The sequence below is a fragment of the Hibiscus syriacus genome, unplaced genomic scaffold (assembly GCF_006381635.1).
Source record: "Hibiscus syriacus cultivar Baekdansim isolate YM2019G1 unplaced genomic scaffold, ASM638163v2 tig00112293_pilon, whole genome shotgun sequence".
Lineage (NCBI taxonomy): Eukaryota > Viridiplantae > Streptophyta > Magnoliopsida > Malvales > Malvaceae > Hibiscus > Hibiscus syriacus.
In genome coordinates, this window is record NW_024063296.1 from 2243449 (window position 1) to 2387627 (window position 144179).

General features: G+C 33.6%; 4 protein-coding genes across 4 annotated transcripts; 2 read left to right on the forward strand and 2 right to left on the reverse strand.

Annotated features, from left to right (window-relative positions):
* Positions 1-11054: 11054 nt before the first annotated feature.
* On the forward strand, positions 11055-24588 carry LOC120177664 (dynamin-2B-like). The gene is made up of 22 exons (XM_039183738.1): positions 11055-11210; positions 11762-11812; positions 11899-12019; positions 12367-12459; positions 13108-13169; positions 13379-13496; positions 13672-14005; positions 17908-18055; positions 18544-18645; positions 18750-18869; positions 19356-19439; positions 19573-19700; positions 19789-19873; positions 20142-20280; positions 20964-21040; positions 21375-21431; positions 22705-22846; positions 22951-23105; positions 23264-23377; positions 23463-23530; positions 23706-23875; positions 24176-24588. The coding sequence occupies exons 1-22, from the start codon at positions 11070-11072 to the stop codon at positions 24388-24390; spliced, it is 2724 nt and encodes a 907-aa protein (XP_039039669.1). The 5' UTR covers positions 11055-11069; the 3' UTR covers positions 24391-24588.
* A 25146-nt stretch (positions 24589-49734) lies between these two features.
* LOC120177584 (protein misato homolog 1-like) lies at positions 49735-50489 on the forward strand. Its single transcript, XM_039183680.1, has 2 exons — positions 49735-49951; positions 50220-50489. Exons 1-2 carry the CDS (start codon positions 49832-49834, stop codon positions 50472-50474), a joined length of 375 nt encoding a protein of 124 aa, XP_039039611.1. The 5' UTR covers positions 49735-49831; the 3' UTR covers positions 50475-50489.
* A 14943-nt stretch (positions 50490-65432) lies between these two features.
* On the reverse strand, positions 65433-73472 carry LOC120177583 (vesicle transport protein GOT1-like). Its single transcript, XM_039183679.1, has 9 exons — positions 73052-73472; positions 72757-72970; positions 67755-67860; positions 67522-67585; positions 67352-67432; positions 67164-67261; positions 66988-67069; positions 65742-65827; positions 65433-65661 (listed from the first exon to the last, which is right to left on the reverse strand). Exons 3-8 carry the CDS (start codon positions 67787-67789, stop codon positions 65789-65791), a joined length of 399 nt encoding a protein of 132 aa, XP_039039610.1. The 5' UTR covers positions 67790-67860; positions 72757-72970; positions 73052-73472; the 3' UTR covers positions 65433-65661; positions 65742-65788.
* Positions 73473-100400: 26928 nt separating this feature from the next.
* LOC120177631 (DCN1-like protein 2) lies at positions 100401-105368 on the reverse strand. The gene is made up of 11 exons (XM_039183714.1): positions 105177-105368; positions 104738-104799; positions 104245-104381; positions 103862-103920; positions 103703-103726; positions 102996-103078; positions 102824-102888; positions 102544-102593; positions 101786-101887; positions 101104-101163; positions 100401-100770 (listed from the first exon to the last, which is right to left on the reverse strand). The coding sequence occupies exons 1-11, from the start codon at positions 105177-105179 to the stop codon at positions 100672-100674; spliced, it is 744 nt and encodes a 247-aa protein (XP_039039645.1). The 5' UTR covers positions 105180-105368; the 3' UTR covers positions 100401-100671.
* Positions 105369-144179: the final 38811 nt, after the last annotated feature.

Here is a 144179-nt window from a genome sequence, read left to right on the forward strand (position 1 = left end):
GATCATGGAAACCAATTAAGCTAGCTTGAGGGGGACTGCCTCTATCTCATTTATTCTTTGTAGATGATCTAGTATTATTTACGGAAGCCTGTTTAGATTAATTGGATATAATTCAGAAGATATTGACTGATTTCTACAATAGCCTAGGGCATAAAGGAAGTTTAGCAAAAAAAATGATCTATTTCTCAAAGAATGTAAATGAGCAATTGAAAGAGGACATTAGTGGGGGCTTCCAATATACACAAGTGGACAACTTGGGCGCTATTTAGGGGTGGCACTATTACATAAAAGAGTCACCTATTATATCTAAAATTACTTGGTCCAGAAGGTAAGGGAGAAACTAGCAGGCTGGAGGGTGAAGACCCTTTTATTGGCAAGTAGAATTGTTTTGGTTAAATCTGTGTTGAAGGCATTATTGACATACATAAGGAAACTAGTGTTCTTCTAAAGAATGAGTGTAATGAGTTGGAACGAATAATTAGAAACTTCCAATGTGGACACACCAAAGAGAAGTGTGGGGCGAGTCTAGTCAAATGGGACAGTTTTCTCCCCAATAGATAAAGGGGGACTGGGATTTAAGAAGCTAGAAAAGCAGAATAAATCCTTCCTTATGAAAATAACGTTTCAGCTCCTATCGATCAAAGATCAACTAGGGAAAAACTATTACGTTCGAAATACAAAGTTAATGAACTAATTCCGAAATCTATTGAAATGAGGGGTTATTCCCGGCTTTGGAAATGACTCATAGTGATTTGGGATAAAGTAAGGCAAGGACTTGCTTGGACACTAGGAGACGGTAATACGGTAACATTTTAGCATGATGAGTGGCTAGGAGACTTATGACCCTTTTGATTGTTGCATGTGGGAGAGGACTTACAAGAGAGTCCAAGAATTTTGATTAGTGCTATAGTTAATGAATCCTGGGAATGAAAATGGAATGAGCTGAGAACGATCTACCAAGGAATGTAATACTGCACCTTGAAATTATTAAGCCCTCGTCTGACCAGGGAAGAGAGGATAAGGTAGGATGAAAATGGGAGAAGAATTGAAGATTTATGATCTCAAACGCATACAAATAGTGTACGAATAAAGGAAGTGAGGAAAGGTACCCAATCCAGAGTGCGATCTCCCGATACCAAGGACAACCAAGGATTAAAACAGTGCAATGGCAAATTTATCAAGGAGAATTTTAACGAATGAAGAAATGGTTCAACGACATCTAACAAACGATGCAAGCTGCAAATGGTGTGCGGCTATGTCATAATCATTGTCACATTTTCTTCGAGAATGCATGCTGGCTAGATTGGCTTGGCAAGAGGTCGTTAAATAAGAGCGATTAGATGGATTCCTCAATTTGGATGTTAAAGGATGGATAAAACTGAAGTTGCGACAATCAAACCATTTTCTGAATAATGGGGATGATTGGGAGCTACTGTTTGGGGCAATAATTTAGAGTTTATGAACAATATAAATAAGTTTATGTTTGAACCGAAACATATAGAGACTGAAAGCATATTACAACATAGCCTACGATTTGTTTTGGAGGCAAAGTATGCACATGCAACACTTATAGAAAGTTCTTGGAACTTGATGAATGAAACGAACCAAAACCATGAGTGACAGACCCCACCGTATAACTGGTACAAACTCAATACTAATGGGGCGAGGAAGTCGGTCATAGGCCTAGCAGCCTGTGGTGGAGTTCTCCAAGATGAAAATGGTGAGTGTATCATAGGATTTACAAAAATTGTGGGATGTTGCTCGATGCTGGATGTCTTGCTTTGGGGGATATATGAAGGTTTAATAAGGGTCTGAGAAAAGAATATTCGAGCAATTATGGTCGAAACGAATAGTAGGGGGCATGGTCGCTTCTTGTGCAAGGGACGAACATGGAGGGATTATCTCCGATGGTTTCATACATAATCGAGATGATTAGGGGGAATTAAGAATTGCAGTTTCGACATATCCCATTGGCGGAAAATAGGGTGGCCAACTGGGTGGCCAAAACAGTGTGGAATATGCCTATTGGACTTCATTCATTCACTCAACTACCAGAGGAAATGAGAGAGCTAATCGACGAAGAAAAGGCACGGGTCGAGAGTAGGCCAATGCTCCTTTAGTTTAAACTATGTTGTTTTCTCTTCTACATTCATAAAAATATTATAATTTAAACCATTCCATTTTACAAATAAACAATATCTTATACTAAAATATTTTAAATTATTTAATATAATATAAAATAAATATATATTATTAAATAAATAAAATTTAAATTATTTAATAGTTACCTCAATATTTTTGTGTCGTCTTTTTTTTCTTCTGATTTTTGTTTAGTCGGAGTGACACCAATCTTAATATTGGTTGTTGACCTCCAATGATTATTAGTTATCTTTTTTTTCTTTGGTAATATGTCCTTTGTTTGAGGACATCCACACAAAAAAACAATGCTTAAGTTGATCTAGCGAATTAGGTTTTTCTGTGTTTGGTTTTTCAATTCTTGATTCTTATTGCTTTAGTTTCCTTTGTTTTACCTCTTTATTGTTCCTCTACATCATCTAACACATTATTCTTCTTGTTTTAGTAAGAGTAAAAGAGTTTGCATATTTCGTCTTCCTTGCATTCTTATTCTCTTGGAGTCAAACATTTGTTTGACATCTTAGAGCTTCTTAAGTAATTCTTCTCCACTTTGTTAGCGATTGAACTCCGACACGAACATTCAAAAGCTTTTTGGTAAGAGAGTTTTAAAGAGTAAATGATTGATTTACTTGTCTCTCGATGTATTACTTCCTTGGAGTGACTTGTGAGGTTTCTTGTTTCTTTGATTTTTCTTTTTATGTTACATTGTTCTTTTGAGTGTTGTGACTTTCAGGATGATAGAAGATGTAAAAGTAACCAAGGCATTCTGAGGCATAATGAACGTCATTGCTTAACAAATAAACATACTTAATGGACTTCAACAACGAATGGGCTTACTTAATGGAATTCATCAAAAGAAAGAAAATTAAAACGCTGATGATCTACTAAGAAGAGCTAAAGACAACACACAAAAACAACATCATGCAACCTATATGTGTACAACCGAGATTTCTAATGCCATAACTTTTTGCTAAATCAAAGTTCACAATTTCAAAATTAAAAGAAAATTATGATCCGGGCGGCTATATAGATTGGGAGAACAAAGTTGACCTCATGTTCTCTCATTACAATTGTCCCATGGAAGAACAAGTACCATTTATCACCTCATAATTTATAGATTATGATCTCACACAGTGGAGACAAACAAAACGAGCTGATCAAGAATGAAGAATTCCAACAATCAACTCATGGTATGCACTGAAACAAGCAATGAGAAAATGTTTTCTCCTAAAACACTATATTTGTGAAGTTAAAAATGACTTCACCAACTTTGACAAGAAAAAAGTTAAGTAGAAGACTACTACAAGGAGATGACATCCTTAATGAATCGTCTAGACATAAACAAAGCAGAAAAAGATACAGTGAATAGATTTATCGACAACTTACATCCGAACATCCTTGATCTTCTTGACTTACATGATTATGAAAACCTTGAAGATACACTAAAGAAAACAAAGACAGTCGAAGCACAAATCCAAAGGAAGTAATGTTTCAGAGACAGTTACCAAGGTACTTCATCTACATACCAAGGTACTTAATCTACTTCCACTTCATCTCCTACTCCACCTTCTACCATAGATAATGAATCAGATGCTAACATTAATGAATACAATGCTAGTGACATTGTGATGGAAGATAACAATCTTCAGTCATTGGAAACAAAAGATGCAATTGAAAAATCAAGTGAGGAGGGTAGGAAAACACAAAAAGAAAAAAACAATGAAAAAAAGGCAAAAACAAAAGAGGTCATAACCGATAAAAGCCAAGAACATAACCCACAGGAAGTGAGTAAACCTAATTCTGAGAAGACAATAGTGATTGAAAATACATATGTGAGCACAAAAGAATTGAGAGAAAACATTCTTCACAAAGAGTCTTACATTCTTGTCTACTTTAGACAACCATCGGTTTCAATTTCTAACAATAACACTAGCTTGCCTAGTATGTTTGTTCATCTTTTACAAAGTTGTTGAATGGTGTAAGGCGACCCACCTGACGGGTTACCGCCATAAAGCCTTAATCAATGTGTCAAATCAGTGATGAATCGTGATTTACAAGAGTCCAAAGGTAAGTATGTTATTAATCATTTTAATAATATTCTAACCTACTTCTTCCTTTTTTTTCATGGTAATTCTCTTTAAGTTATCATCTATACTAACCATAAATTATTTAAGCGGTTAAAAGACAAAGATAAATTTTCTTTTCAACTAAACATGTTCTACATTCCACAAAGCTCCTCATGAGAATTATTAGTTCCTAAACCACACTTAGGATATTTCATGGATTACTTTCACAGATCACTTGACATGGCTTTTATACACTCATTCTCGCCACACACGAGCGAAACTATGGAGAGAACATATAATCAATCACAAACAATGACTATAATGGCCAACATCATGGTGAATTTAAACATAAACTCCAGATTACAAGACTTGTGTGCAAAAGAAGATTCCAAGAAAATGTGAAATCAGTTTCAAGGAAGAACCCTCTACTAAAGCGCAAAGACACATCACATTGATCCAAGTAAGTATTTTACAAGCTTGCCATTTAACAAATCTAATTCACTTTCTCTTGAATTTTTAGATTTTTAGACGAATACTTTTGAGGAGAGGGTGCATGCACCAGAGTTCATAATACATGCTTCTTTGGACTAATGTTTCTACTCGAACCTATTAGAAAAACAAAGTCTTGAAGATTGAAAGTGTATACTCGGTAAGTACAAAAGTGAGTGAATTCTTAACATGTTATAATGTTTCTCCATTTGATGTTTCAGTTTTGAGGTCGAATAATTTTGAAGAGAGTGAGGATGATACATGCACCATAAGGCTAACATCAAAGGAAGATGGACTAACGCTTCCAATTGTACCACGCGATCAAGCCTTGGAAAATAAGAACAAAATAGTAACAGACTTGTGACTACCTTTTTGAATGGGATCCTGATGTTATTTGGTTAACATGTCTTCTAGAGTTATGATTGACTGTCTCTTAGATTTCCAACGGTTCTTGAATCAAATCAATCCGATACCGAGAACTCAAGATACACTCATTTTAGTGAAGATAGTGCAAGTTAAAATTCCTATACAGGATTAATACCAGATTTTGTAATTATTACGAATTTTCAATATTTTTATTGATTATTTGTAATATAATTTAATATATGATATACATTATCTTTTAGTATTAAATTTATTATTTTATTAGTAATTAAGATCGAGTTAAAATATTATTCTTACTTTATTATTATTTATTAGGAATTAGAATTAGAACATGTTTAGTTTATTATTTTTTATTCGTTAGCTATTTATGAGTTTTAGAACTTTTTTCCTATATAAAGGAGGTTTCATTCAACTTTGTAATTACATTTTTTTAATACAATACATTGAGAGTTTATCTTTGCAAGTGTTGATTACTTGTGCCTTTGAAGCTTCTTTTTATTAAGTTATTTTCAAGTTCTTTGTGAGAGAGGTCTTTACACTCTAGTTTGTCTCTTCATTGCAATTAGAAGGGTTGGTTAGGGCTATTTAACGAATTTGCTTTTTCATTACGACTGGAGGGTTTGATAGGAAAGTTATCTATCTATTTTCATCTTCCACAACTCCATCTTCTTCTTCCATTCAAACCCTATCTGCTTTCTTCATCGAGTCTAGAGCTTTCTAGGTTTGTTCATTCAACAACGAGAAACATTCATCCATCTGCTGCCACATCTCTATCAGTTAACCTCCCAACAAATGAAAGAGTTGATGAAGACCGATTACTAAGTATCTTCTCCAATTTAGCCATCACATATTGAAATGAATTGCATGTTACACGCTTGTGAATGACTGGGACACCGAGATAATATCCGAGGTCTTTGACTTAATTAAAACAAAGAGAAGAAAAAATGAAACAAGTGATCTCAGGGGAAGTGTTTGGAGATAAAAAAAATTTAGATTTTGTCGGGCTAACCTTGTGCCTCGAATAATGGCCAAAATCCCTGAGAACATCTTGAATGAGCCTAGCATGGTCAAGAGTAGCTTTACTGTAAAGGATTAAGTCATCGGTGAGAAACAAATGTGAAAGGCCTAGACAATTCCTTGCGAGAAAGAGGGGTGACCAAGAATCATCAGCTATGGAATTATAGATTAGGTGGCCAAGTCTTTCCATCGCGAGCACGAAGAGATTTGGGGAGGTCGGATCTCCCTGCCTGGTGCCCCGAGTTGGCGAAAAAGAATGTCCAAGACCACCATTTAATTGAATTTAGATGGTAGATGACGTAATACAACACATGATGATAGCAATAAGATGACGAGGAAAATTAGCTTCACAAAGGGAATCCTCAATAAAACTCCAGTTCAGATGATCAAAGGTTTTTTGGAGATCAATTTTAATGGCCATCCATCTTGTCTGACCTTTTTTTCTTTCACACTGTGTAAGTAGCCTCTTGATTAATAATAATGTTTTTAGAGGTACTCCTTCCATCAAGGAAGCTAGTCTGATTAGGGGCGATTAGTCTTGACATAATTAGCTGAATACTTCGAATAATTATCTTAATGATCAGTTTGTAAAGCATCGAGCACAGTCCAATAGGGTGATAATCAGAAAAACCAGTCGGAGAATTACCCTTTGAAACAAGAACAAGGATTGTTCTATTGAGAATATGAGGGATTTTGTCTCCTTGGAAAATAAGCTAAATAAGGTTGCAAACCGAAGAACCGACTATGCTCCAATGTTTTTGGGAAAGAATAGGCATGGAGAAGGCATCTTTAATTTCCTTGGGCTGGGAACAAAATCCAGAGAAGCCATTTCTGCATTTGGAATTACTGGAAAGAACCCAGTAAGGGGAAAAGCACCGCTGGGAGGAGAGGCAGAGGAGAATAAATTCTGGAAGAAAGTAGTGACTTCTACTCTCAATATAGATTCATCATCACACCATTCTCCATTGGAAATTTTTAAAGAGGTAATCTTGTTCCTGCGTTTGTGTCGAAGTAAGCGGCCTTGGAAGTATTTAGTATTCATGTCAGAACGCCATTTTTGCATCCAAATAAGTTCTTCATGATCAGGAGTTTGTTCCAATTCAGAGAGAAGTTACCGTTCAAGATTGATTAAGAAGGGAGATCATTTAATATCAAGAGCTCTTTGAATACCACATAACCGAGCCATTATCAATTCCTTCTTCTTGTCGATGAAACCGAACACAAAATTATTCCATGCGGAGACTGCTAGACTAAAATTATGGAGAGTATCCGAATGAAGCCGGAATATACCCAATTGTCACGAACAAAAAACGATTAAAATTGCCATGGTTAGACCAACCAGAAAAATAATAGAATTGTCGTGAACTAGACCGACTGATTTGGTGGCCGAGACTAATCAGCAAAGAGCGATGATCTGACTTCATGCGTAAGAGATGATGGACAATGGTATCTAGGAAAGATTCCAGGCCAGAGATGATTACATAAGCTTCGATCAAGGCGGACAAAGTAATTCCCTCTATACCAAATAAAATTGGGACTTGAAAAACCTAAATCTTGAGGACAAGAGTTGTAAACAGAAGAGGTAAAGTCTTGTCAATTTTTCCAGATCGGACGCAACCCATACGGTCATGCGGAGAAAGAGTAGCATTAAACTCACTCGAGATTATCTAAGGCTCAGAGATTGAAGAAGCAAGTTGTCGAATATAGCTCCAAAGCGGTTTTTGTTTGGAATGGCGGGGGCTTGCATAAACAAACGTTGAAAGAAAAGACACGCCAGAATGCTTGTGCTATGATTATATTAATATCTAAACTTTCTTAATATGCATATAATTATATTAAGAAAACATGATAAATAATTCCTTAATATCTCTTATTTCTTCATATGAGTGATATAATTTAGTAAGGGTAAACTAAACCAATAGTCATTAAAGTTTAAGTAAGTTTTTCTTTTTCCCACTAAACTTTCAGAAGTAACAAATTGGTCACTAACATTATTAATTTATAACAAATCGATCCCTCGCCGTTAGATACAGTTAGATACCGTTAACACAAGTGATGAAATGCTAAGCTGGATTGTTAAATGCTGACCTGGACCATTTGAGTGCACTAGGAAATAGGTGAAGAAAAAGAAGTTTGACTATTAACCATTCACATGGAGTCATTGGGTTTTCGCTCTCATCTTCCTCCTTTGATTTTATGTTCACTTCTTTCTTCTTCCTCACCTATTTCCTACTACACAGCGGAAATATATAATGAAAAAGAGAAAAAACATAGAATGGCTCACTCCTTTCGTGGGTTTGTTGACGAGCTGTTTTTCCAAGAAGGACAAGGAGATTATTAACGAAAGTGGTGAAATCCATGTGACCCATAAATCAAATGGGTTTTTTCTGGATTGGAATTTGCGAGGGCTGACATCTTCTGTGGAGATGAGGCTTATACAAGAGGTGTCATTCAATTTAACTACTTTTTCAGGATATTGCACCAGGTATAGGTTCGGCGGTGACAATAATTTCTTCTATCATCCTAGCAAAACTTATAAATTTGGTTTATTCGCTATGAAAGTCTACAATACTGTAAAGCTCAAGTAGTCTTCAATTTCATGTTTTCATGTTCTCAAGTAATATTTACCATTAAAACATTTAGTTCAAGCTAAATATCATGAAATGAAGTCGCTTATTATAAAGCTCAATGGCGTCTAGACAATATTTCTTTTGCAAGCGAGGAAAAATGCACTTTAAATTCACCAAAAATATCATAAGAGATTAGGGAAGGTATTGATTTTATATTAATTTGTCAAATGTTTGATTGTCATCTCCAACCATTTGAGCAATGATTCTTCAGAACCGTGGATATGTCAACTCCAGAAGCACTAAGAAGCTTGAAGCGTTCAACTACGATATCAAGATTGTTTTTCCAACCATCCATTCCTAATTTGCATTCAATTTGATATCTTTCAAAGAGCATGTTGCCCCGAAAGAGATGTATTGATGATCTCATCACAGCCGTTTGTTCAACTATTTACCTAGTCGAAAGTTCACCTTGATTTTCTGTTCCTGGTATCTTATTTTCAGCAGTGCTTCTGGGTTTTTTCTTCTTTTTCATAATTCTTCCTTCTTGTATGAATATGGATCTGGTCAACTCATTAAGTGTATGCTGCTCCAACTTCTCCCATGTTTTTATTATGTGTTTCATCTTCTCCTCCACACCACACTATCGAACATTTGATATATTTATATAGGATTCCAGGTTGAGAGGTCTATTTTCTTTGCAAGTGCAAAAAACCAATTAAGTTTAGCCATTTCGAGGAGTTGTTGTCCTAATACCCATGGTTTTCAGAACCGGACCGGTTAGCGAACCGGTCATGCTACCTGTTTACCGGTTCGACCGGTCGGAAGAACCGGACGACGTCATAATTATTTAAAAAATTAAATAAAAATACCAAAAATATTTAATAAAAAATAATTTTTTATATCACAAGTCATATTCAAAGCAAGTCATAACATATATAAGTTAAAAACCATAAAATTAAGTGAAACAAAATGATTCAAATTAACTACAACATAATATTTAAGGTAAAACATATTAAATAATAAATATATTTATATAACTATAATTAAAAAATAAATTTGGGGCTAAAAAAATCATAACAAAATGATATTGTTTGGTTTAATTTTTTTTAAAAACAATCTCACATGGCTAAAAAGCATAGAAGAGCATCCCAAAAGTCTAAAGAGAAAAAATATGAGAAGAAAACAATCCCCCATGGCTAAGAAACATAGAAGAGTATCCCAACTAACTTCTATAAATAATAGAGGTAATTTGACATTCAAAATCATGGAGACTTTTGGTGAGCATTGAGTGAATTATTCTTTCACTTCAATCAAACTCGAATTTTAGGCTTCAATCGAGCTTTTAAATTTTTTTTGAGTTCAAGCTTTTTCGAGTTCAAGTTTTAATATTATATTTCGAGTTCGAGTTGAACTTGATAATTTTTAGCTCGTGAGTTTGAGTTGATTTAAGCTTACTTTTAAAGTTTTCAAGTTCGAGTCGAGCTCAGCAATACTCGAGTTCAACCGGTTTTTTCTGGTTTTTTTCAGTTTTCAGCCGATCCGGTTCGAATAGTTCAACGGTTCCGGCCGATTCACTAGTAGCGGTTCAACCGGTGTAGATTGAACCGGACTAGACAGCGGTTCCGGTTCCGATCCGGTTTTCAAAACATTGCTAATGCTAACATTCCTTCCTAAAGGTTAGATTCGATTAAGATTGCTTCAGTTCAACATACTGCTCTTTGGCCAAAGAGTACATTTCTCTAACCCAATCATAAGCCATTTGAAGTTTTTCTAACACTATGTCTTTCCCTACAAATTCATTTAACGGAATCCCAATCAAACTTGACTCTTGAGAGGAGAGGTAAGAGATAAGAAGAAGAACGTGAAAGAAGAGAGAGGAAGAAGAACGGGAAGATGACTACTCAAACGCTTTGAACAGTCAAATGTGTGGTAAAATGGGTTTAGATAAGCGATTAACAGTCTAAATCAGCTTTCTGTCATCCAAGTTAACGGTGAATAACGACGACAAACTATCGATTTATAATAAATCGATAATGTTAGTGACTAATATGTAACTTTTGAAAGCTCAATAAAAAAACAGAAACTTACTCAAACTTTAGTCGCAGATTGGTTTAGTTTACCCATATATTTATTACTACATTCGAATTGATGTAATTGCAAGGACTAGTTAAAAAACGGGAGATGGAAAAGGAGTTGAATGGAAAATTCATTTCAAAACGCGAAAATAAAAAGACAGATAGACGCTATACCTTTCCTCTCTTTTTCTTTTCAAATCTCTTAATTGTCGCAGATATCTGTACATACACACATCTTGATTTCGCTTGGATCTATCGTCGTTGATCAGCTTTCTTTCTGCTCTTATTGATCTTTTCATTTGATTCAACCAACAGATCTTAGATTCTAAGAAATGGAGGCGATCGAGGAGTTATACCAGCTATCAGATTCCATGAGGCAAGCGGCATCGTTGCTTGCCGACGAAGATGTTGAAGAAAGCTCAAGTTCCAAGAGGTCTTCTACTTTCCTCAACGTTGTGGCCTTCGGCAATGTTGTAAGTAGTTCGTCTTTCAAGTTATCTTTTGATTTTCGTGATTCATATGTTTTCAATTCATTAATCTGCTTACTGTAAAACTGTTTGCCCCTATTTTCTGTATTTGTAGATTGGATTGAGGTTTGCTTCTCTTTGTGTGTTTCAGTTTTAAGCCTTTTCTGTCCGTAGCACGCTGGCAGAGTAGATCTTTGGATCTTGGGGGTTTTGTGGGTTTATATTTCCATGTGATTGGATTTTTTTCTGATTTCTAATTACCAAATTTATGGGGAATCTAAGCAACAGAGAAGAAAGCCTTAGCTGATTTTTCCTTTTCTCATAAGTTCGGAAGGGTTTTGAGTAGGAAAAGGCACCAGTGCTTAGTTGAAGAAACTTGAATGTCATACACGGTCATCAGAATTTGAGCTACTGTGTTCTCATTCTAAATGACATGTTTGCTAGTATTATCAGGAATTTTAATGTAACTGTGGTTTCGCTTTTCTTTTAATTTGTTTGCCTATTGATATGTCGCCCTGATTTTTTCTTCCACCCTTTTTTGCGGTTGACAAAATTAGGGGTCTGGGAAATCTGCAGTTTTAAACAGTTTAATTGGACACCCTATTCTGGTAAGTCCGCTAACTCAAGTTTCTTTTCCTTGGATATCAGTTTTGTTGCTGGTTGAACTGAAGTTTTCCCTTTCTTTATTATCCAGCCAACTGGTGAAAATGGTGCTACCAGGGCTCCTATTAGCATCGATTTACAGAAGGATGGTTCTTTAAGCAGCAAATCAATTATTCTGCAAATCGATAACAAATCTCAACAAGTTTCTGCAAGTTAGTATATATATTCGAGGCTCACAATTTACAATTACATAGGCATTTTCTTTGAGTTGGCTCTCACTAGAAACATCTTCCTAGGACCCTCATTAAACCTGCCCGATGCCTTAGAATAATAGAATTACTGTGGAAGTGGTTGAGTCCCAAAGAATACATCTTGGAAGGGTTTGTTGATGTTAGAGATGCATTAGATGTATGCATTTGAAGCCAATTTGCTATTGATAAATAGGCTAGAACATGAATCTAGAGTATTTGGAGCCATAGTAAACCTCAAACCTGGCTAATGGGTCATACCATGTAACTGTTTCACATCTGACAAGTGTTCTTCTTTTGTTGTTCTATAGGTGCGTTGCGACATTCTCTACAAGATAGGTTGAGTAAGAGTTCCTCAGGAAAGAACCGAGATGAGATATATCTTAAGTTGCAGACAAGTACAGGTTGGTGTTTTATGTTATATATGATCTTTAAATTTTCGTCTTAGGATTAGTTTCAGAAGCTTGTCTTGTTTATGAATACACATATTGAATGCTTTGATTTTAAAGATTGCTCACAAGTATTATGCTGGTATAATGAAATTATCTTTTTAATGCATCGAAGTTTTATCTGAATTTCAAGAAGATGAGGGGACATCTATATATGATAAACTAATTGGATCGAATCATTTGTTATGTTTATGTATAACAATGCCCTTCATGCATGAGAGAAACTTTAGAAATGTGAACATCCAACACAAATTGAGTTAGATCTATTTTTGTGAAAAACAACCCAGGGAATTATTTTGAGTTCCAATTCAAGCCTTGCAAAATGGCTAAATGTATTTGGCACTAGATTGTTTGAGTTAAGCTCTTTTAAGTGGTAAAACATTTTACAAATAAAAAGGCCCTAAATTATGATAGAAATGCCGACTTTTGAGCTCTAATGGGGGTTAACTCTGGGAAACTTCAATTTCTTCCATTAGAAGGCTGTTGATGCTGACTACTTAAAGTCTGAATTTCTGCTGCTAGTTGGTTCATTTGATTCCATGCTATAATTTTATTGTTTGCTACAATGCCTTACTTTAATATGACATGACTTTTATTTCTCAGCACCTCCCCTGAAATTAATTGACTTGCCTGGACTGGATCAGCGGATTATGGATGAATCAGTGGTAAGTGTTGGTTAATGATTTAAGACCAACCCGTTTACAAGTGTTTTTTGCTTAGTGTTATATTTTAGTTTTGGTGGATACTCTATTTATCTTGTGATGGGTGTTCTTTCATCAGTTTACCCACAGTTTTTTGGTATATGGTATGAGTTGCTATAGATCACAAATGACATGGTATTTAACAACAAACTTTAGTGTTGACTTTTGTGTAGGTTAGTGATTATGCGGAGCGTAATGATGCCGTTTTATTAGTTATTGTTCCTGCGGCCCAAGCACCTGAAATTGCTTCATCACAAGCACTCCGCCTTGCCAAAGAGTATGATGGAGAAGGTAAATGAACATTGTGTGGAGTATTATTTACTTATTTTTTCTTTGATAAGGGCTGAATCAGTTCATTGAGTGAATAATTTTTCCTCTTTTCTCCTTGAGTTGTGTTTTCGCTACCTTTATTCTTCCAGGGATCATCTTTAGTGATCAAACAGTCGGCTTTTCTTGTTGATGATAGGTACAAGAACCGTTGGTGTAATTACCAAAATAGATCAAGCTGCCTCTGAGCAAAAAGCCCTTGCTGCTGTTCAGGCTCTCCTGTTCAATCAGGGACCACCAAAGACAGCTGATATCCCATGGGTTGCTTTAGTTGGTCAATCGGTTTCAATAGCTTCTGCACAGTCTGGATCAGAAAGCTCTTTGGAAACAGCATGGAGAGCAGAGAGTGAAAGCCTCAAATCCATACTAACTGGAGCTCCTCAGAGCAAGCTAGGAAGAATAGCTTTGGTTGATACCCTTGCACAGCAGATTCGTAAGCGCATGAAAGTCCGGCTTCCAAATCTCCTCTCTGGGTAAACACTCTCAACTTGCTTTCATGCTTCTGTATGGTCTTTTATGCCACCAAAATGCTGTAAATGGGGTTTTGCCCTTCTTGTTTAGCTTTCACTTCTATAAACAAGCACCTGTCAAAAGGTTTAATCAATAATTCTTTATGGAAATTTATTGAGCAAATCTTCATTTCTAAGTTGATTAGTCTTGCAAATTACCTATACATTGGATATGTATTGTATGTTTAGAAGTTGCTAATAACCAAAGTTCTATATTGTAGTGTCAGGTCGGCAAACATATTTAGACCCTAAGGTTGTAGATATATTGATGTATATATGGATTACCCCTAAAAATAAATTCAAGTAGAAAAAATGGAATATTAAAAATTGCATTTCTTTCATCACAATCTCCATCAAAACATTATAAAAACATGTACAATTACAATACTAGATCTATTCGGTATATGAACATATTATATTAGATCACACAACACAGAATGCTCCTCTTTGCAGAGTTATAGTTATTTGTACCCTTTCTACACTTTTATTTTAAATACTTTATTATAGTTAGCATCATTTGCTAGTCATATTATAGAATATTTTTTACATTTTACTTTTCCGTGAGATTGTTGGGATATAATTGATATATTTCAACAATTCATTGTCAAATATTCTTTTATTTTTTTTTTTGATAGAAGTCAAATATTCTTTTATAAAATGACATTTTAGGTTTACTTAGTATATCTGTAAAATCTTCAATATCTTTTTTATTATCTTCCATAAAATGGAAAAAAATATAGGATTATATATGACCGTCCACGGATACATGGCATGACCCATACTTATATCAAATAACATCATTGAATCTATGTGCCATAATGTTCAACAACAACAACAACAAAACCCTATTCCCATATGCAATGGGGTAAAGGGGAGGTAGGTTAGTAGGCTTCCCCCAACACCAGGTTGAGAGTAGCTTCCGTAGAAGACCTCCGACAGTCAGAAAATTAAAAATGAAGATAAAATACCATGCATGTATAAATAAAAATAAAAACATAGTTGAACAGTCTTCATATGCAGTCATTCATATGTGCCATAATGTTCAGAATGCATAAATGAAATTGATTAGTTTGAGAAAGGGGCAACTTAATGTAGATGCATATTATCTTTCATCCCGGGAAGACAGTTGTTGGATTGTGCATGTATGGCTAATGAAAGCATTGATTTTTAGAGGAAAAATGGCTTAAATGGGTTGCTTTTAAAGTGGACTTCCGTAGAGCTTATGATACTGTCGAATGGCCTATCCTCCTAGAATAATGAAGGACATGGGTTTTGGTGAGAGATGGTGTTTATGGATTTCTTATTGTTTATCTTCAGTTTCAATTTCGGTTTTAGTGAATGGTTGTCCTACAAATGAGTTTCCTATGGCTAAAGGGTTAGGACAAGGTTGTAGTCTTTCTCCTATTTTGTTTAATGTGGTTGGTGAATTGCTACATTTGATGTTATCTAAAGCTGTTGAATTGGGTCTTTTTCAAGGGTTTTCTATTGGTAAATCTGAGAATCCTTTTTCGCTCTCTCATCTCCAGTTTGTGACGATCTTATTATCTTTTGCCAAGCTTCTCTTACTCAGATTAAAAATGTAAGAAGAGTTTTGAGAATCTTTAGCTTAATGGCGGGGCTTCATTTAAATTTAAATAAGAGTAAACTCTTTGTTATAAATGTTGACAATGCCTCGCTTCAAGAATGGGCTTCGGCCATTGGGTGTGCAATTGGTTCATTCCCTTCGGATTATCTCGGCCTTCCTCTTGGGGCAAAAAAAAAACTCTGATTCTCTATGGGAACCAGTTATGGAGAATTTCAATAAAAAGTTGGCGGGTTGGAATCTTCTTCTCTTTTTATGTCTGGCAGAGTGGTGCTTTTGAAATCTGTTCTACCTTCCTTACCCATTTCTTTTTATCTATTTTAAGATGCCTTGTAAATTAAGTTAGAAGATCAATTCTTTGATGGCTAATTTTCTTTGGGGTTCAGGAGCTGAGAAAAAGAAATTTCATTGGGTGAGTTGGAAGAATGTTTGTAAACCATTGTGTAATGGAGGTCTGGGAGTTCTTGATTTGAATCTCATCAATCGTGCTTTGTTGGGGAAATGGGTTTGGAAGTTTGCTAATGAAAAGGAGTCACAGTGGAAAAAATTGTTGTGCTCAAAATACAATGTTAGTTGTAATTCCATGGCAATTAACCAAGTTTCCTCTTCTCAGGACTCTTGGATTTGGAGAGGGATTGTAAATAACTTCATGAAGGATGACTATGTGGGGGCTTGTCTTAGATCTCACGCGAAGTATCAAGTTGGAAATGGCAAATCTATTCTTTTTTGGTTTGATGTTTGGGTAGGGGACTTTCCATGGAAAACTCAATTTCCTAGGATTTATGCTCTTTCAACAAACCAAAGGGGTTACGTGGCTGATTTTGGTAGATTCAATTCAAATGGTTGGGATTGGAATTTCAAATGAGGAGAAATTTATGTGATTGGGGTGTGGCTCAATGGTTGGATTTAATGGTTAAGCTGAGCAACATTAGATTATTCGATTCAGATGATGACTTTTTAATGTGGAGTGGGAGGGGTGATGGGTTGTTCTCGGTCAAAGCTTGTAGGAAGTCTCTGTCCTTGCTTCATGAGGATTTTTTATGTGGAAAAATTGGGTTTAGTTCCTCCAAAAGTTGAGACTTTCCTTTGGCAGATTTCTTATAAAAAATTAGCAGTCCGATGTGAGTTGAAGAAAAGGGGGGTCCCCTTGGGAGATGATACCCTTTTCGTGTTTTGTAATCAGTGTGATGAAACTGTCTAGCATCTTTTCGTTTCCAGTTCTTTTTCGTGGGAACTTTGAAACAAAATTATCAGCTTCTGGGATCTTTCTTTAGCTCTACCTCGCGATCCTCCTTCCCTACTTAGTTCGTGGTCTGATTTGAGAAGCAATTCGATTATTTGGAAGTTTATCCCGAGGGTTATTCTTTGGTCAATTTGGAAAGTGAGGAATGAAATTGTTTTTGATAGAGGAAAACTGGACAAAACTTCCCTTTTTTCGTTATCAGATTCAGATTAGCAAAGTGGTTTCTAGCCAAATTTCCCCATGTTTTTATTTAGGCTGATTTGTTGATTGCAGATCCTTCATTGGCAGACAAACTTTTTGTTTCTAAGGTTCAGTATTGCCTGGGTTATGCTGGACTCCTCCTTCGATTGACTTCTTTAAGATGAATGTGATGGGGCTGTTAGTGGTTATGGGTTGATGGGAGGTATAGGGGGTGTCTTAAGAGACTGGAATTGTACTATTTTTCTGCCTTTTTCAGAGAATATTGGTCCTAGCCCTCCCCCTCTAGCAGAATTGAAAGCTATCTTTAAAGGCTTAGAGATTTTTTTATCTTCAGATTGGTGTTCGAAGGGTAGGCTGATTGTTGAGTCCGATTGTAAGTCGGTAGTGGACTGGGTTAATTCTCCTTCAGCTCCTATCTTCTTTTCTAGTTTCGTTAAAGTCATAGTGTCTATTTTGTCAGATAAGGATTATATCCTTAGATTGATTCCTAGAAGTTGTAATTGTGAGGGAGATAAGTTAGCTAAGGAGGGGATTGGGTGATTGTTAGTTTTATTTTTTATTTTTTTTCTGTTTTATGTTTCTGTAACGAACAGCTATTTAGCTGTCTGGTTAAGTCTTATGTAATATGTTTTATTCAATAAATTTCTGAGGTACTCTTTTCCTCCTTCCTCTAGTTGGTTCTTTCCTATGAGAATAGGACTACTACGAGAGAGGTTTTTAATGAGGCCTCCTACTTCTATCAAAAAAATTATTATCAATTTTTACTTTTCCAAGTATGAAAGTGTTTTTCATCCCAATTTACTCCATTTTCTTATCCCTGACACCTTTGTGTCTATATAGGTTACAAGGAAAGTCCCAAATTGTTCAGGATGAATTGGTAAGGCTTGGTGAACAGATGGTCGAGACTGCTGAGGGTACAAGGGCTATTGCATTGGAACTTTGTCGTGAATTTGAGGATAAATTTCTGCAACACATTGCAACTGGTGAGGTGAGTGATAATTTACTAAAACTACATTATTAAAGAAAAATAACTGCTATAGGAAGATGACATAGTATGGTTTCTGTCATTGCCGGAAATGTGTAGTGCTTCTTTGTAAATTTTCCTAGAGAAATATCAAGGGTTCCCATGTTGAATATTGAATAGTGTAATTCCTTTTTATTCTGGAGCTTGTCCATAGTATGGATGACGAGCTTCCTAAAATAAGGATCTGTTGTAGTAGTTTCTGTTAAACACATGGAAAATTGTCATGTACTAATGATTTAGAGTCTCGTGCTATCTCTATCATTTGTCAGGCAAGAAAAGTTTGTTAGTGGGTGCCAATGTTTAATTGGCTAACATATAACCATTTAAAGAAACTTTCAGCTAGTCGCCCCCTTGTTTTACATTTTTTTTCTGCCTCCAGTCTCCACATCCCAAAAATTCATTAACTTTCTTGTTTCAATCATACCAACCGAAATAAGGATGTTTTCATGCAGGGTTCTGGATGGAAAATTGTTGCTAGCTTTGAAGGGAATTTTCCAAATAGGATTAAGCAGCTTCCAATAGACAGACATTTTGATCTCAATAATGTCAAACGGGTATGTCCTCTCCCAGTTTTTTTGTCATTTCTTTATTTATTCAGTATCTTCTGTTGCTTTTCAGGAACTTTCATTTCTCTGACTTTCTATGTTTATTCTGTCAGATTGTGTTAGAAGCTGATGGTTACCAACCGTATTTGATATCTCCTGAAAAGGGTTTGAGATATCTAATAAAAGGGGTGTTGGAGCTGGCGAAAGAACCAGCACGTCTTTGTGTTGATGAGGCAAGTCTAATGTTAGAATTGTTCCTTCCATATCGATTTTGCCTTGAACTTGGAAATTTTGGCCAATTTTAAGTGTTATATTAAAAGACTTTCACTTTTTCCCTTCTCATGGATAATGTAGAATTTAATTTGTACCTTTTGTGTTAGTTTAGAATCTTTTGACATTGTGCAAATTGTTCTGTATCCTTCTTCATTGTTGCTGCATTACTGTGCAGTTGTACTGTGTGTTCTTAAATTATAGAATTGCTCTACTCTTTCTTGTGCATTGAGCACTTTCTTTCTCTTCCCCACTTCCCAAGAAGTATAATCAATTATTTTAATTTGGGTGCTTTTATAGTTCTTCTTTAACTCATTATTTCAATAAATATTATCAATTATTTTAATTTGAGTGATTTAATAGCTCTCTTTTAACTCATTATTTGCATATTTTAGCTTTACATGTGTTTCTATATTGATTTCTGTGTGGGTTCTTTGTGTACTAAACAGGTACACCGTGTGCTAATAGATATAGTTTCTGCTGCTGCAAATGCTACACCTGGTTTGGGAAGGTACCCCCCATTCAAGAGAGAGGTATCATATCTTAAAATTGGCTGATTTCTTTTATATTCTATTCTTTCATACCTTCTCTATTTAATTTCAACTTTACTGGTTTAGAATTGTTTTACCCCTTTCCCTTGTGTAAGGCTTAGCTATTTTTTTGTAGGTTGTGGCCATTGCAAGTTCTGCCTTGGATGGTTTTAAAAATGAAGCAAAAAAAATGGTTGTTGCACTTGTTGATATGGAGCGAGCTTTTGTGCCGCCTCAGCACTTTATTCGATTGGTGCAAAGGAGGTATTTACCACAAGTTTTCCAACTTACATACTTTCCAGTATTTACAGCTAACTTTCTCTATGGCGTCAATTCATTTTATTTACTTTAGGATGGAAAGACAGCGCCGGGAGGAGGAGATCAAGAATCGGTCCTCAAAGAAGGGACATGAAGCTGAGCAGGCAATTCTGAATAGGGTAGGTTCTTTCTTGAATGCTTTTTACTTTTGGAGATTGGAGAAGATGGACATTTGTAGCTATGTTGCTGACTTCTCATTTCTTTTAAAGTACTAGCAAATATCTGATGGACATGTTACACATGTATATGCGCACAAAATACAACCAGAAACTTCGAAACAATTGATGCAACAATTTACTTCACTTTCATGCATTGAATTGTTCATGTTATACTGGATTTGGATTTTTATTCTTTGCTAAGTGCTGCTTTTATGTTTTCTTTTCTTAGGCAGCAAGTCCACAACCAAGTGGTCAGCAAACTGGTGGAACCTTGAAGACATTGAAGGAGAAATTTGGGCAGTCTGAGAAGGAGGTGCAGGAGACCCCTGCTTTGAAAACCGCTGGTGCTGATAAAGAAATAACTGCAGGTCTGTTTATTAACTCACTCACATTATGTTACTTGATTATAACTAAAACCTCAATTCTTGGTAATACTATTTTTGAGCCTTGTTTTAATGCTGTGCTCTTGAATACGTGTTCATTTATAGAAAATTTATATGCAATCTTTGATTTACTGTAGAAGTGTAAATATATTAACTTCTGAGGATTGGAACTGCTTTATTTATTTTAGTATGCTCACTATAAGTAAATTGTGTTTGTTACGCCTTACGAAATTGAACCCATTCAGTCACATTCTAGATTTAGCATTTTGGTTTTGTTTAGGCATTCCCTCCATCCTCTTCTTTCTCCTTGGTTATATGTGGAAGCTAACATAAGTTTTAACTTTTAACTATTTGAAATTCGGGTTCCTGAATAGAATTAATTTTGCCTTATATAACAATTATAGCTCAGTTACTTTCCTTATTGTTTAAGCAGTTTATTTGTTTTATGTTATCTGTTATCTTGATTTAGATCCAAAAAATTCCATAGACATTACATTTTTTGGTACACAATGTGTCCATAACCTTTCATGGTTAATTGCCTTCCACAATTTCCCCCAACTCTCTGCACTTTTGTAATTGTTTAAACGTGGAGGTCTCTACAGTCTTATTTAGTTTCTCCGACAGTGCTGCTTTTAACAGTTTTTATTTATTTATTTATTTCTCTGCAGGATTCTTGCTTAAGAAGAGTGCTAAAACTAATGGATGGAGTAGGCGATGGTTTGTTTTGAATGAGAAGACTGGAAAGGTTTGAAAATTTTCTCATTTTGTTAAGACACCCAGATCTATTTGCAAATTGGAATAGCACTATACAAACTGTCTCTTGTGCTATAAGCTGCTATACGAATTTTATTGTAATTAGATTTTCATGTGGATAGTATCAACACTAGAGCATGGTATTAAAACTTGCTAGATGCTTATAGCTGTGCCATTGCCGTATGATTTAGAAATGAATTATGTTCTTTTCCAAAATAGAAAAAGAGAATGATGTCATTGAATCCTGATGTATATGCCATCTATGCTTCTAAAATTTGTTTGATTGTGATTCAGTGATGCATTATTTTGATCTGTCCATTTCTCAGCTTGGCTACACCAAAGGGCAAGAGGAAAAACATTTTCGCGGTGTCATCGTGTTAGAGGTACAAAGACATTTTCTTTACCTTTTAGTTTTGAGGCCATTGTTATTATGTATCTGCTAAATGTTTTCACCATTACAGGTAATGAGTCTTTTAAGTGTTTTGGTGCGTTACTTGCATATTTTAGATTACAGCTTTGAAGCATATATATATATTACATTTATTAGTAGTTCAACCATAACAAAACTGGAAATGGATATAATGTCTGTAAGTGGTAAAATTCTATCCAATCAATCTCTGATTAGATGTTAATTAGATTTATGTATAAATATATAAATGTCAATTTATAATTTAGGATAATAAAATATGATGTCCTTATGGCTTATACATAAAAAAATGTTTTACTTGTATTCTTTTTTTTATAAGAATTTCAGGCCTCGTTAAAACCCCCCTCTTGATTAATGGAGCTTATAAGTAATCTCCTTAATCAGCGGAAGGGGAAAAGAGTGTCTTAGGATTTTATTGAACCATACAAGTACATAAGATACAGCCATTAATACACCCCTACAAAACCAAATAAGCTCGAAACAGCATAAAACATCCAAACAAAAAAACACAGAATCAGCCAATTCCTGCTTTAGCTAAGGCATCAGCCTCTAAGTTTGCTGTCCTATTAACCCATCTAACAACACCTTCTAAAACGTTAAGCCTGTGAACAATATCTCTAATCAAAAAAGCATAAACATCAGGAACTAAATCCACTTCCTTAATCCAGTCTACAGCCACCTTGCTGTCGCTTTCGATAATGAGACGACCCTTCCTCTCTCGTAAATTCGCATTAGAACATTAAACCCTTCTGAATAGCTTTTAATTCCATATAAGTTGGTATAGTATGGTTCTCTATGTGTTGAGCATCTTATTTTTTATATAGGATGCATTAAATGTTCAACTAGATCTATTTATTTCCTCATTGAAGTTTCTGCCCATTGTTAATTTTGGGTAAGGTGTTTGAGGCATCGGGTCATTTTCTTCTTAAATAAACCTTGACTTGGCCAGAAATCAGATATATCGTAACCGGTGTTAGGGAGTCTGCTTTCAAACTAATGTAAGAATTGAAATTACAAATTGAATAATATATAGGCTGCTTTACATTTATGATCTCAGAACAAAATATTTGGGCTACTTGCTGTTGATATTGGCAATTGTTTGTTTTCTTGACCGTCATTTGCCAGGTTATTAGGACTTCACCTGCCTGTGGGCCTGCCAACTTTGTGGATTTGCAACTTTTATTATAATTCATGACTTTTAATTTTCCGTCTTGATTTGTCCTGTGCAGGAATGCAGTATTGAAGAGGTACAGGATGAGGAAGAAGCAGCCCCAAAAAGTTCGAAAGATAAAAAGGCCAATGGCCCGGATAAGCAACCTAGTCTTGTGTTCAAGATAACAAGCAAGGCTCCTTATAAAACTGTTTTGAAAGGTATGTTTTCTTCCTCTTTCTTCCATCTATTGAATGTCTATCACGACTTCACATTATTAATCATTTTTAAAAAAAATTGTTTGCAACTCCTGTTTCTCTTGCAGCTCACAGTTCTGTTGTGTTAAAGGCTGAAAGTATGGCTGATAAGGTTGAATGGATGAGCAAATTATCAAAAGTTATTCAACCTTCTGTAGGGCCCATGAAAGGTGCGCCGGATGGAGGTCCTGGAATGCGACAGAGTCGTTCAGATGGTTCTCTTGTAAGTTAATTAATCTTATTTCCATGCCAATTTAAAAAAAAAAAATTGGAATTTTTTTTTTGTTCTATCAGCAAAAATATTAGCCTTTCTTTTCCTTGGAAGTTATGTTTCCAGAATATCTTTTAGGACCTTAAATTCTCCTTCATTGTCATGTTCAGGATACAATGACTCGAAGACCTGTTGATCCTGAAGAAGAACTTCGATGGATGTCTCAAGAAGTTCGTGGTTATGTTGAAGCTGTATTGAACAGTTTAGCTGCCAATGTCCCCAAAGTAAGCCTAGTTCTTCAACTGCTGCTGTATATTCTGGTAGTGGAATGTGAGAAAGCTTATATCTGTTTTCGTTATGGTTGAGCAGGCTGTTGTACTTTGCCAAGTAGAGAAAGCTAAGGAAGACATGCTGAATCAGTTATATAGTTCTGTCAGGTTGGATACCCTTCTATTTATATTTCTGTATCCGTGAAACTCTTTCAGGCCTCGCCTTGGAAGCAGATGGTCTCTGGGTTTGCATAATGTGCCATGAAGAGAAATATTGCAATCTTCTTATGTGCCTCTTCCATGGAAATCTCTGCTGAAAATGTAATGTTTTTCGAATGTGTAGTGCTCAAAGCACGAATAAGATTGAGGAGCTACTTCAAGAGGATCAAAATGTAAAGCGCAGAAGGGAGCGTATCCAAAAGCAGTCATCACTTCTTTCAAAATTAACACGCCAACTTAGCATACACGACAATCGAGCTGCTTCTGATTGGTCTGATGCTGGGACTAGTGCAGGTGTGTAGTACTCTTTGACAAGGGCTGAATTATATTTGTTTAAATTTTAAGTGCAAAGGATGCCTTACGTAGCATCTGCCTGTAGATAACACTGAAAAACTCAATTTCGATATTCCTGTTGAAAGCACCTAAAATCTCCATTTCCTGTTGGATAATTGCGCTTACTTTCCATTGAAATATTCACGGTTTTCACATCAAGTCACCTGTTTTGATTGAGACTGACTTTGGGTTGACCGCTATCAACGTCGATAACTTTATTTTGTGTTGGCATCTTAAATCTTGGGATTATCGTGTTTGCAGAAAGCAGCCCAAGAACAAATGGTTCCGTTGGTGAAGACTGGAGGTCTGCATTTGATGCAGCTGCTGCTAATAGCCCTGTGGACTACAGGAGGTCTGGATCTAATGGTCCAGCACAGAATGGTGACATGAATTCTCGATCAGGGTCCAACAGCCGTCGTACACCTAACCGTATGCCACCAGCACCACCACAGTCCGGCTCTGGTTACAAATATTAGTGGCTCATTCATATTTTCTAATCATGGAAAGCCCATTTCATGATCTCAAGCATTTATCTTTTCAAATAGTAGTCATTAAAGCAGGAGACTAGAGGATGATGGGTGTGTACATAGGACTATAGCTGCTGCTATATTTCAGGTTCAGCGGCTGTCAAAACTGAGGATCTAATTTTTTTCATTCAAGTTTTTTTCTTATTAGTACTACTATTGTTGCTGTTGTTTTCCCATCTTTTTTGGGGTTATGTTTAAGCCTTTATATTTCAAATTCCATCCCCGCGGATTTATTTGATTGCATTGATTATTATTGTTGCTAAGAAATTGTATTTCTTTTTTGGCTTAAGAACTGTTCAGTGGGTGAGGATATTATACTTGTATTTCTCAAATAAGATTTTTCATTTTTTTCTCTCTCCTGCCAAATCACTTTTTAGTTTTGTTGATTTGCTGCTCTAGATTTGTTTTTGTTCTCGATGAAATTACCAATCCACCCTTTAAAACTTCCAAATTGGGTCCTACTATCCATTTAAAGTTATTTGAATTCACGAGTTTTAAATATTACAATAGCCTATCTGATTAAAAATATTGCATGAAAACATCCTTAATCTAATTAAGGCATTACAGAAGCAAATGAGTGAAGTCTATATTTAATCGATTATAATAAATTTATTTGTTGCCGCTTACACAGTGTACTCATTAAAATCTCAATCATTTAGATTGTAAAGGCCAGTAAACCATCCAAAATAAGTATGTTGGATGTTAGTTACTTGAAATTCTTAAGAAGAAGAAGAAAACACGATATTTTTTAATTGTTAATTTAGAATTTCATTAATGATAAACGGGAGTTAATGACCCAGAGTTTAAAATTGAACGGATCAATAAATGTAAGGGATCAAAACTATTTTTTTTAAATTGATGATCAAAACCGAACAGAACATATCGATAAATGTAAGGAGATCAAAACTACTTTTTTTTAAACTGATGATCAAACCGAACAGATCGAAAATACAAAAAGATCACTAATATACTTTACCGTAAATAATATAGACATCAAAAATATTATTACATCAAATATCAGTTTAGATTTTCTGGATTCCTCCTCCTGTACAACATCAAGATTTTCTATGAAATAAAATGAAAAAAAGAAAAGAAAAGAAAGTATTATCGGTGAATCCATTGACTAGCTTCAATGATTAAATGAAATAAAAATAATAGTTAAAACACTAAACATGCAATTTTCCTATTTTATAGAACATATATAAGTTCACTTGTCTTTTTAACAAGCAGCTCACAACATCGTGAAACGTTTTTCAATCTCTCTCTCTCTCTCTCTCCATCTCTGCAACCCTAGTTCTCTGGTAAGCATCTAAAAATCCCTCCTTTCTCTAGTGCAAACAAATAATTCTATAAGATTTTGTAGAAAATTAGCTATTTGACCTAAAATATCATTCTTTTAGGAAAATAATTGTCATAACCGGTTTTCGTCCATGCACGAATTTTGTATTTACTTGGCGGGAAAAGTGATGTGAATAATGGTTTTTAAAATAATTTGGGAGTCGCCATCGGCCTTTTGTGTTAGGTAGGTCGAATACCTAAAAATTATCTTTTTAAAAGAGTTTTAAGAAAACATCAGTTAAAAGATAAATTGATCTGCGTTTATAACCAAAAATTCGTTCTTTTTAATAATAAAAAGGGATTCGTGGTCGGTTACATTTAGGGAATGATTAACACCCCTAAAACGCCCAAAATTGGTACTTTTTAATTATAAATTGTCTCTATTATTCGAAATTTAAAAATTCAAATATATATTTAATTCATAATTCTATTATTTCAAATAATTTTAAGAAAATATATTAATATACATAAATAAGATATTTACTTATTTAGAAATACCAGAAAAGGACTTCTAGGTGCTTTAAGACAGCTCTTTTCTTTGATATTTAAAAATAAATAAATATCAAAAACATTTTATTTTAATATAGTAAGATATTTATTTATTCAAAAATATCATAAAAGAGCTTCTAGGTACCTTAAGACAGCTCTTTTCTTCGATATTAAAAATAAATAAATATCAAAATATGATTATTTTTCTTAAAAGTATTTATAAAATTAAATTTATAAATAGGAAAATAGAATAAATAAATAATATTATATATTTATAAGACTATATATATTAACATAATTAATAAAGAATAATAGTAATAGTAATGATAATTAAATATATATGAACATAAATATATAAAAGTAACATATGATTAAATAATGTTTAAAATAAAATTAAAACATGGTATGAAAAAATAAAAAGTAATAAAGCTTGTAAAATAAATGAAAATATTAAACTTAGGGACTAATTATAATATAATTCATAATTAATTATTTAAAATTATAGGGATTAAACATGCTATTTTCCTTATTTATTAATTTGGTGACTAAAATAAAATTATAAAAAATTCGAATATCAGATTAAAATAAATTAAAAATAAATACTCAGGATTAAAATATTATTTATTAAAACTAAAAGACTAAATACGTATTTATCCAAAATATATTATTTACTAGAAAGGACTAAAATAAATAAAATTAAAATTAAAGAACTGAATTAAAAGGATTATAAATTGATTTAGTGACTAAAATGTAAAGATTACAAGTTAGGATGACTGAGGAAAGGGTTTAACCTTTAGTTAATTACAGACAAACCCCTCCCCAAAACGGCGTCGTTTGGGAGGGCTATTTAAGTCCCAAACGCTGGCCCTTCGGGCTAGCTTCCCCATTTTTCCTTTCTTTTCTCTCTCAAACAGAGAGAGTTTTATAACTCTCTCTCGCCTCTCTCTATTTTCCTCATCGGAGGGATTCGTTCCGGCCGGCAACCGTGCACCGATGCCGACCACCGCCGCCGCCGGCCACCGCTCATGGTGACCGGAACTCCTAAATTACCCTAGAGCATAGATCTCGACCTTCTAAGGCCGAATATGACCTCCGTTTGTCCTAAAAATCCCCGGAATTTCCTAGATCTAAAACATACCTTTGGTATTTTCACTGTTCGACGACGGTTTGGAGGGTTCGACGGTCGTGGCTTCCTCAGTAAGCTTCTCTCCTTTCTTTTCTTTTAATTTTGTTTCTGGTTGCTGTGTTGTGGGTTTGCTCTGCTTTGGGTTTGCTGTTGGTTGCTCTTTCTCTGTCCCCTCCTTTCCTCTCTGTCTCTTCTTTTGCAGGATTCGGTGGCCATTTATAGGCCTCGTCGAGAGGCTCCTCGGACCGGTCCAAAGGATGAAAGGCTCGGTGAGTCACCAAAGCTATGATGGTGACTCACCATAGAGGCGACGTGGACGGTCGGTGTCATGGCAGCAAGGCTTCTGGAGTGTTCGTCAGAGGCGTCGTGGCAGTACTGAAGTGTCGGCAATGAACGTGTGGCCTTCTGAAATCAATGGCGGCGGCTAAGGACTTCTGGAGGCGGCGGCAGCAGCAGTAGTGCTAGGGTTTAGAAACCCTAGCTGAAACCCTAAATTGGTTTAGGGTTTCCTTTTGAGTCTGGGCTGATTTTGGTTGGGCCTGGGATTTGGGCTTGTAATTATTTTTTTAATAATAATAATATATAATAATATATATAATAATAATTATAATTATAATAATAATAATATAAATAATATTCAAATGAAAAAAAATGAGTATCTTCAGCTACCCCTCTTTGTTTATTCTTGTGTTAATAAGAATAGAGCAAAGACGAAAAGAAATAAGTTTTTTTTCATTTGACTTTACTTGATTATGAAGGGAATGTTGAACAAATTCTTCTTTGGGATTGGTTCTTCTCATTATGAACTTTTCCACTGGGGATTACAATTTATCTTCTTCTATGATGTAATCTAGCAAAAAGTTGAACAAATTCTTCTCATTATGAACTTCTTCTTTTTCAGATGAGTTCTTCTCATTATGAACATTTTGGAAATGTTGATGTTGATCTATCTGCTTCTGTGATAGAGTTAAACAAAAGGTTAAATAAGCTCTTCTCATTATGAACTTCTTCTTCCTCTTCAGATAAGTTCTTCTCATTATGAACTTTCTCTGGAAAAGTTGATGCTGATTTATCTCCTTCTGTGATAGAGTCATGCAAAAGGTTGAACAAGCTCTTCTCATTATGAACTTCTTCTTCCTCTTTAGATAAGTTCTTCTCATTATGAACTTTCTGGAAATGTTGATCCATTGATCAAACTAAAGTCGAACAAGTTCTTCTCATTATGAACTTCTTCTTCCTTCTTTAGATGAGTTCTTCTCATTATGAACTTTCTCTGGAAATGTTGATCCATCGATCAAACTAAAGTCGAACAAGTTCTTCTCATTATGAACTTTTTCTTCCTTCTTCAGATGAGCTCTTCTCATTATGAATTTTCTCTGGAAATGTTGATCCATCGATCAAACTAAAGTCGAACAAGTTCTTCTCATTATGAACTTCTTCTTCCTTCTTCAGATGAGTTCTTCTCATTATGAACTTTCTCTGGAAATGTTGATCCATCGATCAAACTAAAGTCGAACAAGTTCTTCTCATTATGAACTTTTTCTTCCTTCTTCAGATGAGCTCTTCTCATTATAAACTTTCTCTGGAAATGTTGATCCATCGATCAAACTAAAGTCGAACAAGTTCTTCTCATTATGAACTTCTTCTTCCTTCTTTAGATGAGTTCTTCTCATTATGAACTTTCTATGTAAATGTTGATCCATCGATCAAACTAAAGTCGAACAAGTTCTTCTCATTATGAACTTTTTCTTCCTTCTTCAGATGAGCTCTTCTCATTATGAACTTTCTCTGGAAATGTTGATCCATCGATCAAACTAAAGTCAAACAAGTTCTTCTCATTATGAACTTCTTCTTCCTTCTTCAGATGAGTTCTTCTCATTATGAACTTTCTCTGAAAATGTTGATCCATCGATCAAACTAAAGTCGAACAAGTTCTTCTCATTATGAACTTTTTCTTCCTTCTTCAGATGAGCTCTTCTCATTATGAACTTTCTCTGGAAATGTTGATCCATCGATCAAACTAAAGTCAAACAAGTTCTTCTCATTATGAACTTCTTCTTCCTTCTTCAGATGAGTTCTTCTCATTATGAACTTTCTCTGGAAATGTTGATCCATTGAGTGATGAATTCAAGCAAAAAGTTAAACAAGTTCTTCTTATTATGAACTTTCTCTGGAAATGTTGATCCATCGAGTGATGAATTCAAGCAAAAAGTTAAACAAGTTCTTCTTATTATGAACTACTTCTTCCTTCTTCAGATGAGTTCTTCTCATTATGAATTTGACCTGGTAATGTTGGTCCATCGAATGATGAATTCAAGCGAAAAGTTGAACAAGTTCTTCTCATTATGAACTTCTTCTTCCTTCTTCAGATGAGTTCTTCTCATTATGAACTTTAACTGGTACTGTTGATCCATTGAATGATGGATTTAAATCTTTGCTAAAATCTTTGAAATTCCTGTCAAAATTCAACATGGATAAAATGAACGAAAATGCACCTATTTTTGCAAATATCTAAATATGATGCATGAATGTTGATGCAATCTTCATTTGACGTCAGAATGGTGAACTCGGTTTTCCTCCACTTCATCATTTATTGCCAGGGTCACCTCTGGATATCAGTGTAGCAATTTATGCTATCAAGCTTGCATTTCTGAAGAACCATCTGATCAACTTTTATCTTTATGTCTTTTTTGCTTCATGAAAGTCTAAGAAGAATTGTTTCATTTGTGGAACTCTTGTCGTAGTTAGAATTATGACCTTGATGCCCCATTTTGTTTTGGATAAAACCAACTTTATTTGCTTGGACTTGTGTATAAATCCCATAAAGCTTTCATCTTTGAAAAGAGAATCTGTCATCTTTAAAAAGGGAATCTATCATCTTTGAAGAGTGTAGATGTAGATATGCCTGACTCAGCAGGAATTAATTAGGAGAGTAGAGTCTGTTCTAATTTAACTCTTGAAACACATCATAAGGAAGATTTATTTCAAATTTTTTTTCATGTCTCCACATATAATCAAATCTCGAATAAGGCAACTTGGACCATATCATGTCGAGATGCTTAACAACAACCTGTCGTTCAATCATAGTTGGCTTCACTAGTTTCTTGTTGTTAAAATTTCTGATTCCCTTCTGTGGAAAGAAATCTTCATTATATCTCACTTCTAATCTTGGGTTTGAAGAAGACAGATTTCATCTTGGATCAATAATGGAAACCATATGATCACAACATTGGTTCAACATCAGAATAGCATGTTCGTAAAACATTTGACAGCGCATTCATCCTTTCCTGTGGCTTCTGCTCAGATGTTCGTAAAACATTTGACAACACATTCATCCTTTCCTGTGGCTTCTGCTCAGATGTTCGTAAAATATTTGACAACACATTCATCCTTTCCTGTGGCTTCTGCCAAGATTCCTCAATCATTAAAGCTCTTTGCATGGTGTTCAAAATTTTTGTATGATGTAACAAGACCATTTGAGAACAAAACTCAGTGGGGATTCAAGTGTAATGTTGGTATGACCAAAAAGTTGGTCAAATTCACAAAATGTACTAGTGTCGAATTGAATAGGAGATACCAACAAATCTTGATATCATCTCTGGAAAAGGCAAATGTGATATTGATCATGCTTTCTTTCATAATGAGCATTGTAGAAAGTAGAAACACTTTAGCTATAGGATCAATGTACAGAAAGATATCCATAGAATTCTTGCAGCTGGGGATGAAACGCACATGATAAACCAAATAGATGAAAACTCGGTTCAGTCTAGCTGGCAATGATAACCCCAGTAACATCGGGAAAGAGCAATATACATGAGCTTCTTTCTTCAATGTCATCAAGTAAACAAAACTGATGTGAAAAACAGCTTCGTAACCTCAACAGTATGGTTGAAACTAACTGACAAAACTCTCAAAGAAATATTTCCAATCATCACCGATACGGATAATGCAAAATTCAAAGCTGAGATCTTGAGAAACTGAACCCTGGATCAAGTAGTCTACCTGGGGACCATCTTTATTCATGCAATCATGATGTAGTTTATCAAATAACACATTGTCATGTGACACATGGTTTAAGAAGATTGGGTATTTGAAACCATACTTGCTAAGTAGATATTTGTTCAACAACAGGACCCTAATGCAACTGCCTGATGAATGAAGCAATTATGTATAGTCAGCTCGACTGTCACTGTTTCACCATTTTCATTCTTCATATCTTTATGTCTCATTGGAAATATTTGTTCAAGTCAATGATCTTGACACAGGATGATATGGACCTTCAGCATGCCCCAACAATTGCTAATACGAACGTTCAAAATACATCAACATTCTTCATTCTGATTGAAAAGGCTTTCAGCATGCCTCAACATTTTGCTGATATAAACATTCAGGATACATCATCATTCCTGATTCTGATTGAAAAGGGTTTTTAGCATGCCCCAACATTTGCTTCTTGTTAATCTGAGCCTTCAAAATGCCCCACATGGATCTGTTTGAAAGAACCTTTAAAATGCCCCAACATTTGCTGATACGGATGTTAAAAGTGTGCTCAACATTACTCCTTGTTGAGATGAGCCTCTAAGAATGCCCAAATATTCATATTGTTGTGAGCCTTCAAAATGCCCCAATATTCTATTTCTGTTTGAAATGGGCTTTCAAGATGCCTCAATATTCTGCTTCTGATTCACTTTCAATGTCTGTTTAACTGAAATGTCATGATCCCCACGAGGTCCAATTTTGACAATGAACTATTGTAGGTACTTGTGGCTTTATTCATACCCCAAATCTGTTTATGTTGAATACTCATTCTGGTGTCACTAAACAATAGTATTGTCAAGTAATTGAAATTCTCTTTATGTTGTCACAAACTTAAGAATTATTCAATCATTCTGATAGAAACATCTGAAATATGTGTCTTCTGAATGAGGTGACCATTTTCTGTATATGGAGGGATTTAGTCAGACAGTGAAGTAAAAAATAGCTTGGTAATCCGTTCCAGGCTGACACAGTCGCTTATCATCTTTCAGTGAAGGCCATCTCTGAAATATACTTTTCTGTGGGAAAGAAACCAATTTCTGCAAACAGTAATCTGATGCAATAGCAAGACTACATATACAGTGATACAGGCTCTTCAAAAATCCACACCCATGCAACATGTTGATTCTGATAACAACTCATCTGATTATGAAGCGATCTTTCAGGATGATTTCACAGATATTGATAGTTCTTCTGATAGCGAGGAAATCATGAATTCTGATTCTGATGAGGAGAATAAATTGTTATACTTGACAAAAATAGGATATTCAGAGGTTGAGGCTTCAATAGCCATGGAGAGATGTGGTCTGAATTCATCAATTGCAGAGTTGACAGATTTTATATGTACTGATCAACTGGCTAAGGCTACTGACACACTTCTTCCGGTAGAAGACAGGAAGCCATTATGCAATGATCCCAATTACAAGCAAAGGCGAAACTTGGGCTATGATTTGTGGAAAAGGAAGAAGCAGAGGAAGCTTGAAAAGAAGTTTCTTAATGAAGACGATCATGCAGTTTATCTTTTAATTCCAATGATTGGTTCTGGGGTTCCTACCGAATCAGATCAGATAACTCAAAGAACACTTCCAGAAGATGCTATTGGGTCTCCTTATTTCTACTATGAGCAAATTCATCTTTCAAATCTAATGATTGGTTTTGGGGTTCATACCAAATCAGATCAGATAACTCAAAGAACACTTCCAGAAGATGCTATTGAGTCTTCTTATTTCTACTATGAGCAAATTCATCTTTTAAATCCAATGATTGGTTTTTGGGGTTCATACCAAACCAGATCAGATAACTCAAAGAACACTTCCAGAAGATGCTATTGAGTCTTCTTATTTCTACTATGAGCACATGGCACTTGCTCCAATTAATGCTTGGACTGGAATATTATAGTACTTATTCGATGTAGAGCCAGAATTTGTAGATTCGAAGTATTTTCATACTGCTACACTGAAAATGGGCTATATTCATAATTCTGCCAATTGAGAATAGATTTTCTCTTATTCTGCTTCCTCCATGTGCTGATGCTTTTCCATTGACAAAGAAATGATGGCCTTCCTGGGATCCAAGAACAAAGTTGAATTGTTTATAAACATGTACAGGAAGTGCCAAATTGACAGAAAGGATCTGTAAGGCTCTTGAAGCTTATGACGATGAGCCACCTTCAAGTGTCCAGAAGTATGTTTTTGATGAGTGCTGAAAATAGAATCTGGTATGGGTTGGAAGGAATAAAATTGTTCCACTTGAATCTGATGAGGTGGAAATGCTTCTAGGTTTCCCTAAAAACCATACACAAGGATCTGTATAGAGACATGTTCCATGGTGGTATCAATGTCCTGTCTCTTTTATTTGGGATCAATGATGCAGAAGTTGCCTTTTACTGTCTTGGTATACTTTTGAAAACAGATGTGCAAGAACTGAATGATGATCGATTGGAGCAATTGATGAGTAGATTTGGCGAATTCGACCTTGTTGTCGATGGCATCCAGTGTAACAACCTTACTGGAAGAAATAAACATCATCAGGATGAAATAGAAGATTTTTTCTGGTGCATTTTCTTGCCATGACTGCCACAGTGACTGTTTCTTCTGCTGCTCCAAAATACACATTGCCATATCCCACTTTTCCTAACCATGGAAAGGTTTAGTTGATGGTAAAACTGGTTATCTCAACTTTTGGAATCCTGTACGGCATACAAATGTAGAATTTGTTCCAATGTCTTATTCTGTGCCATAAGTTTTCAAATTCAAATTCAGCAATCTTCTAAAGAACATAATGGATATCATCTTGACAAAGAAAATGATCGGCATGAAAGAAGTAGCAATGATGTATCAAGACTTGAGCCAGCATCATGGTATAACCAGAGTTCAGGTAGTGATTTGTTAATGGCTCTATGATGTAATCTTCTAAAGAACATGAATTGATGGTTGGGGAAAATAATCTGTCTGGTGATGCTTATCGCCCTCAGTATGAGATAAACGATAATCGTTTTTGATGAGCTACTAATAATGTCATAGGTGAGTGTCACAAGTTCAATTCTCCAGACTTTCTGGCTTCTTGGACCACTTGCCTTCAAAAATGTGAAGTGCTTCATTATTCTGGCCTCGTTCATTCTTTTTCTACAACAGAGGTAGAATAAGCAACAATTGCTTCAAGGACCTTCCTCATTTGAGACTGTCCTGTTTAAAAATGTTTTTTCTCCTTTCTTTATTGAAGAATGAAAGAATTTTGCAAAATATTACTTCTTTCAGGTTCACAATATAATCATATCATAAACAACGAGTTTAATGAATATCAAATAAATCAACTACACTTTTAAATCATTCAAAAAATCATAGTCCTATGGCAAGTGTCAAAATTATTGACTGATTTGAGGTGTATGTTGATTTTGGTAAAGTAGGTTCTTTCAAGTTGGTTCAGTATGTCGCTTCGGCTTCCACTAACTTGAAGAAAAGGTTGTTATGCTCATCTTTTAAAGATGCTTCTCGTTTCCAAAATCTCAGGAACGTCTTTGGGATGTGCGGTGCTTCATTAAGATCGTCTCTTATGTCATTGTTGCACCATTCATTATTCGAGCCACCTTTTCAGGTTTTCAACTCAAATCCTCCTTTGGTTCTAAGATGTTATTTAAAAATTTATATCTTGAACCATCTTTTATCATTTTTCATATCATGCATTAAAAATTTTAAAAACCAATTTTTGCAAATAAAAGTCAATCTTGAGAGGCGGAATGAATTCTGAAGATATTCTCTTTAGATGCCTTCAATCTTGCTTTGCTTGACTTGGATCTGCTTTGTTGGGGATTTTTCTATCATCTGGATCCCTCTAGACTGCCAAATTTTGGATTCATTTCCATTTTCTCATATCTTCATCATTTCTTTCTCTTCTTGTTGAATATGAATATCTGATTTAATTGTACTCGATCCATTTTGTAACTTGAGGCTCCATGAGTCACCTATCTTGATTCAATTTCTTCTTTTTTCTTCTTTTTTTTTCTTTTTTTCTTTTTTTCTTTCTTTTTTCTTTTTTTGTTGTTTTTTTTTTTTCAAGTATAATATTTCTTGACAGAATCTGAGTTTATTTGGTTTCTCAGAACTTTCCCATCCGTTTTTGCCAAGATCAACGCTTCTCGGGAAAATGCCTTTTTTTTTACATCATAGGTCCCTTCTCAATTATACCTTGATTTCCTACAGAAATCTTTATGTATAGGCAATATTAGATCACACTCTTAGAACTCTCTCGGATGTACTTTCTGTTCGTAACCTTTCATCATCCATTTCTGATACATCTTCCCATGGTAAATAGCTTTCAATTGGTTCTCATCAATAAGGTTTAATTGATCAAATCAAAATTGGATACATTCAGTCTTCTCTAATTTTTCCTCCTTTAGGATACAAAATAATGGGATCTCAACTTCAATTGGTAATACTGCTTCCCTCCCATAGACTAAACAATAAGGTGTTGCCCCTCTAGATGTTCGCACAGTAATTCAATATACATATAAGGCAAAAGGTAGCTTCTCGTGCTAATCCTTGTAAGCTTCAGTGGTCTTTGTAATGATTCTCTTAAGGTACTTATTTTCTCCTGCAAATGCCCCATTCATCTTTGGGTGATATGACACTGAGCTGGCGTGCTTGATCTGTGCTCGAAGTTTAGTCATCTCATACATAGAAGTCCTTGTAAAAAGAGGTATCTCTATGGGGATGAATATTCAAGATTAACTTTTAAAAATGTAATTAATGCATGATATATTTATTTCAATCAATCATTTTTTCTTCTCTGAGTATGCTCCAATCACTCGAAATTATGTTCGATAAGCCGGTCCATAATGCCTCATCTCGTCTCCTCTTACAGGAAGATTCACGGATAATTGAAAGTTTGGTTCTTTTGAGGTTATTTGGTTTATGGTGGTTTTGTGTTTGGAAGGACAAATGTGTGACTTTTGAAGTCGTATATATGGTGGAATGTAGTATCATCAATTAATTCTACCTGAAAAGGTAAACATCTAGAGTAGGTGTCTCCAAAACAGGTGGAGACATTACTTCAGAGTCTCAGATAAATGTAGTGTCAGGATTTGGTTTTGGTAAGGGTCGAGTAATTGGCGTTGAATGGGATATGGAAGATATAATTTTTCCACTTGCCAAAGATCTATAACTCTTGAAAAATTAAAAGAATATTTAATCTACTTGATACTTAATAATCTCAAGGTTAAAACTTGATTCCTTGCTCATAACCATAAAAGCAACACACATTTATTTATTGCATAAAAGGTGTAGAAAGGAAAAAAACAAGTTCAAACAAGATGCTGAAAACAGAAAGTACTACAGTGGTAGATAACACTTCCACTTATTTATTTTATCATGCCTCATTACTCCGATAATGTTAAGTGTGCAATTGGACCAGAGTTCTTGTCCTCATTTGCCCCCCATTTCTTGATCATCTTTTGTATCAAATTCTTTGAATAAACTCTCAAATGTACAAATCTTTGCTTCTTCCTGATAAGTCTCTATCATCATCTTCTTCTTCCCCGAGTGGAAATTGGGCTCAATTTTATATTCAGAATAGCTTCCTTTGGTGATGAAAGTTTTGTTCTGATTCTGAATGCATCTTGCAGCTGTGATTGGAGTAGTATTACTAGACTCTTTATATTGCCCATTGCTTCACTTGTCCTCAGAACATCTGATACAAATGTTTGAGGTTTCTTCAGAGTTACATTTTTTCCATTCATTCTTAAACTGGTGGGCCAATCTCAAATTACCTCTCTTTTCATTTCTTTTTCATTCTTTAGTATCATAGAAGTATCAGAAGTTGAATCTGTCATACATACTTCATATTCCTTAATTTTGCCTTTTTTCTTTTCAATATCTTCTGCTGTATGATCTTCATTTGCCTTGACCGTGTTAATTTCATTTTGGGGTTTGAATCCCGGTTGTTTGATCAAAATGGATTGGCTATTAACATCCACTCTTATGATTTTATGAACCAAAAGGTCTTGAACTTGTCTTTTGAAATTACCACAATTCTCGATGGAGTGTCCTCGGATTCCAGCATGATATTCACAAAAGACTTTCTTATTATACCATCTCGGGTAAGGAGGCAACAAAGGCTTAGCCTGACATGGGCCAATAAGATGGGCTTTGAGTAACTCAGGATATAACTTGCTGCATAAAACTGAAGGAAACTTGGGTAGAATTTCCCCTGACATCACTGTCCCATTACAATTGTTTTCTTTGCTTTCTTGAAGACCTTGTGACTTACGATCTAAATGTTTGTTTTGTTTAGCTTTCTTCAATAGTACTGAAATTTCTTCTATGTTTCTCTTCAACTTGATCTTTGTATCATCTTCTGGGGTCATACCCAATTTTTGGAGATTTATCGAATTTCCACATTCCTTGGCAAAGTTCTGGTCATTTGTTTCCATTGTATCATCTATATTATTCATAATCCTATTCAAATCTTTCACAACAGGATCCTCTAAGGGTTTCTCTCCATGTATCACAACATTTATCAGGTTCATCAGCTTGGTCATTTGCTCTTTTGAATCATCCTGAAACTTTTTTGCATGATCAGTTATTTCTTGTTGAGTCTTGATAAGTTGCTCTTGTAATTTCTCAATTCTACCAACCCTTGCTAAAATCTCATTCATGGCTATTATCCTTATTTAGGAAGACCAAGTTAACTCCACTTTGATTCTGTCATGGAATTCTCCATGAATTATTCCACATGTTTAAATGTATGTAAAATATTTTTAAACAAAATGTAAATATATAAAGATGCAAAGCACAAAAAAAATGAAAATATGAATACGAACGTAAAAATGCAAATATAAAAATGTGATTGTAACCATAAAAATATAAATTGTGCAATACAAAAGGAAACATAAAAGTATAAATGAAAAATGAAAAATGCAAGGATCCAAAATGCAAATGTATGTATGAAAAGGTGTTTACTCAAGAGTGATCATCTTAGAACAGATTTCATTGAACACAAAAGTTTCGGTACATCAAACAAAACTTTACATATAGGGATATCTTTCACTTCTAACTTCTCCAAAGCCCAGTTAGTTTCCATTCATGCTCAAAAGTTGAGTCTTCAGTCTGCTTCATCTCCTTGTAAAGTCAGCTAAATCTATCATTTAAGAACCATATTATTTGTCTGGACTCCAACTTCTTCCATGACATTATCTTTCATCTTCTGTGTCATTTCTCGGAGTTGCTCATTTTCCTTTGCAAGAGATCCTTTTTGTCCAAGAAGTTCTTGAACAAGATCTTCATATATGTTGTAGTTCTTTTTCAACTTGGTGACCCATGTTATCCACTCTTCTGGGGTGTTTCTTATGCCAGCATTTCGAAAGGCTTGACTGATCTTCTGAAAATCTTCATGCATGGTTTTCATTTCTGTGCTCAATTTCTTGTTTTGGTCGTTCAAGTCCTTCAAATAACATGCTTGAGTTTCATAAAAATCTCCTCCACTCTGAATGCCCTGACTGATACTCTTACCATAGACTACTTTTGGTATCAATCTGGTAGGATCTTTGTGATACTTTTGGTATTAATATAACCGGTTCTCTATGTACAGAACTTCCTTCAATCCTCGTAGTTTCTTCAGGATGTCTTTCCTTGGCCGCATTATATTTTGTTTGATCATAAAACTTTTTGTCCATTTACGATTTCTTTCCAATTTGATGAACAGTATTTCAAGTCAACACCTTTTGGTTATGCCATGATCAAGTAATGCAGACAAAAGAATATAAACAAATTAGAGCAATATAACATGCATGGAAAAATAAGAAAACAAAAATAGAATAATTAGTACCAACTAATGGAAAAAATATATCTATCAAGGTATAAATCTTAACCTCATGCTTTCTAGTTCCATGCTTTGTTTGGAAAATTTAACCTAACCGCATGATTTCTAGTTCGCATGCATTTATTCAGAAAAAGGAAATAAAATAAATTAAAAGCTAGAGATTATTTCTCATTTGTATATACCTACTGGCATGGTTTCAGATCTAGAGAGTTTCTAGGGTTTATTATATGCAGGTTTTCAGTTCTAGGAGTAAAGGTACTCGAACTGTCCTTGTTGATGCCCCCTTGGGCTATCAAACCCTCAATCCTAGTCCATTACAGACTTAAGCGGATCGAGTTCAATTCGAGGGGATACATTTCTCTATGACTAACACGGAGAATAAATTCTCACGAAGACATAGAGCATATGAACCCCGAAAGTTACTTGCTAGGTCTAACACGGAGAATAAATTCTCACGAAGACGTCGCTTTCACTCCCACTTAAAAGAGACAAACTCAATTATAGAGCTTTATGTTATGCAAGTGTTGTGTGTGAGGAGAAATGTTCAAACCTCTAACAAACAAATAAAATAATTAATACTTGAATAAAATAAATAAATAAAAATAATAACATAAAAAAAATTGAAAGAAAAGAATTAAAAATTAAATATATGAACTTTTAATTTCTAACTGATAGAGACAATTTACAATTGATTTTAAAGTTTGACATCATCCCCAACGGAGTCGCCAAGCTGTCGTAACCGGTTTTCGTCCGGGCACGAATTTTGTACTTACTTGGCGGGAAAAGTGATGTGAATAGATGGTTTTTAAAATAATTTGGGAGTCGCCATCGGCCTTTTGGGTTAGGTAAGTCGAATACCTAAAAATTATCTTTTTAAAAGAGTTTTAAGAAAACATCAGTTAAAAGATGAACTGATCTGCGTTTATAACCAAAAATTTGTTTTTTTTAATAATAAAAAGGGATTCGTGGTCGGTTACGTTTAGGGAAGGATTAGCACCCCTAAAACGCCCAAAATTGGTACTTTTTAATTATAAATTGTCTCTATTATTGGAAATTTAAAAATTCAAAAGATATATTTAATTCATAATTCTATTATTTCAAATAATTTTAAGAAAATATATTAATATACATAAATAAGATATTTACTTATTTAGAAATATCAGAAAAGTACTTCTAGGTGCTTTAAGACAGCTCTTTTCTTTGATGTTTAAAAATAAATAAATATCAAAAACATTTTATTTTAATATAGTAAGATATTTATTTATTCAAAAATATCAGAAAAGAGCTTCTAGGTACCTTAAGACAGCTCTTTTCTTCGATATTAAAAATAAATAAATATCAAATATGATTATTTTTCTTAAAAGTAATTTATAAAATTAAATTTATAAATAGGAAAATAGAATAAATAAATAAATATATATATATTTATAAGACTATATATATTGACATAATTAATAAAGAATAATAGTAATAGTAATGATAATTAATATATATGAACATAAATATATAAAAGTAACATATGATTAAATAATGTTAAAATAAATTAAACATGGTATGAAAAAATAAAAGTAATAAAGCTTGTAAAATAAATGAAAATATTAAACTTAGGGACTAAATTATAATCTAATAAAATTAAATACCTAATTCATAATTAATTATTTAAAATTATATGGATTAAACATGCTATTTTCCTTATTTATATTTGGTGACTAAAATAAAATTATAAAAAATTCGATATCAGATTAAAATAAATTAAAAATATATACTCGGGATTAAATATTATTTATTAAAACTAAAGGACTAAATACGTATTTATCCTAAATATATTATTTAATAGAAATGACTAAATAATAAATTAAAATTAAAGAACCGAATTAAAAGGATTATAAATTGATTTAGTGACTAAAATGTAAAGATTACAAGTTAAGATGATTGCGGAAAGGGTTTAACCTTTAGTTAATTACAGACAAACCCCTCCCCAAAACGGCGTCGTTTGGGGAGGGCTATTTAAGTCCCAAACGGCTGACCCTTCGGGCCAGCTTCCCCATTTTTCCTTTTTTCTCTCTCAAACAGAGAGAGTTTTATAACTCTCTCTCGCCTCTCTCTATTTTCTCATCGGAGGGATTCGTTCCGGCGGCAACCGTGCACCGATGCCGACCACCGCCGCCGCCGGCCACGTCATGGTGACCGGAACTCCTAAATTACCCTAGAGCATAGATCTCGACCTTCTAAGCCGAATATGACCTCCGTTTGTCCTAAAAATCCCCGGAATTTCCTAGATCTAAAAAATACCTTCGGTATTTTCACTGTTCGACGACGGTTTGGAGGGTCCGACGGTCGTGGCTTCCTCGGTAAGCTTCTCTCCTTTCTTTTCTTTTATTTTTGTTTCTGGTTGCTGTGTTGTGGGTTTGCTCTGCTTTGGGTTTGCTGTTGGTTGCTCTTTCTCTGTCCCCTCCTTTCCTCTCTATCTCTTCTTTTGCAGGATTCAGTGGCCATTTATAGGCCTCGTCGAGAGGCTCCTCGGACTGGTCCAAAGGATGAAAGGCTCGGTGAGTCACCAAAGCTATGCTGGTGACTCACCATAGAGGCGACGTGGACGGTCGGTGTCATGGCAGCAAGGCTTCTGGAGTGTTCGTCAGAGGCGTCGTGGCAGTACTGAAGTGTCGCAACGGACGTGTGGCCTTCTGGAATCAACGGCGGCGGCTGAGGACTTCTGGAGGCGGCGGCGGCAGCAGTAGTGCTAGGGTTTAGAAATCATAAATTGGTTTAGGGTTTCCTTTTGGGTCTGGGCTGATTCTGGTTGGGCCTGGGATTTGGGCTTGTAATTATTTTTTTAATAATAATAATATATATAATAATATATAATATAATAATTATTATAATAATAATAATAATATAAATAATATTCAAATGATAAAAAATGAGTATCTTCAATAATCATGAGAGAAATTGTTACTGTCCAAGTTGGAGGTTTCGCTAACTTCATCGGTTCTCGCTTTTGGAACTTCCAGGTTCAGCTAATCTTTACTTATTTTCTTTCTTTTTAATTTGATTATATTTATTTTTATGCTTGTTAAATTGTTTATTTCTTAATAAAAAATGATGACATGTTTGGCTTAGCTGCCGATCCTTATGCCCCTCCACTCTTCAAAACTAAGTCTAAACATGGATGTTCTCTACCGTACTGGTGAAAAGCATCAGGTGCAACTTTGACCAATTGCTTATGATATTATTATTGTTGTTCTCAGTCAATAATATTATATTCATTGATATTAGAAAATTCATACAAACAGTTCATCTGTGATATTATTATTGCAAGACTTTCACGATTTTAGTTTTAGAACACGTCCATGTAGTTAATACGTTGTTGCTCTTTTGTGGAGATGAACTCGTGTTCTCTCGGTTGACTTTCAAGGTGCAAATTTTTACTTGCAAAGTTGATGTCTGCTCCATCCAATCCACTTCTTTAAGTTTTAAGCTTACTTCTACTTATTCTTTTAGATCTAACCATAATTGGTTCGCTAGTTTGGATAAGATAGTGATGTTGATTTGTGTTTACTTCACATATGTTCTACTTATAGGAACTTTAATATATTGTAGGATCCCTTGGATCAGTGAGTTCAAAGGGAACGCTCTATGGCAAGGATTCTAATGCATCATCGTAAGTTGTTACTTGTTGAGCTTTGCCATCTCAACTAGGGGTGTAAACGAGCCGAGTCGAGCTCGAGTATTGCCGAGCTCGACTCGAACTTGAAAACTTTAAATGTAGGCTCGACTCGACTTGAAAACTCGTTAGCCTAAAATTTTCAAGCTCGAACTCGAAAGATAATATTGAAACTTGACTCGAACTCGAAAAGGTTCGAACTCAAAAAAAAATTCAAAAGCTCGATTGAAGCTCGAGACTCGAGCTCGATTGAAGCTCGAGACTCGAGCTCGATTGAAGCTCGATACTCGAGCTCGATTTTGAGCTCGATTCAAGCTCGACGGGTTAATTTTCATTTGCTGAAAACCCATCCCCTTTTATACACTCACTTTACCCCTTATTCCCCAAGGACCACCGATGTGGGATATCAACTCACAATTGCATAACCCATATATTCCAATCTTCTTTTCACTCTCATCTTTGATCTCTGCTTCAAAAACAAAGCTTCCTGAGGAATACTGGTGGTTGAACTGATTGTTCTTTCAGTTCCTATTTCAACTGGTTGAAAATGAATTGCTCTAAAGTTTGGTTTAAAAGGCTGAAATTTTTGGTTTCCAAACTTGATAATAAACCAAAATCTAGTTTCGTTGGTTTTAATAAGCTTTTTTGGTTTCCAGTTTTCTAGTAAGTTTGGTAGTTTTGATAGTAATCTGGTTCAATGTAACCACCTGGTCTTGTTTGGTTTCTTAATTATTGCTTTTTCCGCTCCCCCTTCTTGGCATAGAACTCTTATTTTATTTTAGTTACGAATCAGTTCATAAATCTATTACACTTGCTTGCTTGCAGATACGATTCATCGAAAACCTTTTCTCAAAATGTTGAGTTGACAGATCCCATAATCTCTCGTTTTGACATCCTATGTGTTGTTAAGGTAATTCCCCTTTGCTTAATATTTATTTTTCTTTGTAAAGCTCTATTATCAGATCTTAATAGGATTAAAAAGTACTCGGTTTCAATTGCAGGATGTCATTGACCCTGTAACAGATGAAATGCTTGCACAGTTTGTAGTTGACAGCCACTTCAGGTCACAATCTAAGGGTGCCATTAATATGGATGACAAAGCCTTCATTGAATCCCAAGAAGAGACTCGAGCCTCTGCTGGACTAGCTGATTCAAAGGTTCATAGTGGTTGTTCTATTATGCTGTTTTAACTGCTTGTAGTTTTCAGATCTTGTCCTCCAAATAATATGTTTACATTGCAGATTCTTTCTCAAGAATTGCTGAGGAAATATCTAACCTATGTCAAGTTGAACATATTCACAAGATTCCATGAAAAGGATATGGCCAAGCTTGTTTTAGCCAGGGAAAGTTTGAGGGGAAATGAATTAGGGTAAGAGTTTTTACCCTAGATACCCTGCTTTAGTGTTCCTTCAATTTGTGCTTGTTTTCAATTGTGTCTTGTAATTTTAATTATTTGACATTGTAATCCCTTAGTTGGCTTGTTTAATTTAATAAGTAATTTCTACTTTGTATGCCTATTTTTAGTTTTATATTGTTTTGGTCTTTCATGGCATTTTTAAAATATGAGTTTAAGTTATTAATAGTAGGTTTAATCTTATATTGTTTCATCTTAATGTATGTGCATTTGCATTTCATTCGCATGCATGCATGTATCGTGTAAGAACACTTTAGTTTGGGTCACAACCAGGTGTTTTTCAAATTTCAAAATATCCACGACCTAGGCGTTTTTGAAATTTTTTCTCCCCTCCAACATCCACCCGTTGTTCGCCGCTGTCGTCTGTCACTCGCCGCCGCCGTCAGACACCGCGTCGACCGCCACGTCCGGTTGTTGTTGACCACCAAAATTTCCAGGTTTTATCGTCTCGACGCCAACATCCCGGATTTAAGCATCGTTACGCCAGGGTGAGTCTACAACTCAGTGGATCTTGGAAAGGGCCTTCGACTAGCAACTGTTGGCGACACATCTTCTTCTCCATCGAAGGTGCGAACTTTCACAGCAGTAAAGCCTTGCGGAAGTTCTCGCTTCTTCTTGGTTCAAGGCATTTTTGCTTTCATCCATCATTTCATCTTTTCCTTCGCCGTCCGCCGACGTTCATCATCGCCATCCGCTGTCCGCCGTCCACTGTTCGTCTCCCGCCGCCCACCGCCTCACTCCGTCATCCGTTCGCCGCCGTTTTTCCTCAGGAGGATCGTTTCCCCACTCTGATTCCTTTGTCGAGACTAGATTTTCAAGGTCATTTATTCGGTGTTGCTCTAAACGCCTTGGTTTTCCGATTCACGCCAGAGTTCATCACCAATACATCTTCTTTCCTCTGGGCTCGTCTTATTCTCGCGAACAAAACACTTGTTTTCTACTTTCCAGACTCGTGGTCATTCTATGTGTATTAGTTTTTGACCGGACATCTACGGAGTTCATCTATCCTCAGGTTCAAGATCTATATGTTGGATCTCTTCATCACCTCCACCCTTCTTTCTTCGCCGGCAGTCATAGCCCACGCCGGGCGCGCAACCAGGAAAGTTTTCGTCAAGTCTCTGGTTTTTTAACTTCAACAGTTATTCTTCATGTGGGACGCTGGAATTCCCCCTTCTCTCCAGCAGAATCTTCTGAGATGGCTTCCAGGTTTTGAAGATTCTCAATTGAGCTATAAGGGAGAAAAGCCTAAGGGTTTCGTTCTCTTCTCAAATGCAGAATTTGCAGTTGCTGCTAAGGATGTCCTTCAGAAAATGGTTTTTGATTCTAAGTTGAAGTCCCTTTTGCACATTGAGATGGCAAGGAAGAATCTTGTTGTTAAAAGAGGTATAATTACTGATTCTGATGCTTTAGACAAATATGGACGTTTTCCTGTTCCTCCAGTATTGCCATTGCCAAATACAGCTTGTGTAGCATCTCCTAGTATTTATGTGCCTGTTAAAACTGAGTGTTGCGACGAAAAGTCTGCAGTAGATGGTGTCCACGAGGGAACCAGGGAATCTACCACAAAGGAGTACAGTATTGACAAGTCTGGATGTTACACGTTATTTGTTGAAAATTTACCTGAGAAGATCCATTGGAAGAGGTTTGGATCTTTAATTTGCTCCCACGGTCAGGTGCTTGATGCTTTTTTTTTATAGGAATAGGATGCCTCATTAAAAACCTCCCTCTAAGTAATCCACTGCCCTAAGGCAAGAACCCTCTAGTGGAAGGAGGAAAAGAGTACATTTTATTAATGATAAACAATTACATAAAATTTAAAAACACTCATACAAAAATACATAAGACTTGATACACTCCTGCATGACCTCCCCTCAAAGACATACAAACCAACTAAAGCATACAATAAGCCAATTCCCTCCTTCGCTAGCTGTCCGCAAGAAACATCAGACGCAATCTCCTTCACAAATTGACAGGTAAATGGGGACTGAACTTTGATCTTTAATCCATTCCACTGCTGTCTTTGAATCACTTTCAATAATGAGCCTACCCTTCGAAGCCCATACAGATGAAACAAAGATGTCAATGCCTTTCTTGATAGCCTTCATTTATGCTAGGATGGGAGTATTAGGACCTACATTTACTGAAAATGAAGTCAGTACCACCTGATTCCAGTCCCTTAGAATTCCCCCAATACCAGCCACCATCCCCACACTACTCACCGCCCCGTCCACATTCATCTTAAAGAAGTCCAGTGGAGGAGGAATCCAGCATAACACAATACTGTCCAAAGCCTTAGAGTCTGAAAGGTTGTCAGCCACAAAGGGGTCACCAATTAAGAAATCAACCTGAGTTGAAAATAGGGGATACTTAGTTACAAACCACTTGGCTACTCTGAATCGAACAGTGAAAAATAAAGAGATTCTGTCCAACTTTCCTTTGTCGAAGATGATCTCGTTCCTTAACTTCCAAATGGACCAAAAAACTGCCCCTGGAATAAACTTCCATATAGAAGAATATGGCCTCAAATCAGCCCATGAACTTAGCAGTTTAGGAGGGTCTTGCGGAAGAGCAAGCCGAATACCCCAGTATCCTATAATTTTCATCCACAGTTCCCAAGATATAGGACAAGAAATAAATAGATTCTAAACTGATTCAGCATCTTGATTACAAAACGGGCAGAGAATGTTCTCCCTTAAATCAACCCCCTTCTCAACAACTCCACTCTCACAGCTACTTTTTGATGTGACAATTGCCAAAGGAGTTCGCTTTGGTTTCATTCGCTTCGCTTCAATCCAAGAAGCAAGGAGAGTGACCTCAAAAATGAATGGCTCTTTTATCGACGGTAGCAAAATTGGTGTTTCTTTCGCTAAATTCAAACCTCGTCATTCCTATTGGAGAAAGTCTTCCACAGGTGTTCTCCGCAAGTCCGGGATGGAAGATGATTCGAGGAAGAATCATTATAAAGTTGAAGGTGGATGAAGAAAAACTTCAGGTGATGAGTAATTGTCTAGTGGGGTTGTACAAAAACTTTATTAAAATCGGTCATCTTGCTACACAAATGCATGCGAAGGGCCTAATTGACTTCTCCTTAATGAGAGCTGCTGGAAATGCGGTATTAATGATTTTCGAAGACTCTGCTTCATTTAGAAGTGTGAAGAACGATAAATCAGAGACTCTCGCAGAGTGGTTCTCCATAGTCGAAGCTTGGTCAGAGAGTTTGGTAATGGAGTGTCGCCGAGTATGGTTAGTTTGCGAGGGTGTTCCGTTTCATGCATGGAATTGGGATACTTTCAAGAACATTGCTAATAGTTGGGGTCAATTCTAGCAATCGATGAAAGCTGTCAGTCACCACCATCCTTTGATCGGCAAGAATTCAAGTCCTCGCAAAGGTTGGTGCGAGAATTGATGCGACGTTGGAATTGAAGGTTGGTGACAACTCCTTCAAGATCATGGTGCATGAGATAGAGCCTTCATTCAAGCCAAACTCTTGGACTCCTGAAGAAGACGAATCTCATTAGATCTCGTCTTTCTATTTGTGGTTTGATTTATTTTATATGGTTGCAGGTGTTGCTTTCTTTTGAAGTATGTTTTGTTGCGTTGTTTTAACCCTATTGCTGGAGATGTAATTAGAATTAAGGTGATTAGACTGTGACTTTGGATGAGGTTAATGAGGTTAAGGTGTTTGTTGTAATGGTGTATATCACCATAGGAGGTTATTACGTGTAATCTTTTGTATTGGGTAATATTATTAATAAACTTTGAGGTGTTCTTTTCTTCCTTCCAATGTTCGTTAACATACTTCTTAGTATGTGAACGAATACGAAGGAGTTTTTAATGAGACCTCCAACTTCTATAAAAAAAAGTAGTTGTGTATATTTATTTTGCATGTTGATATGTTTATGTATAAGTATGCGAATGATTTATTTAGGAGTCACATAACATCATTTTGCATAATTTATATGTTAGCTTTATGTGCATAACTTAAACCCTAAAACTTAACCCATAAACTCTAAACTGTAAATCTTAAATAATAAACCCTAAACCTTAAATTATAGACCCTAAACCCTAAATCATAGACCCTGAACATTAAACCACGAATCCTATCACAATTATAAGGGATGAGATGTCTTAGTTGTATTATAGAAGTTTTAATATATTTTTAAAATTTTATAATTATCAATAATGTATTTTTAATAATGTAATTTAAAAATCTAAAATTATAATAATTTTATAATTATCAATAATGTATTTTTAATAATGTAATTTTAAAAAATCTAAAATTATAATATTAATATATTTTTAAAATTTTATAATTATCAATAATGTATTTTTAATAATGTAATTTTAAAAAATCTAAAATTATAATATAATTTTTTTCGAGCTGCTAACGAGCTTTTCGAGTCGAATATCGATCCGAGCTTTTAATGTGAATATATTTCTTAATGTGACTCCTTTTAATGTGACTTCTTTTCGAGTGATTGTCACATTATAAGGGATCGATCAAGGCTCAATAATTATCAATAATTATCAATAATTATCAATAATATATTTCTTATCGAGTCGAGTTCGAGTCGAGTCCATTCGATCCGAGTATTTATCGAGCCTTAATCGAGACAGATCGCGAGTGATCGAGTCGATCTCGAGTAGCTCGCGATCTGTCTCGTCTCATTTATAGCCCTAATCTCAACTAATTGCATAAGTTTTATGGCGTACGGTTTTTTTCCCCATTGTCTTTTGAGCTCTACCCCTTCAAAAAGAAATAGAAGTAGCAGTAACAGTATGCTGTTTTTTCCTTTTAATGTGACATTTAGATGGTTGAGTGTTGGAGTTCAATATCTAGCAGAAGCTGATTTTTTTACTGATCATTCTTGTTCTATTTCATAAATATGTACTGTTTTTCTCTATGAAGAATGCTTTCCTCGCAATAAAATAGAAATAATGTTGTCTCAGCCTCATTTTACTACTATAAGTAATTCTTTTGTAATAACAAAAGCAACTGCTTCTGATTTCCACTACTACTTATGGTATATGCTTATGGTTAAGACTTAAGTTTTGGAACTCTTAAAGATATATTGTGATAAATGCAAATGGACTCCTGTTTTATTGCAGCACTATTTTACCACAAGTTTGTAATTAATTACATAAAATTCACAGTTATAAATCTTCTGAATTTCTAGGCTATGTGCTTTGGACGTGTGTGTGTGTGAGCTTTGGGTGCATAAGATTTATAAATGAGCTAACTTGAACGTCTTCAAAAGAACTTGCAGGGTGGGAGATGTTTCTACTCATGCATCTGAACCTAGGAAGAGAATTTATTCTTGCAAAGCTTGTATCGGGAAGAGCAGGATGCCCCTTTGATGAATGGTATCCATGGTGGGGCAAAGGCTTCATAAATGAAATTCAGGATACAAATATAGTCAGTTGTTTAGATAAAGGAGTCCAATATTGAACAGACTTCTCAAAAGTCCACTATCATCCTCAGAGTTTGTACGAAATAAATGGATTGTGGATGGATGCTCAAGAATTTGACAATTATGGAAGTGGACGAGATGTCTTCATGGAGAATTTACGAGGAGAAGAAATATGTGACAGGCTTCGGTTCTTCATAGAAGAGTGTGATCATGTCCAGGTAAAACTGACCTATATAGTATGATCCTTTGCTGAATGTTGTCATCTTTATATGTATGTTTGGTTGTCATCTTTATATGGATGTTGATGGTCTTGCTTAATGAACTTTTCTGGAGGTTTGCATTTAATGATGCCTAGGATAATTTGGCTAGGAAAGCTCTCCGCATTTCCCTTTTAATTTTAAGCTTGAGCATCGCTTAAACATGATTTATATTCAGATTTAATGTTGCTAGTTTAATTTGTTTGTCAATTATTGGTGATGTCATCAGGGTTTTCAATTCATTGTTGATGATTCGGGAGGTTTCTCCCCACTAGCTGCTGATTTTCTGGAAAGTGTTTCTGATGAATACGCAAACACTCCAGTGTTGTTATATGCTGTTAGGGGTCCTAGTTCTCGTATGAACCTAAGTAGCAGGAAGCAGAAAATTGTAAGAGATCTTCATGATGCAGTATCTTTCTCAAGATTATCATCTTTTTGTAAACTGATTGTGCCCGTTGGTTTACCCTTCTTGAGTAAGGAGTAAGTCAAATTATGATTTTGGCTGCCTTCTATATTATTTTTGTATTTGTTTCATATGATTTTACATGGTTTCAAATTTTATATGTTTCATAACAAGGATTTTCTTGGTACATACGACATACAGTTTCTTTACTGATCATACAGCATATCTTATAATGTTCAGCTGTAAGCTGAGTCATATTTTGTCAAAACATGCATGTCACATGTTAGTTACTTTATTTATGCCGATAGCCTATTAGCTTGATACCCTTTGATGAAATTGTCCTGGCCCTATCTTCTTAATATGGACTAAAGATTTTGCTCACCTAAATTTAAAGGTAAAGCTTCAACTTTCCTCAACATTAAAGATGTGAGTCCCTACCACTGCAGTGCCGTATATGCTGCAGCTCTACACTCTACAAGTCTCCCATTCCGCATGGAGGCACTTGGTCCTACAGCAGATTCATCTGATGTCTGTGGTGCTGTGGATGTTAATGGCATTGTACAAATGCTAGCTGGACAATCCAGGCAGAATATGGTGGCCATTATGGATGTTGAAATGCCAGGCCCCAGTTTGATAGGTACCACGTGAAGTCCTTTCCCTCTTGATCCTTTATAAAAACGATTTTTCAGTTCATGCTCCTTTTTAGTAAGAAAATGAGTTATTGCTGAGGAAAACCAAATTGTGTGGTTTGATTGTTCCAAATTCTGAATTCCAGGGAGACAGAATGAGCAATCATTGATTGCAAATCTGCAGAGATTGACTCCAGAGGTTGCAGAGGATGTGGATGATTGGCAGGCTGTGGAATCAATGATTGTGCATGGAGCAATTGCGCCAGGTACCGTTTTAAGGTTATGTTTATATCTACAGATAAAGTGTATTATTATTATTATGTTATTCCTTGAATATGATTAAGAAGCATTAGGCACATTACAACAAGCATTTTAGAAATCCTTGCTCATTAAATGCTTTACCACTCGAATTGGTATATGTAATCAGTAAGGCAACCTTGCAGAAGTGATACTTTAAGTTTCAACACCTTAGCAGGATAGGTTTTTTAGTGATGAATCATATCTTGATGTGAATAATAAATTAAAGTACACAAATAGTCCCTCGAGTATAGGGGTTGCTTTGTTTAGTCCTTCAACTATTAAAAGTTACGAAATAGTTATTGGGTTATTTATATGATCAAAACTCGTCTTTTTCTGTAAAAAAAAAAATAAACGACCGTCTGAGTTGAACATTAACCTGTCAGATGTGATATGATAAAATCTGATCTTAAAATTTTAAACAACTATCGTATCTCAGCCATCAGATTAATGTTCAGCCCAATCTAATAATTTTTTAACGAAAAAAGACTATTGAAACATGTAAATAGTCGGGGATCATTTTGTAACTTTTAATTGTTGGACTCAACAAAACAACATTCTATAGTTGAGGGATTATTTTATAACTTTTAATAGTTGAGGGACTCAATAAAATAACTTCCTATAATCAGTAGATCATTTGTATATTTTACCCTAAATTAAAATCATCTATTGGCGGAGAGGCTTGTGTCAGAGTGAAGATATTGTGATTTTTATAAGCAATTTTCTCATTCTGAAGTCGCATTGGCAGCCCTGAAATCGAGATTATTTATTTCGTTGCAGGAGGTCGTACTGCTTCAGTTTCCTAAGTTAAGAATGCAATACATGGTGCATATGGATGTGCAACCTCTAGGCTAATGTTCTGCCATCTATCAGTGGCCCAATGCCCTCTTCCAATTCCCTTGCCAATACCTAGGGTGTAAAAATTTGACCCGATCTATAAAATTGAGTGAAATCGATTCGAGTTAAAATTGTTTTTATCAGAGCTGTAGCGATCCGAAACTGACTCAAGTCGAAATTGGTGTTGACCTGAACCCGAGTTGGATTTGAAAATTGTAGATCTGAACTCGATCTGCACCCGACCTGAATTTGAATTGAACCGAAAATATGATACTCGACTGTATCTGACTAATATGAATCCGAACCCGAGATTGACCTGGTAAATAACTGGTATTATCCGACTTGTTTTCAACCTGGCTTGTTATGAACCTGATCTGTAAATGATCCGACTTGTTATTGATCAATATGATATTTACTTAATTTGATATTTACCTAACTTATATATCACCATTGATGAAATATAAGATTTTAATAAAATTGTGAGATTTTGAGTTTATAATAAATCATACTAATTAATAAGATTAATTTTTAAATGTTATAATAAAATATTAATTATGATAATTAAATTAATAAATATATTTAATATATTAATTATAATAATTAATATACTTTATAATTAATACTTATATTTATGTACTTTAATACTTTATATTTAATACTTATATTATATAGTTTAGTACTTTATATTATATACTTTAGTACTTATATACTTTATATTTAATACTTATATTAATATACTTTAATACTTATATTCAAACATTTTATTACTTTATATTATATATTTTATACTCTATATATAAAGTATCAAATTAAACAAACATGAAATTGGAAATAAAAAAATGAATAAATGAATAAATTAAACAACACTTTATATACTATATACTTTATATTAAACAACACTTTATTATTTTGTATTATGTACTTTATACTAAGATGACACTTATTTGAGTTTTTAAATGATCATTTAGTTATTATTTTTTATTATTTTATGTGAATATATTAATAAGAATTTTGATTTTTACAATAAAAAAATTAAATGTGTCTCATCTTATTGTATTTGTTATATTTAAGAATTTTAAGAATTTCTTGTTTTGTTGTTTAAAAATTAAATACATATTTAAACATAATAAATCATTTAAACTTTTTTAAAAAATCAATTAAAGTCATTTAACACATCAACACCATAGATTATCATGTCATCACGGTTAATTGTTATGTCGATACCGTAATAATCAATGACATGTTTCATAGATCAAATATAACACTAATGGGTACGATTGATATATTGATAAAACTAAAAATAAAAAATAATATTGTTGATTCTAGTTGACTACAATAACAAAATGTGTATTAAGCCAAATTTAAAAAATATATTAATTAAAAATAATGAACTTATAATAATCCATAAGATTATTATTGTTATTTACTGAATCAATTTTGCATAATTGTATACATTATGATAGTTTGGTTAATTGAACTAAAAATTAGTGATCTAATTTATATAATTATACAAAATTAATTCAATAAATAGTAGCAATAACCTTAGGTATATTTAAAATAAAATATATACTTTAAATATATATTTTTATCTTGATTCGTAGATAAATTTATTTTAATTTATTTAAACTATGATCAAATTGAAAGAATATATAAATAACATGAACTATTTATGTAATTATACCATCTAGGTAAGCATCTAACGGCCCACGTGTGATTTTTGTCACGCCTGTCAACGGCTGTTAACGTTGACTGACCAATTTGTAACAAACGATAACATTAGTGGATGATTTGTGACTTTTGATACATCAGTGGTGAAAATGAAAACTTTACCAAACATTAGTGATCATTTGAGTATTTTACCCTTTAATTATTTATATTTGCAATATTACCTTTTTTATACCAATGGGCAGTCCATTATTGAATCTAGGCAAGCAACTAATATTGACAACAAATAATATTGGTGGGTGATTTGAGGAGTTTAAAGGTGGGTGATATGGCGCCAACTACTACCTAGATTCGGTTGATCAAAGTTGTAGAAGGAGTTTAGAGACGGGTGATTCGGAGCCAACTAATATTGGCTTGGGTTAGTCTAAATATACCAATACTTTTACTAAACCTACCAAAACCACACCCAACATCTCAGTTCCCCACTGCTACTTATGCCCTCGTGCCCCCGACAACAGCCCTACCCCACCATGCTCCACTACCATACCCTGCAACACACGAGGAAGGGGCTTAATTTAATATTGTTTTCATTAGCAAATTCAAGGATTGGGGGCAGCATATTATGGGAGGAGAATTTCAACAGAAGGGGGAGGAAATACAATACTTTAGAAATACAATATTAATGAAAGCAAATTAATATTAAATTACCTATATATAAAAACTACCTTAATAAAAATATAATTTTTTAAATAAATATTAAAGAAGAAAATGAAACATGCACATTATTTAAAATAAAAAAAAAATCAAATTCTCATTTAAAAAAAAAGAAAAGAAAAATGTCAATCATAAAAAAATTTAGGTAGTGGACAACAAGGGGAAAAATTAAGAAAAACGTAGAGATGAGGTGTTAGAAGTTTTATTGAGAATGGATTTGCTTAATAATAAGGGATAAATTTTTAAAAGAAATTGTGTTGTGGTTTAAAATCCACGCGTGGGTCCACCAAAAATTAAAAAGAATGGGATGTTGAATTTGGTGGAGAAAATGGGCGGTAGTTAAAAAATTGGTTTTGCTAAAATGCACCTGGTAGGGAAATAAAAGGGATATGGGTTTTGCTAATGTGCAAAAAAAATGGGGGTTTGACCTCGTATATTTATTAAGTGAGGGTTTGACTTGGTATATTTATTAAGTGGAGGTTTGACCTGGTATATTTAAAAAATTTATTTAAAGTAATGTGTTTAATATTTCGAATATTATTTTTTTAAAAATTTTGATCTGTCACGATTATTAAAAAATTGTTCGTTGACATGTACCACATTTATAAAATTTTAAAATTTATTTAAATTAAAAAACTTAAAATTTTAATACATGCATCATACATACATATATACATACATAATATATGCATATAACATATGTATCATACACACATCCATATATTTTTATAATATTTTTAAATTAAAATATCTATTAAAATATTAAACTTTTAATCTTATTTACACGATAGTCTATGTAATGCATGCATCATACATACATACATGCATACATATCATAAAATCAAATTACAACTTCATTATTTACTGATGTATTTTTTATGTATGATACACATACATTAATACACACATTATGCATATATACATATATAAATGTAATAAATATATTAGGGCTTATAGTTTAGGGTTTAGTACTTATAGTTTAAAGTTTAGGGTTTAAGGTTTATGGTTTATGATTTAAGATTTAGGGTTCCTATAAACTATATACTTTATAACTTTATATAGCTTATGCATAGTGTTATATAAACTATATAAGTAATTTACTTTATATAGTTTATATATATATAGGTTATATATATATATAGTTTATATATACTATACATGGTTTATACATACATATTATATGAAATTATTTAATAAATTTATTTAAATGTAAATTATATAGAACATGATTAATTATGTGTTAAATAATTAGTATGTCACATTGCATATTATATGGTTCATAAATAGTAGTACATGTCATATTAATTTCATTTGCATAATTAGTATTTTAGTTGCATGTTAGGTTAATTCACATTAATAACCCATTTATTTTGTTGTTATGATTAAGTAATAATAAAACCAAAAAATAAGTCCATTTGCAATAGTACTAGTCTATTTACATTAGTTTACATATGCCCAATACATAAGCTCACTCTTTTATTTACAAATATATATGCATTAGTGCTAGTTTATTTATATTAGGGTTTAGGGTTTATGTTTAAAGTTTAGGATTTAAGGGTTATGAATTAGGATTTAGGGTTTAAGGTTTCTATAAAACTATATATTTTATTACTTTATGTAGTTTATGAATAGTATTTCAATAAACTATATAAGTAATTTACTTTATATAGTTTATATATATATATATGTTATATATATATTCATACATATATATATATATATATATATATATATATATATATATGTATGTATATGATATATATATAACATATATATATATTATACATGGTTTATACATACATGTACTATAAGTTACATATATAGTTTAGGGGTTAGGGTTTAGGTTAAGGATTGAAGGTTTAGGGTTATGATTTAGGATATAGGGTTCATGATTTAGGTTATGGTTTAGGATTTTTATAAACTATATACTTTATTACTTTATATAGTTTATACATAGTATTTCTATTATATATATATATATATATATATATATATATATATATCTATAGATTACTTATATTAGTTATACATACATACATATATATACTATATAAAGTTTATATATAAACTTATATTATACATATAAAATCTATAATTAAACCATGACTAAAATGAAAGAAATCAAAAATCAAATACAAGTGGAAAAATGATGATTGTTGGAGGAGCATGAGCCTAATTAACCCAAAATATCTTTTCAAATGACTAAAATGAAAGAAATCAAAAATCAAATACAAGTGGAAAATGATGATTGTTGGAGGAGCATGAGCCTAATTAACCCAAAATATCTTTTCAATAAAATCTCAATTCTCAATTTCCCTCCAAATTTTTCTATTCCCTCTAAATTTCTCAATTTTCCTCTAAATTCTCAATTTCTTTATATTCTCAAAATTTCTCAATTTCCCTCTAAATTCCCAATTAAAAAAAAATTCACAAAAAAAATCTTTATTTTAAAAAGTTTTCTCCCACCACTCACTTTTAATAATATATATATATATATATATATATACTATATTAATATAAATTATAGTTTTAAACTATATATTTTTTATAGTTTATACATATAGTTTACATTATATAGTTTACTATATAGTTATATATAATAACAATATTTATATATAACTTATAATAATTATATTAATATAAATATAGTATATATATATATATATGTATATATATATATATATATATTTTCAATTTTTTAAATGAATACAATTTACTATATTTTTTATTATTTCTTCATATTTTGTATTTATTTCGATTTAATCCTTTTGTGTTTTTTAATTTATATCAATTTTAAGTCTTTCACTTTTATATGTATTCAATTTAGTTCTTAAATTTATATTTGCATCTTCATTTGGCCCATTGTTAGTTGTTATTTATTTTTTTTAACTAGCCCATAACTTTTTAAATGTGTTTAATTTAGTCATTTTTTTATATTAATTTAAACCTCACATTTTTAATTTATTTCAATTTAGTCCCTTATCTATGTGTGTTGTTTAATTTATGTTTTAAAATTTTATTTGTAATTTTACATTTCTTCAATTTTGTCCTTAAATTTATTTTGTTTACAAAATTAATCCATGGATATTTATTTTTCTCTTAATTTATTCGAAATCATATACAATTACAACTTGCAATTTAACAATCACGAAAGATGACAAAAATAATTAATCCAAAAATAAAACGACCCGACATGAACTCAATCTGTATCCGATAAACATCCGACCTGAATTTTATCTGTCAATGATGTGACCCGATCTGAACGAGATCCGACTGAAGTCCACCCGAACCTGAACTAACCTGGTCTTTATCTGCTTCGGACCTGAACTATTTTGATTTGAATTGACATCGATCCGAACTGAAAATGACCTGACCTAAACTCGATATGGATCTGGTGTCAAATCAACCTGAAAATAACCCGAACTGATTTGACCTGACCTGAACCCGATCTGGATATGGTGTCAAATCAACCTGAGTTGACATGTACCTGATTTTACCCGACATGCCAAGATCCGACTGAAACCTGTATGATTACCTGATTTTATAACCTTACCATTCCCTTCAATCTTTGGTAATCTTGTTGGCCAACATGGTGGGCTGCTGGGAAGTCCAATCTTAGGTTCAGCACCAAGAGGATCACTTGATGTTCATTCCATTCCCATGGCCGCTAGAATGCGATCCAGCTCTGCTATCATGCCATTTTTGGAGAACAGATTGGTGAATCTTCGTAAATTCGGTATCGAGCGAGGATGTCCCGGAACAGAGTTGCTTAGAAGAAAGGATGAAGTGGAAGACATTGGTGAGACAATGTCCAACATGGTTAGGATAGTCAACCCTCATTCGGAAATATCATCCGATTCAGATTAAGTTAATCAGACGATCAGCACTTTTTCGTGGTTTATGTTGTATCACTGGTTGTATGCATCATGATTTTAGCTAAAATTCGAAGAGAATTTTGCTTAGTGGGCTTGTGATGGGAAAAAAAAGAATAATATACCTGGTAATGAAAGTATTTGATTCTTGCTTGGGTTAAAATACAACCAATATTATTCATATAGCATTTTCCTTATTTAAAAAAAAGGCAAATTACATATTTTGTCATTTATCATCATTAAAGAATTAATGATGACGTGGATATGATATTTGTTTATTTTTATATCACCAATAATTATTATTTTTTATTCAATAAAGTGATGAAATGCGTCACAATAAGATTACAAAAGTTCTCCATGCTGCAAGGGAAATTGATTCCAATCCCTTCACCTAGGAGAGCAAGCACCTAACCATGCATTATATTTGGGATAATTTTATCAAAAAAATATATATTTATGTAATATTTAAATTACACTACAAAATAAAATTGATCCCAATCCCCTCACCTAGGAGAGCAAGCACCTAACCATGCATTATATTTGAGATAGCTTTATCAAAACAAATATTTAATTATCAATAATTAATTTGTTAATTATATATTTATATTTTTTTAATTTTTATTTTTTAAATTATTACATAAAAATATTTAAAAGATATCAAAATATAATTTTAGCCATAATTAAGGAGACCAAATGAGATATTTCTCAATAAATTTAATGTCCCACGTCATTCCTTTAACAATAATTAATCGCAGTTGACACAATTTTATAACAAAACTCAAAGTGTAACGTTTATTTTGTAACTTTTAACAATTTAATTATCCAAAAAAATTATTTTAAAATAGTTTTTGTGACATTTTTTAAACTTTATCCCAAAAATAGTTACAAGGTCTGCAAGGAGAGTATTACCAGTGAAGTCCGATGTTGATGGTCTAACAGATTCATTTGCAGAGAACATCCTTTGTAAGTCATGGACCAATTATTGTGGAATAGAGAAAGCTTCATTCGATAAATATGCCAACCTATTCATATATTACAAGAAATACAATAGTAAAAACCCAGTGTGAACTTTAAAATAGATTTAAAATGGAGAGAAAGGTGGTAAAGCTGAAATATTAATATGAGAACTTTATTATTTTATACTTAAAAGGAAAAATACAAGCAATTGCGCGTCATTACTTTTCATATAGAGCTTGAGGTTTAATCTAAAAAATGTTTAAATAATATTTCTGCTAGGCTCAAAACGATCAATCGAAAACCGTCAAGAGATGGATGAATTGACCTTGATAGAGTTTGGTGGAAACTTAAACGAAAAAATAAAACTTTTAGGCACAAATCGATTTATAGTGGTTCGAATTTCTCAATCAAAGTCTACATCAATTACCTTAGCTTTCCAACAATAAGGATTTTAACAAATTCACTAATTTGTTCTTACCTTTAAAGATAAGGTGTAACCTTACAACTCTTTTTTCAGTGGCTAAGATAAAACCACTTTAGTTTTTTAAGGCTAAACTAGAATCACTTCAGTTTTTCTAAGGCTAAACTAGAACCACTCCCCTTTTACAAGGTTTGATTTGTGTAATCAAGAAGATATCTCAATGTGGGTGTTTACAAAGATTTAAGCTTACAAGAATAAAACAAAAGTTATGAAATTAAGCTCTATACACTTATGTACAAGAGAATGAATGAAATAAGAATGAAAACTTTTTTCTCTTGATCTCTAAGCTTGGATTGGTGTAGTAACCTTCTTCAAGTGTCATTGGGTTGTTTTTTATATGATGGAATGAACTTATGATTGTTTCTAACTGTTGAGGATGTTTTGGAGCCGTTGGAAGCCTTTAATACCCTCAAATTTAGCATTTCTACATAGTGATTTCGAAACCATTAGAGGGGGTTTCAAAACCCTTTTTTAAAAATGTGACCATTGGAACGAGGGTATGGAAACCAAGTAAGGGGTTTAGAAACTAAGGGTTTAGACACGTCAGGGTTTTCAAAACTAGGGGTTTAGGAATCAGTTAGGGGGTTCAAAACCATAAGGAAATTTGATCGTTTAAGCATTCTAACTCAAAGGTTTGAAACCTTAAAGGTGGTTTCAAATCCTTACTTTAAAAATTGAATATTTTGATTTATTTTGAGTTTTTAAACATACTTTAAGGTGTAGATCAAGTCGAAAGTACTTAGAAAACATTTTTAAAGTTTTGTGGACTTTGAATTATTTTTGAATCATTTGAACAAATCCAATTAAGTCCACAAATATTTTGCCCTTAATTGTTATATCAAAATTAGGTTCAACAATCTCCTCCTTTTTGATACAACAAAACCTTTGAAAAATAGTTTTTGGCAAAAACTCCCCCTTAGCAAAACATCATTTGAAAAAGAGAAAATATATGAAAATATTTTAAGCTCCCATTTTTCTTTGAGAAATTGATTTTTTTTCGAGCCTTACACTTCTCCCCCTTTTTGTTATACCAAAAATAATTCAAACTTTATTGGTTCAAATTAACAATGAAGAATAAGTTAAAAACAAAACAAAAGCACAAAATTATTTGAAAACAAGGCTCCCCTCAATAAAAGCATTTCATATAACATTTTAGCTCAAAACTTTGACACTCCAAAGAATATTGAATTTCAATAAGATAAGAGAGAAAACATATTAGTAGAACATGAAATTTAATAAATCCAAGTCTATCATACTTAATGCAAAAGAAATGGACAATCAAAAGCTCATATGCATAAAGTACTATAAAATGGTATACATTCAACATTGATATCAATTGTTAGAGAGATGTCATTTACAAGTCAGAATATATGCATGAACATCCAAAATGACACCAATTAAAAAAAGATTTTAAAAACATTATCAAATTTGGCTTCATAAGCTTATAGTGATTCCAAATGTTAAAATTATTTAATAAATCAAGGATATCACTTGTTTTAAAAATAGTTTTCAACAAAAGCACATTAAGATCAAGATATTTTGAAAAAATATTAAAATATTAAAGTTTAACTTGACCAAAAATTATTATGATAAACTAAAACCCTTTTTCTTTAAAAATAACTTTAAAAACATATTCATCGTAACATATTTTCAACATACATGAAACAATAAACAATATGTAATCATTTAAGCTCAATTCTCATTCATGTATAAAACTCAATAGGCAACCAATATACAAAGTCAATGAACATTAAGTTTAGAGGTTACCTATCATTCTTTTGTGTGACTAGAGTATTCAAATAACTTGGCATTTCACTTCATTTGCTCCAACACACCTATAAGAGACATTCATTTGGATTTTTGTACCCAAATTTCTTTGGGTCCTAGATGGTTAGTATTAATGTATCTAGTTCCCTTAGAAACTAATACTTGTCTAATTTTAAAATATTTTCTATTTTTCACAGGACAAGTATTTAGACTATGACCATGAAAATGACTATGTGAGCATATTGTCATTTTTAAACAAGTTGAATTTTTTAAAATGATTTCTTTTTCTTTTGTTAATCACTCAAGATTAACTTTTAAATCAAGATTTTCTTTTTGAAATTCTTCAATTTTGATTTTTGAAATCTAAAAAATCATTTTTCAAAATCTAATTTTATTTTCAAAAGAAAATCATTTTCAACTTTAAATTTAGAAATCAATTTCTTATATTTGGAATTCATGGTATCAAATTCCAAATACAATTCATCATTGGCATCTTGTAACTCTTTAAAGGAATAATAATTTAAATTGCAAGAGTTAGAAGTTACCATTTAATATTCTTCGATGGCCATGAGGCATAGATCAACTACTTCATCTTCATCATTGGAGTTGTCTTCATCACTCCAAGACACCATAAATGCCTTCTTTTTACTTGATCACTTCTTCTTTAAGAGAGGACAATCATACTTGACATGTCCCGTTCTTTGGCATTCAAAGCACATTGGAGGACCTTTCTTTTTTTCTCGATTCATGCTTCACATTTTTCTCTTTTGATGTCATGAATCACTTGAATCTTTTGAATAGCTTAGTCATCTCTTCTTCTTCATCCTCTTATTCACTTAAGATGTTTTTGCTTTGAGTATAAGATTTCAAGGCGACACCTTTTTATTTCTTTTTTTTCTTCTCGTCTTCTTGTTCTTCATTATTTACCATCAACTCATGAGTGAGAAGGAAGCCAATAAGTTCATCAAGAGTGAGAGACTTTCGGTTTTTCACTTCAATGATTGTCGTCTTTTTATATTGCCAAGACTTTAGAAGAGAATAGATCATATTTCTAACAAGCTTCTCATTAGGGATGATTTCTCCATATCCTTTGAGACTATTGACAATCACGAAAAATCTATTTGTCATAGCTTTGATGTCTTCATCCGGTTTTATGTTGAAATTTTCATTACTATGGTTGAGAAGATTGATTTTTCCCTCACTTCATCGGTTCCTTCATGAGTGACTTTGAGCTTGTCCCAAATATCCTTTACATTTGAACAAAAGGAGACTCTTCCATATTCATCTAGGTCTAATGCACAAAATAGAAAGTGAATTACGTTGGCATTGTTGGAACTTCTTCTTTTCTTCTTCACTCCAATCTTCCATCTTATTGGTTGGAATGGAGTGACCCTTCATGATAGAGTTCCAAGCTCCTAGATCGTTTGCATGAGCATAATTTTATTATTCTAATAGGCAAAATTTTCTATTGAAATAAGATGGCTTGTTGACCAGTTCAGAATCTTCGATGTAGTAAGCACCAGAGGAAAAAATCATCTTCTCGGTTGAGTCAAAAAATGATAGAACACTTCAAGGATCTTCACAAGATTGTTAGACCGTCGATTGTGACCCACTCGGATACCAATTGTTAGGCTTGAAATGATCAATCAAAAATTGCCAAGAGGGGGTAAATTGGCCTTGATAGAGTTTGGTAGAAACTTGAACGAAAAATATTTTTTTCGGCACAAATTGATTTATAGTGGTTCAACTTTCTCAACCTAAGTCTACATCCACTACCTTAGCTTTCCACCACTAAGGATTTCAATAAATTCACTAATTGTTTCTTACCTTTAAGGATAAGTGTAACCTTACAACTCTATCTTTTCAATGGCTAAGATATAACCACTCTAGTTTTTCTAAGGTTAAACTAGAGTCACTCCCCTTTTACAAGGTTTGATTTGTGTAAACAAGAAAACCTCTCAAGGTGGTTGTTTACAAAGATTTAATCTCACAAAAATAAAACAAAGGATATGAAATTAAGTTATATACACTTAAGTATAAGAGAAAATGAATGAAATAAGAATGTAAACTCTTTTCTCTTGATCTCTAAACTTGGATTGGTGTAGTAACCTTCTTCAAGTGTCATTGAGTTATTTTTTATATGATGGAGCGAGCTTGTGACCGTTTCTAACCATTGGGATGTTTTGGAGCCGTTGGAAGCCTTTAACCCCCTCAATTTTAGCATTTCTGCATAGTGGTTTCGAAACCACTAGAGAGTGTTTCGAAACCCACTTTCAAAAATATGAACATTGAAACGGGGGATTTAAAAACCATAGGGGGTTTGAAACCATAAGGAAATTTTGATTGTTTGAGCATTTTGCCTCAGAGGTTTTGAAACCTTAAAGGGGTTTTTGAAACATTACTCCAAAAATTGAATATTTTGACTTATTTTGAGTTTCTAAACATACATTAAGGTATAGATCAAGTCAAAAATGCTTGGAAAACATTTTTCAAGTTTTGTGGACTTCAAATTATTTTTGAATCATTTAAATAAATTCAATTAAGTCCAAAAACATTTTGTCCTTATTTGTTATATCAAAATATAGGTTCAACAATCTCTTTTTTATTTTGGTGTTTAATTTTTTTTTGATTAATTAACATGTTTAACGTTACAAACGTTATCATTTTAAGTGTATTGATTGTAACGATCGTTAAAAGAGTTCGTTAAGTGACACATGTAGCATTTATATATATTTTTTTAAAAATATTTTAAAAAATATTTAAAATATTTAAAAAAAATCCTAATTTCTCTAAAATTACAACAACAAAAAAACTAAATATCTAAAGGTCCCTAAAATCTCTAACCCATACATTACCATCTCCCTTATCAACTACGTCCAACAACATTGCCGCTGCCCTTGTCATCTCCCTTGTTGGTCATCGTCATGCTTTCCGTCACGTCACATGGGTCGACATTCTTCAAAGTTTTCTAATGTCGAGTCGCGTGGGTGGCATCAAGTTCTGGGTCTAGGTCATTGAGGTCTTGTCATTAGGTGGAGGTTCAATTTACGACAACGATGACAAACAACAATGGCTAACGTGGGCATAAAGATTAAAATTAGATTTTTTAAAGTTGAGTTTTTTTTTTTAATATTTGAGAAAATTTTAGATTTTTTTATATTATAATTTAAAGTTTTTTATTATATATATATTTTTAAAATTATAAAAATATGAAACATGTTATTTAACAATTTTTTTAATTAAGCCAAAATTTGAAAACAAAATCAAACATTAGATGGAATTCAATACGCATAAAAAATAAAAATAAAAGAATAATAATTAGTTTTCTTAAATAATATAATAATATGTCATTTTTCAATAATCTAAGAAAATTACAAGAATCTTTAGGGAGAACATTTCTTTTAACTACTTACACCGATCAATAAATTTACAAATGACAAGTCAAAAAGAAGACTTCATTTGCATCTGTAAGTTGCCGTGAGAACTCTAGGGGCCCAACAATAAGTTGGGATGAGGGCAAGGACACATCACAAGTAAATACAGTATTAAAGTCTGCCATATGCCCTATTCTCTTCACTCATATTTCTTTTAAGGGTATGAACCGAGTAATCTCAGTGATAAAAAAACATTATTATTCTTTAAAATTTTGAGTTCAAGTATCAGAAATGTCAGTGGTATAAGCATTTAATGTCAAATGATTAAAAATTATCTTTAACAAATACTATCTTATATTCACACCAAATTAATCCAAAAAAAATTCTTTAAAGATCTACTCGCTTTACTTTTCCTCGCATTTGTAAAACCGACTCTTTAGTTATGAAAATAGTATTTGTAAAAGTAATAAATCGAAAGAATCCGAGCCCGTCTAAATTGAAAATATATGAGACCTTAAATGGTCAACTCAACTCTCCTCTTTAAAGTCAGCAAACAAAACCTGGTTAGACAAGTCAGAGTTGCTTAGAATTACTGCATTTACTTTTGTTTTTCTTTTCTTTTCTCCAATTCTTCAATCAGAATATTTTTCCCAACACTCGTATAACATGGATTTCCTACACCACCATATCAACAAAACAGGAAATCAATAATAAAAAACTAAAATTGCAGAACAGTCTTCAAACCAAGTTTCTACAGACTTACTGGGCTACCCCTCCTTCCACTTTCTCTTGTATGTGGGATTTACACAGGTACCCGCTTTCCCTGGTTTCGGTCTAACCACTGCACCAAGATAAAAACAGAGGGAAAATATTTGTTCAATCATTTCCTCTAAGAAACACCACCTTCAATAGTAGATTAAAAGAGGAGTCGCTTATGAACTATGATTCAAGCCATATGACTGGAACATAGCACAGGTATCAGATACATACAAAAGAAAATTATATTCATGCCATCCCACAAGATTTTCACATGAAAGATATAATGATCCATCAACTACGTCACCAATGAACACAACATACTTTAGCTCTGCTCGATGAGGAAAAAGAGGGCAGGCAGCTGCTTGTAAAGAAATATTACTTTCATGCAGATTGTATAAAGACTGATCATTGTTTTTATCCAGACTGATTACTCATTCATTCAGGTCATTGCCAATTAAAATGCATATTTTGTAAAAAGCTTGAACTTGTTAGTCTATATCACCAGATCCATTTGGTGCCAGAAAAGTCTTTCGTAAATACTTAATCTATATTTGTATAACTGAAATAAGATGCTGCACTGGCAAGTTCCTTTAAGAGTGCTGCAGGCTTCTAAATCATAAAAGTTGCAATGATTATAAATATCAACTCTCTTTTCAACGTTTTACTCTTTATCATTGTTCCATGAAAAGTTCTTACATGCACGCATGAGCCAAAAGTTGATAAACAAAAAGGGTAAATTTGGGTTTCAGCCACAATCTAAACTGCCTTTATCCATCTAAATGTGCCTTTTGATCATCCCATAGGATACCAAAGTAATCAAAAACAAGAAGGCACCATGTGCATAAGATGATGCCTGGGCAAACTCAGCATAGGGAGGTGCTAAAATCTACAATAAGTTGAATAATAATTTTACATTAAAGATGTACTCCTATGAATAAAACAAAAGAAAAGTATATACAAACAACAGGCGTGGAAAATCTTATGATTACGAGAAACCTAGTAGATATGAAGAACTTTTGAAATGCAAAGGTAGAAACTGCAAAATGAGCAACTGCATTAGTACCAACGGCACTGGGTTATTTTGACAACAACCACAATAGATAGATTTTCACTGGTGTCTTAGGGGCGAAGAGACACTAGGCAATAATTCCCTACATACCTCGATTAAAGGCTTCTTAAATAAGGTCATGCAATTCCAGCACACAGTTTATAAAGGAAATTTAACTTTCAAACTAAACATACGGATCGGATATATGATTGCTGGAAAATCCAACCAAGAAAAGGTATCCTCTGTATAAACACTGCCAATGTTCGCCAAAAGCCACTGCAAAAAGAAAAGGATGGTAAATGAGAGGTTCAAAAGTTAAGAGAAGCAAAGGGTTTGTGACAACTCAAGATAATGAAATTTTCATTTAGACCTGAAGAGCACAATAAACCCATATGCCTCCAATATCATGCCAAGGATGGGCCATCCAATGATCACAAAAAAGAAGCCAACCAAAAATGAAATTGTTCCCTGCACTCAATAGCAACAAATGATATAGAAATGAGCAATGAATGCATAATGTGTGTGTGTGTGCGCACATGGAGAGACAGAGAGATAAACCTTAAAATTTTGGCGCTTCATGAAAAATTGCATGGTGGATTTCAGACCGATGATTAAGGTCACTCCTGATATGAAAAGGATTTATATTTTTTTTTTTTAAAAAAGGGTGTTATTCAAGCATGATTCAAGGGGAAAACGAAACGATTTGGAATAGAGGTCAGTTAGCTTACATTTCCCATGGCAAGCAACCCCTTGTCAAAAAAGAAGATAATTCCAAAAAATGAGAACAATACGCTGTTACAGTTGGAGGAGAACGATGATTGTGAAGAAAGCGAAGGAATTGGGAAAAGAAGAAGCCTAGGGTTAGGGATTGAGGATGGAGAATTGGGAATCGAGGCGAGAGAAGGAATGGAAAGAAGGGAATTAGGGATTGAAACTGAAGAAGAGGAAAGGATGCATTTACCCTCTGAAGTGGAGCGTGCTGTTGAACCGGCTCATAAGAAATTGGATCTAGTGGAGTTTCAGACCCAAGTCGAGTTTAAGCAGCCCAAGATTGGTGGCCCAGTAACCTGAAAGAGGCAGATAAGATCAGTTTGTTATAACTGTTATAGATGTAATGCCAGCTGGCATGTTTTACAATTTACTTTTCTAGCCCTGTAACTAAATAGGATTGGCTGAGAGGCATTTGATTCCTCAGATTATGAATGAAGTATTTTCTTATTCTCTAAAATCCTTTCTTTTCTATTTCCTCATTCTCGCATTCTTCTCTAATTCTCTTGAACTATAACAATTTGGTATCGAGAGCCTCGGTTTCTGGCAAGTTTGGTGGCATGCCCAAGAAAAATCAGAACATGGCAGAAGATTTAGCTGGGTTGCAGAAACAGATGGAAGAATTGACAGCACTGGTGAAACAAGGACAAGATGAGTCTAATCCACCTAAATGGTGGGAGACTCAGGAAGAGAGGATTTCTACACTGGAGTCTAGATTGGCTACGAATCACGGATGTGGAGGAAATCTTGAAGATTCTGACTGGTAGAAAGGAGGACCAAAACCAGTCTGCTGGGGATCAGGTACAGACTCCTAACTTATCCAATATGAGTAGTAAACAGCCTGTTAAGGTGACAATGATTAATGATAAGACTAGGTTTACTTATAAACCTGAGGAGCCTGAAATTCTTAAGTCTAAACCAAGGGATTTGCATGTTCATTTGGATAGCTGTAAAAATGACAATCTAATGGGGGAAAACAGTGTTGTTAGAAATCAGTTATTGGCAGTAAAGGTGGATAGAAGAGGTACTGTGGGGTCTTCCAACATGTCAGGGGTAATGTGGCATAGACCAAAAATTGAGCTGCCAATTTTTGAAGGATTTAATCCAAGAGGATGGCTACAAAAATGTCTGAAATATTTTTCTCTTTGTAATATTGTTGATGAGCAAAGAGTTGAGGTGGCTACAATGTATTTAGCAGGTAAGGCTGAAATCTGGTTTGATGGTTACATTATGCAAAACCATCATGTTACTTGGCATGAGTTTGAGGCAGACCTATGTCATAGGTTCAGTGATAGATTTTTTGCTGATATAGTAGAGGAGTTTACAAAGTTAGTTCAAAAGGGGACTGTGGAAGAATATCAGGACAGATTTGAGGAATTACAACCACATATGTTACTTCAAAACCCTACATTAGGGGAAGAATTTTTTGTTTCTCTGTTTATTAGTGGGTTAAGGGAGGATATTAAAAACAGAGTCACGGTCTTGGAACCTAAGTCACTTTCTGAGGCATGTAGGCAAGCTAAGTTATATGAGCTGTCTATGGAGTTTGAAATCAAAAGATTGAGATCAACCTTCAGAAGTCACCCTATCCAAATCCTATATCTACTCCAAAGCCAAATCAGCTACCAATTCAGCTAATCCATCACCAAAGCAGAATTTCATAGATTACAGAAGACAAAACAATTTATGCTTTAAATATGGGGATAAATTTGTTCCAGGTCATCAATGCAAAATGAAGCAATTGAACATAATGATGGAGGATGACATTGTTTTACCCTCAGAAAATTCACCAGCAGATTCTGAGCAAACAATTATGCAAGAAGAAGAGAGCCTAGAAATATCAATGAATGCTATTAATGGATATATTAGTCATAATACATTGAGGATACAAGGAACAATTCAAGGGAGACCACTTAGTATATTGATTGACAGTGGTAGTACCCACATTTTTTTAACACCTCAGTGGGCTGATGCTGATAAACAGGTTAATACTCCCTATCCTTTGGCCATTACAGTAGCTAATGGACAGCAACTTTACAGTTCAACAAGGTGTAATGAGGTGGAATGGAAGATGCAAGGGCACTCTTTTATACATGATTTTAGACTACTTCAGTTGGGGGCAGTGATATGGTATTGGGTGTGGATTGGATGAAACTGTTCAGTCCAATTTTGATGGACTTCAATAACATGACATTGAGTTTTACCCTCAGAAAATTCACCAGCAGATTCTGAGCAAACAATTATGCAAGAAGAAGAGAGCCTAGAAATATCAATGAATGCTATTAATGGATGTATTGGTCATAATACATTGAGGATACAAGGAACAATTCAAGGGAGACCACTTAGTATATTGATTGACGGTAGTACCCACATTTTTTTAACACCTCAGTGGGCTGATGTTGATAAACAGGTTAATACTCCCTATCCTTTGGCCATTATAGTAGCTAATGGACAGCAACTTTACAGTTCAACAAGGTGAAATGAGGTGGAATGGAAGATGCAAGGGCACTCTTTTATACATGATTTTAGACTACTTCAGTTGGGGGGCAGTGATATGGTATTGGGTGTGGATTGGATGAAACTGTTCAGTCCAATTTTGATGGACTTCAATAACATGACATTGAGTTTTGTGCATAAAGGGGAGCAGATTATTATACAAGGTCAACAACAATCTAATTTTCTGCAGCAGATTTCAGGAGCTACCCTATTGAAGATGACAGTTTCTGACTCATCTATTTTGGGACATGTAATCCTATTTACTATGTCTGATGGTTCCATGACTATTCCTACAACTATTCAATCTCTATTGGACCAATATCACTTTGATTTTACTGAGCCTACAGGTCTGCCACCTACAAGGAATCATGATCATGCTATTACTCTTAAACCTGAAGCTGCTCCTATTAATTTAAGACCTTATAGAATTCCACATAATCAGAAAGTTGAAGTGGAAAGGCAGATTGCTAATATGCTATCATCCTCTATTATTCAGTCAAGCAAAAGTCCATTTGCTTCTCCATGTCTTCTAATAAAAAAGAAGGATGGTACTTGGAGGTTTTGTGTAGACTACAGGAAGTTAAACAGCATGACAGTGAAAGATAAATTCCCAATTCCTGTGGTGGAGGATTTATTGGATGAATTACATGGAGCAGTATATTTTTCCAAAATTGATTTGAGGTCTGGTTATTGGCAAATCAGAATTAAAACTGAGGATATCTATAAGACAACATTCAAAACTCATCAAGGCCACTATGAATTTAAAGTAATGCCCTTTGGGCTTACTAATGACCCTACTACATTCCAAGCTCTAATGAATGAATTATTTAGTTCAGTTCTTAGAAAATTTGTCTTGGTTTTTTTTGATGATATCCTAGTTTACAGTACCTCTATAGCAGATCATGTTGTTCATCTTGAATTAGTTTTGAAAATCTTGAAAACTAATCAACTATTTGCCAAGAGATCAAAATGCTTCTTTGGACAAACTCAAGTGGAATACTTGGGCCATATTATCTCAGCTTCTGGAGTATCTACTGACCCTTCTAAAGTTGCAGCTATGAAGGATTGGCCTTTGCCAAAATCTCTAAAATCTTTGCGTGGAATTTTGGGATTAACAGACTATTACAGACGATTTATAAAGGGTTATGGTACAATTAGTAAACCCTTGACACAACTGCTCAAGAAGGACAGTTTTAAGTGGACTGAGGAGGCTTTACTAGCTTTTGAGAAATTAAAGTATGCTATGGGTGAGGCCCCTGTTTTAGCATTACCAGACTTTGGTAAATGTTTTTATTTGGAGACAGATGCAAGTTTAGGGGGAATTGGGGTTGTATTATCTCAGGATGGAAGACCTATTGCTCACCTTAGCAAGGCCCTTAGTCCTAGACATGTTGCTCTCTCTATATATGAAAGGGAGTACCTTGCTATTTTATTGACAACTTCTAAATGGAGACATTATTGCAGCTCTTTTGTTATCAAAACAGACCATGAACCTCTCAAGTATTTATTGGAGCAGAAATTAACTACTGCTATTCAAAGAAGGGCCTGACTAAACTGTTGGGATTGGATTACACTATTCAGTATAGGAAGGGAAAATTTAATGTAGTTGCTGATGCCCTTTCTAGACAGTGGGAAGATCAAGGTCAATGCTTAGCTATGAGTACTACTTTGATTATTCCTAGTTGGGTGCAAGAAGTGGAAGAATCTTATAAAGAGGATAAAATGGCTGCTGAGTGGATCTCTATTTTAACAGTTAATCCTAGTGTTGATTCTAGGTGAAAATATTCTAAGAGTATCCTTAGATTTCAACAGAGTTTATATTGGGGCTAATGGAACTCTAAGGTTACAGATTATTCAAATCTTACATGATTCACCCCATGGTGGTCATTCTGGTATACAGGCCACATATCAGAGGATTAAGGCTTATTTTTACTGGCCTAGGTTGAAAGCTATGGCAGCATCTCATATCAGGGCTTGTACAGTGTGTCAACAAACAAAGGTGGAGCATATTGCTAAGCCAGGACTCCTACAACCAATCCCTATTCCTCATCAAACTTGGGAGGTAATTACTATGGATTTTATAGAGGGTTTACCTACATCTTTGAGGAAAAACTGCATTTTGGTGGTAGTTGACAAGTTTATAAAATACAGTCATTTCCTAGCATTGTCACATCCCTATTCTGTTGCTGATATAGCCAAATTATATTTGGATACTGTTTATAAACTTCATGGCCAGCCTAAAATGGTCATTTCTGAAAGGGACAAACATTCACTAGTCTCTTCTGGAGAGAACTAATGAAACAGTTAGGGACTAAAACATTATTTAGCACTGCTTACCATCCAGAGACTGATGATCAAACAGAAAGGGTGAATCAGTGTTTAGAACAATATTTAAGGGGCCTATGTTTTTTTCAACCAAAGCAGTGGGCAAAATGGTTGCCACATGCAAAATGGTGGTATAACACTACCTATCACACTGCCCTAAAGCTTACACCATTTCAGGCTTTGTATGGTTATAAACCTCCTACTATGGTTTGGCAGACAAAACTACAGTGCAGTCTGTTAGTGATTTAATGAATAGCAGAGAGAATATTAAACAGTTGGTAAAGATGCAGTTAGAGCAGGCAAGCAGCATAATGAAATAGCAATCAGACAAAAAGAGGACAGAGAGGGTATTTGCAGTGGGAGATAGTGTTTACCTGAAGCTGCAACCATATCGCCAAACTTCACTGGCCCTGCGAAAGAATTTAAAATTAGCAGCAAAGTATTACGGTCCTTATAAAATTATTGAGAAAATTGGTGAAGTTGCGTATAAATTGGACTTACCAGATTCTTCTAGAATGCATCCAGTTTTTCATGTCAGTCTCCTGAAGAAACATGTGGGTGACTCGGTCATTTCTTCAACGGAACCTCCTGCAATGGATGATGATGGTCAGATTCACGTTGAACCGTATAAGGTTATGGGCAGAAGAATAATAAATAGATAGAACAAACCTGTAACTCAGTTGCTGGTGCGATGGAGAAACCTTGATGAAACCAGTGATTTGTGGGAGGACTATACTGTTCTCAGAGGACAGTTTCCAGAGTTTGATCCTTGGGGACAAGGATCGATTCCAACGGCGGGTATTGTTACAGTTGGAGGAGATGAGCGGGATGAGAACCATGATTGTGAAGAAAGCGAAGGAATTGGGGAAAGAAGAAGCCTAGGGTTAGGCATTGAGGATGGAGAATTGGGAATCGAGGCGAGAGAAGGAATGGAAAGAAGGGAATTAGGGATTGAAACTGAAGAAGAGGAAAGGATGCATTTACCCTCTGAAGTGGAGCGTGCTGTTAAACCGACTCAGAAGAAATTGGATCTAGTGGAGTTTCAGACCCAAGTCGAGTTGAAGCAACCTAAGATTGGTGGCCTAGTAACCTGAAAGAGGCAGATAAGATCAGTTTGTTATAACTGTTATAGTTGTAATGCCAGCTGGCATGTTTTACAATTTACTTTTCTAGCCCTGTAACTAAATAAGTTTGGCTGAGAGGTATTTGATTCCTCAGATTATAAATGAAGTGTTTTCTTATTCTCTAAAATCCTTTCTTTTCTATTTCCTCATTCTCGCATTCTTCTCTAATTCTCTTGAACTATAACATACGCCAAATCCCGTTAATCCTAGCCCCATTTCTGTTTTGCATGACATCATAATATTAGTACAATGAAATTTAATAGAATAAAGTGAACAAAAATGATGTTCATTCAACTTAATGAAATTTAATAGAATAAAGTGAACAAAAATGACGTTCATTCAACTTTTTTTTCCTCGAAATATTAATGACAAACTAAGTCACAAGTCTCCGTGTGAATCAAATGTAAGAGCACCAAATCACTTCTACTTGGTTCTAAGCATTTTCAATCTCAAGAATCCATGTAACTAAAGTATACTTTGTTCAGCAAACAGGTTTAATATAAACTAAAAGATTAGAATCCAGAGAACCAGAGTAACTAAAGAGTCCATAGTTCCATACTCATATAACTGAGGTATCAGTAAAAGTTTTATTCACCAAAATCATCTCATATATTATTTACATATTATACAATCATTCTAAAATACTCCTAGGAAAGTTTCATGATCCTAAACAGTCTTTAATTAGCATTTCCTATACAAAACTCAAATGCTAGAGGGTTTATCACTTTGTATTCCTTTAATAAAAAAAATCACTCTTTATTCCTTAAACGATAGCATTATATGTACCATCAAGCAAGCATGGTGCACAAACTTCACCAACAATAAGGTGAATACAAAATTAAAGCGAACAACTGGAACTGTACTCTATTGAAATACCACATTTGATGAAAGAATGAGAGTATTAAAACTTAGCCAATGAAGATGGGTTCATATCAATTAAAAATCTTCAACTATATAAGCAAATCGAATCTGAGCTGAAATTGCCTGCTAGAGAAATTATATTTATATTTTGCTAGCATTAATTCTTAAAGCCTGTTAATGTTTGCTAATTAATAAAACTCCCCTCAAGTCTGAATAACTCTGCACAAGTTACCGGAAAATTGATTTGGAAAATAAATAATATTCGATTGCATTTGGCAAGCTTCTCAAAAAGCAGCCACTTAACTTTATCAAAACATATATCAAAGTTCATTAAAATAAGTTACCCTCTCAAATCATTCAAAAATTGTCTCAATGTAAACTAAAATGAATAATTGAAAGAATTTTCCAACTGAGAAGCAGTTATAATTATGTACATGCATGATAACTCAAAAGATTCACTACATTGCATATAATAAGCCAAGTTAGCTATATGTATTTCACTAGAATTTCAAGGGACTATTTATTGAATCTATATCAAATACCGAATCACCAGAGCTCTCACAAAAATCATCACGGATTCATAGAAGCAGTAATTGAATGGAAGAAACATCAAAGTTAATAAAAAAAAAGATCAATGTAAGAGCTTTACTCTTTAGATCGTTCATTTCAAAGGAAACCATTGTGCTGATTATTCAGATGCCTTTTGTCTAGTGCCTGCAGAGAGAAAAATAGAGAAAATATTGAATCAAGCTCAAACCAAAACAATGAATTGGTCTGAGAAAATACAAAAGAGAAAGCAGAATCTAATAATCAAAATACGAAACTAAAAGAACAGATAGTTAAAAAAACAATAAATCCGAAAGTTCCGTTTTCTTTACCGGAAGGGATAAAAGGGAACCCAGGTCCGTACGTTTTCTGGGTAATCGAGACGGAGAGACGAGAATTGAGAGAGCAAGGTTTCTTCGTATCGTATCGTATGGAAATGAAAATGAATTATTTTATGGTTTGGTTTACCGGAAGGCTTAATTCCCAAATAAGATCCTAAACTATCCTTTTTTTGCCATATAACTGCCAGCAGTTTTTTTTGCCCATTCGAGTGTGTAACGTTACAAACGTTATCCTTTTAGGTGTCCAGGTCGTCAACGCCGTTAGTTTCTCCGTTAAGTGACACTTTTCAACACCGGTAATTTTAAAAAATCTATATAATTTTAAACAATAAAAATTATATATTTTTAAAAACGAAAAAACACAAATTTTGAAACAACCCCTAAACTTTGAAAACTTTCATTTCAACCCCTAAACCCACGTCGATTGCCACCCTTTATAGTCGAAGAAGCTCCACTCAACCTTCTCTCCCCCCGCCGACTATAACCCCTATGAAATCGTGATCGATTGACGATCAATCGATCACAAATCAACGTTTTAAATCTCACGAACCCTAAGAAGAAAATCATGATCCTAGACAATTTTGATGGTTAATTGGCTACAACTACGATGGCATATAACTAGAATGATGTCAAGGACTACGTCGGCGATGGTGGTGGTGGCCGGAGAAGGCGTCGGTGGCATATTAAAGTTAGGATTTAGTATTTTGGGTTATTTTTATAATACAATAAAAGTTAGAGTTTTTTATAAAAATAATAATATTTTAAATATTTTTTATAATTTTTTTTTCAAAATTACCAGTATTGACACGTGACACTTAACTGGAAAAACTAACGGCATTGACGACCTATGTACCTAAAAGGGTAACGTTTATAACATTAGGCCCCGAATGGATAAAAAAACCCGTAGAAATTTATTTGACAAAAAAGGAATAATTTAGGCACTTATTTGGGAATTAAGCCTTACCAGAATGGAATAAACTATGAATGTAATAGTTATTCGTTGAAGGGAAGTGTCATAGGTAGGTATTACACATATATTCAAGAATTATTCTATGATTAATATAGTATTTATAATTATAATATAATTAAATTATTAATTATTTATTTAATAAATTATTAATATAAAATTTTAAATTTTTTAAATTTGAATTATTAGATTATAAAGTTGTTCTTTTCCTCCTATTAGAAGAAACTTCACAAGTAGTCCCTTATACTGTAGAAAATTTTAATAAAAGAAATGTTGCACAAAGAGGAATATATTTACACTTAACTAATATTCTTATATCAGACTATAAAAAACTATAGATGATTGGGCACATGACAATTGTTGTAAACAACAATAATGAAGTTAAAATTGAACAAACAACAGAAACTTCACAAGCAATCCCTTATACTGTAAAAAGATCTTAATAAAAGAAATATTGCATAAGGAGAAGTATATTTAGACTTAAATAGTATTCCTATATCAGACTATAAAAAATTATAGATGAATGGGTACATTCTATGACAATTGTAGTAAACAACAATAATTGGACAAAAGAAAAAAATTTAAATTATTTTGTAGGAATCTTTCAAGGTGATGTTTTACAATTTTTCGTAGATGAGAAAAATCAATAATAGAGATGAAGCAAAAAGGACGATTAATTGACCAAATTCAAACGCTTAAAGATGTTTTAAAAGGATTAACGTAAATCCTAAAAACATAAATTTGTGGAAATACAGACAAGCAAGATCAAGATTGTCAAACTAGCTATATTTTATTAAAAGTAAAATTATGTGATATAAGATATTTATAAGAATTCTCTAAAAAAATCTTCATGGATATCAAAAATAAAAAAATAAAAAAAATAATTTTGGAAAAACCAATATTTTCATAAATTACCACCCCATGGGAAGAGCTTTGTATAAACAAATAAGAATCTTATCTTGAAAAACATAGTAGATTATGAGCTGTTGGAAATTAGAAGAATAGATTCTATAGAAAATAGAATTAATTTAGCTAGAGAAAGAATTATTATTTATTGTCTACAAACTAAAGTCACTAAACAAGTGTAAAAAATTAAGTAATAAGCACTGTACAAATTTTAGAAAATGAATGAGAATTTAGATGTAAACAAATACATTCAAATAAAAGAAGTAAAAAGAAAAATAAAAAATAAAAAATACAAGTTGGTTAGATGGGAACCTTGAAAATAATATAGGTATCCAAATAATAACCGAATAAGGAAATTTATTAGATTTTTTTAAATTCCAAGAATAAAAAATTAAATTGTAAATGTTTTATATGTGATGAAAAAGCTCGTATTGCAAAAACTTGTCCTAACAAAGGCAATAATGCTAAAAAGATGATTAAAAGTCTTGAAGAACAAAAATTAGAAATTTGTTCAAAAAAATATGGCTTAATTCCCAAATAATTGTTCAAACTATCCTTTTCTTATTATTTGGTGCCTACAATTTTTTTTGTCATCCGAGTGCCTAATGTTACAAACGTGATCCTTTTAGATTCCCAGGTTGTCAACGCCGTTAGTTTTCCCTGTTAAATGACACGTGCCAACACTTGGTAATTTTAAAAATTTTATATAAAATTTTAAAAAATTAAATATTTTTAAATTAGAAAAACTTAAATCTTGAAATAACCCCTAAACTTTGAAAACTTTCATTTCAATCCCTAGACCTACTTCGATCCCTGCCATTTACCGTCGAAGAAGCTCCACCCGACCTCCCCTCCCCCCGCCAACATAACCCCTATGAAATCGTGTTCGGTTGATGATCAATCGACCACAAATTAAAGTTTTAAATCTCACAAACCCTATGAAGAAAATCGTAATCCCACACAATTTCGATGATTAATCGGTGAAAACTACGGCGGAATATAATTAGGATGATGTCAAGGACTACGTTAGTGATGTCAGTGGTGGCTGAAGAAGGCATCGATGGTGGATTAAGGTTAGGATTTAATATTTTGGGACTGTTTTATAATATAAGAAAAGTTAGGGTTATTTTTATAAACATAATAATATTTTTAATATTTCTTTATAAAAATAAATTTCAAAATTACCAGGTATTGACATGTGACACTTAACGGGGAAAACTAACGGTGTTGATGACTTGTGCAACTAAAGGGATAATGTTTATAACGTTAACACTCGGATGTGCCAAAAAACCGTAAGCACTTATTTGGCAAAAAAAACATAGTTTGGACACTTATTTGGAATTAAGCCAAAAAAGAAATAAATCCTGATGAAATATAATAGGAATTAATATCATAAATAGAATCTAAGAGTGATGAAGTTGAGTTCATATTTATGTTAGGTAGTAGTTCTAATTACCAATTAGAAGAAATGTCTAATAATGAACAAGAAACAATAAATTAAGTAGTATTATTGGAGAAGAAAAAGATCTATCTGATGATATGATAAAAAAACAAATAAAAATCATATTTATAAAGAAGAAATATAGAAAATATCTAAATTTAAAATATGAAATCAGAGAAACATTGAAAAAAATCAGTAGAAATACCATAGCTAAAGACACAAAATGGGGATTACCATAAATCTCTTTTTTACTAAAGACAAAATTGAAAGGATTAGACATAGGTACATTCATTTATGAGTGGTTATGATAACAATAAGAGCTCTATTTAGGAGAGGACATGATATACCAATTTTGGTAGTTTTTTTAGGCAAAAAATTTGAAAATCCAATAAAAGCACTTATTGGAGGTATTCAATTTAATTTACATACAGGAGTTTTTAAAGTTAAACCAAGAATTCTGATATTAAAGATTTAGCAGAAGATCTAGCAATCCGTTAGACTTCTATAAATGAATATACTAATAGTGTTGAAGTAGAAATAAAAGAGATCAATAACAAAATTATTGAACTCTTTGAACCAAATAAATTTATTTCTGAAATTCAGCCTAAATTATTACATTTAAAAGATTTATCTTTACCAAAAGATTGTTTATTAAAAAAATTCAAGTACTCTAAACATCTAAACACAATAGAGTATCTTGCTTCAGGAGATAAATTATATTTTAAAAATACAGTAGTAGCTAGTAACCAAAACATGGCTTTACCATCTTCTAGTCAAATAAATGATGATGATGATGAAGAAAATAATAATACACCAATAGGAATGAAAACAATTCATATTCATATTTTCCCAATTGAACCAAATAGAAATCCTAAAAGCACTAGAATGAAAGAAATAAGTACATCAGTTATAATACAACAAATGAAACTTGGAAAAATAATTACTTTTTCAAGCTTTCAATCTAGAAAATATTATACATATATTGAGATAGCATTTCACTTTAGAGAATATAAAACATATTTTTGCACGCGTTATTAGATGCAGGAGCTACAACCAGTAGCTACTGAGAAAAATGTAATTCTTATAGAAAAATGGGAACCAATGAAAAATCCTATTAGAGTTATAGGAATAGATGATAATAAAACCATTATTCAATATAAAACTAGAAATATATCAATCTACATAAACAATGTTAGATTTGTAATTACTAAAATATTATGTTTTCCTGAAATGCATGGAGACATATTATTAGGAAATAATTTTATTTACCAGCATTTACATTTTTTATAGATAAAATATGATAATTTTATATGCAAAAAAATTTAAGTGGAAATACCATTAATAGATAATCATAAATTTATATGTGAGAAAAAATTTATACCACCAAAAGAAGAAAATATTAAGCATCTAGAAACAATTCATTGGATGTTTAAGATGCTAGAGAATAACTTCAGTGAAGAACTACTAAAATAATGAGAAAATAGTCTTATATATTGTAGTATAAAATTGGAAAATCTCAATAAAATTATACGAGTAAAACCAATGATCTATACTAAACAAGATATAGATGAATTTGATATCCAAATAAAAGAATTACTAGATAAAGGATTAATAGAATCAAATAAGACTTTAGTCTAACATTTATGGTAAGAAACCATGCTGAAATTAAAAGAGGATTACCTCTAAATTGAGATGTATCCAATTATTAAGTTAATTCCATCGTCAGAGGGTCATTTCTCATCCAAATATTTACAATATAAAAACTCTTAATAGGAAGAATCAAAATTTTTGGTTCAAAGGCTAACTTTATTCAACTTAAAATTTATATTGGTCCTCTAGTCCTTTATACGGGTCATTCCAGTCTTAAACAGTTCACTAAAATTATACCAAAATCAGAGTAAATTTAGAATAACAAACCATAACACCTATCCAACTCTATTGATTCATGCACTAGGAAATTACCAACATGTACCATAAAACATGTATAGGGTAGTAAAGTATTACCTTGATTTTTGAGCTACATCATTCGGTGATTTAACATTGCTCGATCCCTCTTAAACTTAAATTCGACATCCCATAATATATCGGATACAAGACAAAAAGGAATTCCATCAGAACTGACCTTAAATGCAAAAATTAGATCTAATCAAAAAATAAAATACTAAAAAACAACTTACTGGGTTTGAATTTGGCAAAACGGGATGCAAAAATGGACTTAGGATGTCGTAAAACATCAGGATAGGTGATCTCGAAAAAAAGTCAATGGTTGGTCAAAGCCGATCAATGCCTGTCAACGGTTGACTCGGATGGACGACTTTGGCTCGCAGCTCAACTTGGCTTGCATCTTAGCTCGGCTCAGCTTGGCCCAGCTTGATTGGACGGCTCGGCTCATGGCTCGGCGGGAGTAGACCCCTAAGCGACAGATGAAGCCCGCGTGCTAGGGTTGCGCGTTGGGCACGTGTGGTGGCTTACGGTGGTCAAACGGTCACCAATTTTTCCATAATAGAATTTTAAATATTGGGAAGTCATTTACCAGTGTTACTTTGCCACGGTGAACGGAGGAGGATAACTTTTTTTACCTCAGTCGAAACTTGTTTCTGCTCTCCCCTTCACGCGACGATTACCGATGATAAACTTTACCACTTGTCAACTCTTCTCCAAGCTAGAAACACGATAATACTGACAGTTTCATCAACGGACGACTGGTCGATGACAAAACGACGGTGGAAGCTTTCTTGAAGAGAGAGAAAACTTAAAAAAAATATGAAAACTTTCCAAAAGGGCAAATGTAATACCTCAAAATTTTAGTTAGTGACCAAAATATAAAATTTGAAAGTTTGATGGCCAAAGTAGAAAATTGGGAAAGTTTAAGGACTTAAGTAGAAATTTTCCCAAAAAGAATTTTTATTCTATAAATGGATTTGATTAGTGGCCAAAATGTAAATTTTTAAAAGTTAAGTGGCCAAATTATAATTTTGAAAAAGTTTATAGACTAAAGTGTAATTTTAAAAAGTTATGTAATTCGGCCCTGTAAATGAATAGTTTACCCCCAAAAATGATGTTTCTGTGGGAATCATATTTTTCGTACGGATTTGGTATTAAAAGTTATAAAGTGATAAAGTTCGGTAAAAATTCGATAAATCGGATCGAATAGAAATTTTGAAAAAATTTGAAGTATAATAAATTAAGCTTAGAAATATTATTTCCACATTTTAAAATAATGGAAAATAATATGGAAAATAAAGATGTTATTAGATATTGTGTTTATCTCCATAACCCTGTATCGAATAGCTCCGGCTAAAATTACAAGACTAAATGTGTCATATAGGACGCACTAGTGTTATTGTGAACAAGAAAGATGAGTCTATGAAACTATGTTTAGATTATCGTCTGTTAAATAAGGTAATAAAGAAGAGCAGGTATCCTCTTCTGAGGATTGGTAATCTTTTGATCAATTAAAAAGGTGCATTGGTGTCTTCCAAGTCGGATCTCCTATTGGGATATTATTAGTTAAAGATGAGGAAGAATATCCTCCTAAGATAGATTTCAAAATTCAATATGAACATTACGAGTATCCAATAATGTCGTTTGGTTTGACGAATTTTCATGCGACACTTATGGATTGGATAAACCAAGTATTTCAGTTATACTTGGATTAATTGGTGGTAGTGTTCATTGATGTTATTGTGATATGTTGTAAGACCAGGGAAGAACACGATACATGTCTTTGTATAGCTCTTCCAACTATTCGAGAGAAAAATTGCATGCTAAATTGACCAAGTATAAATATTTGTTGTCTAAGGTTGTATTCCTTGGCCATGTGGACTCAACAAAGTGGGTATAATATATATATCAAGAAAGAACAAGATATAGTCTAATGATGAATTCCAAAGAATGTTTTCGAATTTCAAAGTTTCTTGCTATTTGTTGGTTACTATCGAAGGTTCATAAAGGAATTTTTTATGATTATATTCCCTCTAACCAAATTATTAAGGAAAGACATGTTATTTATTTGGACTGTTAAGTACCAATAAAACTTTGAGATGTTAAAAAGAATATTGGCATAAGCTCCAAGGTCAATATAATTAGAATTTGGAAAATATTATGTGAATTATAGTAATGTGTTTCATAATGGTTTGGGATGTGTGTTCGTACAAGAGGCAAAGTTTTTGTTTATGCTTCAAAGCAACTATGGAATCATGAAAGAAATTATTGGACTCACAATCTCGAGTTGGTAATAGTTGTGTTTACTTTGTTGATATAACACAACAATCTACATGGTGAGTGACGTTATATCTATACGGATCTCAAAAGTCAAAAGTATGTGTTGGCTCGAAGGAGTGAAAAGAAAAGAAATAGATTGAATTCCTTAAAGAATGATGACGTCCTTATCAACTGCAAACAAGAAAGGTTAATTTGGTGGCTGATACGATAAGCCGAAAGACATTTCTATTCTGAGAGTTTTGAATATGTGATTGTCTCTAAAGAAAGATGGTGTTTTGATTGTAGAATTAAATTTAAAGCCTATATTTCCAGATCGAATAAAGGATCTTCAGAGAAAAGATGAAAATTATTTTGCTTTTCAAAGATAGAACAAGAAGGAAAAGGAGAAACTGAAGATTTTAAGGTTAAGTCTGATGAGTGTTTATATTATCGATGAAAGAGTTTCGAAGAAGATATGAAAAGAGTTATCATCGAACTTGTTTCTAAATGGACAAGATTCATTATGTTTTTCATGTGTCGATGCTCAGGAGGTATCAAAAAGATTATTCGCATATTATCATCCCGAAAGAAATAGAGATTTGGCTAGATTTGACTTATGAAAAAGAATCAATACTTATTAAAGTTTCACAAATAAATCAAAGTGTGAAAAAGCTACATACTTGTCTATGTACATCATGTACGTATTGAAAATTCGAGGACGAATTTTCTTAAGGGGGAAGATTATAATACCCCAAAATTTTGGTTAATGATCAAAATATAAATTTTGAAAGTTTGATAGATAAAGTAGAAAATTAGGAAAAGTTTAAGGACCTAAGCAAAAAATTTCCCAAAAAAGAATTTTTATTCCATAAATGGATTTGGTTAGTGGCCAAAATGTAAAATTTTAAAAGTTAAGTGGCCAAAGTATAATTTTGGAAAAAGTTAGAGACTAAAGTGTAATTTTAAAAATTATGTAATTCGACCCTGTAAATGAATAATTTACCCCCAAGAATGACGTTTCTGTGGGAATCATATTTTTCGTACGAAATTGGTATTAAAAGTAATAAATTGATAAAGTTCGGTAAAAATTCGTTAAATCGGATCAAATAAAAATTTTGGAAAATTTGAAAGATGATAAACTAAGCTTAGAAATATTATTTTCACATTTTAAAATGATGGAAAATAATATGGATCATTGGATTTGAGAATTTAATTCCACGTTAAATTTGGACCGTTGGATTAAAGTGACAAAATTATAATTTTAGGGAAATTGCAAGGGCAAAATGGGAAAGTGTGAAATATTTTGTTCATCTTTGACTTGGAAGATGATAAGGTTTATGAGGCTTGGTATTAAGGTAAATATCAAGTTTCATTAAGGGCAAATTAGTAAAGATATTTTAATTTTAAGGGTAAATTAATAATTTAGCATTTAATGAATTTTCAATTCATTATTTAATAAAGAAAGATGAAGAATTGTCAAATGAATTTCTTCATCTTCACCAGCATAGCCTTGAGCTCCTCCAAAAGGTATGAAAATTTTTTGTTTTCAATTTTTGAGCAATTTCCTTTGGATTTCGGGTTATGCCGTGAAATAAAAAAATATTCTATGCGAGAAACGCTAATCTTGATTGATTGAAAAGATCCCAAATCCTAGAGTTTGTGTTCACATTTGGGTTCATGAAGTTGATGATGAATCTTGATGTTTTTGAGGATGTAGATTCATTTTCAAGCTTGTATGATGATTAGAACATTTTCAATTTTCCTAGAAATGTTTCTTTGATATTTGGCCAAGTTATAAGTTGGAGAAATTTTGTGTTTTGATGAAACTTTATTAGGGCTTTGATTGTAGAGATGATGTAAGGTTGGATGGAAGTTGATTTCATGCTTGAATCGAATCAAACTGAGCAAAATCATGAAAACCCTAGTTTTGGAACTTTGAACCATTTTCCCTTGGTCTTAAAGGATGAGGAAAATTCTGCAAAAATTATGTAAGAGCTGAAAATGATGTAGGAAGTATTCTACAAGCCTTATAAAAATTTTGGGACCATTCTATAATTTTTAAAAAGTTAGGGGACCAAATCGACAATTTTGGAAAAGTCATGGATTGTTGTGTAATTGTTTAATAGTTTATTTAATATGCCGGAAATTAATGTTTGAGTTTTGAAATTGAAGTTAGGATGTGAAATTTGATTATTTTGGAGAACTTGTAAAAGTTAAGGTTTAAATCACAAATACGGAAAGGATGGGAGCTTAAGTGAAAATATTTTGTGAAGTTGGGATAAAAAGGAACTTGAGTGGTTAATTAGAAGTATTAAGGTCAACATTTTTGTTGTGACAAGAATTGTATCGAATAAGCATCGAAGATTTATTAAGAATTTATTTTTCCAAAGTATGCCTATGTTAGTAAGATTCTAACACTTGGTTTGAATTTGTATATGTTTCGTAATGATGTTCATAGAGATTGAGTGAAAGAATCAAGATCAAATATTATTAAAGCTAAGGAGAAACTTAAGGATGAAATGGGCAATTCCAAGGAATGTTGCAAGCTAAGGACACTAGGTGAGTGCAAATTTAATTTGTACTTATGTTATTGAACAATTATTGGCTTGCGATGAGCCAGTGACGGAGTTACTATGGTAAGGAGTGACTCTAAAATGTTATGTATGCAAGCGTATATGTGCATTTGGTGAGTTAATAGAATTAGTGAACAAGTTGAAAATGCAAATTGGTGAAACCTTATTAGAATTTATGTTCTGGACAGTAAGTTTAGAAAATCACCATATATTCTATAGAAATGATTTGAGGATTATTTTTATACCTTTGGATTAATATACCATTTTAGTTTTTTAAGAACAAACAAAAACTGATTTCGAGGTGTATGCAAAAATATATGAATTTTTAACCGATGATAGGTCAGAAAAAGGGGCATCAAATTCTGGTCATAACAGATTCTGTCGGTCAACTTTGAAAATTTACCATAAATTGTAAATATTAAACTAGAAGGAGTTACCTATATGGATAGATTCATATTTGAGTCTAGTTTCAAGTGGTATAAACGGAATAATTTTTAAAGGTTTATATCAATACAAAATAAATTTTCTTTAAAGGCAGTGCAAACTGTCAGGATATGAAATTATGACCAATTTTGGGATTTAACCTAATTAAAAGCAAATGATCAAGTTAAAGCTTAGTGAGGCTTATATTTTGAATTACATATAATTTCAAAAAGAGTGCAACGCATGCATAACATTATACATATTACATCCATGGGTAGGACTTACGATAAGTCTACCTTGTTTATATTGGCATGATATTTATGTCATATATCATATATTTGACATATTCTAAATATGTCAAAGGTTGAATATAAAATGAATTGATCATTGATAGTTCAATATGATGTTTATCATGAACATATATGATATTTATTATGAATGATATTTTGGGTATGAATTGCCCAATGTTAAATTATGATAATATACTTTGCCATGAATGAATTAAATAAAATAGATTGTATGCCCAAGTAAGTCATTGAGGGACAGGGTATAGTTGGCATGTCATAGAGTCTAGAAGATGCATATCAATTAAGCACTTCGGTGCATATGGTGGGCAGGACCTTATGTGTAATGCACTTTGGTGCATATGGTGGGTACGACCTTATGTGTAAGCACTACGGTGTATATATTTGAATCGAATACGTAGGGTCCTCAGGGTTTAAATTGGGCTATGGTTTATTGATTAATAAATGATAAACATTCAAATAAGCTTACGAGCTTATGGAATCAATGAAAAGTATATTGGTAAGAAACTTGATATCCGGTTGTATCATGTTAATATATGGTAACATGTTGAAATACAGGTAAAGTGATCATATTGCATTAAATATGGTTATTCATTTAAATTTATTTGTTGCATTGCTTTAAATATTCATATGATTGCCTCACTAAGTGTATACTTAGCGTGTGATGATTTTCACGCATAGGAAAAAATGAGGAAATAAAGGAGCTGAGCTTGTCATTAATCTCCGAGGAAATATTTACAGGTAAAAATGATGACATCCTACCGTGTTCTAAAAGTCTTAGCTGGCATGTATACGAGAATGAAATGTCTGTAATTTCTTAAAATAGTTAGTATTAAATATAATTAATAATATGAATACATATTATAATTTTTCTCCGACTAATTATTTTATAATAATTGTTCAAGTTATGAAACTTGAGATGTTTGAATGAGACAAAAATTTTATTAAGTTTAAATAAGGAAATGTTTTGAATTTTTGATGTGGCATCTGTAACTCGTATTGGTTTGCGTATACGGGTTATGGGTGTTACAGCAAAGTTCTAGATTTGGGGGCATTTAAACCCAATATTTTTTGAAATGGAAAAATCATGCCATATATCCCTAAACTTTTAATACTTTATGATTTGATTTCAAAATGAATTGAAAATTCATTTTAGTCCCCAGATTTTGCCGAAATCTCAATTTAATCCTCAAAATAAATTAATAAAAAAATTTAGTCCCGGAATTGGGGTGTGACACTCTGTTTAGAAATGTTTTTATGAATATTTCCTATAAGCCTATGTTTATACTAATTTTATTGGAGAAAAATTCCAGTAATTAAATTCTGACTTGATCATGAACCGTTCGATGTAAACAATATTGAATGAGGTTTTGTTCGGGAATCAATGTTCAAATTTCTCCTTTAATCTTTTAAAAGATTTTCCAGCATTCATAAAGTCTAAATTATATACTTTTATACCACAAGATAACCATTATATTATTTTCTACTTAAAATAAATAGCCTAACAGGGATAGCTAAAAGAGGAAAAATTTATCAGCCATACCAAATATGGACTTTTTTCTAAAGTACTTGGAGAACCTCAACTATGTCCGGTCAATGAAGAAAAGAATAACTTGAAATCCTCTATTGACAAATGCTACAATAATCTAATTTATTACCAGATTCAAGTCGGACTTGATCTGAAAGTAGAAGTGTGAGACATACTTCATGACAGTACAAAAATGTTGGACTAATGGATGAAGAATTTTTATACACTAAAAATATGGAGATGACACAATAGACCTTGATGCTATAAAGCTATTACAAAAAATAACTGAAATGGAAATTAAAGATTATCCATACAATATAATTGTAGGAATCAACCGCTCATAGGATGACTTGAACTCACCACCATTATCACCTCAATCTTTAAATTTGGATGACATTGAAACGATAATCTTGACAATATGCAAGAAGGATGAATACGACAAAAAAGTCAGGAGAGCTGTTAAAATCTTAAATAAAGAAAGATAGCAATAATAAACAAAAGTACAATATGTAGAAGCTACCTCAAGAGGAAAAAAAATAAAGTACCACCACATGGGAAGATTAGCTTGGTAGAATTCAAAAGAAATTAAATGAAGCTAAGATCATGGGTCTATAAAAGGGGAAGCTTGAAAAAAAAAAGCAAAGCATCACCTTTTGTATCACTTTATATACTATCAGCTTACTTTTCTTAGTTTCCTTTTATAATCTTTTGTTCTTTTTCTTTTCTATCACCATCCTCTTCTATCATCATCTTTGTAAAATATTTTCGCACCTGTATTCACACTATAACATCTTTTTAGCATTCTTAGTTGATGACCTAAATTAAGAGTGGTCTAGGTCTGTTAGCTATTCTCAACAAACGTCACTCAGTTCGTCATCAGTGACATAAACGATAGCCTCGTGCCACTATTGTTCCTATTTGCTTCACAAATATCTAGTCATTTTATCCTATTTTTAAAATGTATATGAATCCGTTCCAACAAGATCGACCACGACCATCACTGCTTGTCCATCTAAAATCTCTTCGTGAAATCCCCGCTATTCCTCAGTTATGATTTGGTTAAAGCTCGACTGTTTATGTTTTAATTTGAATGGTCATATTACAAAACTAACCCTCATACTTATATTTTAATTGTATGCCCCCCAAAACTCGGGTTGGTGGATTCAGAATAACCCGAGTTGGTCCCTGAATAAATTCCTTAACCACCCAAGTTGAGTGGAGTTGGGCCTATGATTAAGCCCAATAGTTGGTAAAAAAAAGATTATGAGTTGACCAATATTACAGCGACCAAAAGGGTAAATATACTATTTTTCAAAACAAAATATGAATACCATTAAAAATGGATGATATCACATTTGTTTATTCCTTTATTTCCCAACTCTTCGTTGTCTCTTCTTCCTCCCTTCATCTACCTACCTTGGTAGCTAAGAAAGGTGGTAACTTGATAGTCCATCATCTCTATTTGGGATTTCTAAAGGTAAGAATCATATCACACTCATCTAAAGCTTCAATTCAAGCTCTAAAACCTTTCTTTTCACCATGAAAAACCAGAGTGGGTTTAGTGGGGGTACAGTGGTACAAAATAGGAGTATTCGGTCTTCCTGATGCCAAGTCTACTAGTCTACGGTCTGCAACTATTGAAAATATTAAAATTTACGTAATGAGCTAAAAAAGCTCAGTGTGCTCCTTACGGTGTATAAAAACATATAAATAAATACTTCAGTAAAAAATAGTTCATCAAACATGTTTTATAAATGTGAACACTACCCCATCCGAACACTAGAATGTGTAGGTTCCCTAGAACCATACACCTACTTGTACACCCGGTAAGGGCCTTATACATATAGCATAAGGACATGCGGTAAGGACTTACCCTGTGCACAAAGCGAGGGAGCCTACGGTAAGGTCTTACAAGTCATAGACTAGGCCTGATAGACTTCCTCCAATAATACCCCTAATGACAGTAATAAACATGTATGTATTTAAGTGAAAATTGTAGTTTAATCCATTAAAACATGAAAATATTCCATACTTGGAAATCAAATACATAAATATCGTAACCATAGATCTAGGGATGGCAAACGGGCGGGTCGGGTGCGGATACCCCCTCCCCCATCCCCATACCCACCTAATATTTTTCAATCCACTACACGCCCACCACCCATGATGGGTACAAATTTTCAAATCCACACTCGCCCACGCGGGTACATTTTTAAATCCATCCCCACACCCACTACCCACTAGCGACATACCCATCTAGACCCGCCTGACAGCAAACTAATGGGATATTGGAGTTGGTTCCCAAACAGTTCGTGATGGGGTAGCAGCGCATGCTTCAATTAGTCAGATGAGTAGCTCTACGAATGTTATGGAGACAGATTGTAGGGAGCATGTAGTCGTAGAGCTAGATTGTTGTGTTTCTTTCGATGTTAATGCTCATAGTGCGCCTAATATGAGTTTTGAGGGGCTAAAGAACATGGAAACTGCTGCTTTTGATGTTAATGCTTATAGTACGGCTAATTTGTGTTTGGATGGGCAGCATGGGCTAAAGAACATGGAAAGTGACTTGGTTAGTGGGATTATGGGTTTAATCAAATAGCTGAATATTTTCCTAATTAAAGACCAGATTAAAGACTAAATATCCTTAATATTTGGATAAATTATATGTTATATATTATACAATATTAAAATTTATAAATTAGTCTCTAAAATTACACCTAAATTCATAATGGTCCAAAATTTAATAGATATTTAGCTCGGTGGGCGGATGCGGGGCGGGTAATGTCTCAAACCCATTACCCGCCCACCACCCATGACGGGTACCATTTTATAAATCCACACCCACCCACTACCCGCTACAATTATACACATCCCCGCTCCAATTGGAGCGGATGCGGTGCGGAATCCATGAAACTGTACCCGTTTGCCATCCCTACATAGATTATATCAGAAATATATAGTAAATCAGGTATCAAATAAACAATATTCAGAAAATCAGGTATCATGTCGTAAAAATATTTAGTATAATCAGAAATCTAAAACAATTCAGATAAATAGTTTAAATCAATAATGTAACATCATCAGGACACACATGTACCGGTCTGAGTAGTCTGATAGGGAAGCCTATTACTGAGTCTGCCGATCACGATCAGTGGCAGCGCTAGATCCTACGAATCGAAAAATCAATATCTGAATCCTAATATGAATAATAATAACCTCTATTTAAATAATTTACAAAAACCTACGAGTAACTCTCGAAGGACACAGATCGTGCGAATTTAACGGACGAGAAGCACCAGATCTAAATGACTTTCGATCGGGGGAGATACAAGTACCTTCATAAAAATATATACTCGAATCAATTTCATATTCAAATACCAAATAAATAAGCAAAAATGCTAAAAATACTAAGCATTTTTTGATCAATGGGCTCGATTCGAGGATTTCGGGTTAGAATTTGGCAAAACAAATCGCAAAATCAGACTCAGGACATTAAAAACGTCATGATAGAGGTTTTTGGAAAAATTTAATGGTGGTCAACGGCTGACCGGTTCGGTTTGGGCTAGAACGAGTTGGGTCGGATCGGGTAGGTGGGTTAGATCGGTAAGGCCGATCAAGTCGGGAAGCTTTTAGAAGCCCACCAGGTGGTGGACCTTCCCCACGCGTAGCGAGATGTGTGGGGGAAAGTGCAGGGCCTTTGGGGGTCAGGAAAATTATAAAAAAAATCCTATATGCATTTTAAGAGGTTTTGAAACACTTACCAAGCTCAGTTCACAGTGGTGAATGATAGAGAACTCGATTTTACAAGAACAGAAACTTGGTCTTTCTCACCCCCTCACACGTCGGTGGCAACGGAGACAAGATGGACATCGGTGGACTCGAGACGATGCAATGAACACGATGGTGCGAGAGCCGTCGAAAACGGAACGAAGGTCAACAATGAAACGTCGATTAAAATTTCCTACTAAAAGAGGAAAGGTTGAAGAGAGAGAAGAATGGTTTAAACTTTCCATAATTTAAAAGTTTCTGATTTTTGGTGCTTTTAAACCCATATTAAAATATGTATAATTACAATATAGGTCCTCTAGTTTTGATTGTTTTATTAATTTAGATCTAAATTTAATCAAAATTTTAATATGGTCCCCAAATCTAATTAAACTTTCAATTTAGTCATAGGAAAAATTAAAAAAAAATTAAATGAGTAAAATCTACACAGCTGTCAATTAATTATTCATTAGTTAATATTTTTTTCGTGATCAAGTATTAATTAATCATTTAATGTAAATACATGTTCGGTTCACCTATACCCCATTTCAGTAAAGTTGAACAGAGGAATGAAATAATTCTATTCTTCAATTTGACCGCCCCTTTCATTCAAACCAACCATATGCTTAATTAAAATTCCTTATTTTTCTTTGAATAAAAAATTCCTTATTATTATAATGTTTATTTAGAAGGCTTAATGGTATATGCACATCATTAAGAATGCATTCATCTTTTTATTATTTTGAATATAAATATTATTTTTAGCTAAAAAATAGATAATTGTATTTAAATATAAAAAAAGTCATTCACTTGTGTACTTTGATAACCTATTTGTATATTGTATATATACAAGGAATTATGTTATAGTTGGAGGAGATGAGTGTGGATGAGAAGAAGGTTTTGGGGACACAATTGGGGAAAACAGAGGTCAAAGGTTAGGAATTGAGGCTCAAGAGGGAATTAAAAAGGGGAATTTAGGGATTGAAACACGAGAAAGGGGTATGATGCATTTACTGCTGAAGTGGAGTCATCTGACTACCCGGTCCAGGCAGAGTCAGACCTGCCCAAGTCTCCAGCCCGAGAGGAGTTGAAGCAGCCCAGGTCGTGCGACCCAATAACCTGCAAGGAGAAAGAAGATAAAAATTAGTCTGTTATAGGTTGTTATAAGACAGCTGGCATATTTTCAAATTACGTTTTTAGCCTTGTAACTAAATAATATTGTTGTAGAGTCATTTTGATTTCTCAGTTATGAATGAAGAATTTCCTTTTTCTCTGAAATCTCTATTCTCTATCTTCTTGAATCCTTTCTATTTCTCTTAAACTATAACAAATTGGTATCAAGAGCCTCGGTTTCTGGCAAAATCAATGGGCATGACAAAGAAGAATCAGAGTATGGAAGCTGATTTATTTGGTTTGCAAAAACATATAGAGAAACTAACAGCTCTGGTGAAACAAGGATAAGATGAGTCTAATCCACCTAAATGGTGTGAGACTCAGGAAAATAGGATTACTACACTGGAGTCTAGAATGGCTACAAATCAAGGATATGTTAAGGAAATCTTAAATATTCTGACTGGTAGAAAAGAGGACCAAAACCAGTCTGCTGAGGATCAGGTACAGACCCCTAATTCATCTAATATGAGTAACAAACAGCCTGTTAAGGTGACAATTATTAATGATAAGACTCGGTTTACTTATAAACCTGATGAACCTGGAATTTTTAAGTCTAAACCAGAAGATTTGCCTGCTCATCTAGCTAGCTTTAAAAATGACAACAAAATGGGGGAGAGCAGTGCTGTTAGAACTCAGTTAATGGCCTTAGAGGTGGATAAAAGAGGTACATGGGGTCTTCTATTATGTCAGGGATTATGTTGCATAGACCTAAAATTGAGCTACCTTTTTTTGATGGGAGTCATCCAAGAGGTTGGATACAAAAATGCCTTAAGTACTTTTCACTATATAGTATTTCTGAGGAGCAGAGAGTGGAAGTAGCTACGATGTACTTAACAGGTAAAGCAAAAATTTGGTTTGATGGTTATATTTTGCAAAAACATCATGTGACCTAGCATGAGTTTGAGGCAGATTTATGTCATAGATTCTATGATAAAGATTTTGCTGATATAGTGGAAGAGTTTACAAAATTAGTACAAAAAGGGTCTGTAGAGGAGTATCAGGACAAATTTGAAGAACTACAGCCTCACATGCTTTTACAGAATCCAACTTTAGGTGAGGAATTTATTGTCTCTTTGTTCATTAGTGGATTAAGAGATGATATCAAACATAGAGTTAAAGCTCTAAACACTAAGACATTGTCTGAGGCATGTAGGCAAGCTAAATTATATGAGTTGTCTGTTGAATTTGAAAGCAAGAGATTGAGACCCTCTTTTAGAAACCAAACTTACTCAAACCCCCTACCTGGGTCTAAGCCCAATCACTATCATTACCACAGAATAATGCAACCACTACACCACAAAAACAGAACCTGATAGACTAAAGAAGACATAACAATTTATGCTTCAAGTATGGTGAAAAATTTGTTCCATGCCATCAGTGTAAAACAAAACAGTTGAATACGATGATAGAGGATGACAATGTTCTACCTTCAGAAATTTTATCTAATGATTCAGAACAGTAGAATTTACAGGAGGATGAGAGCCTAGAAATATATATGAATGCTATTACTGGATGTATTGGTCATAATACATTGAGTTTTCAAGGAACAATTCAGGGAAGACCATTAAATATATTAATTGACAGTGGGAGTACCCACAGTTTTTTAACCCCTCAGTCGGTTAAGGCTAATATACAGGTAAACACTCTTCATCCTTTGGCTATTACAGTAGCTAATGGACAGTAACTCTACAGTTCAGCAAGGTGTAATGAAGTGGAATGGAAGATGCAAGGGCACTCTTTTGTACATGATTTCAGACTACTTCAGTTGGGGAGTAGTGATATGGATTAGATGAAATTGTTTAGTCTAATTTTGATGGACTTCAAGAACATGACACTGAGTTTTGTTTATAAGGAGAAAATTACTATACAGGGTCAACAACAATCAAATTTTTTGCAACATATTTAGGAGCTACACTATTGAAGATGAAAACTTCTGACTCACCTATTTTGGGACATGTAGTATTATTCAATATGTTTGAAGGTTCCAAGACTATTCCTATAGCTATCCAGCCTCTCTTGAACCGGTATCACTCTATTTTTGCTGATCCTACAAACCTACCTCCTACAAGGAACCATGGCCATGCTATTCCTCTTAAACCTGAAGCTACCCCTATCAATTTAAGACCCTACAGATTTCCCTATAATCAGAAAGTTGAGGTAGAAAAGCAGATTGCTAATATGTTCTCCTCCTCTGCTATTCAACCAAGCAAAATTTCTTTTGCTTCTCCATGTCTTTTAATTAAAAAGGATGATACTTAGAGGTTTTGTGTAGATTACAGGAAGCTAAATATAATAGTGACGGATAAATTTCCTATTCCTGTTGTGGAGGATCTATTGGATGAATTACATGGAGCAATCTATTTTTCTAAAATTGACTTAAGGTCTGGTTATTGACAAATCAGAATTAAGCCTGAGGATATATACATGACAACATTTAGAACTCATCAGGGCCATTATGAGTTCAAGGTAATGCCCTTTGGGCTTACTAATGCCCCTGCTACATTTCAAGCCTTAATGAATGAATTGTTTAGTTCATTTCTAAGAAAATTTGTTTCGGTGTTCTTTGATGATATCCTAGTCCATAGTACTTCTATGGTTGATCATATCATTCATTTACGATTAGTTTTGGAAGTTTTGAAAACTAATCAATTATTTGCCAAGTTGTCCAAATGCTTCTTTGGACATACTCAAGTAGAGTACTTGGGCCATATTATTTCAGCTTCTGGGGTTTCTACTGATCCTACTAAAGTGGTAGCTATGAAGAATTGGCATGTACCAAAATCTTTAAAATCTTTAAGAGGATTTTTGGGACTGACAAGTTATTACAGAAGGTTTATAAAGAATTATGGTATCATCAGCAAACATTTGAATCATATGCTTAAAAAAGATAGTTTTAAGTGGACTACTGAGGCTCTAACTACTTTTGAAAATCTGAAGCATGCTATGTGTATTGCCCATGTGTTAGCATTACCAGATTTTGGTAAGACTTTTTACTTAGAAACAGATGCCAGTTCAGGAGGAATTGGGGCTGTATTATCTCAGGATGGTAGACCTATTGCCTACCTTAGTAAGGCTCTTAGTCCTAGACATGATGCCCTATCTATATATGAGAGATAATACCTTTCTATTTTATTAGCAGTATCCAAATGGAGGCATTATTTGGAAAAAAGTCCTTTTATCATCAAAAATGACCATGAACCTCTCAAATACTTATTGGAGCAGAAATTAACTACTGTCATTCAAAAGAAATGACTGACTAAATTATTGGGGCTGGACTATTCTATTCAATATAGGAAGAGTAAGTCCAATGTGGTTGTTGGTGCCCTTTCTGGACAGTGGGAAGATCAAGGTCAGTATATGGCTATGGGTATTACCTTAATCATTCCTAGTTGGGTGCAGGAAGTGGAAGACATCTATAAAGAGGATAGAATGGAAAATGACTGGATATCTATATTACCAGTCAATCCTACTGCTAATCCTAGGTGGACATATTCTAAGGGTATCCTTAGATTTAAAGGTAGGGTCTATATTGGAGCTACTGGAACTCTAAGACTACAAATTCTTCAAATCCTACATGATTCACCTCATAGGGGACATTCTTGAACACAAGCCACTTATCAAAGGATTAAGACTTATTTTTATTGGCCTAAGTTGAAGGCTATGGTGGCAGTTTATATCAGATGTTGTACAGTTTGTCAACAGACTAAAGTGGAACATATTGCTAAGCCAGGACTCCTAAACCACTGCCTATTCCTCAACAGGCTTGGGAGATAATTACTATGGACTTCATAAAAGGTCTACCTACATCTCTAAAGAAAAATTGCATTTAGGTGATAGTTGATAAATTTTCTAAGTACAACCACTTCTTAGCTTTATCACATCCTTATTCAGCTGCTGATGTAGCCAAATTATATTTGGATACTGTCTATAAACTTCATGGTCAGCCTAAAATGGCCATTTCTGACAGAGGCAAGACATTCACCAGTCTCTTTTGGAGAGAACTGATGAAGCAACTTGGCACTAAAACTCTATTTAATACTGCTTACCATCCAGAGACTGATGGTCAGACAGAAAGGGTGAATCAATGTTTGGAACAATATTTGAGGGGCTTATGTTTCTTTCAACCAAAATATGGGCTAAGTGACTGCCACATGCAGAGTGGTGGTATAATACTACCTATCACACTGCCCTAAAGCTTACACAATTTGAGGCATTGTATGGTTACAAGCCTCCTACTATGGTTTGGCAAGCAGAAACTAATGTACAGTATGTTAGTGAGTTAATGTGTAGCAGGGAGGATATTAGACAGTTAGTGAAGCTACAGCTAGAGCATGCAAGCAAAAGAATGAAACAACACACATACAAGAAAAGAACAAAAAGAGTATTTGCAGTTGGAGATACTGTGTACTTGAAATTACAACCCTACCGTCAGACTTCGCTTGCCCTGCGCAAGAATTTAAAGTTAGCGACAAAATACTACGGACCTTATAAAATTACTGAGAAGATTGGAGAGGTTGCGTATAGATTGGACTTACCAGATTCTTCTAGATTACATCCTGTTTTCACGTGAGCCTCCTGAAGAAACACGTCGGTGACTCAACAGTCTCTTCAACGGACCCTCCTTCCATGGACGATGATGGTCAGATTAGAATCGAGCCATACAAGATTATGGGTATACGAATCATAAATAGACAAAACAAACCTGTAATGCAGTTGTTGGTGCGCTGGACAAACCTCGATGAAACCAATGATATATGAGAAGACTATATTGTTCTTCGAGGCCAGTTCCTTGAGTTTGATCCTTGGGGACAAGGATCTTTTCCAGTGGCGGGTATTGTTACAGTTGGAGGAGATGAGCGTGGATGAGAAGAAGGAATTGGGGAAACAATTGGGGAAAGCAGAGGTCAAGGTTAGGGATTGAGGCTCGAGAGGGAATTGAAAAGGGGAATTTAGGGATTGAAACACGAGAAAGGGGTATGATGCATTTACCTGCTGAAATGGAGTCATCTGACTACCCAGTCCAGGCAGAGTCAGACCTGCCCAAGTCTCCAGCCCGAGAGGAGTTGAAGCAGCCCAGGTCGTGTGGCCCAATAACCTGCAAGGAGAAAGAAGATAAAAATTAGTCTGTTATAGGTTGTTATAAGACAACTGGCATATTTTCAAATTACATTTTTAGCCCTGTAACTAAATAATACTGCTACAGAGTCATTTTGATTTCTCAAGTTATGAATAAAAATTTCCTTTTTCTATGAAATCTCTATTCTCTATCTTCTTGAATTCTTTCTATTTCTCTTAAACTATAACAAATTAGTACGTAGAGAGTGCTAAAACGATTATATAATATCACATGGCATGAAATTCAGTGCAAGGCGTAGAATAAGACTTTTGGGTATCGGGATGCAAGAATCACTAGGGATTAACTTTAACTGCCATTCATCCATTATTAATTACTATCTCTCACCTTGTAGGTATCAAGTTTGAGTTTAATCCTTAATTAATCTCGCTTCAATCCCAAGTTGAAATGGTATATGATGATTCTTTTTCTTCACAAAAAGACTTAATTTTGGAATATCTTTTACACTGTGAGAAATGCTTATGATAAATTACAGGGTAAACTATAATTATGATTACTTAATTATTATTCATTTTCACTTTGATCATTGATCTTTTACATATTTTAATTATAGGGTGCTTCGTTGTTGAGCTCCTTAACTTTAAAAGTTACGAAAGTCACTCAACTACTCATATATTCTAATCTTGTCCTTTTCCTTTAAAAAATTTATGATTATCTGAATTGGACGTTAACTTGTTGAATAGAGTATTATAAAATCTGATCCCATAACCACTTGAGTTATATTGTGTGGATTGACTCTTCGTTTACATTACATCTTCGAGCTAATGCTTAAAATATTATGTCAACGAGTCAGTGTTTGAAAGCAACAATGGCACTAGTAGGCATCAATAAAATATGATGTTATCGTATTTTAGTCAATATGTTAACGTCCAGCTTAGACGTTCATCAATTTTTAACAAAAAAGATGAATTTGGAACCTATGAGTTAGATAACAATTCTATAACTTGTAGTAGTCGAGGAATATAATAAAACATCGTCCTATAGTCAATGGGCCATTTTGTAAATTTGAATAGTCGAAAAACTTAACGAAACAATGTTCTATAGTCGGAGACCATTTTATACTTTACTTTTAATTTAATGTAACAAAATTAATATTGTGGATAATTATTTCTGTAAATAAACTTGAACATTTCAATTAATAGATAAAATATCGAATTCAAAGAACTCATTAAGTGTCTTCATTGGTAAAAGATGGTGTTGTTATCCTTAAAAATTTTGGTTCGAGCATTGTGTCTAGGAAAGATTCTAAACAATCACCCAGGTTATTAAAAAAATATAGAATCCAAATAGATCCAAACGACCTAGGTTTAAATCAAAGTAAAAGTGTTAAAAGAAGGTAAATTTGAGGAGTGAGGAAACGCAGCTCAGAAGCCAATGCCATGGATTGAGTATAAAAAAAGGGGATTCTCACGCTACCTTTAAAAGCTGAAGGTAAAAATTAAATTAGAGGGGAAAAAGAGTGAATGATCAAACACGGTAGCTGAAAATCCTACTTTAAAAGTGCTCTCTTCTTCAGGCCTTACTATTTGCTATCCAAAACGTAGTACCCGAGAGTTGCGTTGCTTTGCCTTCACGGACTACTTATTAATGCAAAAGATGCCTTTGCCTAGGCTTACACATATTCATTTCATGTTTACATTTAGCAATCAGTGCCAATGCCATTGTTTTCAATTAAAAAAAAGGGACAATTTTCTTCAGAATAATTATGTTTGTGTACATCCTAAAACTGCTTTCTTCACCAATGCCAAGAAGCATGGAAGGATCTATTCCACACCATCTTCCCATTTCAATTTATAATGTTTTTCGTACCATTTGTTCCCAAGGCAGGCATCTCTAAAATCTAACTACTATATAATGGTTTTGGGGTTTTTATGGCCACGTAACCATTATGAACGGAACTCATTGATGTGAAGTCCATAGGATAACCTTGTAGTATAAAAAATATAGACAATGAGATTTTAATTGCGCATAGACGTAACGATATTATTTTTTATCATTGAGGTTACTTGATGGGTTCAAACAATAGATTATAGTTATTTTCTTTAATTTTTTTACTAATTTGGTATGATTATGAAGTAGATATGTTCAAGATTTTTTCGATCATTAACAATACACACACCCTACAAATGCAGTTGCTCGAATCCATAACTTAAAAAAAATTACATTCATTCTAATCACAAAACTAATCAATGAATTCCACTATAGTTCTTTCTTTTAAAAATTGAACGTCACAATTTGTTACTATTCGCCACTAATTTTCTGTTGGAAATAACTATTTTGGATGGATTAATCATTTCCATTAGATACTTGGGTGGCTATATTTATTCTGGACGATTCAATTATGGTATGGTATATGAGAGAATTGAAATACGGTAATGATACCTACGGTTTCAATAATGAGAATCTTGGCTTACAAAAACGTTTTAAATATTATTGTTCTTATTTTATATTTCTTAAATAATCTAAAATGATTAGAAGATAATATTTGTTTAAAATTTTCTTAACTTATTCATAACACACATCTAACGATAATTACTCGAACTCAAAACTTCTAAAAAAAATTAATCACTTTTTTTTACCCCTTTGATGGATTCTTTTTTATTCTTTTTATGTAAAGCATCAGCAGTAGCTTTCACTCATTGAATTATATCAACCATTTTCTTAAACAATTTAACACGATGCATGGTTTTAAAATCAATCTGCAGTAACAAAATTCAAATACCAAATATTAAATTAAAATTCATAATTAAGATTAAAGTCCAAATAACAAATGCAATCCCAAGTCCAACACGCTTTCTTATCCCCATTGGACCCGAAAAATAAAAATATAAACACGATCGAGTAATTTATAGAAAATGCTTTAAACCACACAAGGTGCTTTGCATCTTATTTTCAGAAAAATCAAATAATTACTTCCATGTTGGCATCGCGACATAAACAACACTAACAACATGGATCTTGAAAATTCCACGCCCATGTCCACCAACCAGCAGCCCTTTTTAAAAGATGCCATTCTCTTTCAAGTATTCCACAAATTCATCTATAAGATAGGGCCATGCACCTTCGGCATCGTAGTTTGACAGTGCAGGGTCTATCGTCTGCATGACAAACACGAATATAAAGATTATCATGTTTTTCATTAACGTAACATGATAGATATTAGAGAAATAATGTGTCATCAGTGCCTCGGCTATAAAGTTTTAATGGATCCTCGCTGCCTGACCAGTTATCATTTAGCATCCGCAGATCGTTTAGATCTTGTATGATACTTACACCCAAATCTGAACAACATAGCCATGTATAACACTAACACTTTAGTTGCAGCAAGTCAGGTAGCATGAAGTCATTAATCAAATGAACAGTTGATGATAGAATACAAACTCTATGCATGCAGAAATATCCAAGACACTGAATTGAAGCCTTTAACTTACTCTAGCAAACTCCAAAAGTTGAGACCACGTGTCCTTAGAGATTGCTTTATTATGTCGGGCCTGGTTCAAGCGGCATCAAAGAATACAGTTAAAGAGCAACAAGTCAGGGTGGACGAAATTCAAGCAAGCTCTTATAATTTCATATCTGACAAGACTTAACAAAGGATACCACATTCAAATTTATGGAAATCAGGCAAAGATTGAACCTTTCATGAATGAATGAAAGAAAAAAATAGTACACCAAGATCATCATTCCTTTAAAATTTGCAGCCATAAGTTCATGCTAAAGAAATTCCTACTAAGACAGCTTTCAAAAGATTTACTCAACTTTAAGGCTTTGCTTGGTGTGAGGATGGAAATTAGTAAGGACGGAAAATTTGTTAATCAAATGGTTTGGTTATGATTCAAAACCATTTGATTAACAAATTTTCTATCCTTCATACGAAGCAAAGACTAAGAACATTCGACCATCTATAGCAGAGATTATTTTGCCACAAAGTTTCTTATCATGGTGTTGATAAACTAATTTAAATTTATATGATGAAAATTATACCATTGAATTACTAATGCAAGTAATCTTGCAGGTCAATTAAAAATGATCACTCTAGAATTACTGTGCCTATTTTTGTCACATCATATCACAAAATTCCTAAGAGTACTAAGAAGGAAAGCTTTACGGTACCTTTAAAAACTGGCACCAATGGTCAACCAATGGCCACTGCTTCTCAGCAAACAGCAATTGCCACATACCAATTGCAGTATCCAATGCCAAAGATTTCTGACCCTGAGACAGAAGATATTATTATTTACCTGCATAAGGCCATTATCTAGGGGAATGTATTTTATTCCCAAGATTAACATTCTAGTGGATATTCTGAGGGTTAAATCATAGTTTAAAGAAAGCCTACTACTAAATATATAGCAAGAAATGTAATCTAAAGGCTGAAACTTTATTTTTGTAACATAAACATTCTCCAATTGATATAACACGGATAATCATCCGAAGCAAGCAACTGCCAACAAGGAGAAAGAAACATGAAGAAACCAAGTGTTCGTGACAGAGATCAAATTGATTTTCTGTGATAATTTTCTTATTGAAAAAATAGAGTTACAACTTACAAGTCTCCTTTAAATAGACTAAATGCATAGAGTTACAATACAAGTAAAATTACTCTAGATAAAATTTTATCCTATTAAGTGATAAGAGTTATAGAATATCTAAACTACTTAGAGATAAGAGTTATATGATATCTAAACTACTTAGTTATTAACAGTAATCTAACTCTATTTACCATCTATAATCTACGAAACACCATGCCAAAAAAGGTAGTCTATATCCATATTAACTTCATTTAAACTATTCACTCAATTAGCAGCAAATTATTCTTCTGCCTAGTGAAAACTTCTATCATGGACAGTTGACATGAAAGGACAGACTACCTTTTCTTTTGCCCAGCCAAATGCAAAGTTATATATCTCGCGAAACTTTTCTGCATTCACAACAAGCAAAGACGAAAACAAGCTTGCATCACACAAATATGTTTGCTTATGAATCACAGCATATGAATATATCTAACTAATTTGGAGGAAGAAAAAATGGTAATTCTCTAACTATATCTGAATAGAAGACATTTCTTCTGCCAACACAACATGCATGAGTCATTAAAATAATTTCTTGTAGAATGCTGAAAATTATAATCTATGGAGCACTTGAACATACGTTCATCTTTCAGCTCAGATCGCATAAATGGTATCTTTTCACGAAACTTCTCCACAGAATCTATCCTGCCATGAAAAATTATAAATTTCTGTCAGAATCACATTACAAGAAGCATTATTGAATCTAATTTCATTTCATGTTGGGAAATTATTAGAAAGACATAAATGCCCACCCTAGTGCCTGCAACCCAATGAAAAACTCCTCTTCGGAATATTCACACATGGTAGATGCCTTCATGTGCCATGAAACGACTAACTGCAATTTACCACCAATATTAGCACAAGTGTCCACAAAATATTGGAACCAGATAGGAACAACTTCAAAATATCAATTAACATCTTGTGAAACCTCCTAGAAGATTTAACTGTCTATGGTAACATCCACACTTCCTCCAACAGTTTAACAAAACATTTAACCTGAAGTACCACCATTGTCATTTTCCCAAGTCATCAATCATCATAACTGTAGTTAGAGCTCTGAGAAAACATACTAAGCAACATTGATTAATGAAAATTTCAGAACTATTCTAGCCAACTCATTAGCTTTTGCTGAAAGCCAAAATATTCCTTCCACGACCCTCTAAATTGCAAATTGTTTTAAGTCCAACCAGTTACTTCAAAAATAATTTAGAAAAGCTGCATCACCATTAGTGAAGACTATTATTTAGTGGGATGTAAAATTTGAAACTAATAGTATTCACAATGAGAAAAAGGAAAGACCATGGTCAACACACATATGCAGTGCAAGGAAAGGATGATTCTTAAACTTTTAGTTAGCACTTCAGACTTGAGAAAACGTAAGCTAAGGAGGAGAATATAAATAGTAAAAAGAATCTATGATTCTTATTACAAGAGATTGTACTTCAGGCTGCGGACATACCATAACAATATCTTGGGGGTCCACCTGTCAAAAGAAGGTTACTACGTGTTATATTTTGAAATGCCAATGAACTTATGTATAAATGAAATAATAAAAAACTGAAGTAAAGGGGTCAAAAAGATGTCAGACAACAGATCTCAAAGTATAAAAAAAGGCTACCTGGAGGTCATTGCATAGAAGAGTAATACCATCAACTAGTATCATATCACTGTCAGGATCTGCATAAAATATTGGAGTAAGTATTTTATTTTATTTATTTACCCTTCTTCTTTTTTCTCCTTTGAAAGGAATCGTACAAGGTACTAAATACAGCCAAGGTATCAATCAATGGAAAGTAAGCAGCAGAAATGAATTTCAGGATTCCATTGAAATGAAAATAAGAGCATATCAATATCTCAAAGAACAGAAAGAAAATCATCAATATTCTCTGTTAACTGTTATGTTCCATCAACAATACTAAAGCAAAACCACAAATTATTTAAGCAAACTAAAAAATAGAAAGAGAAACAAAAAATGAAAGGAGTGAATAAAGAAAAGCTTGCCTTTATATCTATTATAAAGCTCTTCCAAACGTGTAGTGTCAGTATAACTTTCATTATGAGATTGGCAAAAGAAATAATGGAAAGCTCCATCAATACGCCAATCACTTGCCTTCAAAGCTCGAAGAGCAAGTTTTTCACTACAATTAAATAACCAAATAAATAAATACATGAACTAAAGAATGAAAAAGGGGGCAGCAAGTCACTAATACATTCAATCTTGTTATACATAGAAAAACCATAATTTAATGATAACTGGGAAAAAATGACATTGGAAAACATGGGAAGAGACATTACTAGCCTTACAATCAGGTTTTCACTGAGGAACCTGATTCAATCATCGGTATCTTTTACATATCCATTTCTCATTCTTTTTCATCTTTGCACAGAAACTGTTTTTTCCAGTCCATTTTTAAAACTACCTCTATATCAACAGTGGTTTCGAAAGTATATCCTAGGTAAACCCAAATATGAACAATGAGAAAAATGAGTTTACCTCGCTTCAGTTACTTCCATGAATTGCAGGACTTTATCCCGATGATCTCTGCCCAGCTTATGCTGTTCCAAACAACAAAATCATATTACACGATATAAGCTAGAAATTTGGTTCCTGGACCTGGTTATACAGTTAAAAGCACATTTTCATTTTGAAATAAATTTTACCCGTACGAATAACATTTTATAAGAGCTAACCCATACATTTTTTTTTCTGATTCAGCAGAAGCAAATCTTTAGTTTCAGCTAGATTCCTTAATGACCGTTTTATATAACTTAATTCCTTCGATTTTTCCATGGCGAATTTTATGAGAGTAGAAAGAAAACAAAATTCAAAATAACTAAAGGCAACTTCTATATAGGAAGCAGCAATGGAAGATAAACAAACAGACTGAAAGTTTTTCTTTTAAGGAAAAAAGAGAAAGGAAAAACGAACTAACCATATTGGGGTTTAGCGTAGAAAATTAAAGAGCCCTAAAATCGTCAGCAAATTGGGAGTGTATGTTCGAAGATGTCGCACTTCGCTCCAGAGACAGCGAGAAGAAAGAAATCGCAGGATTTCCCCCTTCAATTTCTTCCTTCTTTTTCCATTGCGTTTTTTTTAACCACTTAAATAAACAATTGCGAAGAGAAAATTGAAAAAAGGTACCAACGCTCAAGGCTGCGTCTTTTTCTCTTTTGCTGGATTAATTGCATCACATATCTTTAAAGTATGAGCTTTATTTTAAATTGATACCAAATTTTTTAAATGTTTCAATTTTATTACTAAATTATGATTATAATTTAAAATTAGTCCTCAAATTTTTAAATATTTTAATTTCATCCTCAAAATATGACCTTCAATTTAAATTGGTCTCTAAAATTTTTTGACATTCCAATTTTATCCCAAACTATATGTATATACTATTCACATCCCTTGTTAATAAAATCATCAGGCCAAGTTATATTATCATAGGTTAAACTATGGTTGAAACTAATTATATATTTGGATGAAATTGGAATATTTAAAAGTTTAGGGACAAATTTAGAAAGAAGGTCGTAGTGTAAGGATAAATGTATATGTTCAAATGTTTAAGGACTAATTTAGAATGAAAGTCATATTTTAGGGATGAAATTAAAATTCAAAAATTTAAAGATTTATTTAAATTATAATTTAGAGTGATACAACTAACTCTTTATTAATTTTATTAAAAAAACTCTTGATTAAGGATTATAATTTTTTTACTAATAATAGTGCCAAGTTTTTATTAATAGAAAGTGGATAATTAAAATTATCGGAATTTTTTATAATAATAAGAGTAAATTAGTTTTCTTAAAATTATCTAAGATGCATAAACTAATAACTTAAAAAATAAATACCGTATAAGAAAAAAAGTAAAAAAATTTAATTAAATAATTCAGATAAAAAATAGATATAAAAATATCATTATTAATTTAAAAATATCGTCAAATTCAACTCTAAAAATATGGCGTGTTAATATCACACAAAGAATTTGCTAAAAAAGGTAAAATCATCCATTATTTTTGTACTAAGAAAAGAAGAGAAAGATGATATCTACCGAAAAAAAACGCTTTCCATGTCCGAAATAACCTCTACTCCTTTTCATGTGGTTTTGATTTTTCATGTGGTTATGATTTTCTATATTTAGTATATTTTTAAATATAATGTGGTTAGTTTTCATTTCAAATTTATGGTTTGACGGAAAATTCTATCACTCATTTTGAAGGTAAAATTTTTAAATGGTCATTAAATTATACTAAAATATTCATTTTGAACATTGAACTTTTAAAAGTTATATAATATCTCATTCAATCACTCCCTCAACTATATTACAAATTATCACATCTTTAATTATCATTAAAGTGATAACTTAACATGTTAAATTAATTAAAACATTATTTCATTCAACCCTCAATTATAAACTAAATTTCATTTTGATATTGCTTAATATTTTGAGACAATGATTCTAAAAAATCAATTATATATATGTATACACACGATTCATTTTTAAAATCTTAAAACTATTTTTTTAAATTATAAATTTATAATTAATCTTTTAATTCATAAAATAATAATAATTTTTAAAAAAAAATATAATTTCTTAATTCACAAATTTTTTTATAATTAATTTTTTATTTAATTATGATTATATTTGAAAATTTATAATTTTTAAAATCCAATAACTTTAGTTATAAAAATGAAACCATTTTTTTATTAAACAATGTGATTCAATTCTTTAACTTTATTAATAGTTTTAAATATAACTTTAAAAATATATTATAATTTAAAAATAAATTTTAATATTTATATATTTAAAAAATCTATTGTTTTGCAATTATTACTTAAAATTATTAAAAAATATATCAAAAACAAAATTTTAGTCACAATTAATGGGGTAAATGAGATTTTTTATTAATTTAATATGTCACATTAGCCCTTAACGAGTCAAGTGTCAACACTTCTTTTTAAGGAAATCTAAAGTTTAATTTCATTTTATAATTTTTTAAAAGTTGAATGACAAAAAAATCATTTTATCATAGTTTAATGACTATTTATAAATTTATATTGGTACATATCGGTGTGTGGTGTGCGTTGTAGACTCATCCCATCCCTTAACAATATGAGAAGAAAACTTTAGGATTATGGTTAGTTATGATAAAAGGTTAATATTATAGAAGGAAAAATATCATAAAAATACATAAAATTTATAATAAATTTGAACACAACATAAAATTGTTTTGAGGAAGAAGAAAATAGGAATTGTTGTCATAAATTAATTTGTAAATCAATTCTTTTAAATACAAAACATGGATCACAAATAAAAGAACTAAATAGAATAATTTAGGCCATGTTTAGTGTGGCTTTCTAAAAGCACTTTTAGCTTAAAAGCTCATTTTGACCTCAAAATAAATGCCAAATGAGTAAAATAAAAGCTTTTTTATTTTCAACTTTGCATTTGAAATCAAATTATAATTTTATTCTTACTAATGAATGGGCTCCACTTAATTATGTATTTAGATTTTATTTTACTAGTTTAATATTAACGTCCTTAATAATTTATTTTAATTACTTAAAAATAAATAAAATTCATTGTTTACATATTAAAATGTTGACGGTGAGTTATTATAAAATATATTTGTATTATAATTATATTTTTTATTTATATATCTATTAAAGTTTAAATTGATGTATTTCATATATAATAATAATTTCATTTGAATTTATTTATCATATATATTTTATTTTGAATGGTTAAAAGAATAAATATATCATTTAAATTATGTCATTTTAAATTTTAAACGAGTGTGGTTGAATTGGAATAATAAAAATATTATCTTAAATTTTAATTATTAAATATTATCTTAAAATTTAATTATTAAATGAGTTATCTTAAAATATTTTTCATATTTTTATTATAGTTTAAGTTGATATATTTTATATATCATATTATTTATAAGTGTAAATATAATTTAAATTCTATATTTTTGAATTACAAAACTCACTTTTTATCTTAAAATTCAATTATCATATTTTTATATATCATAATGTATATAATGAACATTTTATCTTTCCAAACTCATTTTTTTAACAACAATCTCAAATAGTTAAATTTTAAAATTATACTTTTAAACATCACACTTTTAAAATTCACTTTTCAAAAGCTTTACCAAACTGACCGTTAGTGTCCATTTCATAAAGCTTTCTAAAAACACTTTTAGCTATATAAAAAAAAACTCATTTTGACAGCACAATTAATGTCAAATGGGTAAAAAAAAACAATTTGGTGGAAACATTGATTTCAAATCAACCACAAAAGCTAAGATTTTTAGTTTTTTTTCATTTTTCAACATTGCGCTTGGAAGAAAGTTATAATTTTACCTTTACTAATGCATATGCTCCAATCAGTTATGTATTTTCATTTTATTTTAATAATTTAATACTAACCGCCTTAAAAATAATTTATTACTTTGAATAATTTATTTTTATCATTTAAAAATAAATAAATTTATGATTTATATATTAAAATATTAATAGTGAGTTATAAAAATATATTTTTATTTATGATTATATTTTTTATTTATTTTTTATTTTTTATAGTTTAAATTGATATAATTCATATATAATAATATTTTTAAAAATTTATTATATTTTAAATTGATACGATTCATATATAAGTGTAAATATAATTTAAATCCTATATTTTTAATTTACAACATAATGTCTATAATGAATATTTTATCTTTTCAAACTCACTTTTTAAAAGTAATCTCATACAATTAAATTTTAAATTATACTTTTATACATCAAATTCAAAAATTCGTTTATACGACACTTTTAAAATTCACTTTCCAAAAACTATAGCAAATTGGAACTTAGTACATACAGTTTTAAACTAAAAAAAATATGATATTTAATTAGTCCGACTAATAACAAAATCTATTACACTGTTGTTTTCATAAATAATAAAAAATTATAAATTCCACAACATGAGAAATATATTTATGGAATCTTCACAATGTATGAAATCGATGGAGTGTTGGCAATAGTATATACAATCACTATTCCATAATATCGAAGCTCTCTTTTCTTAATCAATTGATGCATTGGATCAAAAGATGTAACATTTCATATCCTTTTCACAATTAGAATTACTTTGAAAAGTGAGGTTGAAAAGTGCTATAGAAAAGTACTTTTAAGAGTTTTAGAAAAGTTCAATTTAAAATTTAATTGTTAGGGATTGTTTAAAAAATGATTTTAAAAATACAAAACGACCATTTTAGATATTATATTATAATTGAGAATCAAATAATTGAGGATAAAAATATAATTTCACCGGAAAAGTGATTTTTTATAGTAAAATCTAGAAATTTTAGCTTTTAAGTTTGGGTTGAAAAATACTTTTCCAGCCATGATTTTAACTCAATTTTTCGTGCATCATTACTTGTGTAGTGGAAAATCAGTTTTCCCTTACCAGAAGCATTCCCAAACTCACCGTTAATGTGAAACAATTGTATAACCAAGATATAAGTCGTTTCATTTACAAACATCATAAATACTTTCTTCAAAATTTTACACCCAATATTAATATTGACATAGTACTTGAAAAAAATACTCTAGTATATATCTACTATACAAGGCTTGAGTTTTATTTAAGAAAAAGAACTTTCTTAGTAGTCAGTATTCCCGTGGATCCAAAAGTTTCAAGACATACTCATATAGTACAGAAAAAATTCAAATAAAAATGCTAAATCTGAAGCCAAGAAAAAAAATATAACAAGTTAATTAGTGAAGGATTAGAAAATCATCGATACAATTTTTGTAGAACATTATAAAATCTCAAACAATATATTATTTGAGAGATCAGATCATATGTTAGATTCCATTGAATAAATGAGTGAGTTAGTGTAAACCATATAAAGTTCTCGAATGGAAAAGATGGATAAAAATATGGTAGTGAAGACCACAACTAAACATAATTATATAAACAATACTTCAAAAAAATGATATGAATAATTCTCTGTAGAGGTTCAACATCTACACCTTCTTGGGAATAAGGATGCAATGATTCTATGCATAAATAGAAGGTTTGTTTTAGTAAAAGCTATTTTTTTAACAGACTCCCTACAGGGTCCTCTTATCTAGTTTTATCTAACATTTGTATCTTATTTTGTCATGCTTTAAATATTGAGACAATGACATGAATAATTATCTACTGAGGTCCAAAAGTCATACTCTTTTACGAATAAGGGATGCAGTGGTTTTCTGCACAAAGGTAAGGTTTGTTTCAGCAGAAGCTCTTATCTTTTGAAACAAAGATTCTCTGCATGGTTATCTTGTCCAATTACAATAATAGTTTCTTATCTTATCATGCTTCAAATATGAAGACAAAGCTTTAAATAGTAGAGGTTCAACAGTTACACATCCTTTGAAATTGAAGATGTAGATATTTTTTTTATGTATAAAACAAAGGTACTAATCTTCCTTATTGTTTGGTTATATCTAACAGTTATGTCCCATCTATCATGCTTCAATCATTGAGACAAGAATGTGAATATTTATTTGTAGAGGTTCAACAATTATACTCTTATCAGAAATAAGGGATACAGAGATTCTCTATATATATATATATAAAAAGACTTGTTTTAGCAAAAGTTTTTTTCCTTTTGTAATAGAGATTCGTTTTAGGTCCATATTGTCCAGAAATTTAAAAATTATACTTCTTGTCACACCCTAGGTTGGGGTATTTTTTTTAATTGGTTAATTTGGTACTGAATTTTTTTTATTAACTTTAGTGTCTGTTTGTGAATTTCTAGAAACCTAAGGACTAATGGTATAATAGCCCATAAAAACTATACTTCTTGTCGCACCCTAGGTTGGGGGTCTTTTTTAATTGGTTAATTTGGTACTGAATGAATTTTTTTTATTAACTTTAGTGTCTGTTTGTGATTTTTTGAAAACCAAGGTACTAATGGTATAATTAGCCCATAAATGTTAGGGTATTATAAAACCCTATTCCTTTCCTTTTTGCACTTTCCCTCCCCAACCACTATTAACTATCACTCAACCTCTAAATATTATCATTTCACGATCATATGTGTCATCGTTAGTCTCATCGTTGGCACCATTGTTCTTATCAGAGGCCCCCAAACAGTGATATTTGTGTGGGCCTCTCAATAAAAAAATATTTTTATACTATAATATTAGTCTATTTGAAAGGTGTTTTAAGTTTTAATTTTTTTAAGTGGGGCCCTCTAGGGAATGAAAGTTACGATCTAAAATTTAAAATCCAATCTGTGTGGGCCCCCAATAAAAAGTATCTCATTAATTGAATGAACCTTTAAAAATTAAAATATATTAAAAAAACTAAATCCAATATAAAATAAAGAGAAAATCGCCTCAGTGACCAAAAAAAAGTTATAATATACGATTTTAACCAACTTTTTTTGGATTTGCCAAAATGACCAACAAAATCGCAACGCGAAATAAAAATCGCAACGCGATCCCCAGAATCGCAAATCAGTTTCCAGAATCGCAAATCAGTTTCCAAAATCGCAACGCGATTCTTGAAAATCGCGATGCGATAGTACAAATTCGCATTGCGATTTTCCATAATCGCAACGCGAATATGAAAATCGCAACGCGAACACATAAATCGCAACGCGTATCCGTAAATCGCAACGTGTATCCGTAAATCGCAACGCGTATGGGTAAATCGCAATGCGTATCCGTATATCGCAACGCGTATCCGTAAATCGCAACGATAATACATAAAATCGCAACGCGTATCCGTAAATCGCAACGCGATATTTAAAGCGCCATTATAATCGCTACGCGTATTTTATTTTCAAATTACAAAAAGAATATAAAGACAAAATCCCGTAATCGCAACTCATAACCTAAAACCTAAAATCACAACTCAGTCCCATCTCCATCTCTCACTCTCTACGGCGAAGAAATCCGTCCCCATCTCCGAAGATTTCCGTCCCCATCTCCGGCGAAATCCCTCACAACCATTCACGGTCAGAAATCCCTCAAATATTCAGAAATGGAAAATCAACCTCCGAGGGTTAGTTTTTTAATTATTTTTATTTTGAAATGTTTGCATTATTGTAGGTTTTTCATATTGAAACTGATGATAAGTTTACTGGTCATTTCAATAATAGATTAACCATTTCACTTAGATTTCATTTCGCGTTACGATTCTGTCGTTGCGATTTTCATTTCGCGTTGCTATTCTCTCGTTGCGATTTTCAAGTTAGTATTTGTCTTTGTCTTTGTTCTGTCTTTTGGTTGAAGTAATGCAATCCATTCAAGTTTCAATTTGCAGAAGAGTCGCAACGAGATAAATGAAAATCGCAACGAGAGAATGACTGTCGCAACGAGAGAATCGCAACGCGAAATGAAAATCGCAACGAGAGAATCGCAACGCGAAACCAAAATCGCATTGCGATTTTCATTTCGCGTTGCGATTCTCTCGTTGCGATTTTCATTTCGCGTTGCGATTCTCTCGTTGCGATTGTCATCTCGCGTTGCGATTCTCTCGTTGCGATTTTCATTTCAACCAAAAGACAAAACAGTGTTGCAAATTTTAGTTTCAAGAATAAACTACTACTTTTTATGTTTATTGTTTTTGGTATATCTTCACAGTGTAGTTTTTGGTATATCTAACTTGGTATGTTTATTGTTTTTGTAGAAATTTTTTTCGGCTCAATTGACCTTGAGAAATAAAGTCAGCCTGGCCACTACAATTGCAAAGAAGCTTTCACCTGCTCAAAGACAATTGTTTGAGGAAACCTGCTTCGGGCCATGGCTGAGAGTACAGCATCCGGGTGGAGATGCTAATTTGACCCATTTGTGGCTTCAGACCATGACATCAAATCTACCCGACAGTATACAACGTGGTGAGGAAGAGATATGGTTTCATTTTCCACCAGCGTATACTTGCTTTGGGCGGAAGGAGTTCTGCTTAATCACTGGTCTACGATTCGGACACGATGATGTAGGCCGGTACACTCGTCATATCGCCCGCCCATCATGGTTATCCCGGGTTTTTCCGGATGAGTCAATGGAGAAGCCGAACCTACATGTCGACGACCTGAAGAAATTATTTAATAAGAAAGCTGGTTTCACTCGGATGGAAGACGTCGATGTTGTCCGAGTATGCCTTCTACTACTTGTGTATGCCGGCTTTTTAGGCAGAGAGGCCAGACAACCTATTCATCGGGAGCTAATAATATTGGTAGAGGACCTGAATGCATGGAATCTGTTTCCGTGGGGTTCGTATATATGGAAAGCTACCTGGACTAAGTTGTCGTCTGCCTTTGATGACCGCAAAAGTTTGCGGGGCGATGGGTCCAAATACACTTTGTCAGGCTTTGTTTGGGCCTTTAAGGTAAGAATTTCTATATAATGTTTCTAAAATTATAATTAATTATTTAACAATTACTAATTTTGTTATTATATTGTTTGTAGATTTGGATATTCGAGGCTTTCCCCAGCATGCGTACATATGCAATAAAAACGTCAAATGATATTCCCAGGGCTATTTCCTGGAAGAGGAAAACTCTGTTGGATTGGGAAGACTTAATACCATATGCCACAATAAATAATGTAAGTTAACACAAATACTTTCATATAATATAAACAAGTTATTAATAGTAGACGTTTAACTTTGTTTGAGTTTTTATATTTTAGGAGGCCAACATTCCATTACAAAGACTGACACCCACGGAGGAAGAGCTTGCCACTGATTGGTGGCAAGCTAGTCAGAATTTTTTTGATGGCACGGATGATGAGCAGCATCCACTTCCTCCAATTCGAGAGCCATCACCTCACCTAGAGCCATCACCCGATCGACCCGACTATACATCTCTAGAACGAGAGCCATCACCTATCCCGTCACATCATCGAGCCTCTTCTCCACCATCACCTCATGATAGGCGACCGGCAAAGATGCCACGACTCCTATCTCCCTGTTCTCCACCTCCACCTCAACGGGATGAGTCAAGGGAGTTACGTGATGAGGTCAATGCCTTGCGTGAGGAGATCGGTACTCTACGCGATAACGATGGTGCATGGCGTGTGGAGGTGTCAACTTTACGTGGTGAGGTTGCCGCTCTACGTGAGATGATAGTATCGTTGCAGAATGAGGTTCATACTCTACGCAACGAGGTAAGTTTAAGATTTTCCATATTTAACTTAATGATAAATTTACTCGTAATTTCACTTAGATTAGCCATTTCACTTAGATTGCTTAGTAAATTTATTCGGTTGCTGCCAATTCTGCTAAACTGTGTATTCTTTAACACTGTGAAATAGTATTTGTCTTTGTTTTGTCTTTTGGTTGAAAGTAAATTTGTTCGGTTGCTGCCAATTCTGCTAAACTGTATATTCTTTAACACTGTGAAATATATTTGTCTTTGTTTTGTCTTTTGGTTGAAAGTAAATTTGTTCGGTTGCTGCCAATTCTGCTAAATTGTGTATTCTTTAACACTGTGAAATAGTATTTGTCTTTGTTTTGTCTTTTGGTTGAAAGTAAATTTGTTCGGTTGCTGCCAATTCTGCTAAACTGTGTATTCTTTAACACTGTGAAATATATTTGTCTTTGTTTTGTCTTTTGGTTGAAAGTAAATTTGTTCGGTTGCTGCCAATTCTGCTAAACTGTGTATTCTTTAACACTGTGAAATAGTATTTGTCTTTGTTTTGTCTTTTGGTTGAAAGTAAATTTATCATTCAAGTTTCAATTTGCAGAAGAAGAAATAGTTTACTTTCGCAACACGAAACTTAAAATCGCAACGCGAAACCAAAATCGCAACGCGAAATGAAAATCGCAACGACAGAATCGCAACGCGAAACCAAAATCGCAACGACAAGATCGCAACGCGAAACCAAAATCGCATTGCGATTTTCATTTCGCGTTGCGATTCTTTCGTTGCGATTTTCATTTCGCATTGCGATTCTGTCGTTGCGATTTTCATTTCGCGTTGCGATTTTGGTTTCGCGTTGCGATTTTAAGTTTCGTGTTGCGAAAGTAAACTATTTCTTCTTCTGCAAATTGAAACTTGAATGGATTGCATTACTTCAACCAATAGACAAAACAAAGACAAATACTAACTTCAGGGTATTAGTTTGAAACATATTTTTCTTTGTTATCTGATGCATTTTGTGAACTATGATAGAATAATGACTTGGGTGAATACAATGCAAGTTTGAAACATATTTGTCTTTGTTTTCACTGTTTAAATATCATGTCTGTTTATTTACTGATTTTTGTATTTAATTATTTAGCGGCCCGATAGAGTGGATGCTTTACGTCGGGTTATGCTTGCACGACGGAGTTCACGCATCAGACAGCGTGCACGTGCTATTAAGTCTCTGTACACCCCAATAGTGCGAAGACACCGCAAGAAGAAGCCCGACTCGCTTGTCATCCCTCAAGAGTCCACTCCTATCGTTGAAGAGGCCCCCCATATCATTCCTCGAGAGTCCCCTCCCACCGTTCAAGAGGCCACTGTCATCATTGAAGAGGTCCCTCCCACCATTCAAGAGCCCGATTCACATGGCGTCATATGTAGGCTTCTTGAGAAACCCTCTGTCGTGCCGGACATGATGGATTCAAGTTGGCTCTCGTATGAGTTACCGGCCAGTACCATACCGGTATCTGAAGAGGAGAGGGAACAACTACCGGACACAATTTTGGATAACACCCTTTGGGCTAAGACCGCAGTTGATTTTTATCTACATGAGCGGAGCAAGGGGTGTTTCACTGACATATGCAAGCTCACCGATGATATATTTTTGTTGCTTGAACGGCCTTGGTGGGGCGTATTATTAGGGGTCGAAGACAATGGCTATTTCGATGGGGGGGGTAAGTCTTATATTTTTCTTATATTTCAATTTGATTAATTTTTTTTTAAATTTATGTAAGTCACTAATATATGTCTTTTTTTGTAAAACAGCATATCGATGCGTGGGTGACACGTCTTCTAATAATAAGAAAACTTAAGAAAAATAAAAATATACGATATACAATAATGCCGACGTCTTTTCACGCCGTTCACTTGAAGAATGCACGAGATGAATCATTTGATTTGGGCAATGGACAAGCTAAACTTTATCCTGCATGGTGGGAGGTCGATAAGGTTAGTATTTATTTTAGATTGAGTTTAAAGGTTTTATGAAATAAGTGCGCAAATGAATGAATTATTACTTATGATTGCAGGTGTTTATCCCTGTTTTGGAACGTAAACATTGGATTCTCGTCGAGCTTCAGCTCCCATCCCTTAAGACAATAGTGTATGACAGCATGATAAATTACATATCATTGGCTGATTTAAGAGATGTTATTAAGGGATGGAGCTCTCATTTGGCTAAATTCTTGGATGCGATCAATTATTGGACTCGTTCTGGAAACAAGAAGCCAAAGAAGCTCAATATTACAGTTATTAGAGACGAGACCGCGCCACAACAAACGAGCGGAGCCAGAGGAGATTGTGGTCCTCTCGTATGCTTGGCGTTGGAGCGTTTGACGACGGGAAGCATCAAGTATCTACCTCCCACCGATAGAGATAAAGCTGCAGTAGGCTTGTGGTTTCGGCATTATATGGCTAAATCGATATATACGAGACGCTGCCTACCTGCATCCGCGTTATAAAAATGTCCATAAACAATTGGTAAGTTTATATACTTATAAATGAAAATGTTTGGTTAATTAACTAGAATTCAATAATTTGCGTAGAAAGTGTTGTTTGAACAAATGTTTGGTTTCTGCAGGTTAATCTCAGAAGTGAACTGCGTAAAAATGATGTCGAGCTGCAAAAGTTGATTCAATAGTTTAATTGATTGTTTTTTGATTGTTTAATTGATTTGTAAAAGTTGATTCAATAGTAGATGATCGGAAATAAGAATTATTGCTTATTTTTTGATTGTTTAATTGATTTGTAAAAGATGATTTGTAAAAGTTGATTTGTGTAATTGATGCGAACATAATTCTTATTTGTGCTTGTTTAATTGATTGAAATGTAATGGTTGATTTTGTTGATTTCAATCTGCATTATGTTGAAGGCAAAAATGACTATCGCAATGCGAAATGAAAATCGCAATGCGAAATGAAAATCGCAACGAGAGAATCGCAATGCGAAATGAAAATCGCAATGCGGAAATGAAAATCGCAATGCGTTTATAATTTCGCATTGCGATTATCTCGTTGCGATTTTCATTTCGCATTGCGATTTTCATTTCGCATTGCGATTCTTTCGTTGCGATTTTCATTTCGCATTGCGATTTTCATTTCGCATTGCGATTTTCATTTCGCATTGCGATTTTAATTTCGCATTGCGATTCTGTCGTTGCGATTTTCATTTCGCATTGCGATTTTCATTTCGCATTGCGATTCTCTCGTTGCGATTTTCATTTCCGCATTGCGATTTTCATGTTGGGATTTTCATTTCGCGTTGCGATTGTATTTTCCGTGTTGCGATAGTCAAATGCATGCCTAATAGTGATAACAACTGAATAACAAGAGTTGGTTAAGTCAAAATGGTTGGCCTGAGTCATTAATTCAACTGAAAATGTTAAAAGTTCACACATAAAATCCACATAATACAACGTTTGCATTTAAAAATCACCTAAGTTAACAGTCTCAAAAGGTGAAGCCAATCGTGATTGGGATTTTAAAGATGATTGCCTTTTGCTTGACACCATATGAGCTTTGGATTTTGATGAGGATCCATATTTTGGTAGAGGAAAAGATGATTTTGATGGCACTGGTGATCCACATGTCAACCTTGTATGACCACTTTCCTTGCACCGACTACATGTCGATCTCTTCTTCTCTTCACCCTTAGACGGTATACGATCGTGACTTTTTGGTCGGCCAGGTAGCCTTCTGTCCATGGCTGGTGGCAAAACTGTTTGTAAGTCATCTGGTATGTCCCACTCAGAAGGATGTGGAATAGGGTAGACAATCTCGGCATAAGTCTGTCGATAAACTTCTGTAGTGTAGCAATCCATAGCGTATGCGCTTGAATCATCTTGGTTTAAATGAAGAGCAACTTTTATAACATGGCCACACGGATAACCAGATGTTTGCCATTTCATACAACTACACGTCTTTGCATTTAGATCGACTAGCCCATTTAAGTTATTATCCAGTACTTGAAACAAAGTGTTTGAACATGGTTCAACTCTCCATGACGTTGACTTCACAACACGTTTCGTTATCTTTTTTTCAGTCCATGGTGTAACACGATGTTCCAATGTTCCTGTAAATTTAAATAAACAATACTTAGTAAAATATATAAATATGATAAGTTACGAATTCAAAGAAATAATACCTGCATGGTTTCTTTTCTTGTAGTACCACTGTTGAATAGAGGCTCGAAAAAACTCCATTAACATAGTAATGGGTAATTTCCGGGAATGACGACTTAGAGCGTTGATTGATTCTGCACTATTAGACGTCATGAAACCATATCTTGCTCCAAGTTGATGTACTCTTGACCATCTTTCAAACCCGACATCTTCTAGTGTTTGAGCACACTGAGGCAAAACACGTCTTAAACAATTTATATGCTTATTGAAATCCACTTCCCGATAAGCTTTTACAGCCTTCCAGTATGTCCATTTGTGCTTTTTTATACCAGCAGACCTTGATTTTAGATTTCTATACAAATGAACACCACAAAGTCCATGAAAAGCATCTGGGAAACACCTTCTAACAGCGTTGTCAATTGAGTTTGCCCTATCGGATATGATTGTCAGATTGCTAATAGGACCTATGCAATCCCTAAGATGCCCCATAAACCATGTCCATGAATCAGAGGTTTCAGATTTGCCAACCCCGTAAGCTATTGGCAATATCCCATTGTTAGCATCCATGGCTACTGCTAATAAGTTTACTCCAAGGTATCGACCTTTCAAATGTGCTCCGTCAACTATAATAACTGGGCGCATGCAAGTAATAAACGAACGAATCTACAAAATAATATACACAAGAAATATAATCATTTAAATGTGAAATGCATGTAACTAACAAAAATGAGTCAACAAAATTATATTGATTTACTAACCGTAGCACCAATGGCGATAAACAGCAACTCAAAGCGTCCATCTCTATCTGTTTTGATATGAGTTACCGACCCAGGATTTTTCAGCTTTAAATTGTGACAATAAGCCGGCAGTTGGGCAAACGATGCTTCTGGCGACCCCCTCAACAATTCCAAGGCATAACATTTGGCTCTCCAAGCTTGAGAATATGATATACTAATCTTGAACCGAGCATTCATGTCAGTCATAATTTCATGTCCCCGATATACCCTGCCATTCAAAAACATTAACTCAGCCAGAAAACCACCCAACACCTTTTTGTTTGCCTGTCTATGGTGAGGAAAAACTTGGGTTCTTGAACATGTATGTTTATCAATAAAAGTCCTAACTTGAAACATTTTGCAATCTTTTATTCTCTTTGCAATCATACGCCACGTACAGTTTTTGTCAATCATACACCTTGTTTCGAAACGATCTTTGCTTGATTTGTTAACTTTTAGTTGATAGCCATCTTCCACACATTTCGTATATAAAGCTATCTTCAAGTCTTCCTTTGTATCAAAACAATCATCTTTCTTGATACGAATAACTTTTGTGTAACAATCAACTGCTTTCTTTATCAACTCTTCTTCCGGTATCTGAAGTAATTCTGGCATATTCCAGTTATACGCCCGTGGCATTTTCTTTTCTTCGGGGACTTTTTCTTCTTCTTTTTCTTCTTCAGGATTATATGAATTACAGAATGGATGTTCAACATGTTCATTCACAGTCGTAACTTCCTCCTCATTATCATCAACATTACATTCTTCGGCAACGGCTGTTTCATCATCAAAATTCGGGTATTGACCAATATCAATATCATTACACGCATGGTCTGTTTCTTCTTCTGAAACATCATCAAAATCCGTGTATTGACCAATATCAAAGTCCGGATATTGACCAAGACCAAATTTCGAATACTGACTAGTACTCACAATTTTTTCTGTTGGCTCATCATCGTCTAACTGGTCAATACGAAAACCGGAATTTGGTGCTGAAAGTTGATTGGGATTTGGATTAGAGAAAGGTTGTGGGTTTTGAGAAAAACTTAGTTGATTACTACCCGCTACTGACCCAACAATACTACTTCTAGGTTCAACAACATACAATGTAACATCATCTTGTGAAACACTAATGTAAGCAATGAATCGTTCAACATCTTCATTGTCGGTTAACAAATAAACTTTACCATTTCTCTGATAAGATAGCCTAAATCCACTTAGGGGCTCTAAATTCAATTTATTTGAAACACGTAGCATTAGAGTTTCATAAGTTAACTTTTGTAAAGACAATTTTAGTTGAAGATTCATGGGTAAAGGCATATATTGTAAAACACCATGAACATTATCCCATGACCCTCCAAAACACAAATCTATCCAAACATGATCAACATTAGATGATTTCATGGTTGTAAATTAATTTACTAAACAGACGAGCTGCGAAACTAAAACCTGTTGCCGGATTGGGAAGGATGTCGTTGGATATAGGAACGGATGTCGCCGGAGAGAGTGATAGATGGAGATGGAATGAGTTGCGATTTAGGGATTTAGTTTATGATTTCAGTGTTATATACCCAAAATTTAAGTGTTGTGATTTACAGATTCTCGTTGCGATTTACGGATTATCGTTGCGATTTACAGATTCTCGTTGCGATTTACGGATTATCGTTGCGATTTACGGATACGCGTTGCGATTTACGGATTATCGTTGCGATTTACGGATACGCGTTGCGATTTACGGATACGCATTGCGATTTACGGATACGCGTTGCGATTTACGGATACACGTTGCAGTTTACGGATACGCGTTGCGATTTACGGATACGCGTTGCGATATACGGATACGCATTGCGATTTACCCATACGCGTTGCGATTTACGGATACACGTTGCGATTTACGGATACGCGTTGCGATTTATGTGTTCGCGTTGCGATTTTCATATTCGCGTTGCGATTATGGAAAATCGCAATGCGAATTTGTACTATCGCATCGCGATTTTCAAGAATCGCGTTGCGATTTTGGAAACTGATTTGCGATTCTGGGGATCGCGTTGCGATTTTTATTTCGCGTTGCGATTTTGTTGGTCATTTTGGCAAATCCAAAAAAAGTTGGTTAAAATCGTATATTATAACTTTTTTTTGGTCACTGAGGCGATTCTCTCTAAAATAAATAACTGTTATAAATATAACTATTATTTTGTATGAAAAATAATTATTAGTAATTATTTTTTTAACTCCCCTATACACATTTTTAGTGTAATGATGGATTCTCAACATTTTTTTTTCTTTTGGTCTTTGTATTTGTATATATATATATATATGATGATTAGTGAGCATTTGTTAAAATATATTTTTGTATTTTAATTATATTTTTTAAAGCCTGTGTTTCTCTTTTGGTATTTCTCAAGATACAAAGGTTGTTCATCCATTAAGATACAAATGTCAAAGCTTACCCTAAACTAAGGTAAAATATATTTTATAAATTTATGATTTTGCTTTGATTTTATTTATATAAATTCTGAATTTTTATATATTTATAATTTGCGGCTATTAAAAATGTTTTTTAATTTTTTTTTTTCATAATTATAATAATGTAGGTGAGAGTGTGTTACATCGTCGATTAATTTATCTAAAAGTGAGGTAAAACTTCAACAAAGAGGATTCAGGTGCTATCATTCTATATTTTTTGCTTCATATTTTCATAGTATAATGTTGCCACGAAAACATGCTTCTAGTAGTGGAAAAAGGGGAAAAACGAACACAAGAATTAGTAGAATCACAAAAGGAAGCTTTAGATAATATTTTTCTCAAAACAAGTAGAGATTCTTTGGATGATGATGAGTTTTACGTAGATGAAGATAATATTGAACATTTTAATTAAAATCGAATGATAAAAATTCTAATAATGATAATTCCCTCCATGACGATACTAGGAATTTAAATAATATACTTGATGGGTTAAATATTGATATTGACATTGATGAGCATATAATCCCTCCTTTTGATATATATGATCCTAGAAATTGGGGTGTTCTTGATACTAAAACTAGAGATATTTTGATTGAAAAAGGACCCATTAGAGAATTAAATATCATATTTCCTAAGGATAATTTTTCTAGACATTTTTCTTATTCCTATTTATCTATAAAATTGAGTGATGGAGAAACTCTTGATAGAAAATAGTTAGTTTACTCTAGACATCTTAATAAAGTATATTGTTTTTGTTGTAAATTATTCACTTCTCAAAATAACAAAACCGTTTAGCAAATGATGGGATGGATGATTAGAAGCATTTGACCGAGAGACTCAAAAAACATGAGAATTGTAACACCCTCAACCCGTACCCGACCCAAATACGAGTCTGAGGTGTCACATTGACTTTTCAAACTTTGACTATTGACGAAAAATCAAGGAAATTTAAAACTTTCATTAAAATAACATTGTTACTTTACACAAGTTAATCAAAACAAGACAAAACTGATCAGAGCATTTGTAACAGACACTTTTCTGACATGCCAACCATATACACGACAAAAGACATACTTTATCCGTTACTTCTGATCTGATCTCCTAGCAGTGCTGTTGTTCTTACAACCCTATTTCCACTCTTCCTGATTCTTGGTACCTACGTGTAAATCACTTACACGCTAAGTCATAGACTTAGTGAGACATATAAATATAACAATAATGCATTCAGTATGAATATGAACATGCAATCCATCCATTCAATCCTGTCGTATACAATTCAATGTAAACAATAATAATATGATAACATATAACTATAACAATGTAATTACCTTTTGATAACCTTTTATAGGCCCATGTACATTTTTGAGAACTCAAGGTATTCGAGTACATTGAGGTTGTGCACTATGCTATCACCATAGCTCGTATGGGTCCTGTCGTAACCGTTTTTCGTCCGGGCACGAAATATTAAATTTGGCGGGGAAATTGATGTGAATAAATAATTTTGAAAATAATTTGTGAGTCGCCATCGACCTTTTGGATCAGGTAGGTCGAATACCTAAAAATTTTCTTTTAAAAGAGTTTTAATAAAACACCAATTAAAAAAAAATAAACTGATATGCGTTTATAACCAAAAATTCATTCTTTTTAATAATAAAAAGGGATTCGTGGTCGGTTACGTTTAGGGAAGGATTAGCACCCCTACAACGTCCAAAATTGGTACTTTTTAATTATAAATTGTCTCTATTATTAAAATTTTAAAAATTCAAAAATATATTTAATTTATAATTCTATTATTTCAAAATTATAAAAAAATATTTATTTATTTAAAAATATCCAAAAAGAACTTCTAGGTGCCTTAAGACAGCTCTTTTCTTTGATATTGATAAATATTAATTTTAAATAATATTGTTTACTTTTTAATTTTTAAAATATCAGAATAGGACATCCAGTTGTATTAAGACTGTCCTTTTCTTCGATATTAAAAATAAATATTTAAAAGTTATTATTTATTATATATATTTATGAATATATAAAAATATTTAACAATATAATAAAATAAATATCACTAAAACAATATATTTTAAGCAGTAAAATGAAAACATATAAAATAAATAACTAAATTATAATAAAAATAAAATTAAATCTAATTCCTAATTAATTGAAATTATAGGGATTAAATATTTTATTTTTTAATTTAATAATTTAGTGACCAAAATAAAATTATTTAAAATTCGAATTTTATAATAAAATAAATTAAAAATATGAACTAGGGATTAAAAAATTATTTATTAAAATTAAGGGATTAAATCTGTCATTTATCCTAAATATATTATTTTAATAAAAGGGACTAAAATGAATAAAATTAAAATTCAAAAACTGAATTAAAATTATTATAAATTCAGTTTAGTGACCAAAATATAAAATTTACAAGTTGGGAGGACTACGGACAGGATTTAACTATTTTATAATTACGCGCATAGTCCTTCCCGAAACGACGTCGTTCGGGAAGGACTATATATGGTCCAAATCGGCTGGCCCGAAGGGCCAACCATTTTATTTCTTTTTTTTTCTCTCTCAAGCAGAGAGAGAGCCAGAATTCTCTCTGGCCTCTCTCTAGATTCCCTCGCCGGAGGGAATCCGGCAGCCGTCTACCGCCGTGAATGTCACCGCCGGCCACCGCATCCGGTGGCCGGAAAATTTTATTTTTATACTATTGGATAGATCGGACCGTCCTAAGGACGGTTCCGGTGTTCTTTTTCCTTAAAAGGCTCCCAATCGGAGCAGATCTACAAATATACCTTCGGTTTTTGTTGTATCCGGCGACGGTTGGGGTTCTCCGATGATAGGGTAAGCTTCTTTCCTCTCTTCTCTCTTTTTTTTTCCTTGCTGTGTTGATGCTGACTGAGATCGTTGGTTTAGTTGTTGTTGTTTTTTTTCTTTCTCTGTTTTTTTTCTTTTTCTCCGGTTCTGTCTCGGTTTCTGTCTCTCTTCTCTTTTTTTTTTCTTCGCAGATGGGGTGGTGGCTTTTATAGCCACCACCGTTGTAGCTGTCGGACCGGTCCGAAGAAGGGCTCTTGGTGAGTCACCGGACTACCAGTGGTGACTCACCCCGTAGCCTTGCATGGACGGCTGGCGTTGATCTTCTGGAGTCTTCATTTGGGACGTGGCAACGGCGGAGGCGGCGAGAAAACTGTCGGCAGCCGCGTGGAAGCTAGGGCGGCACCGCGTGGCCCTAGGGTATCAAACCCTAGGGTTTCCCTCTGGAGCCATCTGGACCGTTGGATCGTGCCAGATCCAACGGTTGTGATGAGGCGGCTGGTTTAGATTAGGGTTAGGAAACCCTAACTGGAAACCCAAATGTTTAGGGTTTCTGGTTTGATTTGGACCGGTTATGGTTGGTTTGTAACTGGGCCGGTCCAATTGTAATTGGTATGTAATTATTATTTATATATATATGTTTAATGTATATTTAATAATAATAATAACAATAATGATAATAATAATAATAATAATAATAATAATAATAATAATAATAATAATAATAATAATAATAATAATAATAATAATAATAATATGGATAAAAAATTAATATCTTCAGCTGCCCCTCTTTGCTCATTCTTGTGTTAACAAGAATAGGGCAAAGATGAAAAGATAATAAAATTTTTTATCCATTTTGACTTTACTTTGATCATAATGGAGATATTGAATAAATTATTCTCTCTCTCCAGATGAGTTCTTCTCATTATGAACTTTCTGCTGGGGATGATGATGACCTCCTTTTTTTCTGTGATAGAGTCATTCAAAAGGTTGAATAAGCTTTTGATGAGTTCTTCTCATTATGAACTCTCTCTTCTTTCTTCAGATGAGTTCTTCTCATTATGAACTTTCTCTGAAAAAAAAATAACCCATCAAGTAATAGATTTGAGCAAAAAGGTTGAACAAATTCTTCTCATTATGAACTTCTTCTTTCTTCTTCAGATGAGTTCTTCTCATTATGAACTTTCTCTGGCAAAAATAATCCATCAAGTGATGAATTCAGACAAAAGGTTGAACAAATTCTTCTCATTATGAACTTCTTCTTCCTTCTTCAGATGATGAGTTCTTCTCATTATGAACCTTCTCTGGAAAAGCTAATCCATCAATTTGATGAATTCAAATAAAAGGTTGAACAAATTCTTCTCATTATGAACTTCTTCTTCCTTCTTCAGATGAGTTCTTCTCATTATGAACTTCTCTGGAAAAGATAATCCATCAATTTGATGAATTCAAATAAAAGGTTGAACAAATTCTTCTCATTATGAACTTCTTCTTCCTTCTTTAGATGAGTTCTTCTCATTATGAACTTCTCTGGAAAAGATAATCCATCAATTTGATGAATTCAAATAAAAGGTTGAACAAATTCTTCTCATTATGAACTTCTTCTTCCTTCTTCAGATGAGTTCTTCTCATTATGAACTTCTCTGGAAAAGATAATCCATCAAATGATGAATTCAGATAAAAGGTTGAACAAATTCTTCTCATTATGAACTTCTTCTTCCTTCTTCAGATGAGTTCTTCTCATTATGAACTTCTCTGGAAAAGATAATCCATCAAATGATAGATTTGAATCTTTGTTAAAGTCTTTGAAATTCCTGTTAAAAATTCAACATAGATGAAAATGAATGAAAATGCACCTATTTTTGTAAACACCTAAAATATGATGCATGAATGTTAATTTATTTGATTTCAGACTGGTGAATTGAGTATTTCTTCAATTGTAAAAACCCAATAGATATTTCTTCTTCAAATCAGAGAATCTATCATCTTTGACAAATGTAGATATAATGTCACAAAACCTCTTGAGAATAAAAACTCAATAGTATAGGCTCTTGAAAAGCTTGCATTCAGGCAACATGTTGATTCTGATAACAATCCATCTGATTATGAAGTGACCTTTCAAGATGATTTCACAGATATCGATAGTTCTTCTAATACCAAGAAATCTTGAATTCTGATTCTGATGAGGAGAATAAACTGTTATACTTGACAAAAATGGGATTCTCATGGGCTGAAACTTCAATAGCCCTGAAGAAATGTGGTCCAGATTCATCAATTGCAGAATTGGCAAATTTTATATGTGTTTCTCAAATGACTAAGGCTGCTGATGCACTTCTTCTGGTAAAAAATAGGAAGTCATTATGCAATGATCCCAATTACAAGCAAAGGCGAAACTTGGGCTATGTTTTTTGAAAAGGAAGAAGCAGAGGAAGCTTGAAAAGAAGCTTCTTAATGAAGATAATCATGCAGTTTATCTTTCAATTCCAACGATTGGTTCTGGGGTTCCTACTGAATCAGATCAGATAACTCAAAGAACACTTCCAGAAGATGCTATGAACACATTCATCTTTTAAACTCAATGATTGTTTTGTCAAATCAGATCAGATAACTCAAAGAACACTTCCAGAAGATGCTATGAACATTCATCTTCCAAATTCAATGATTGGTTTTATCAAACCAGATCAGATAACTCAAAGAACACTTCCAGAAGATGCTATGGAGCACATTCATCTTCCAAATTCAATGATTGGTTTTGTCAAACCAGATCAGATAACTCAAAGAACACTTCCAGAAGATGCTATGAACATTCATCTTCCAAATTCAATGATTGGTTTAGTCAAACCAGATCAGATAACTCAAAGAACACTTCCAGAAGATGCTATGAACATTCATCTTCCAAATTCAATGATTGGTTCTGTCTAACCAGATCAGATAACTCAAAGAACACTTCCAGAAGATGCTATTGAGCCATTCATCTTCTAAATTCAATGCTTGGTTCTGTCCAACCAGATCAGATAACTCAAAGAACACTTCCAGAAGATGCTATTGATCCATTCATCTTCTAAATTCAATGCTTGGTTCTGTCCAACCAGATCAGATAACTCAAAGAACACTTCCAGAAGATGCTATTGAGCACATATAAAAGGTTGAATTGTTTATAAACATGTACAGGAAGTGCCAAATTGACAGAAAGGATCTGTAAGGCTTTTGAAGCTTATGACAATGAGACACCTTCGAGTGTCCAGAAGTATGTTCTTGATGAGTGCTGAAAATGGAATCTAGTATGGGTTGGAAGGAATAAAGTTACTCCACTTGAACCTGATGAAGTGGAAATGCTTCTAGATTTCCTTAAAGACCATACACAAGGATCTGTATAGAAACATATTTCCCAGTGATATCAATGTCTTGTTTCCTTTTGTTGGAATTAGTGCTGCAAAGATCACCTTCTATTGTCTTGGTATATTTTTGAAAACAGATGTGCAAGAACTGAATGGTGATCGGTTGGAGCAATTGATGAGTAGATTTGTCAAATTCAGCCTTGTTGTCGGTAGCATCCCGTGTAACAATCTTGATGTTCATGGCTTTAAGATGGTGATGATTTGCCTACTTTGTATTCCATGTATTTAAAAGTATTAACATAAAGTGATATTCAGAAATCTTTAAATTATTTCAAAATTATGTTAAGTCAATAGAAAAGAATAAATTGAATTTCCAAAAATAAATTGAATCTCCAATAAATTGAACTTGAAATAGATAGAATTGTATTCAAAGTTATGGCAAACATAAGAATAAAAATTCAAATGTCTCAACAAATTATAAGCATAAGTATTTCTAAATTAATCAAGTTGACACAATTTAGAGATGATGTAAGCTTTTGTCTGGAAGATCTCAAACGTTGTTGAAATGCTTGTAGATGCGAAGTTTCTTCCAAACTGTCAAAATCTTAAGATAGTTCAATTGCCAGATGCCTAATATCAACCTGCATTTGAGCCGCCTTTTCAGGTTTTCAACTCAAATCCTTCCTTTGGTTACAAGATGCCCTTTGCGGGTTTTCACCTTGACCCTCTTTTTTCTTTTTCTTTTCTCTTTTTTCCTTTTTTTTTTCTTTTTTTTTCTTTTTTTTTCTTTTTCTTTCTTTTCTTCAAGCATAATATTTCTTGACAGAATCTGAGTTTATTGGATTTCTCAGAATTTTTCCATCCATTTCTGCCAAGATCAACGCTCCTCCGGAAAAAGCCTTTTTCACAACGTATGGCCCTTCCCAATTAGGCATCCATTTCCCACGGAAATCTTTATGTATAGGTAAGATCTTTTTTAGTACTAGATCACCCTCTTGGAATTCTCTTGGATGTACTTTTTTGTCATGAGACTTCATCATCCGTTTCTGATACATCTGTCCATGGCAAATAGCTTTCAATCTTTTCTCCTCAATAAGGTTCAATTGATCAACTCTAGCTTGGATCCATTCAGATTCATCCAATTTTGTTTCTCTCAATATTCGAAGCGATGTAATCTCAACTTCAATTGGTAAGACTGCTTCCATCCCATAGACTAAAGAAAAAGGCGTTGCCCCAGTAGATGTTCGAACAGTAGTTCGGTATGCATATAGAGCAAAAGGTAACTTCTCGTGCCAATCTTTGTAAGTTTTAGTAGTCTTTGTAATGATTCTCTTGATGTTCTTATTTGCTGCTTCAACTGCCCCATTCATCTTTGGACGATATGCCACTGAGTTTGCATGTTTGATTTTAAACTGTGCACAAAGTTCAATCATCATTTTGTTGTTCAGGTTCAGAGCATTATCTGTAATGATCCTTTATGGTAGACCATACCGGCAAATTATCTCTTTCTTTATGAATTTGCAGACTGTGGACCTCTTAATATTGGTATATGAAGCAGCTTCAACCCATTTGGTAAAATAATCAATTGCCACAAGGATGAAGCAATGTCCATTCGATGCTTTTGGTGTGATTGCCCCAATGACATCTATTCCCCACATAGAAAATGGCCAGGGTGCTGTCATTACATGTAAAGGAGATGGGGGTACATGAATCTTGTCTGCATATATCTGGCATTTATGACATTTTCTTGCATAATCAATGCAATCTGTGTACATAGTAGCCCAATAGTATCCATATCTCATTATTTTTCTGGCCATGGAAAGACCATTTGCATGTGTTCCACATATTCCACTATGTACTTCTTCAATGACATTTTGAGCTTCGCTGGTATTTAAACATCTCAATAGCATTTGATCACTGCTTCTTCTATACATAATCTCTCCATCAAGAAAATATCCAGCAGCCATTCTTCTCAAGGTTCTTTTATCAATTTCTGATGCATTTGGTGGGTAACGTTGATTTTTGATATATTGCAGAATATCATGATACCATGGTTTACCATCTACCTCTTCTTCCACACTATAACAATGTGCAGGAATTTCATATGCTTGCATTTTGATTGGCATCATATCAACCTTCTTAGTTGCTTGAAACATAGCAGCTAATGTAGCCAAAGCATCTGCCATTTGATTTTCTTCTCGAGGGAGATAATTGAAGGTAACTTTCTCAAATTCCTTCACTAATTCAAGGGTAAAATTTCTGTATTCCAACAATTTGGGATCTTTTGTTTCCCATTCTCCTCGCAATTGATACACCACCAAGGATGAATCTCCATATATCTTAAGAAATTTGATTTTTCTTTCTATAGCTGCTTTCAATCCCATGATACAAGCCTCATATTCCGCCATGTTATTGGTGCAAAAGAACTCCAGTCTACTTGTAAAGGGATAATAAACATTTTCTGGAGAAATTAACACTGCCCCAATTCCTCGTCCCAAAGCATTAGATGCTCCGTCGAAATAAAGCTTCCAAGTTGCAAATTCATCATTTGTTCTGACTTCTTCATTCATGGATATGCACAACAAATCTTCATCGGGAAAATTGAAGTTCAAAGGCTGATAATCATTTGATACACGACTGGCCAAAAAATCAGCTATGACACTTCCTTTTATCGCTTTTTGGTTTACATATACAATATCAAACTCGGATAATAACATCTGCCATCTAGCCATTCTGCCTGTCAAAGCTGGTGATTCCATTAAGAACTTTAAAGGATCAAGTTTGGATATCAACCAAGTAGTATGGTATAACATATATTGTCTGAGTCTTCGAGTAGTCCACACCAAGGCACAACATAATTTTTGTATTGGTGGATATCTAACTTCACAATCAGTAAATTTCTTGCTCAGATAATAAATAGCTTTTTCTTTCCTTCCTGATTCATCATGCTGTCCTAGTACACATCCCATCGAATTTTTGAAGACCGTCAAGTAGAGAATTAATGGTCTATCAGGCATTGGTGATACTAAAATTGGGGCATTGGATAAATATTTCTTAATAATATCCAAAGTTTCTTGACATTCTTCATTCCAGACTTCAGGATTGTTCTTTCGAAGTAATTTGAACACTGGATCACATTTGTCAGTTAATTGAGAAATGAACCGAGATATATAATTTAACCTTCCCAAAAAGCCTCGAACTTCTTTTTTTGTATTGGGTGGTGGAAGATCTTGAATTGCTTTGACTTTATCTGGATCAATCTCGATTCCTTTTTTGCTGACCACAAATCCCAAAAGTTTCCCAGAAGTTACCCCAAAAGTGCATTTTACGGGGTTGAGCTTTAATTGATATCTCCTCAATCTCTGGAAAAGCTTTCTCAGATTTTGAATATGTTCTTCTTCCGTTCTGGATTTAGCAATCATGTCATCTACATATACTTCAATCTCTTTGTGCATCATGTCATGAAATAAAGTTACAATGGCTCTTTGATATGTTGCCCCTGCATTTTTCAATCCAAATGGCATCACTTTATAACAGAATGTGCCCCACATGGTTATAAATGTCGTCTTTTCCATGTCTTCAGGATTCATTTTTATCTGATTATATCCTGAAAAGCCATCCATAAATGAAAACCATGCATGCCCTGCAGTATTGTCCACCAATGTGTCTATGTGGGGTAAGGGAAAGCTATCTTTCGGGCTAGCTTTGTTGAGATCTCTGTAATCCACACACATTCGAACTTTTCCATTTTTCTTTGGTACGGGAACAATGTTGGCTACCCATTCTGGGTATTTAGATGCCTGTAGGAAACCTGCATTGATCTGTTTCATTACTTCTTCCTTGATTTGCAACAACATTTCTGGCCTCATTCTTCTGAGCTTTTGTTGGACTGGTTTATATTCTGGATTGATTGGAAGCTTATGTATCACTATATCTGTGCTCAAACCAGGCATATCTTGATAGGACCAGGCAAATATATCTTTGAACTCTTGAAGGATATTTATCAATTCTTGTTTTATCTGGATTGTCAGAGTAGTGCCAATTTTCACCTCTTTTCTGTCTTCATCTGTTCCCAAATTCACAGTCTCAACCCTTTCTTTGTGGGGTAGAATTTGTTTGTCTTCTTTTTCTACCAATCTTAATAGTTCAGTAGGAATATCACATTCCAGTTCATCTTCACAACCATTGATTTCTTCCAGACATATAGGCTGCTCTAAGTTTATCACTGGATTAAATTTAGGAATACACATGCTATTAACACGGTGACACCTGCAAATTTAAGTCGGACATATTTCCGAAAGAATATAGTAAATTTATGAAATGTAAAAATGTAATAAAATGTAAAGAATGATTGCCATCTGAAAATTTTAAAGAAAGTTCCTTATATTTAACATAATTTCTTTTACAAGATAACAAAAAGTTTTCATATTTTTGAGCTAAACATAAAGATTAGTTCTGAATATTACTCTGCATTAATATTAAAAACTATAGGAAGATCTTCAGCGGTCCAATTGGTGAGTGTTTCTCCAGGAAAACATGGGCGAATCCTATCCAAGTACTTGCCAGTCTTGTTGTCATTCATGATCATGTTGACAAATAATCCATTCATAGCTTCTTCAACTATGTCTTGATTTTTCGTCAACTTTTCTTCTTTAAAGGCTTCAACAAGCTGCTGTTCCACATTAATTGTTCCCCCTGATCTGAATATGGTTTTCAACTGTGGGAAAGACATGTGTTTCCAAAGGATTTCTCCTCCTTTCAATTTTGCCTTTCTGTCTTCACATCTTCTTTTCATCTCTTTGTTCTTTTGCTGAAGATTGGGCTTAAACCCCAGCCCAAAACGGTCTTTTTTCATCTTTATACTGATAGGAACTGAAATCCCTTGAAGATTCTTTCCTAGACCTCTCCCAGTTTTAGCTCCGATGCCTAAAGTTTGTTGTACCGTCATCTTGGTGCAATCAGACAATCTGGGATATGGAATTTTGCTTCCTTCTGCAATAAAGGTTGCATTTACAAATTCAAGAGCTCGAAAAGAGCATTCAAGAGCCTCATCATTGGTGTCGATATATGGAACATCGCTTGTTACAGACGCAATGATTTCTTCTTCAGCACTGACGCATATTAGTTGTCCATCAACAACAAATTTCAATTTCTGATGTAATGAAGAAGGAACGGCTCCTGCTGAATGAATCCATGGCCTCCCTAATAGACAATTATATGTGGGGTGGATGTCCATCACCACAAAGTCAATATTGTACACGACTGGGCCGATTAGCAACGGTATTTCCATTTTCCCAAGCACTTCTTTTTGAGTACCATCAAATGCTCGTACCACATTCTGATAACTCTTCATGTGTGATTGATCCAGAGGCATTCTTTGAAGTGTAACTAGAGGCATCAAGTTGAGAGCAGATCCATTGTCAATCAATACTCCTGGCAACACATGACCATGACAATGTGTCGTGATGTTCAAAGCTTTTACTGACCCCATTCCGCCTTCCGGTATTTCATCATCTGTGAACGTTATGTAATTGTCAGCGGCTATATGTCCCACAATTCTGTCAAGTTTATTGAGGGATATATCTTCGGGGATAAATGTTTGATTGAGGATTTTCATCAAAGCATTTCTATGTGCTTCTGAATTCATCAAGAGATCAAGAATAGAAATTCTCGCTTGTTGTTTGTGTAGTTGTTCAACCACACTATACTCACTATGTTTCAAAAATTTCAAAAATTCTTGAGCTTGTTTTTCTGTCACAGGCTCATTAAATGCTGGAAGGGATTCATCCTCAAATACCTTCTGAGGTATTGCCATGGCTTTTCCTTTTGCTTTCACTTGTTCTGAAGCATTGGATGTTTCGGGAGAGTAACATCTCCCACTTCTTGTAAAGAAACCGACTTCGCTCACTGCTTCAGACGTCGATGTTGTACTCAGACTTTGTATTTTCTCTTCTGTTTTTTCTAGAGAAACAGATCCTCCTACCATTGAAACATTGGTAGTATAATTCCAAGGTACCCTGCGGGTATCTTTGTATGGAAATGGTAGAGGAGTGGTGATAACTACTTTCGGCTTTATTGGTGCAGGAATCGCCGTAGATGATTTCACATTAATGATCACAGGATCATTTATTCTTTGACTTGGTTTAGAATCCTCTGATGAGCAAACATCATCTTCTTTTTTCTCTGGTTCTTCTTCAAAGAATTCTATTTCTCTGTTGTTCATCAATTTTTGCACCAAATCCCTAAATTCAGGACATAGTTGAATTTTATGCCCTTTCTCCTGATGATATTCACAATAATTCTTGCCTTCATTCTGCTTTGGCCTGAATTGTTGTGGAATTATACCGGCTACAGAGAGTTATTGGAATACCCAAACAAAAGGAGATTTAATTTCAGAAATGTCAGTTTTTGCTTTCTTTCTGTTCTCTTCTTGAATTGCATTCACGTTTTTATCTCCATGATTTGGCAATGGATGATTTGATGCAGATGGTGTATTGAATTCCAACTTCCCAGTGTTGATCAAATTTTGAACCACCCTTTTGAATGCTAAACAGTTTTCAATGGAATGACCCGTAATTCCTTCATGGTAAACACAGTGTGCCTTTGTATCATACCAAGGAGGGAATGGTGGTTGCATGGGAACCAAGGGATAAGGCCGTATAACATCTGCTTTTAACAGCGAATCATAGATCTCTGCATACGGTACTGGTAAAGGTGTAAAAGACAACCTTTCATTTTCCTTTCGAGATCCTCTGGACTCTGCTCGATTAGTGTTTGTTTCCTCTTTCTTAACCCTTGGCTGGGTTATTGTAACACTTTTCGATGAATCCTTGCTGTAAGAATTTGCATTGTTGACCTCATTCTCCTTTTTCCGGTATGTAGGTCTTTTGGAACTAGACCCATCATTTGATTCAATCTTGCCGCTTTTCAAGACATTTTCAATTAATTCTCCAGAAATGACCAAATCTGCAAAATTTCTGGTTGCATTCCCCATTAGATGGTTTAGATAAGGAGCCTTCAATGTATGGACAAACATTACTGTGGCCTCTTTTTCTGACAAAGGTGGTTGAACTTGGGCCGTAGTGTCACGCCATCTCTGGGCATACTGTCTGAATGTTTCATTATTCTTTTTCTCCAAGTTTTGGAGAGTCCATCTATCAGGGACCATGTCTGTCACATGGTGGTACTGCTCTAAAAATGCTTTAGCCAAATCTTTCCAGGATCTAATGTTGGCTTTGGTCAATTGAGTATACCATTTTAAAGCCGGTCCTGTCAAACTATCCTGAAAGCAGTGAATTAACAATTTCTCGTCTTTCACATACCCTGCCATTCTTCGACAAAACATTGTAATGTGGGATGAAGGGCATGTAGTGCCATCATATTTATCAAATTCAGGAGCTTTGAACTTGATGGGGAGGATTAAGTCGGGAACTAAACTTAATTCACTAGCATCAAACCCATAGAATGATTCAGTTATTTCCACAGATTTCATTCGTTCTTCTAAGCTTTTGATCTGTCTGGTCAGTTCTTCATTTACTTTTTGTTTCTCATTCAGCTCATTCAAATCTGGGATCAAATGCTCAGTATTAAGATCCCCTATTTTTACATCGGATATAAGCGGATTTTTGCTTGAAGATGCAGGATCCACTTGTTGATCTTCATGTAGTTTGGCTTCTTGTAATGCAGATGTACGAGCATTGATTTGTATAGGTGGAGTACCAGAGTGATAAATTGGTTCTGGTGGAAAACCTAGAGGATATATGGGTTCTTGGTCAAAAGATACAGGATTTTCATGCATTTTTCCACTGATAGCCTGCCTTTTAAACATGTCCTCTATCTTCTTCATCATACTGTCTTGTGAATTTGCAATACTGGCTTCAATTTTTTCCAGCTTCATTCTCATTTCCTCTTGTTCTTTATGATGCTGTTCCTCAATACGCTGTATTTTATCCTCCATAATTCTCTTAGTAGCTTGTCTAGTACCGTAGTGATGTAGTATTTCTCTTTTGGCCAGAGTAACTGCGATTGAAAAATCTTTTAATATTATTTTTTCAAATTTTATTAATGAATTTTAACTTAATAAATAATAATTCATAGCGAAAATTATGAAATGAATGATGCATGTATGCAAAATGCATGTATGTAAAAACATTGATCCCAAAAAGTTAACTGTCATAGAACAACTTTCATCGGCATACAAAAGTTTCTTTATAATGGTTCATAACTACAGATAAGGCGTAGCTTTCCTATTAAGCTCTATAATTTCTTTCATTAACCATGACACCTTCTTTCCACATCTAGAAACTGGATCAACTTGATGCTCAATTATTTTGGCTTCAACAGCTAGTTCCCCAACATATCTGACAACTTCGCTCATTTGAACCATGGCCTCGAACACCATATTGCTTCTTTCTTCACTTCTTTCGACATAGAACTTAGTTGACTTTTGCCATTGTTCATTCGTTCCTTCAAGAGTCTGCTCTAATTCAGTGATTCTGACTTGACAATTGTGCAGAATTTTTTCAAGATCTCTAATGCGTCTTCGCAGTGAAGCATTTTCTTCATTACTTTCTTTGAGATCATTAGGTCCTAGACGAACCTTTTCTTGACACAATGATTCTTCAAGTTGCAAAATGTAAGCATTAAACTCTGAGTTTTTGTTTCTAGACTGATCCAGATCTTCTTCCAGTTTTGTTTGTGCTTCTTGCGTTCTTTGATTAAGCTTTTGGATTTGAACATCTTTGTTTCTGCATCTTTGCATCCAATTGCTAGCCACTTCTTGTTCTACCTCAAGTCTGGTGTTGAAATTTTTTCTTTCTAATTCCCATTTTTCCTTTTCAATATTGGATTCTTCCATCTTTTGGCCTCTGACTTCAAGTTCAGCAATCAACTGGTTCATTTCAGATTCAAATCCCTTGAACATGCTATTTTTCTCACCTTCAAACTTATTAAAGATGTCATTCTTCATCTCTTCTAACTCTTTGGCTCGATCTCTTTCTCTTTGCATTTCATTCATGATCTCGCGATGCTCAGCCTTGTGTTTTATAATTCGCTCTCGTCTGTCGACCTCAAAATCTTCCATTTTTTGCTTTCCTTTTTCCAGGCTTTTGAGTAGACGGTTATTCTTTCCTTTCAGATCTTCAACTCGTCTTTTCTCGATGTTCAACTCTTTATTCATCTGTATTGTTGCTTGGCTTGATCCTGATGCTTTTCGGGATTTATATAACTCCTGGTAATTTTTCTGTAAGGCTCTGTACTCATCCTCACCTTTTTCTTTATCTTTTCTCAACATTGCACATTGTGATGAATGAAAGTCAATGTCAACCCCCAACATAGCTTTATCTTGTCTCATTTGCTCTAACTCTTTCAACCAGCCTTCTCTTTCTGCTTCAAACTCAGCTCTCAGGATTTCAATCTCTGATGGAACCACCTTGATGCAATCTTCCATAGAAATATCCTCATTTTGATCTGGTAGAGGAATATTTTCGTTTTTCCTGACAGATCTCCATTCTTCATAATCAGGGGTTAACATTTCTTTTGCTGCTTTAGCTCGGATGCAAAAAGTTGTTTTCCAAGCTGTAACGGCTTCCATGATGTTTCTTTTATAATTTTTGCTGTGGAATACAAACTCAGATGACTGTAGTCCAGCAGTGACAGGTACAAATTGACGACCTTCATACTGTCTTATAACCAGAAGTGGTGCATATCCAATTCCTCCCCATAATCCGAGCAGCATTATCCAGTTGTAATCACCACATTTGTAAATAAATTCCCTTTGTATTTGCCACGGGGCTCGCCAAACAACGTCATTGCTTTGCAGATTTCGAAAGGCATTAATCCACATCTCTTTCTTAATTTCTTTAGGCCATTCCTGCTCCAGAAATTCCTTTAATGGTGAATAATCCGTATTAAAGCGTCAGTATGAAACCTTTTCTGTTCTCCAAAAATGACTACGAATCCAAACATATAACAACTGAGTACACCCTGAGAATCGTCCACCTCCTAGCCTTCTGCAAGCATTTAACGATCTGAAGGTTTCTGCTAGGATTGTAGAAACAGGATTAATCTTCTTCGGTAACTGTTCAAACAAATCTACCACTGCAGCTTCAACATATCCCAATACTTTTGGGAAGATGACCATACCATATATACCCAGAGCAAATAGATCGAATCGTACTTTAATATCTGGATGGCTCTGAATAAGTTCTCTGATGTTGGTCCAAGCAATGCCTTCGCTTTCGCCTTTTTGTTTTGTACGGGATGCCACCCATTCTTCTCGTACCCCGGCAATCTTTGCTAATTTAACTCGAAAGGGTTGAGTTTTAATTGACTTTGAATAGATTCGATTCTCCAAAGCCCCTTCGATATGTAACAAAGTTGTGTACTCTTCAATAGTAGGGACCAAATCTTCTTTATTGAGAGTGAAGCAATTGTACCCCGGATTCCAGAATTGAACTAGGGCTCTGAGTAATTCATCATCAACTTCAACATAGAGCAAATATGGGATGTCTCCGTAAGTCTGATAAAACTGCAATTTTTTGTTTGAATCCCAACTTTCCCAAATGCTTCTCAAATCTTGCATATCATTTCTTTTTAGTGAAACTGAAGCATAACTGGCCAAGTCAGATACATAATCATCCTGCAGACTATCTCCTTCTTGTCTTTGTAAGTCTTCAGCCCACTGCCTTACTTCTGAATTTAGAATTACTTGATTTGAACACTTTTTATCCATAGATGAAGGCTTTCCAATGAGACAATTAACACAAGGATCAATGTCTTTTATCCTGTATGATGCAATGCAAACAGAAAAATAAAGAACACACAAAAAGAAAATAAATTAGTTTACATAATAAAGAAATTTAATAATAACATTTACATAAATATTCTTTATTTAAACATGCTTTTCTGAATTTAAATAATTTAAATAAACATGTAATTTAAACAATAAATAAATTAACAGGAAAATCAGAATTCATTTCTCCTGTGTGTACACCTATTTTGGACAAAATTTCGGCATGACTTCTGATTGGAAGAGTTTCTAGGGTTTTCTATATGCAGGGTTTCAGATCTAAGAGTAAAGGTACCCGAATTGTTCTTTGTTAGTGCCCCCTTGGGTTGCTAACCCTCAACCCTAGTCCATCACAGACTAAAGTGGATCGAGTTCAATTCGAGGGGATACATTTCTCTATGCCTGACACGGAGAATAAATTCTCACGAAGACAGAGAGCATATGAACCCCGGAAGTTACTTGCTAGGTCTGACACGGAGAATAAATTCTCACGAAGACGTCGCTTTCACTCCCACTTAAAAGGGACAACTCAATTATAGAGCTTTATGTTATGCAATGCACGTGTTGTGTGTGAGGAGAAATGTTCATACCTTTTATAGAAAAAATAAATAATGAAATAAAATACTTGCAAATAAAATAAAACATATAAATATTATAAAAGTAATAAACAAATAAAAAAGTTGACAAGAAAGAATTAAAAATTAAATATATGAATTTTTAATTTTTAATTAATAGAGACAATTTATAATTGATTTTTAAAAGTTTGACCAGTCCCCAGCAGAGTCGCCAAGCTGTCGTAACCGTTTTTCGTCCGGGCACGAAATATTAAATTTGGCGGGGAAATTGATGTGAATAAATAATTTTGAAAATAATTTGTGAGTCGCCATCGACCTTTTGGATCAGGTAGGTCGAATACCTAAAAATTTTCTTTTAAAAGAGTTTTAATAAAACACCAATTAAAAAAAAATAAACTGATCTGCGTTTATAACCAAAAATTCATTCTTTTTAATAATAAAAAGGGATTCGTGGTCGGTTACGTTTAGGGAAGGATTAGCACCCCTACAACGTCCAAAATTTGTACTTTTTAATTATAAATTGTCTCTATTATTAAAATTTTAAAAATTCAAAAATATATTTAATTTATAATTCTATTATTTCAAAATTATAAAAAAATATTTATTTATTTAAAAATATCCAAAAAGAACTTCTAGGTGCCTTAAGACAGCTCTTTTCTTTGATATTGATAAATATTAATTTTAAATAATATTGTTTACTTTTTAATTTTTAAAATATCAGAATAGAACATCCAGTTGTATTAAGACTGTCCTTTTCTTCGATATTAAAAATAAATATTTAAAAGTTATTATTTATTATATATATTTATGAATATATAAAAATATTTAACAATATAATAAAATAAATATCACTAAAACAATATATTTTAAGCAGTAAAATGAAAACATATAAAATAAATAACTAAATTATAATAAAAATAAAATTAAATCTAATTCCTAATTAATTGAAATTATAGGGATTAAATATTTTATTTTTTAATTTAATAATTTAGTGACCAAAATAAAATTTTTTAAAATTCGAATTTTATAATAAAATAAATTAAAAATATGAACTAGGGATTAAAAAATTATTTATTAAAATTAAGGGATTAAATCTGTCATTTATCCTAAATATATTATTTTAATAAAAGGGACTAAAATGAATAAAATTAAAATTCAAAGACTGAATTAAAATTATTATAAATTCAGTTTAGTGACCAAAATATAAAATTTACAAGTTGGGAGGACTACGGACATGATTTAACTATTTTATAATTACGCGCATAGTCCTTCCCGAAACGACGTCGTTCGGGAAGGACTATATATGGTCCAAATCGGCTGGCCCGAAGGGCCAACCATTTCATTTCTTTTTTTTTTCTCTCTCAAGCAGAGAGAGAGCCAGAATTCTCTCTGGCCTCTCTCTAGATTCCCTCGCCGGAGGGAATCCGGCAGCCGTCTGCCGCCGTGAATGTCACCGCCGGCCACCGCATCCGGTGGCCGAAAAATTTTATTTTTATACTATTGGATAGATCGGACCGTCCTAAGGACGGTTCCAGTGTTCTTTTTCCTTAAAAGGCTCCCAATCGGAGCAGATCTACAAATATACCTTCGGTTTTTGTTGTATCCGGCGACGGTTGGGGTTCTCCGATGATAGGGTAAGCTTCTTTCCTCTCTTCTCTCTTTTTTTTTTCCTTGCTGTGTTGATGCTGACTGAGATCGTTGGTTTAGTTGTTGTTGTTTTTTTTCTTTCTCTGTTTTTTTTCTTTTTCTCCGGTTCTGTCTCGGTTTCTGTCTCTCTTCTCTTTTTTTTTCTTCGCAGATGGGGTGGTGGCTTTTATAGCCACCACCGTTGTAGCTGTCGGACCGGTCCGAAGAAGGGCTCTCGGTGAGTCACCGGACTACCAGTGGTGACTCACCCCGTAGCCTTGCATGGACGGCTGGCGTTGATCTTCTGGAGTCTTCATTTGGGACGTGGCAACGGCGGAGGCGGCGAGAAAACTGTCGGCAGCCGCGTGGAAGCTGGGGCGGCACCGCGTGGCCCTAGGGTATCAAACCCTAGGGTTTCCCTCTGGAGCCATCTGGACCGTTGGATCGTGCCAGATCCAACGGTTGTGATGAGGCGGCTGGTTTAGATTAGGGTTAGGAAACCCTAACTGGAAACCCAAATGTTTAGGGTTTCTGGTTTGATTTGGACCGGTTATGGTTGGTTTGTAACTGGGCCGGTCCAATTGTAATTGGTATGTAATTATTATTTATATATATATGTTTAATGTATATTTAATAATAATAATAATAACAATAATGATAATAATAATAATAATAATAATAATAATAATAATAATAATAATAATAATAATAATAATAATAAATAATAATAATAATATGGATAAAAAATTAATATCTTCAGGTCCCATAGGGGCTATGAAATTTGTCCCGAAGGACCTATGACTGTATTTGTCCTGAAGGACCACTCCTTAAGAACCATATACATATTCCAGTGGATCAGATCTGTCTCAAAAGGCACTGTAAATGTTCCAAAGGATACATATACGTCCCGAAGGACCACGTAGAACCCTCGACTCTTGGCATGCCAACTATACCTATAGCTCTCATATCGTATACCATGGGCATTATTCTTATGTTTCATGTGTTCATGCCATTTCTCTTGTGATCACATAGCTCATATCACTTATCATATCACATGTGCATTTGGGTCTTTTCACATATATCATTTATCAAATCATATGAACATATATACTTTATGCATTTATCATAATAATTATCATGTATGCATGTTCATAACTATTGTGCTATGAAAATGAACATAGGAATTAGATTTATCACAAGTCTTATTCCCTTGTACCATACTTCTAATATGTATTCACCTTAGCCTTGCTTGACTCGATTCTAATCCTTCAATTGTTCCGGAACGAGATCACGTTCTAAATCTACATATTAATACATTGATACATATCAGTATACTAATTGATATATTCTAAACTATCATTCCTTAGGCTAATAAGAAAGCTATTTTTTATCTTTTAATGAAGGCATGCATCGATGTACTACACCATGCATCGATGCATCCCTTGACAGGTGCATCGATGCACTATTCATGCATCGGTGCATAAATTCTATTCGATGTTTGTATTTTAAGCAGGTGCATCGATGCACTGATTGCATTCGATGTTCATTTATTTGAGAGTGCATCGATGTACATTGAAGATGCATCAATGTGCATCGATGCACACAACCCAGAATTTACATTTTAAACACGAATTCACTCTCTTTCAGCTTAATTCTTCATCTTTCACCTCCTTTAATATTCCTAACTTTCATATACATACTTAAACTCACTTCTACTCCATAATCACATCTTTAAACTCAAAATTCTATCTTCCATATGAAATCCAAGAATCATACTAAATTTTCTACTTGTTCTAAATTCAATTCCATCACTTCATATCCCTTAATTAAGTGGATGGCAAGTCAAATTTGTCTTCCAATATGAGTAATGAACTCTATTCCAAGATTTCATTCAAGAACTCAAAATCTTTAATCTCTCATATATCTTTCATTTTGTTGTTTAAGAACAAATTAAACTTTCCTTAAGCTTAATTATCATCTAGTGATCATAACCCAACCTTTAAATCAACAAATAATCAAGAAATCACAAACTTACCTTTGAGCTTGGAGATACGGGAGGAAGAAGAAGAAGAAGAGAGTTTCCCAGATAACTCTTTCTTTTCCCCCACGTGTTTCATTCTTATAAAAGGGGAAAAAATATCTTTCTTATCAAATGACCAATTTGCCCTTTAATTCATTCAATAATTACCAAACAACCTTCAACTATATTTCCAATAAGTCATTAAACTTTTAAACTATTTTACTTTTATCACCAAATTTCAAAAATTCTCATTTTAGTCACTGACTCAGATTTCGGGATGTTACAAGAATAGTGTTCAACATATGACTAATATGAATACTTGGAATGAAACAAGAACAAGGTTAGAAAAGAATAAAGGTATTGATAAAGATTTGCAAGATGAAATTTCAAAAGAAAAGGAACGTTGGAGACAAGTTTTAACACTACACCAAAATAGGTTTTTAGTGGCATTTTTTAGTCATATAACGATTTTTTAAGAGCCGCAAAAAAAAAAAAAAAAAAAAAAAAAAAAAAAAAACTACTGGCGCTACGAAGAGCGCCGCTAAAACGAATGTTGCAAAAGGTAGCGACGTTTGTGAATCTAAAACGCCGCAAAAGGTCGAGTTTTATAGCGACGTTTGTTCTTTCAAGCGCCGCTATATGTTGTGATTTGTAGTGGCGTATTTTTTCACAAACGCCGCTAATTATCCCGTCTTTAGTGGCATTTTTTTGCCACAAATGCCGCTAATACTATTGTTTATAGTGGCGTTTTTAATACAAAACGCCGCTATATATTTTGATTTGTAGTGGCATTTTTACCAAAAACGTCGCTATTTGAAAAAGGTTGGCATGGTTTGATTGGGTTGCTCTTCATTGAACCCATAAATTGTTGATCATCCGTATCTTAATCCGTAAACTTCCATTAATGTTAATATAATATTATTTTACTGATGAGTTTAAACCTTGGGTCTTATGGCATTATTTAAAGAGCTGGTAATGCCAACTATTATTTTGTAGTAACCAAAAGCAATGGCCTAGACACTGTGAACAAATGAGTAACTATTATAAATAATGAGTCTTTCCAAAAGAGAGTATATTTTCCCTTTCCCAAGCAATGTTTCAACTTTTTTCATTAAATAGTAAACTCACAGAAGAATCAACTTAGTTCATTTCATTAAAAATAATAACAAGCGTCGGTGAACTACTCTGTCGGGCAGATGAGCGACCTGTAGAAAGACAATGTG

Coding starts and splice junctions, on each gene's coding strand:
- LOC120177584 (XM_039183680.1), top strand. CDS start 49,832: ATGGATGCTCAAGAATTTGACAATTATGGAAGTGGACGAGATGTCTTC. Junction 49,952..50,219: donor AAGAGTGTGATCATGTCCAG/GTAAAACTGACC, acceptor TGATGTCATCAG/GGTTTTCAATTCATTGTTGA.
- LOC120177664 (XM_039183738.1), top strand. CDS start 11,070: ATGGAGGCGATCGAGGAGTTATACCAGCTATCAGATTCCATGAGGCAA. Junction 12,020..12,366: donor ATCTCAACAAGTTTCTGCAA/GTTAGTATATAT, acceptor GTTGTTCTATAG/GTGCGTTGCGACATTCTCTA. Junction 19,440..19,572: donor ACCCCCCATTCAAGAGAGAG/GTATCATATCTT, acceptor ATTTTTTTGTAG/GTTGTGGCCATTGCAAGTTC.
- LOC120177583 (XM_039183679.1), bottom strand. CDS start 67,789: ATGAGCCGGTTCAACAGCACGCTCCACTTCAGAGG. Junction 67,586..67,754: donor AGCACGCTCCACTTCAGAGG/GTAAATGCATCC, acceptor CAACTGTAACAG/CGTATTGTTCTCATTTTTTG. Junction 65,828..66,987: donor AGCAATCATATATCCGATCC/GTATGTTTAGTT, acceptor ATCTTGGTGCAG/TGGTTAGACCGAAACCAGGG.
- LOC120177631 (XM_039183714.1), bottom strand. Junction 103,727..103,861: donor TTCTATGCAATGACCTCCAG/GTAGCCTTTTTT, acceptor TTCTTTTGACAG/GTGGACCCCCAAGATATTGT. Junction 101,888..102,543: donor TTGGCTGGGCAAAAGAAAAG/GTAGTCTGTCCT, acceptor CTTCTGTCTCAG/GGTCAGAAATCTTTGGCATT.